The sequence below is a fragment of the Gorilla gorilla genome, chromosome 14 (genome assembly GCF_029281585.2).
Source record: "Gorilla gorilla gorilla isolate KB3781 chromosome 14, NHGRI_mGorGor1-v2.1_pri, whole genome shotgun sequence".
In the NCBI taxonomy this organism is placed as follows: domain Eukaryota; kingdom Metazoa; phylum Chordata; class Mammalia; order Primates; family Hominidae; genus Gorilla; species Gorilla gorilla.
The window spans coordinates 92,389,712-92,503,240 of NC_073238.2; the positions used below are offsets into that span (position 1 = coordinate 92,389,712).

Here is a 113,529-nt window from a genome sequence, read left to right on the forward strand (position 1 = left end):
GTGCTCAAAGATCTTTTGTTTGGGGAATGCATGAATATACATAGTATGAAAAAAAAAAGCAGTTCTTCTTTTATTGTGACAAACAATGATGGTAACAGTTCAAATTTGACTATTTTAGAATAAATAAGTAAACACTTGTCTCCTTAGCAGCTGGCCACTCTACCTCTTAGAGAGAGGGCTTTCTTCTCTTTCTTCTCGGTCTCCTGTCTCCCACCATTCTGTTTCTCTATTACCAATGAGAACATGAGTGGCATCGTCCCAAAGCCTTTCTGTTCCCCCTATCTCCACTCTTCGGTTTTTAGAATAACGATCCCCAGCCTTTAAGTTTTCTATAGGATTCGTTAGCCAGTGGCTATTAAGTGCTGTCACGGAGCCTAACAGAGAGCTGGGAAGGGAGCAAACCAGCGGGCCGGTGGTGCACTACTCGAGGGCCAGCACCTGCAGCTGCTTCTTTGGGAACCCCCTGGTCCCCGCAACTGCCTCAGAGACCCGCGCAGTTCGCTGTCCCAGCAAGCGGCAGGAGGAGGTGCTTGTGGCGGGAAAGTTCAGGCCAGGTCCAATCAGGCACCTGGGATTAGGTAGCGAGGGTGGGTGCGGCTCCCCGGCCCCAACCCGGGCTGCCGGCCCCGCCCCCTGGGTGGGCTTCCCCACGGTTCTCCGCCCCCCCCCGACCCGCCCCCTCGGCGCTCTTGCCCCGCCCCGCTCCGGGGTCGCGGCTAAAACCCGGAGCCGCCGCGACGCCCAGGGGACTGGAGGGACGCACTGAGCATGTGCAGATCAGCTCGGTGGTGGCTGCCGCGGCCGGAGGCGAGGGCCCGGTGCTGATGCGAACCGCCGGCTCGGCCTCAGCCCGCGCGTGGTCGGCCCCCCAGGCCGGGGCGACAGGGAAGGAGCCGTAGCCTCCCCGTGGCCCGAGGAGCCGGCGCGGCGGCGCGCACTCCCCGGCGGCCGCGGCGCCCTCGGGGCCCACGATGATGGCGGAGCAGGTGAAATGCGCCTCGGCAGGGGTCAGCTCTGGAGCGGGCTCCGGTCCGGTGGTGAACGCGGAGCTGGAGGTGAAGAAGCTGCAGGAGCTGGTGCGCAAGCTGGAGAAGCAGAACGAGCAGCTGCGGAGTCGAGCGGCCAGCGCGGCCGCCGCCCCGCACCTGCTGCTGCTGCCGCCGCCGCCGCCCGCCGCGCCGCCCCCCGCTGGGGCCTGCAGCCCTTTGGGTCCTCGGAGCCCTCCGGCCGCCACGGCCACCGCCGCGGCCTCAGGGGGCCTGGGGCTCGGGCTGGCGCTGGGCGCGGGGGGAGGTGGCGGCAGCGGTAGTGGCAGCGGCGGTGGCTCCAGCCCCGCGTTCCCGGGCACCTTCTGCCTGCCTAGCCCCGCGCCCTCCCTGCTTTGCAGCCTGGCGCAGCCACCCGAGGCGCCCTTCGTCTACTTCAAGCCGGCAGCAGGCTTCTTCGGCGCGGGCGGTGGCGGGCCGGAGCCGGGGGGCGCGGGGACGCCGCCAGGGGCAGCTGCAGCGCCGCCCTCGCCGCCCCCCACGCTGCTGGACGAGGTGGAATTGCTGGATCTGGAGAGCGTAGCCGCCTGGCGGGACGAGGACGACTACACCTGGTACTGCCTGGCTCCGCTCCTTCCCCGAGACCCTGGCCTCGGGGGCTGCGGGCACCGGGGAGCGGGGGCGGGGGGCGGACGGGGGTCCCCTCGCGGCAGCCGCGGTGACTCCCCGCGGCTCCCGGAGGGGCCGACCCAGCAGGTGTTGACCCAGGCAGTGACACTTCCCACGATGAGGCTTCTCACGAAGGCAGAAACCTGTTTTCTAATCGCTCCGACTGCGGATGAACCGGCCCCCCTTCCCCCCATCTGCCATGGGTTCTGCTATTTGCTGATTGTTGGGTCCCAAGCTCCTCGTTAGCATTAAGTGCAAAATCCATGTCATCTTGTCTTTTTGCTCAGTGCTGCTCTTTTCCCCAGTGTTTTCGGAGGGATGACGGGGGATGGTAGGGGTTGGCCTCTGTCTGCGACTGTTACTGTTCTTTCGTTTTAAACGAACGCTGGACAGGATTTGCGTGCTCTTCCTCCTCGGGTGGCATCGGAAGCCGCGCAGTGATGGATCTCTCTTTATAGAGAGGTTCGTTCTTGCTGTTTGAATTTTGCAGTCGTGTGCCCTTTTGCGTTGCATTTTCATTGAAATCTTATTTTCAGAGACTGACTTGCTTTTTAAAATGGGGTGACCTCACTGGCTTTCCCATAAATAGTGCCAATAAAGAGGACTTTTCTTGGAGTGGAATGAACAGGTGGGAGGGACTTTTTTATTTATTTATTTATTTTTTACCTAGGAACCAACGAACTGTCTTTAATTTTTTAAATTAAACTGTAGAAGAAAAGTGAGATTAGAGAAGCCTTATTTTCTTATTTCTTGGAAACTTTTTAGCTTGGTTATCAGAAAACTTGAGGCTTGGCAGCATTTATTCAGTTGACATCTGGTTAGCACTGTCTACTTTCCATGAACGAGTAACTTTAGGGGGAGGCTTGCTGTAGTCCTTCTTTACTTTAGGTCCTTTTTATGTAGGACCCTTTCTGTTTTTCCAAGCTGTGTTTTCGTTACTTTCTTTGTGTCTCTGTTGCATGATTGCATGGAAGGGACTGGGAAATGGAGATCCTTACTGGTTTCCTATTGGGAACTGCAGTGTTCCTTTTCCCTTACACTCTATCATGTGAGAGCTCTAACTGTAAAGTACATTAGTTAATTGGTTTGATTCAAGAATCAAAATATATGGAGTTACAGTAAGCCTTTCAGAGGTGTATTCATCATCCACCTTAATACTTTTTGGCAGCTGTGCAGGTAGCTCAAGTTGTAAAAAAAATCAAACAACTCATCACTTTCGGGAACTTTAAGCCATTTTTTCAAAGCTGCACCCTTATTTCTATAAAGCCCAGGGTGTATTGTAATCTCAGTTTCAGCCTGAATGTGGTACTAGAAAATGCTCTCATGATGGTCCTTAGATTTCACTAATAACTCTCAGCCCTTATGCCACTTTCAAATTATTTTAGGTTGATTTAGTCCCTACTTAGCCTTTTCTGATGGTATGTATGTAAACAGTGGAAGGAAACTTGTTTACATTTTTGATGGGGAGATATATGGGATCAGTTTTATGCTTAAAATATTTGCATTTTAAAATTTATTGATATTGTTTGTAAATATGAGATTAGTAATCTATTAATAACTTTCCTTCTTTTGAATGGATTTCTGTCATATTTAGTTAGCATCCTATTACTAGTATTTTGGTACCTAGGTTTTCTTTTTATAGTTTAATTTTGTCCAAATAGCATTGAAATAACCAACTTTAACAGAAATCAGCCACTTAGTGGTATTAGTATATTAGCTCTTCAGATGGTTTGAAGCAAATCAAAGTTGAAGCAGGTTCTATTTCATTCAACAAGTATACAGGTGAATAAATCAAAGCCTTGATGCTTTACAAATGTTTCTAGAGACAAATGGCAGAGAATCTTCCTGAAAACAAGCCTGGGATTAGAATTCCAGGTGGAAAAACAAGGAGGGTCCATTAATCTTAGTGGGATGGTCTTAAACATTTTAAAGTTACCTGATTTACATAATTTTATTATTATTTCATTTTATGCATCAAGATTTTGTTTGCATTGCAAATCTTTTTGATGAAGAAAATATCAACAGGGTTTAATTTTTAAAGTTTAACCCACTTGTTAATGCTTGCAAAGCACTCTGTTCCTTTATCACTGCAGACTATAGTGTCCCTGTCGTGTGGTCTCAGAAATAAGAGTGCTGTTCATTTGGATTCCCTGATATGTTTGCAGGATGGCAACTTATTTTTATTTCCTGTGTTTATTAAGAAACAACTGGAGTGGGTATATAGTACCTTATTTTAAAAATATTTAAAACTACAAGTTTTACATGCTCATTGTAAAAAAACTAAAACATAGATGCAGGTATAAAGTCACAAAAATTATCTTCCTTGTCCCCAATTTATTACCGTGACTCAGAATTCACCCTGTTAATACTCTGTAGCTCCTTCAAGATAAAAAAATATAATTACAACAATCAATATACAAACATATACACATCAGTTTTTTTTTAACACTTGCCTTTCATTGAACATACATTGGACATTTGTGTATTCATGTGACATCACATCTCCCAGTAACAAAGGCATCATTATTAGAGTAACAATATTAAGGAACAAGTTACTGTTAACTGTATCACCTACAGTTTTTCATGCATTTTTTTATTGTGATTTCATCCTAATGGGTTGAACAAAATGTGTTTGCTTGTTTATTTAGAATAGCACTTCCTGCTAAAATGTCATAAGTTCAGGAAAGTTTACAAATGTAGATTAATCACTGGATATTTTAGCTATTCTTTTATGTAAGTATATCTTTTCTAATAAAACCTTAGAATACATTATTTTCCTTTTATTAACAACCTGGACAAAATTTGGGTTAAGAGTTATGTGTATAAGGAAAATCATGACTAACAGAACCAATATTTTCTTTATGATAGTTCATTAGTTAATGATTAACCAGGTCTTTGAGATCTTTTTTTCTGAATAATTATTTAACCTATAAGTAGTATCTTAAAAAAAAACAGCTTTAAAGAGAATGGAGTGTTATGCTCTCCCTTTTGACAAAAAAGCTTTGATGAAACCATTTTCTTATTTCTTTGAATATTTATCTTAATTGAATTTTAAGTCTTGAATGTTGCCTTAATACTACCTGATTATCTTAGCACAGTATTGCTGGAATTAAGTGTCTCGGAAAGTTAAAGTTGATGGCAATTCCAGAACCTGAATTCTTTATTTATTTACTTATTTATTTATTTTTTATTGTTATACTTTAAGTTTTAGGGTACATGTACACATTGTGCAGGTTAGTTACATATGTATACATGTGTCATGCTGGTGCACTGCACCCACTAACTCGTCATCTAGTATTAGGTATATCTCCCAATGCTATCCCTCCCCCCTCCCCCCACCCCACAACAGTCCCCAGAGTGTGATATTCCCCTTCCTGTGTCCATGTGATCTCATTGTTCAATTCCCACCTATGAGTGAGAATATGCGGTGTTTGGTTTTTTGTTCTTGCGATAGTTTACTGAGAATGATGATTTCCAATTTCATCCATGTCCCTACAAAGGACATGAACTCATCATTTTTTATGGCTGCATAGTATTCCATGGTGTATATGTGCCACATTTTCTTAATCCAGTCTATTATTGTTGGACATTTGGGTTGGTTCCAAGTCTTTGCTATCGTGAACCTGAATTCTTAAGTCATCTTATAGCCCTATAGTAAAACTCATCCTGCTATACTGATTCCTCAGCTACCTTACTAATTTGATAGGCTTAGCTCTCCGGAAGGCTATTGGCTAGAAAGGAAAAGGGAAAAATCTGAGTATCAGGAGCAAATAAGAAGCTCAAAGGGACTAAAATATCCATGCATACATGGGACACAGTGTGATTGGATGCTTTTTCTATCTTTATGGAAGAAATGTTTTTAAGATTTATATTTGTCCTAATGTCACCAGGCTGTGCAGCACCAGAGTACAAACAGAGTAAGTCAGATTGGTCTGAAGTGGCAATGGGAGCCATTAGCTAACTGCATACTAGACCTTCCTATGACCTGTTTCAGCCCTCTTATTTCAGTGTTGAGGGACGGGAGCTCTGAGGCAAAATGGCTTATGTAAGCTCTTCTATTTACTGATAGAGTTCAGACTAAAAATCAGATTATTTGTCCAGATTCAGAAGTGTTTACATCACTGATATTTTTTTTCCCCAGAGCTAGCTGTGTAACTCATTAGTAAGTTTATAAAGTCAATTTAGTGGATTGACCAGCATTTTAAAAAAGTGAAGTGCAGTAGAATAGAAAATCAGAGTTTATCACATCTTATAATACAATGCTTGCTTTGATTAAATATGTTTCAGTTTTGTAGATGTGGAAATATTAAACGTATTTTTGCATTATGATCAAAGTTAGCAAAACTCTATACTGTTTGAAAGCAAAACGGAGAAAGCAGGTGGAAAAGCACTGAAGATGGTATAGTACTCTGAAGGGAAGTTAGGTCTTGCACACCTCAACCAGGAAGATGGTTCTATATGAGAAAATGCCACGATAAAAATAAGTCAGCCAATATAAAATGCAGCCATATAAGGAGGCTTTATTTTAGTAGAATGACAATTAACAGAACATTGAGACTATATAAACAGGATGTGGCAAGGATTTTTAACTTTCCCAACTGGGAAAGACAATGGAAAAGTTGTTAATTATACAAGGAAAAATGGTGACTTGTACAAATTAAGAAAAATTTAATGAATGAGATATTCATCTTCCAGATATAATACCAAGACCCCAGACAGCTGGCTAACATCATTGCCAATTTTTCATCAAAGCTGTTGAACACCTTGTGCTATACATATGGCACAGCTAAATTAGACCACCTAAACTGCTTTTTGCATAATTGATTTTCAGTGAAAAGACCAGAGGGTGCTTCCCTTTTTGACAGTGCTAATTGAAAATGTACAATGTTTTCTAGGAGCAAATGGAGTTGACTGAAGTGTATGACGTGTGTTTGAAATAAGTAACTTTTAAATGTTGAAGTGAGGTGCTGAAGTAGTTTAGCTGTAACTGGGTGAGGTAGGGTTGGGGGTGGAGGGAAAGTTTGTTATAGGACAGCTTAGTAAGTAAAGCTTGAACTTCATGTATCCTTTTAAGAGCCTGTTGGAACTAAATATTGTAGTGGCTATCTAGTTTGATCCTAGCAGGTGCCAGTGACTCAAACACTGTTAACAGAGAACTAAAGATTCGTTGATCCTGCTTATTAGTGTTGATGTTTCAGCTTTCCTTAAAATAAAACTTGCAGTGATTGAAGGCTCTTAAAATTATTTGTCTGAAAATTACCACATATTACTTTTCAGTGGCAGGTCTAAAAAATATATATATATATATATATATATATACACACACACACACATATATTTTTATATGTATATATATACATATAAAATATATATACATATATGTATATATATTTTATATGTATATATACACACACATAAAATATATACTTGTGTGTATATATATGTGACTGTACCATTTGTTTTTTGTATTATCTGCAAAAATATTTAGATTTTTAGAACCAAATATTTTGAGAATAACTGATACTTTGTTTTCCAGACAGTTGTCATACTTCATTGGAAACATTCAGGGTTATCATCGGCTTTGTATTATTTTTGGTCTCCCAGCATAGAATGTGATGTGTATGGAAAAGAAGGGGTTCTATGAGAAGGATAGTAGTTTCTGGTGTGTGTGGTTTGGAAGCAATTGAAGAAAAGTTAAAGAAAATTAGAGTGACATTCCAAATAGTAGTTTGAAATGTATATTTCAAATATAATTTGAAGAATTCTGAAAATTTAGATTAAGACTTTTCAGATGCTCTTGCCAGAATCCAATATACCATTAATGAAACTACTGAAGTTGAAAAAAATGTTTATAAGTCACTAGAATGTATGATGTACTAATGATGGCCAGATAGGACATTGTAAATGTTACTTGCATTCTAATGACAATGAATAAAGTGATTTTTAAAATGACTTTTTGGAGGGTTAGAACTATATAGGAGAAATACAGGTTTTTTTTTTTTTTAAACCTTGCCTATCTAATTTTGGAGCTGTGTTGTACTCAAGGAGTTTTTAGCTACATGATCTCTATAACTAGTTTTTTGTGTTATCTGCAAAAAGATGACTTTAGAACCAAATATTTTGAGAATAACTGAGACTTTTTTTTTCTAGACAATTGTCATACTTCATTGGAAACATTCAGGGTTATTGTGGGCTTTTTCTTTCTTTAAATCCAGCTCTAGGCCAAGTCATAGAAACACTAGGCTCAAAGCTATCCTGCTCACTGTCAGGAGACTGACTCTGAAAATGATCACTTCTGTCTTAATGCCATACATTTGTATAGCACCTCAACAGTTTTATCAAAATAATATAATAACATGTTAGTAGTTTTCAAAACTCCTCTTGTTAGGCTTATTACAGGAAGCAGTCCTCTACTCCCTCCTCCTGCTGAGTCCTTCACATAGGCATCACTTTATACTCTACTAGCTGTTTCTTTTTCCTAAACAGTCTTTATACTTTTGTGGTCTTAGACATCTATGGACTTATTATGAAAGATGGAAACTTAGCTGTCTTCCTCTCACCCTTGACTACCATATCTCTTTTCCCTTCTCATAATGGTTTTTATGGTTTTTCTTTTATATTTAATGTCTGCATTATGATTATAATTTACTAGCTGAGTCCTGTTAATTGCATGTTAAACATGTATTTTCTCTGACCCATTTGTTCCTCCAAGAGTTGGTAATGGCGCTTCTTCTCTCCTCTTCACTTTCTTTAATTACCTATCAGAAATTATTTCCCCAAACACGCTAAAGGAGCCATAAAATCCCTCATTAAGGTCATACACATTTGGCAATCTGTTAAATCTGCTTTTTTAAAATTTATATTGTAGTGCTATCCCCTCTGAAACTCTTAATCTCATTACTCTAGTTTTTACTGTTTGCCCTGTAAGCTGGATGCATACTGCTGTTGCCATGGGAACTCTTTCAGTTTCTTGGCAATGTGGATTCCCTTCTTCTTAAATCCTTTTCCTTTGTATTTTTTTATTCTCTTAGGTGGGGCACAGCCTTCAATAGCTTTCTGAGAAAGGAGACCTGCAGGAGAGGCACACTTTGAGATCCTGCATATTTGAAAATGTCATTGTTCTGCCCTTACATAAGATTCATAGTTGGACTGGCTATAAAAGTCTAAGTTAACCTTTCCCTCATGTTTGAAGGCACTGTTCCATTTTGTTCTAGCTTCTATTATGTTCTAGCCATTGAGTGCATTGGATATCTAATCCTTTTTGACTTTTTCTTTTGCTTCCTTTATTCCTAGTATTCTAAAATGTCATGTTGTACCTTGGTATGGGTTATTTTATTTGGTATACTGGACATTCGTGCACACTTTCACTCTAGAATTGCATGGCCTGACTTCCACTCTGGAAATTTTCTTGCTCTTTTTTTTTTCTTCAAAATAACTTTCCAGTTTCTTTCTTTTCTTTCATTTTTTTAAGAACTTGTAACAGACAGATGTAGGTCATTCCATCTGGCTTAATCACTTGATTTTCTTATGTCTTATCCCATTGCTAATCTGTCTTTATTTTGTTTTCAGGAGACTTCTTCAACTTGATATTCCAAACTCATTTATTGACTCTTTTGTTTTGCTATGATAGTCTCATTTCCCAAGCACGAATAAACTGTTTTTTTCAATATCCATGTGTATGTGTGTGCTTGTGTGTGTGTGTGAATGTAACATTTTCTTTTAGATGATATAAATTATGTTCATCTTGACATTTTCATCTGTTCCCTGCATTGTTTTTCTCTTTGGTTCTCTTTACTCTCTCTACTTTTAGTCTCAGTGTTTCATGTAAAAGGAATATTTCACATATTTGGTGTCACTGGTTGTCTGTTCATACCCAAAGGAGGTGCCGAAGCTGATCTAAAGCTCTTAATGGATGGAGCTCCTTGGTGCAGTTTACTAGTGATTGGATGGGTAGCCAGGCCACATTCAAGCATCTCTAGGTCTTCTCTTGGATTCATCTTTTTCTCTATGCATAAACCTTCTATACTCCTAGGAGACGTAAGCAGGGCAGTCATTTCTAGGAATATAAAGAGAGAAATGGGACCAGAATTCTAACGAGTCAGCATGTGGACTTCCATTTAATGTTTGGTTAAGTAAGGTACCTCATTTATCCTTCAGCTAAGTTTGGTGTGCCTGAAGTCAGGGCTTCTCTGGATCAGCTTATTCACATAGCAAAGTCTCTGGTCTCAGGTTGAGATGAAGAGGGGTGGTAGGACTGGCTGTATTGGAGGGGATTTGGGATTCCAGTTGTCCCTTAGGTAGACTTTCAACTGGATTCACTGCTTTTAGTGCCATGATCATCCCTACCTTCTATGAAATGCGGAGTGGGAATGAGATATAGTACCAGACAATAGGAATTGGACTATGGAGTATGAAAGAGAAATCTCCATAAGTGAACATGGCATAGTGGGTCACTTAGAAACTGAATGTGCCTGTAGAAATGAGCACTGCTTTTGAATATGCTGTGAGGCAGTGTGGACAAATGAAATATTTGTATCACATAGGCCCTAAGTAATTGAAGACACCTTACTGTGGTGTTCCCCTACAAACAAAAAAAGGACTCTATCAAAAAAAGTGAATGGGAGTATCTGGAATCCAGAGTCAAGCTGGTTGGAGGAAGCTTCCTAGCAGCAGAAGAGATCAGCAATTCTCCCATTGGATACTGGAGGTAACAGGCAGAGCCGTGCTTTGGATAGCAGTTTCAGATGATAGCTGAGAGGGATTTGAAAACAACAGGCACAAGCTCAGACAGAAACATGAATTCTCCAGCAGGGGTTGACAGACACCTCATACGGGAGAGCTCTGGCTCGCATCTGGCAGGTGCCCCTCTGGAACAAAGCTTCCAGAGGAAGGAACAGGCAGCAATCTTTGCTGTTCTGCAGCTACTGCTGGAGATACCCAGACATACAGAGTCTGGAGTGGACCACAGGAAAACCCCAGCAGACCTGCAGCAGAGGAGTCTGACTGTTAGAAGGAAAACTAACAAACAGAAAGGAATAGCATCAGCATCAATAAAAAGGACGTCCACACAGAAACCCCATCCAAAGGTCACCAACATCAAAGACCAAAGGTAGATAAATCCACGAAGATGAGGAAAAAACAGTGCAAAAAGGCTGAAAATTCCAAAAACCAGAACACCTCTTCTCCTCCAAAGGATCACACCTCCTTGCCAGCAAGGGAGCAAAACTGGACGGAGAATGAGTTTGATGAATTGACAGAAATAGACTTCGGAAGGTGGGTAATAACAAACTCCTCCGAGCTAAAGGAGCATGTTCTAATACAATGCAAGGAAGCTAAGAACTTTGAAAAAAGGTTGGAGGAATTGCTAGCTAGAACAACCAGTTCAGGGAAGAACATAAATGACCTGATGGAGCTGAAAAACACAGCACGAGAACTTCATGAAGCATACACAAGTATCAATAGCCAAATCAATCAAGCAGAAGAAGGTATATCAGAGATTGAAGATCACCTTAATGAAATAAAGCACGAAGACAAGATTAGAGAAAAACGAATGAAAAGGAATTAACAAAGCCTCCAAGAAATATGGGACTATGTGAAAAGACCAAACCTGCATTTGGTGTACCTGAAAGTGACTGGGAGAATGGAACCAAGTTGGAAAACACTCTTCAGGATATTATCCAGGAGACCTTTCCCAACCTAGCAAGACAGGCCAACATTCAAATGCAGGAAATACACAGAACACAACAAAGATACTCCTCGAGAAGAACAACTCCAAGACACATAATTGTCAGATTCACCAAGGTGGAAATGAAGGGAATAAAGTTAAGAGCAGCCAAAGAGGGATTACCCACAAAGGGAAGCCCATTAGACTAACAGCGGATCTCTCTGCAGAAACCCTACAAGCCAGAAGAGAGTGGGGGCCAATATTCAACATTCTTAAAGAAAAGAATTTTCAACCCAGAATTTCATATCCAGCCAAACGAAGCTTCAAAAGCGAAGGAGAAATAAAATCCTTTACAGACAAGCTAATGCTGAGAGATTTTGTCACCTCCAGTCCTGCCTTACAAGAGCTCCTGAAGGAAGCACTAAATATATTGTTGTTGTTGTTGTTGTTTTTGAGACAGAGTCTCACTCTGTCACCCAGGCCGGAGTGCAATGGCACGATCTCGGCTCACTGCAACCTCTGCCTCCCAGGTTCAAATGATTCCTCTGCCTCTGCCTCCTGAGTAGTTGGGATTACAGGCACCCACTACCAGGCCTGGGTAATTTTTTGTATTTTTAGTAGAGGCGGGGTTTTGCCACGTTGGTCAGGCTGGTCTTGAACTCCTGACCTCAGATGATCTGCCAGGCTCAGCCTCCCAAAGTGCTGGGATTACAGGTGTGAGCCACTGCATCTGGCCTTGGAAGAACTAACAATGGAAAGGAAAAACCAGTACCAGCCACTGCAAAAACATACCAAATTGTAAAGACCATTGATACTATGAAGAAACCACATCAACTAATGGGCAAAATAACCAGCTGGCATCATAATGACAGGATCAAATTCACACATAACAATATTAACCTTAAACGTAAATGGGATAAATACCCCAATTAAAAGACACAGACTGGCAAATTGTATAAAGAGTCAAGACCCATTGGTGTGCTGTATTCAGGAGACCCATCTCACATGCAAAGGCACACATAGGCTCAAAATAAAGGGATGGAGGAATATTTACCAAGCAAATGGAAAGCAAAAAAAAAAAACAAAAAAACAAAAAAACATGGGTTGCAATCCTAGTCTCTGATAAAACAGACTTTAAACCAACAAAGATCAAAAGAGACAAAGAAGGGCATCACGTAATGGTAAAGGGATCAGTGCAACAAGAAGAGCTAACTATCCTAAATATATATCCACCCAATACAGGAGGACCCAGATTCATAAAACAAGTTCGTAGAGACCTACAAGGAGACTTAGATTCCCACACAATAATAGTGGGAGGCTCTAACACCCCACTGTCAATATTAGATCAATGAGACAGAAAATTAGCAAGGATATTCAGGACTTGAACTCAGCTCTGGACCAAGTGGGCCTAATAGACATCTACAGAACTCTCCACCCCAAATCAACAGAATATACATTCTTTTCAGCACCATGTCACACTTATTCTAAAATTGACCACATAATTGGAAGTAAAACACTCCTCAGCAAAGGCAAAAGAATGGAAATCATAACAGTCTCTCAGACCACAGTGCAATCAAATTAGAACGCAGGATTAAGAAACTGACTGAAAACCGCACAATTACATGGAAACTGAGCAACCTGCTCCTGAATGACTACTGGGTAAATAAAGAAATTAAGGCAGAAATAAATAAGTTCTTTAAAACCAATGAGAACAAAGACACAATGTCCCAGAATCTATGGGACACAGCTAAAGCAGTGTTCAGAGGGAAATTTATAGCACTAAATGCCCACCAGAGAAAGCAGGAAAGATCTCAAATCAACACCCTAATATCACAATTAACAGAACTAGAGAAGCAAGAGCAAACAAATTCAAAAGCTAGCAGACAACAAGAAATAACTAAGCAGAACTGAAGGAGATAGAGACATGAAAAACCCTTTTAAAAAATTAATGAATCCAGGAGCTGGTTTTTTGAAAAGACCAACAAAATAGATAGACCGCTAGCCAGACTATTAAAGAAGAAAAGAAGAATCAAATACACACAATAAAAAATGATAAAGGGGATATCACCACTGATCCCACAGAAATACAAACTACCATCTGAGAATACTATAAATACCTCTATGAAAATAAACTAGGAAATCTAGAAGAAATGGATCAATTTCTGGACACAAACACCCTCCCCAGACTAAACCATGAAGAAGTCGAATCCCTGAATAGACCAGTAATAAATTCTGGAATTGAGGCAGTAATTAATAGCCTACCAACCAAAAAAAGCCCAGGATCAGATGGATTCAGAGCCAAATTCTACCAGAGGTACAAAGAGGAGCTGGTAGCATTCCTTCTGAAACTATTCCAAACAATAGAAAGAGAGGGGCTCCTCCCTAACTCATTTTATGAGACCAGCATCATCCTGATACCAAAACCTGGCAGAGACACAACTAAAAAAGAAAATTTCAGCCCAGTATCCCTGATGAACATCGATGTGAAAATCCTCAGTAAAATACTGGCAAATCGAATCCAACAGCACATCAAAAAGCTTATCCACCACGATCAAGTCGGCTTCATCCCTGGGATGCAAGGCTGGTTCAACATATGCAAATCATAAACATAATCATCACATAAACAGAACCAATCACAAAACCACATAATTAATAGATGCAGAAAAAGGCTTCAATAGAATTTATCACCCTTTCATGCTTAAAAACTCTCAATAAACTAGGTATTGATGGAACGTATCTCAAAATAATAAGAGCTATTTATGACAAACCCACAGCCAGTATCATACTGAATTGGCAAAAGCTGGAAGCATTCCTTTTGAAAACTGGCACAAGACAAAGATGCCCTCTCTCACCACTCCTATTCAACATAGTATTGGAAGTTCTGGCCAGGGCAATCAGACAAGAGAAAGAAAGAAATGGTATTCAAATAGGAAGAGAGGAAGTCAAATTGTCTCTGTTTGCAGATGACATGATTGTATATTGAGAAAACCCCATCATCTCAGCCCAAAATCACCTTAAGCTGATAAGCAACTTCAGCAAAGTCTCAGGATACAAAATCAATGTGCAAAATATCACAAGTATTTCTATACACTAATAATAGATGAACAGCCAAATCATGAGTGAACTCCCATTCACAATTGCTACAAAGAGAATAAAATATCTAGAAATACAACTCACAAGAGATGTGAAGGACGTTTTCAAGAACTACAAACCAGCGCTCAAGGAAATCAGAGCGGACACAAACAAATGGAAAAACATTCCATGCTCATGGATAGGAAGAATCAATATCATCAAAATGGCCATACTGCCCAAAGTAATTTATAGATTCAGTGCCATCCCCATCAAGCTACCATTGACTTTCTTCACAGAATTAGAAAAAACTATTTCAGATTTCATATGGAACCAAAAAAGAGCCCATATAGCCAAGACAATCCTAAGCAAAAAGAACAAAGCTGGAGGTATCATGCTACCTGATTTCAAACTCTACTACAAAGCTACTGTAACCAAAACAGCATGGTACTGGTACCAAAACAGATATATAGACCAATGGAACAGAACAGAGGCCTCAGAAATAATGCCACACATTTACAACCATCTGATCTTTGACAAACCTGACAAAAACAAGTAATAGGGAAAGGATTCCCTATTTAATAAATGGTGCTGGGAAAACTGGCTAGCCATATGCAGAAAACTGAAACCAGACCCCTTCCTTACACCTTATGCAAAAATTAACTCAAGATAGATTAAAGATTTAAACGTAAGACCTAAAACCGTAAAAACCCTAGAAGAAAACCTGGGCAATACCATTCAGGACATAGGCATGGGAAAAGACTTCATGACTAAAACACCAAGAGCAATGGCAACAAAAGCCATAATTGACAAATGGGATCTAATTAAACTAAAGAGCTTATGCAGCCTACTGAATGGGAGAAAATTTTTGCAATCTATCCACCTGACAAAGGGCTAATATCCAGAATCTACAAGGAACTTAAACAAATTTACAAGAAAAAAACAACCCCATCAAAAAGTGGGCGAAGGATATGAACAGACACTTCTCAAAAGAAGACATTTATGCGGCCAACAAACATGAAAAAAAGCTCATCATCACTGGTCATTAGAGAAATGTAAATCAAAACCACAATGAGATAGCATCTCACACCAGTTAGAATGGCAATCATTAAAAAGTCAGGAAACAACAGATGCTGGAGAGGATGTGGAGAAATAGGAACACTTTTACACTGTTGGTGGGAGTGTAAATTAGTTCAACCATTGTAGAAGACAGTGTGGCGATTCCTCAAGGATCTAGAACCAGAAATACCATTTGACCCAGCCATCCCATTACTGGGTATATACCCAAAGGATTATAAATCATTCTACCATAAAGACACATGCACACATATGTTTATTGTGGCATTGTTCACAATAGTAAAGACTTGGAACCAACCCAAATGCCCATCAATAGTAGACTGGATAAAGAAAATGTGGCACATACACACCATGGAATACTGTGCAGCCATAAAAAAAGGATGAGTTCATGTCCTTTGCAGGGACATGGATGAAGCTGGAAACCATCATTCTCAGCAAACTAACACAGGAACAGAAAACCAAACACTGCATGTTCTCACTCATAGGTGGGAGTTGAACAATGAGAACACATGGACACAGGGAGTGGAACATCACACACCAGGGCCTGTCGAGGGGTGGGGGGCTAGGGGAGGGATAGCATTAGGAGAAATGCCTAACGTAGATGACAGTTGATGGGTGCAGCAAACCACTATGGCACGTGTATACCTATGTAACAAATCCTGCACCTTCTGCACATATATCCCAGAACTTAAAGTATAGTAATAAAAAAATTAAGGAAAATTGGTGAAAAAAGTATTGAGATAAGGAAACTCCACAGTTGACTAACTAGTGGCTCATTTCTGTCAGGGCTGTGGTATTCGTGGCTTTTTACATACGTGGTAGATGGCAGCTATGAATTTCTCATCTTAAGAACACTGAGTACTGGTCATGGTGGGTCACACCTGTAATCCCAGCACCTTGAGAGGCTGAGGCAGGAAGATCACTTGAGCCCAGGCTTTTGAGACCAGCCTTGACAACATAGGAAGACCACATCTCTACAAAAAAACTTAAAAAACAAAATAGCTGGGTGTGGTGGTGCATGCCTATGATCCTAGCAACTCAGGGGGCTGAGGTGGGAGGATTACTTGAGCTCAGAAGGTCAAAGCTGCAGTGAGGTGTGTTTGTCCCACTGCACTCCAGCCTGGGTGACAGAGCAAGACCATGTCTCAGAACAAACAAAACCACAAAGCAGTGATTCCTTATGTTGTGACTTTTTATTGGAATACAATTAATATGTAAACTGCACATTCTTGTAATGTACAATTTGATAGACTTTAACATGTATATATACCCGGGAAATCATGACCACAGTTAATGTGTAGTGAACAGATTTCAACACTTGAAGTTTCCTGTGGCCCCTTGTTTTCCTTATTCTTTCCCTCCTGATCCTTGCTACCTCCAACCCAGGCAACCCCTGATCTGTTTTCTGTCAGTTTAGATTAGTCACCCAGACTGGAGTTCAGTGGCACTATCTCGGCTCACTGCAACCTCCACCTCTCGGGTTCAAATGATTCTCTTGCCTCAGCTTCCTGAGTAGCTGGGATTACAGGTGCATGCCACCACATGCAGCTAATTTTCGTATTTTTAGTAGAGACAGGGTTTCACCATGTTGGCCAGGATGGTCTGGATCTCCTGACCTTGTGATTTGCCTGCCTTGGTCTCTAAAAGTGATGGGATTACAGGCAGTTTGCATTTTTTATAGTTTTATATCAATAAAGTCACAGACTATGTACTCTTCCATTTGTTTGTTTTGGTCTGGCTTCTTTCAAGCTAGATAGTTATTTTGAAATTCGTGTTATTACATGAATCAGTAGTTCATTTTTATTGTGGGAGCTGTTAGATTTCATCATTGTAACCATGGCTTGTTTATCCACTCATCTTTTGATGGGCACTTGGGTTGTTTTTAGTTTTGGGTTATGACAAAACTGCAGACATTTATGTTTAAGTCTTCATATGAACATGCTTTCATTTCTCTTGGGTAAATACTTCTGACTTGAGTGTCTGGAACAGAGAGTAAGTGTAGGTTAACTTTTTAAGAAGCTGCCAAACTCTTTTCCAAAGTGGTTTCACCGTTTTTCATTTCCATAACCAGTGTATGAAGTTTTCAGTGGCACCAAATCTTTCTTAACACTTGCTATGGGTAGTATTTTTCATTTTAGCCATTCCAATAGGTATGTGGTAGAATCTCATTGTGGTTTTAGCTATTTTTCTAATGATTAATGATGAACATCTTTTCATATAGCTGTTTGCCATAATAGGTCTTCTTTGGTGAAATGTGTAATCGAACCTTTTGTCTATTTTTAAAATTGAGTTGTTTGCTATTTGTAGTTTCTTGTTTTCTGCATAAAAGTTCTTTGGTAGATATATGATTGCAAATATGTCTTTCCCAATCTGTGGTTTATCACTCATCCTTTTAGCAGTGTCTTTCAAAAAGAAAAGTTTTTAATTTCAATAAAGTCCAATTGATTTTTTTTCTTTTATGGATCATATTTTCAGTCTTATAAATTGTATCTAAGAAGCATTTGCCAACTCAAGGACACACATACTTTTACCTTTGGTTTCTTATAAAAGTGTTACAGTTTCAAGTTTTACATTTTTGTCTGTGCTCTATTTTGAGTTAGTTTTGGATATTGTTTGTACTGTGGATCAAAGTTTTTTTTTTTTTTCTCACATATAGATAACCATTTTGTTCCAACACCATTTATTTAAAAGACTATCCTTTAAATTGTGTTTTACTAAAAATCCTCCATATATGTGTGGTTTTATTTCTGGGCTATTTTTTTCCACTGATCCGTTTATTTTTATGCTACACTAAACTGTTTTCATTACTGTCATGAGCTTCAATCAGTGGTATAGCTCTCCATTTTTTTTTTTTTAACATTTGTTTGGCTATTCTAAGATCTTTGCATTTCCATATGAATTTTAGATCATCTACATTTCTACAAAAAAGCTTGCTGGAATTTCTATTGGGATTTTGCAAATTATGTGGACCAATTTAAGGAGAATTGACATCTTAATATTTAGTTTTCTTACGAAAATGGCATATCTCTCCAGTTATGTCCTCTTTAATTCTCAGAATGTTTTGTAGTCTTCAGTGTTCAGGTCCTACACATCTTTTGTCAGATTTATCCTTAAGCATCTGATTGTTTTTTAAAAAATGCTATAGTAAATGAAAAGTGAAATTTTAAAAATATGAATTCGTTTGTTGTTAATGTATATAAGTATACAATTGACTTTCCTACATCAATCTGGTATCTTACAATCTTGCTTCTAAACTCACTTATGCTATTATCATTTTTGTAGATTCTTCAGATTTTTTTACATAGATGATCATGTCATCTGTGAATAAAGACAGATTTACTTGTTTCTTTCCAATGTAAATGTTTTTAATGTAATGCCTGATTGCATTGGCTAGGATCTTCAGCAGAGTGTTAAATAGAAGCGATGAGAGCCAATGTCTGTGTCTGTTTGATATCACAGGCAAAGCATTCAGCCTTTTACCATTAACTATGCTGTTTTTGTAGATGCCTTCAATCAGGTTGAGGATGTTTCTTTCTGTTTCTGATTTGATGAGAATTTTTATCAGGAGTGGATGTCAAATGCCTTTTTTTTCTATTGATATTATATACTTTTTCTATTTTAGTTAATCTGATAAGTTATATTGATGTTTGAATTTGTACCAACTTTTTATTTCTGATATAAACCCCACTTATTAATGGTGAAATATGCTAATGGTGAAGTTAGACTCAATTTACTGAAATATTTAGACTTTTTACATCTGTGTTCATGTGTGATATTGGCCGTTAGTTTCTTAATTTGTAATGTCTGATTTTGGTATCAAGGTAACACTGCCCTAGTAGGATGTATTAGGATGTATTCCCTCCTCTTCTGTTTTTCGGAAGAGTTTGTGAAGAACTGATGTTTTCTTTAAATACTTGGTAGAGTTTAGCAGTAAAGTCTTCTGGGCCCAGATTTTTCTTTGTGGGTAGTTTTTTATTTTTTATTTTTTGATTACTTTTCTGGCTATTTACTTTTAACTTATTTGTATGCCCATGTTTAAGGTGCATTTCCTGTAGGAAGCATATAATTGAGTCTTTTGTGACACTTCCACCTCCCTTTAAGGAAAAACTTGTCCGCAAGCTTATCAGATGATTTTCCCTCAGTTTCTGTTGGCTAGGATTGTGTCTGGGGCGTGGGCCTAAACCAGTCATAGGCAAAGGGGAACAATGAAAATACCATGATTGGCTTAGCTGAGTGCCTCTCAAGATGTGGTCTCCAGACCAGTAATATTAGCATCACCTGGAAGCTGCTTAGTAATCCAGATTCTTTGACCCTATGCATCAAACTTAAGGGGTGTGGTTTAGCAATTTGTCTTAACAAGATGTTTAAGTAATTTTGAGGCATGAGACATACTAGCCTGGACTAACCTATACTTGTGAGTAGGGAGAAGTACCGTGTACTGGACAGTTTAGGCTATGTTGCAAGGAAGTGGAAGGGATTATTACCTACATAGGTAGGTGATAATCTTGCCATAGTAGGACTGAGCTGGGGCCCAAGAATATGATTTTTAACTATATATACTCTTGATGGAGTCACAACTAGAGTCACAACTCTAGATGCAACACACTCTAAGGAAAAAAAATAATATATTGGACTTACAATTAAATCCATTGAGATCTATATTTTAGAGTCCTCATCTGTAACTGGAGTGAACAAACTGTCTCAAGGGCAAATCAGAGCTGTTGCATGTTTTGTATGGTGGGTAAGATACGGTTTTATGTTTTTAAATGATGAAAAAAATAGAATGTGAAAACTATGGGAAATTCAGCTTTCAATGTCTATAAATCAATTTTAAAGGAACACAGCCACGTTTATTCGCTTACATATTGTCTAGGATGCCTTTGGACTGGAATGGCAGGGCTGAGTAGTTGTGACAGAGATCATGTGGCTTACAAAGCCTGAAATATTTACTTGCCGGTCCTTTACAGAAAACATTTGGCAATCCCTGATCTATAAGAATAATTTACCGAAGAATAGTACATTCCCCAACCATCTTGTATAACTGATAAATTACTCTAATAGGTGAACGTTTTGTGTAGAACAGTGAAAGTATGAATAATGAAGTATGTTATTTCAAGAATATGTGCTTATTAGAATTGTGGTAGCTTTGTTGGAAGGAAGATTACTTTAGATTTGTAATTAATGTAAGCTTATAGTAGTAAGGTGTCATGTATTAGAGCCAGCAGTTTTGGGGAGGTAATTCACCCTCCCCCCTTTTTTAGTTAACTGCTGTTTATTCCTCAAGATGAACCTTTCTGTATAGCCCTATGACTGAAAATATTCTAAAATCTACCTTAACATGGCATATTAATGACAGAAGCTTTTTTATAACTTGCAGTGCCTCCAGGTAGTCATTTTGAATACTACCCATTACTGTGTAATTGTGTAGGTGCTGAAAGTGAACTCTTCGTAAAACATATCTTTTAAAGCTCTTTGTTTGGCTTTAATGAAAAAGAAGCATATACCAAGGTTAGTATAGATTTGAGACAGGAGAAATATGTGATTATGTAAGGGTTCAAAGAATCAAGTGACTGGCTTTTACGGGTGTTTAGACTTATTTTTAAAAAATACACATAAGATTTGCCTTGTTTGTCACATCATATTTACCTTCATTAGCCCAAGTTTACAAAAGATTCTGTTGCCAAAGAGAAAGATGAAAATGTTCATTTCTTGACATGTCAATAGAGATAGTAAGATCATGAATAGTGCCTTTTTAGGGCTAGTTTAGTTTAAAAAAAAAAAAAAAAAAAGCCCTTGATCTCTGATGCTGAAACACACAGTTAGGGGGAAAATTGTTAGACCTTTTTTTTGAAGTTCTCACCAGGCTACAGGAAGTGTCATATTCTATTTGGGGATATTTGCCTGTTAAAAACTATTTCTGATACTTTGAAGTCATCAAATATGAGTTCTGTTTCTATGGAAATTGTTAAATACATGTTGCTTTTCCCAGAGAGAGGTACTCTCTGTATACCTATATCATACCTATAATGTAGATTTCTTTTTTTAAGGTTATACATTGGCTCTTCAAAGACGTTCACCTCATCAGAGAAATCCCTGACTCCTTTGCAGTGGTGTAGACATGTCCTAGATAATCCAACTCCTGAGATGGAAGCAGCGAGACGTTCCCTGTGCTTTAGACTGGAGCAAGGTAATTGTGAGTGTGTGCATTTACATTCTCCAACTCTTGTCACTCTCAGTGCTGCTTTTGTTGCTGGTTTTGGAATAAACATTTCAATTGAAAATTCTTACCTTGAGGTGCAGCTGTTGCATGCAATTTGCTTCACATGTATTACACATCAAGCTTTCTCAATGTAGGATGTGTTTAGTTTTGTGCTTGATTTTAGCCATATTTTTAGTTTGCTTTAGTTCATATTGCAGTGTAGGAACACACAAATTTATTTCTTTTTTTTTTCTGTTTGCAAATATACCAGTCAAAAAAATTGTCAGTTATCAGTGCTCTGGGGTCAGTAACAAGGTTGTGTGTCTGGCTTCTAAGGCAGAAAACAGGGTTTCATGGGGATCTGAGTACTGACCTTACTGAGTGTCTTTAACATTTAGTTGGATGTATAACTGGAAGTGCTAACCTTTAAAAACTAAGAAATCTTCATATTGTCTGTAACATTAATTAACTTATGGAGCCTAACAGAAGTTTAAATTTAAAAAAAGGGCAGTTGGAAAAACAGCAAAAATGAATGAGTGGTACTCAGTTCCTTGCTATTTGATGCAGGGAACTACTTGAAGCTGTAATTATGTAGGCTTTTGGCTTGTCTCTTAACCTCTGGGCATCTGTTTCATCCTCTGGGAACACTGTTTCTATTCCATGGACCACCTGCATCCAAATCATACATGAGCTTCAAAGTACAGATTCCGGAGCCTCCAGATTAAAGAATCATACTGTTTGGGGGTAGGGTCAGGGGAGTCTGCATTGAGAAGTTCACCAGTGTGATTCTCATGTACACTGATATTTGAGAACGCTGCCCATGAAGCTCTTTGAGGATAATGAATAACATGTTTGGACATAAGACAAAGCATTATAGATAATGCTTCAAGAGCTCTTAATTCTATGACATTCATTACCTTTACATTCTTGACATCCTTCATCTTATTCAGTGTAACTGAACTCATCTTTAGAGGTGAGAAATACGAAATTTAGAGAAGTTCCCAGGGTTACAAGGCAGAATGATACTCAGGGACAGAGTCAGAGCCAGGGTCTGTCTGAAACCAGAGACCCCATACTTAAGTAGTATTCTGTACTGCCGTATTGGCATGGTCATAAGTAAATATCAACAGAAATCTGTTTTAAATACTTGGAAGGTGGGATGAAAGAATGTATTTTATTAACATTTTAACTGAAATGAAACAGGTGACTTAATAATGGAAAGTTGAAGAGCAGTGTAGGGACAAAGGCATGTTAGGGTTAAAACTTTGGTGATAGATGCTCATCTAACCGAGCAGCCATCTCAGAGTTGGAGGCTGTAGTACTCATTCTGTTCCCATTTACCTGAGTGACTCTAAGAAAACTGATACAGTTTGGCTCTGTGTTCCCAGCCAAATCTCATCTCCATTTGTAATCCTCACATGTAGAGGGAGGCACCTGGTGGGAGGTGACTGGATCATGGGGGAGGTTTCCCCCATGCTGTTCTCATGATAGGGAGTTCTCATGAGAGCTGATGGTGTTAAGTGTGGCACTTCCTCACTCTTTCACTTTCTCTCTCTCCTGCCACCATGTAAGGATGTGCCTTGCTTCCCCTTTACCTTCCACTATGATTGCAAGTTTTCTGAGGCCTCCCCAGCCATGGGGAACTGTGAATCAATTAAGCCTCCTTTCTTTATAAATTATCCAGTCTCAGGTAGTATCTTTGTAGCAGTGTGAGAACAGACTAATACACAAACCATTAAATCCCTTTGGATTAACTCTTTGAAGGGTTATATAGACCATTCCTAAGCCTCCTTACTTAATCCTTGACTCAGTGACTTATATCTACATTTTAGCATACAAACTTGGCTCAATAATTTGAAGTAAAATTCAAATTGAATTCAGAATTAGTCCTTTATCTCAGGAGTCAACAAACTTTTTTTTGAAAGGAGATAGATAGTCAATATTTTAGATTTTGTGGGCTACATAATCTCTGTCATGACTGTTCAACTTAGCCATGCCCAGAAAACAATGATCAACGCAGAAATTAATGAATGAGGATGCTTCCAATATAACTTTATTTACAAGCACTGACATTTGAATTTTGTGTGGTTTTTCACATGTCACAAAATGTATATATTTTTCCCAATTATTAAAAAAATATGAAAACATTTCTTAGCTGGTGAATTATTACAAAAGCAGGAGTGGGCTGGATTTGGGGTACTCTCGGCCACAGTTTACCCACCCCGGCATTAAGTCATTTGCACACTAGATAGATTTACATACATATAAGCATTATGTCATTTGCACACTAGATAGATTTACATATAAGGTTAGGTTTTTTTTTTCTTTTCTAAAAAGTAATCCTAATTGATGGTTGCTATTGAGATATTAGACTAAGTGCTTCGTTATCCGATTTTCCTTTCATTGATGTGGAGCTCAGGCAGAATCGTGAGGTCATGAGGATATGAACTGGCATACTGCAGTTTTGTTCATGATGTAATTTATTTAAACTTCCTGTAAAAGTTTAGAGAACGAGTTTTTCAAAACCAAAATTAGTCTTTTACTTAATTTGTATATAAACTCAAAACTTCTTTTGCTGTGACACTAAATGTTTTTATTCCAGAGATCCATAATCCATAATCCTGTTGAGATAAGAAGTAACCAATTAGGTTGTTTACTGGAGAAAATTCTTTTTTAAAAAATTCAACTTATATTTTATAAAATATGTCTATAGTTTAAAAAAATAGTCTTACAACTGTTATAAGACAAATATCAAATTGCTGCCCCAATCTCTCATGCCCTTTTTATTTCCCAGATGTACTTAAGAAAAGCTATTTGTTTTGGTTTTACTGTTTACCTCTCTTTTTAAATTCCATGTTTATATGGCCATTGCTTTGAATTTTTTCATTTTAAACATTATCCATTGGCTTTTGACTTTGGATGGTGAAGATTTAATTCTTTTACACCTCACTTCTATATTTTTTCTCTGCATGTCCTTTCTATGTAACATTTTACTACCTTCAGGGGACATCAGTATATATTATGATAGAAAGTTATATTCAAGCCATGCAATATTTTATCATTTCTTTTTCCATCTAACTTTTTTGTTTTTGAGACAGATTCTTGCTCTGTGCCCAGGCTGGAGTGCAGTGGTGTAATCTCAGCACACTGCAACATCTGCCTCCTGGGTTCAAGGGATTCTCTGGCCTCAGCCTCCTGAGTAGCTGGGATTACAGGTACATGCAACCACGCCTGGCTAATTTTTGTATTTTTTAATAGAGATGTGGTTTCACCATGTTGGCCAGGCTGGTGTTGAATGCCTGATCTCAGGTAATCCACCTACCTTGGCCTCCCAAAGTGCTGAGATTACAGGCGTGAGCCACTGTGCCCAGTCCATCTAACATTTTTTTCAGAATTAATTGGAAAAAGATGCCTAGTTTTGTTGTTGTTGTTGCTGTTATAATTTATAAGACAGGGTCCTTGTCATTAATTTATCCCCAAACTCTCTTGATGAACCATCCACAGTATGAGACACATAAATCCAAGAGTTTTGTTTTGTTACTGTTCCTTCAGGCAGCGCCCTATTCTCTTACTCTACTTGGAACTAGTCATCTTTAGCCTCTGAAGAGCCATCATGGTGGGACTTTCTTTTGCTTATCCTGGGAATTTCTCTGGCCCCTCTTCAGTGCTATATTACCTGTTTCTGAGCTACAAGTACTTTCCTTTCTATTCCATTAAAAGAAAGGAATATTTCTGCATTTGCTTTTTTGGGAGAGTAGAGGGAAAAAGGATATGTGGCAGGTAAATTTTGAGAACCTCCTGTGTTTCAAAACATCTTTATTCCTACTTTCACTCTTATGCAGGATTGTTATTTGGGTTAGGTATAGAATTCTAGGTTAAAAACCATTTCCCACAGAGTTTAGAAGGCATTATTCCATTATATTTTAGCTCAGGGTTGCTGTTGAAGTTCAGCACTGTTCTTATTTCTGATTCTTATTTGTGACCTTTCTACCTAAAATAACATGAATATTTTAGAATATTGTCTTTTATTCTTGGTATTCTGAAATTTCATTTATTTTGTGTGTGCTATAAACTTTAGTTCTGCAAAATTTCTTGCATTATTTCTTTGTATTCGTAGCCCTCCGCCCTTGTTTTCTCTATTCTTTCTAGATACTTCTGTGGGTCAGAATCGCCTGGATTGATGTTCAAATTTTATATTTTTCTCTCTGGCTTTCTATTCTTGATTTTGTTGCTGTTGTTCTACTTTCTTGGAGATTAAAAAAAAAAACACATCTTCTAAACTCTACTGCTGCATATTGAGTGACTTCTATGTACCAGGTACCATTGTAGGTGATGGAGATGCATCAGTGAACAGCACAGATATTAAGTCTCTGCCCTCATTGAGCTCACCTTCTGGTATTCAGATTTTCACTTAGTCCTCCAGATCTGTAAGGTATTTTTATTTGTGTTTGTAAAATCTAGTGGCTTTCTATTTCAGTTTATTCAGGTAATGAAGCCTGTCTTTGATAAAAGTAGGAGAGGAGCAGTTGCCTGAGCAGGCGGGGTGGGGAGCTGGAGGGTTTAGGTGCTTTCCTATAGATTTTCAGTCACCTGGTTTTTTTCACTTCACCACAGAACTCCCTACCCTCTGTGGTACTTCGCACCTACGATTCCAGAACCTTGCTAGGTCCTTATTAGTTTCTTTTTGCTGTAAGGCCATAGAACAGAGGATGTCAAAACCCAAGTCTCTTTCCACTTTTCATTTCTAAGATGTGACCATCCTGAGTGTGATCATTGTCTCCTGTCCCGTTCAGTCTTCCTATAGCTTTATAAGAGTTTGAGTTTAACTCTTACTGTAGTGTGGTTTTATAAGAGAATAGGAAGGAATTCATAGTTAATCCCCCATATTGAAGAATACTTACTGGCTTCCAATTAAGGGGGTCCTTTGTCAATGATGGTTAATTGACAGATATCAAAAATTATGGTTTTGACCCACACTTTATTCATAACATAAAGATTTAATTGGAATAATGCGAGCTTTCCATATTTTTGGTTTCAATAATTCTCTAATAAAGCATTTTTCTTTTTTTATTATACTTTAAGTTTTAGGGTACATGTGCACAATGGGCAGGTTTGTTACATATGTATACATGTGCCATGTTGGTGTGCTGCACCCAGTAACTCGTCATTTTATTTTTCTTTTTGCTTAGACTTAATTTCTCCCTTGGGCAGTCCGCATTTTTGAGTAACAGATATTACTGAGTGTTTTCTTTGAGACTAGAGTTGTTTCTTTTCATTTGAATATAAATTGCCCAAGAGAATGGACTTTGTTTTGTTGAGCACCAGTTCTCTAATTCCTAGAAGGGTACCTGACACAAAATAGATGCTGTTGCTAAAGCAAATGAATGTTTTTTTGAGCCCAATGTAACTATTACTACTGTTTCAGTTTTGGTTTTGAATAATTTAAGATGGGTCGGGGTCCTTGCAACATTTTCGTTATTAGCCACCTCTTATATTCAGGGCATAGACTAGCATCAGTTGAAGTATCAGCTTGCAGTATTGCTTTCCCATTCACAAGCATGTTTACTCTAAAACAGTCAGTTTCTACTTATCTTACACACTTTGTTGCAAAGTGATTAATTGAAGTCCTTAGGAGTTATACATCTCCCTCTGTATACACAGAAATTAAAGACACTTCACTAAGAAATTCACAGCCATGAGTAGGAGTGATGAGAGGTAAACAAAGGGTAAAGCTACCCTCTCCTTTTCACCCTCTTCCTCTCTGCATTATGCTTTTGTCTCTCATACTCTTAACTCTTTCATTGACAGGTAGGTAAAAGTTCCTTAATGTGAGCCTGGAGCTTCAGATGAGATGCTGCTTATGTAATATTTGAGCAAATATTTTCGAAACTTGGTTCCTCTTTTTTGACCTTGATGTTTTGAAAAGAAAATTCTTCAAAAAGTAAAGATTAATTCCTTTGTAGGAAATGTGGAGAGGGGCATAGTTGTGAGGAGCCAGAATGTTTCTGGTGGGCAGAACTGGTCTTAAACCCTCTTCTACCTTATTTCCTCTTTACCCTAGGCCGTTAGCCCAGGCTGTTTTCTTGGCTGCAAGTTAGCCACGGTGGTAAGTTAGCCGTCCCTCCTTGTTTATGGAGTAAGCATCCCCAGGAAGCCATCTGAGTAAGGGTTTGTCAAGGTTGGTTTCTGTAGGTCCATCTGGCTGCATTTCTCCCAAGATTGTCTCTAACTGCACAATTGCTAATGAGCTTATTTGTACTGTAACTTCTTGCAGGGCCCAGGCTTATTTCTCTTCTTGCTGCCTACATTTGTGATTTCATAGATTCCTCAAAAAGCTTTCATGATGTATCTGACAACTTTTGACCCTGGACCTAGATAACAAAACTTGCTAAGTTATGAGAGAATGTATGGGACACAGTTAAGCTTTGTGTTGAGATTGTGAGAACAAGCTTATTAGAATTCTGCCCTTCTGCAGAAAGTTTTTTTTTCTGAAGAAAATGAAGGAAAGGGATTTTTATAAGATTTAATTTTGTAGGGAGACAGCACCTGCATTATCACTGTTTTTAAAATATTGCTAAAAAATACGTTGTCTTCACAACCGCAATTTTGCAAATGGTTAAATATTTTTTAAAAGATATAATAAGATAGTTATTTTTAGTGCATATAGTATATTCCTACAGATGACTAATATGTATCTAATACCCCTAATTCTTATAGGGAATATTGACTTGGATCTAAGAAACTTTTTTTTTTTTTTTTTTTTTTTTAAAGACAGGGTCTTACTCTATTGCCTAGGCTGGAGTGCAGTGACGCAACCACGGCTCACTGCAGCCTTGACCTCCCTGGGCTCAGGTGACCCTCCCACCTTAGCTTCCCAAGTAGCTGGGACTGCAGATGTGTGCCACCATACCTGGCAAATTTTTTGCAGGGGCAGGATTTTGCCATGTTGCCCAGGCTGATATTGAACTCCTGGGCTCAAGCAGTCTGCCCACCTTGGCCTCCCTGTGCTGGGATTATAGGCATGAGCCACTGTGCTTGGCCCTAAAAAACTTTTTATTATAAATTGCAAAACTTATTATCCTCTTTTCCAAGCTGATCTTTTAATATTCAGATTTTACAATTTATAAAGTCTTATGTATCATGTAGTCAGCACAGTCAAGTTACTTAAGTTTTCTCAGCCTCTTTTACATTTGTATTTATTTTGTAGTGTTGTTATAAGGAAATAGATATTTGTAAATTAGATGAGATAATGGCTCAAATATTAGGTGTCTCCCCCTTATATTTGAATAGTGTAAATGGCTTTTTTGGATAATTTACAGAAAGTAATGTTAAAAGTGAAATAACATTGCTGGAAATTAAAATCTCCTGGCATCTCTAAATCTGCAGTCTGTTGGTATAAAGTTAACTAATAAAGCCTAGAATAGAATAATCTCTCTCTTTTTTCCCCTAGAACACTGGCCACTTATTTGAGTGTGCAGTCTTCAACAAAGCTCAGTATCTTGGTTGGTTTTCCTCTTTTGAAGATGGTCCTAACGATGTTTGCTTTCTATTTCGAGGCACCCTGTTTTGTGAAAATCTTTTTGTTTAGTTGTTAATGTATGTGACTTTTTCCAAATAGATTAAGCATCTGAAGATGGAGGTCTATACCTAAAATTGTTTTTTGAATTGCCAGTGCTTAATAAATTTTTCAGCATGTTTTAAGTACTGAATTTTTTTTTTGTGATTGACTAATTTGAGTATGTTTAAATTTTTTAAGTTGGGCAAAAAAAAAAAAACAATTTTCATTGAACATTTGGTGTTGTAAATGGCATCCTACTAGCCAAGCCAAAAAAAAAAAAAAAAAAACCCTCAAAAAACCAAAACAGAGCGGTGTTCATTAAAGTGTTAGTTCTGAGCGTGGGGGTTTCGGTCTGTTTTGTTCATTGCTGTGACCCTTTCTGTGCCTGGAATAACTCCCATCGCACTGTAGGTGTTGTATGCTAGTTGTTGAAGGAGTGAATATGGTGGAAGTTTTCACCTTAATAGTTATGCCTCATCCCTGCTCCACTGTGATTGAGATGGTTGTCCTTATTTCTAGGGCCTTGCCTAGTAAGTGGGGACATTTAGCAGATTTCACAGGGCTATTTTAGAAAGATTTCTGGAAATATTGGATGTGAAATTACTTCAGAAATGTGAAGTACTACATATACAGAAACATTCCTAATGTACAGATTTTCATTTAGAAATTGAACATAAAATACAGGGAATCCTCTTTGCCTGGCTACTTATACTTCATAGAAAACTAAGTGTGTTTTTGGCAGAGGGTGGGTATCTGTTTTCTCTACCTACAAATACAGATATTTGTTAGGGATCTTACACTGAAAAATTTTGTAAGTGTAGTTTATTCAACAATCATAGAAAATCCACAACAATCTCTTTAGTTGGTTGCTTAATTTTATTTTTTATTAGATCTAAGTGTATTCCATTTCTAACTTGCCCATCTTTCTAACCCCCTCTACTCCTTTACAATAAAAATAACAAAACTGCATAGAACTTTCATGGGTAGGATTAACTCACTTGATATCCTAAATTGAAATAAGGCTAATCTAGGGTCTTTGGTAAATTCATGCATGAGGCTGGGATGTTAAATAACCAAATAATGATCAAAGGCTTATCTAAGTAATTTGAAACGCCCAAAATGTGGCTCAGTTAATTTGGGGCCAGTTAATAAAAGCTTATCTTGGCTTAAGGTACTTGAATGTCTATAACTATTCAATCAGGACAGGTCACATTTGAGCAGAGTAGGTGTACTTTTCACAAATAGTGGAGGCCTACACAATTATATCCTTGGCTCATGTTTCGCTATGACCATCTGTCATTTCCTCTGGGATTAGATACTAAGGAAATGTGAATAGAAATTACCCCATTCATTGAGTTTTTCTTTTATCTTCATATGGTGCCAGTTCCCAATCTTATTTTAGTTGTTATAAAGGAGTGTTAATGTCCAAATTTAGCCGATGAAGAAGAAAGTTGTAGACTAATCCACAGTTCTGCAAGTGACCCTTTCTTTTGTTAAAATCCACACAGATTGAACTGAGACATTAAGCTTATCAAATGTCTGTCTTCTGGAACCTGACCAGTCTGTCCTTGCTTGGCCCAAGATGTTATCTCCACTAGCTCATATTTCTAGTCTCGAGATGCTCTGTCAAACTTGGAACACAAAATTAAAACTTAGTCTGTGAGGTTCATTTTAGGTAAGCTTTGTAAAGAATTTCTTTTCTCACTGGAAAAACAATCTGGAATCATATTGGAATTTTTGTGCAGAGACAGGGTCTCCTGATACATGCTATCATTCCTGTGTGCTGAAAATGGAAAATGCATTGTCATAGCTGTGGGATTTCATCACATCTTTATGTTGCTTTGCTCTTATGTTCAGAATAGCCCCAGTGCATTTACTTCAGTATTGGCAATGATTTAGTACAGTAACAGATAATAAGGGATTGTGCTTCTATGAAATTTGCAGTTTCAGTCCATTATACCCTACAACCTGATATGTGTTTGCCAGATTTCCTTAAATAATCCTTTTTTCTTTTGCTAATTTGTACTTGTGTTTCCATGTGTTTTTTTTTCCTTTGGTTTCACTTTGCATTTCTACCATGATTCGAAAAGTGTTTTTCAAAGTAAACAATAATGGTTGTTCTGGTGAATTTATTATTGACATGCTATTTTGTTACCTATCTCCACAAAGGAAAAAATAAAACAATAGAGATTCTCCCAAAGTAGTTGTCTACTGCTTTCATACTACTGTGACGGTTGATTAAATTTGACTCTATGGTAGTGAAATTCTTTTTTTTTTTTTTTTGGTAGGTGTTGGTACCTGTTTCTTGGGACCTCTACAGAATAGTCAGGTTTAAAGCAAGACTTTCTAGACTCTCTTTTCTGAACCACTGGGGCTTGATCAGATGATTACAATACATGAAATATGTTGAGTACTTATTAGGTACAGTCAGTGCTAAATACAGGGTGCAGTGGCAAGCAAGATGAGCTCAGTGCCTGGCCTTGGGAACATGCATTCTGGTGCAAAAAACAGATGACACAGATAGCAGTTCTTTGTTCTTCCTGTCCCATAAAAGAAGCATAATGATGTGAATGGCAGCTGACCCAGGGGTATGATCAGAAAATGATTTCCCAAAGACGTGAGGCATCAGCTGGGACCGGAGAGTCAGTGGGAGTTAAGCCAATAACTCTGTGTGTATGTGTGTGTGTGTGTGTGTGTGTGTGTGTGTGTGTCCGTGTGTCCATCTGTTCGTCCATCCAACGCGAGGAGGAGGTGAGGAAGAGTGTCCCAGGCCTTTTCTGTCACTGGGATAAGCCATAACTCAAAGAAGAGTCTTTCAGTTTCAGAGACATTGGAGAGGAAGGATAGCAATAGCATGTGGAAAGGCCCTGCAGTGGGACATAATGTGAGGAAATGGCAGGCTGTTGTGGTAGGGGTGTAATGGAGGGAAATGACTCTAAATGAAACTAGAAACTAGACATGTGTGCAGCATCTTCAGGGCAGTTAAAGATTCTGGATTTTATCTTAAAATGGTTGAAAAACCTTTGAATAATTTTTAGTAAAGGAGTGATGTAACTGAACAGCTAAGCTACAGGATATTACCTGAATTGTCTTAGAAGGCAGAGCCTTTTTTGGAAATCTGGTGAACTGTGGAGAGTGAAATAGTGGTTTTAGAAATTCTTTGAAACATGGGTAAGGTTAGGCTTTAGCATTTTTTTAAGGGAGAGTCTTAGATAAACTTGGGAATGTTTTCTTCTTTTTCATTAATATCCCAAATTTCTTGTGTGACTAATGTGAGAAATGGTAGATGAAAATGTGGCCAAGTTCTCGTGACACTTAATTTACTTTGGAAACATAAGGGTTTGATTTGTTGATGTTCTCAATTATTTATAATATTTGGGAGCTTTAAACTTCTATATAGTAATAAGATTCATATATTTGAGTTTTGGAGCGCTTGTCAATTTGTGAGTTTAATTTTTTTTCTACTGTCATAGTTGTAAGGTTGCATTTCAAGAAACAGTGTATTTAAATTTACTAGTCTTTTGAAATACAGATTTGCTGTCATCGGGTGTGTCCTGTACTTGTGTATATGTATTTGCATATGCATGCTCAGTCTGGTCTTCCATTTTTATAGTATTTTCAGATAAATGAAGTTGGATCAGTAAAAGCATACCTGCTGGGAAAACAAGCAATTAAATCATAAGTTTTTTGGTCATTTTTAATTTCTTAGACTTACTGAGGGAAGAATGGACAGGGCTAAGAACCAAGCTGCTTCTCTGAAAGTTGGCCAAAGGAATCTACCAAAATGGGATGGAAAATATGAGAGAAGTGAGGGGACAAAAGAAGACAGACCCAGAACCTCTCATGTTTTAACGGGAGTTCTAGAAGCAGGAACGTACTGAACAAAGGAAATAATCAGTAAATAATAGAAGAAAATTTCTTTGACAGATCCTCAGGATGAACTAAGATAGATGAAAAAAAGCCATGCACCTAGATCTCCTGGTTATTGAATTTCAGATTTTCCAGAATTAAAGATAAACTATTCCTTCATTTGAACATTATTGGGAGTTTATCTATAGTATAACAAACTTCAGACATTTTATAAGTAATATTGGATGCTAGATAAAAAATTAATATTGTCTTTAAAGTTTTAAGGAAGAAAGTTATTTTCAAACTATAATCCTGTACCGAAGCAAATAAGTGTAGGAGCAAAAGAAACTTTTGCTTATGCAAAGTCTGGATTTTATCTTAAAATGGTTGAAAGTTTTACCCTTTGTGCACCCTATTTTAACAGTGGGAAACGTACAAGGAAAAAAGATCACATGAGATCTAGAAAACAGTAGCCTCGGAGATGACCTAGGAGAAGCTGAGAAAGATGAAGATGAAATAAGACAGTGATTGACTCTCAGGCTTGTGATGTTCTTCACCTGGTGGTTGTGTTCTAGAGCAGAAAAATTACTTTCTTTACCTTGGTCCTGTCGTATCTGTGATCACCTTATAGCTATCCCAATCACAGCTATAAAACAGAATGAAAATCCAGTAAACCTTGACAGTGTAAAAATAGAACTGTCAAATCTGGAGATGGATACGGAGAAGGTGCATATATACTAAATAACCTTTCATGGTGGGAAATCAGATACCAACAAGGCGATGATTGGATTTTCTGTTGTCTATTTAAAGTTATATACTAATTATGTAATTGTATTGAAATTATGAAAAACAAAGTGGAAAGTGGGCCTGGGTGGGGAAGGAAAAGAGACTCCTGTTTTAGGCCTTTAATATATATTTTAGTGTTGTTTTGTGTGCAGGTATTTTAATAAAATCATGAATGGGTTAGTTTTAGGGCCAAAGATAGTTTTCCCTTGGTCAGAACTCTGAATTTGTATATTTACTTTCTATCGTCTCTTAAGATTAGTGGGTCAGAGGCCTTTTCTGTTACTGGGATAAACCATAACTCAAAGAAGAGTCTTTTAGTATCAGAGACACTGGGGAGGAAGGATTATACAAATTCTCTTCTCATCACTCTTCCATTCAATAACTGACAGTGCTTTCTAAAAGCTTGGATTTGCCACCACACTTTACCCAGTCATAGGCGTGAAGACTCTTAGTAAAAATCTAGTCTGTCCTTTCAGAGGGAGGGCCCTCTGTTTTCAGCATGAGATTATTTAGCCTATTTCTTCATGTAATTAGATTCTGTAACATATTGCTTACCTTACCTCATGATTTCGGTGTAGAACCTGTAAGTTATTCTAGCTGGTTGTCAGCTTGCATTGTGGCTGTAGTCTAAATTGGAAGCAGCCGTCTGTAATCTGCTTGACAACATCTCATCTTTGCCAAATTATTAGATCAGTCTTCTTCTTTGTTCTTTTAAGATTAAATTATTAAGTTTGATTTAAACTATAGCAGACACACAGACCTAAAGGGAAAATGGCTTCTATAAAAGGGAATTTTTAAACATGCCTTTGAAGTGTAATTACTACTACATTTTTTTTTTTAAATCTCCACTATTAATTGCAGATGGGAAGTTAGAAGATGACTTGTGAAGTTGTAGTGGTCAGTCTGGTCCTGGATAATACTGGATTTGATCTGGTGTGCTTAAAGCTGTTGTCTTATCTTCAGTTTTGACCAATGATTAAGTGGAAACAAGTTGATAGTCAAGATAACTTCCCCTTTCTGACCTTTATTTTTCAGCTCTACTTTGAGACTGTTGTCCTGGTTAAAGAAGTCCCGCAGAAGGATCCAATAATAGCCATGAGGGAAGAGCATTAGATGTGTGATGGTGCAGTGGGTTAAGATCTGAGAAGTAGATAAGGTCTAATCCTTTAATTATGATTAGATGCCTTATCCATTAAGATTATGTTTCCTATTAAAACCTAAGAAACACTTGACCTTTTAAACTTAGTGTCAAGAATAATTATAAAACTCTGATTTCCGTGGAATAAATGTTATTCAGTAGTACTCCTTATGCAACATGGTGGAATTTGTAACTCTCGTTCAACAAATATTTATGAAACATTTACCTGCCAATTGTCAGGAGTATACAACTGCTTTGTTACTTTTGAACTAAATATATTTTAAAGCTTAATCCTAATATCAAAAGTGATTTTCTTCATTAACTGTGCATATTAATTACATATGAACTAATGAACTCTTACATTGGGTATTTCTTAAAGATGGTATATAAATCATGTTTTAAAAATATTACATTTTGAGTAAAATTGGAAATTTAAAGATTGAGTATCTGTAGTATCCTGGGATCATAGGTACTCATACATATATATGATGGTTAATGATTTTTAAGTTATTACATTCATTGTCATAGTTTGAATGAATGGGAACTGCGGGAAGAGATACAAACTAACTTTCTGATAAGTTTTTCATAGCTAAATTTGAAGACTGTGAGACTTGGGTATAATGACTGACTTACTTTGATTGAATCGTCCCTAAGACTACCAATTAGGTGCATTTAGTAGTTCTTCAACCCTTCTTATGTAAATACACTGACAAATACATTACAGTTGAATTCTCTGTATTTCATGCATGTCTGGGAAGGAGTACTGTGAACATCTGCTTCAAAGTAGTAGGACTTCCTAGACCCCATATGCTTGTTTATCAGGTCGTCAAGCACTGTGGAGAAACTAATGCTACTCAAGTTTACCCAATAAAAAATATTGGATCAGATAAGCTGCAAGCCATATGTTACTGCTCCAGAAGGGTTGCTCAGGTTGGAGCCAAGTCAGCAGCACTTACCTACTGTGAACTTACAGCCTTTCCAGAAAGCTTGTATCTCAGTCTGTGCAGACAGAGTTTATGAGAGTGAACCAGTAAATTGCTGTCTTCACCTTGGTTTTTGAATTCTTTTGTTAAAGTTTAGTGTAAACATTTGAGCGCATCTGTGTGCCAAGAATTTCTATAGGCTCTAAATACGTAAAGATATAATATCACCTAAGAAGTTTATACCTGAGAGGATGGTTTATGGAAATGGAGATTTTCCTGCCCTGGTGGTTTATGGGTTTGGGTCAGAATGCTGTGTTCTGGGTAAAACTTCCTGCCAATTTAAGGGAGAATAAAAAATACTTAAAGGAGCTGATGTTTCCTTTACCTTCACTGATCTTAGGCCATTCGGTAACTGGTATTTATAAAGGACTAGAAGTTGGATTCCTCTGTTTGGCTTGGAACTGAGGCTTGCATGCCTGTTGTATAAAGAAAGAAAAAAGCAGGATTTGCTTCACTTACTTTTTCCTTATTTTCCAGAACTCTGGTAATGAACATCATTAAGAGTCAAGATAAATAAGTAAGAACTGTTGACCTATCCTGACCAAGCTTTTGAAGGTCAGACAGTTCAGTTTTGCTTCTGAGTTGGTAACAACTGAGCAAAGACTGAGTCTCCATAGTTGTCTAGGTAGATACAGCGTAAGAAGCCGGCCCATTGTTTTGAGAAGACTAGGTTACACTTCTTTAGAATCAGGAAAAGTGAAAAGTAGAAAACTCCTACAGAATCTTTTCTCCTACCTAGCTTCTAGAACATTTTCTTTCAGAATGTAGAATGTTGGCTGGGCGGTGGCTCACACTTGTAATCCCAGCACTTTTGGAGGCTGAGGCGGATGGATCACCTGAGGTCAGGAGTTTGAGACCAGCCTGACCAATATGGTGAAACCTCCTCTCTACTAAAAATACATAAAACAGCCAGGCGTAGTGGCACATGTCTGTAGTCCCAGCTACTCAGGAGGCTGAGACACGAGAATTGCTTGAACCTGGGAGGCGGAGGTTTCAGTGAGCTGAGATCGTGCCACTGCACTCCAGCCTGGGTGTCAGAGTGAGACTCAGTCTCAAAATAAAATAAAAATAAATAAATAAATAAATAAATAAATAAAAAAGAATGTAGAATGTTTTTGCTACAACTTGCTATAACATTTCATTAAAAAAAGTATTACCATTTGTGAATGCTTGCTGCAGGCTTTCATCCTGTACCCATGAAAAGCCTGTTTATTTCTTCCTACAAACATAATTTTTTTTCATATGAGAACACTGCAACATTTAAGATGTTATGGTTTGCTCCAAATTTCAAAGCTAGTATGTGGCAGGATGAAGACTGGAACTTGGGCATCTGAATTCTTACTGAAGTGTCCTTTCAGTCTTTTCTTGGTCTTTATTACAGTATGTTATGGAAAACTGTAGTGAAGAAGTATCCTGTCAGCCATCACTGCTGTGTCTCAACACCTGATGCTATGGTTCTAGCCCTGCACGTTTTTCTGAGTGACTATTATAAAACTGGTAATGTATGTTAGCCCGGGGTTGACACACTATGGCCATATCTGTTTTTCTGCCTGTTCTGTATGGCCTAAGAGCATTTAAAATGTAAAATGTTAAATGCCTTTTATGTTTTTTAATGGTTGAAAAAAACAAGAATATTTCATAACCCTTGAATATTAAATTCAATTCTCAGTGTATATAAATTAAGTGTATCTATGCTTCTATAAAACATTTTCATTTCAGTTTTTTCAATAGCTGCTTTCATACCATAATGTCAGCATTGAGCTGGTGTGACAGAAACCCGATGGCCAGCAAAATATCAGCTGGCCCTTTACAGAAAATATTTGACCACTGTTAGTCTGTGGCTGTGCTCTCATTTTGGATACAGCCTTCCAGACCCCATCTAACTCTTCTTCTCAGGACCTTCCCTGTGGTTTCTGAAATCTCCAGTGGAAGATTATCTTCAGTCACTGGGGTGGTTTTTTTTTTTCCTCTTAATTATGGTAAATTCCTCTTAATTATGGTAAATTTGTTTATTTTGACAACAATATGACTCTCACACAGCCACTCTCAACCTGAACCTGTAAGACATAAATACCCTTTACAGAATGATAAGGCAGGCACACGCTAACATTTTCAATCTCAGCTCTTGTGTTGAGATTAGAATTGTTCCAGAGATATGCTTTTCAGACTGACCCAGGCAGTCACTTTCATGGTTAACCATTTTCCTTGTTTCCAGTAGTGGCCATCCTAGCCTTTTACTACATGAGGTTCTTTATTCCACCTCTGGAATAAATATTCTCAGCATATTTATTGCCTGTAACTTACAGATTAAAAAGCCTTAAACTCACCTTCCTCTCCCTCATTCTCTGTATTCTGTCTTTACCTCCCTGTTTCAGAGGAACTGAGAACCCTCCCTTTCCAAGGCTGTTCCCCCTAGCTAATCTCTGTCCCATTCCTCTCATCTCCAGGAACTTTTTTCCATGCTTTTCTTTTTCCTTAGACTCTTCTCTTGTCTGTTATTTCTAATCTCCAAGTCTCCTTGATCCTAAAAGCCATCCTCCCTTGAGCCTTATACTCCTCAAGCTACAGCCCCCCTCTTTTTTTAAACAACAACAACAACAACAACAAAACAACAACAAAAACATTTATAGCCAAATCTCTCTTCAAAGACTTTTTCCTCACCTTATATCTGCCTGACCTGCTAACACTGATTTTTCCTTATGTCTTCTGCTGAATCTGCTCTCATCAGTGGCCTCGTTGTTCTAGCCAGTAGCCTCTTTTTAGTCCTTATCCTACAGGCCCTCCCTGAGTAGTTGCCACTATTAACTATTAGCTCCCATGTTGAAACTCTTCTGCATTAGTCTTTTTTTTTTGGTTGGGACTGGACGCATCTTTGAGCCTCTGGAATTCTCCTCCCCAAATGATCTTTCTCAGTTTCCTTTACTCATTCTCCATCTGTCTACTCTAAATTGTTCCTTCCAGTCCCTTCTCTTTTCCTTGTGTATTTTCTCCTTGGGTGATTTCAATCATGCTTCATCTAACACCTATTTGTTGATGTACCCTGAATCTGTTTGTCTCTCTAGCCCTCTTCCCTGAACTCCAACTCCATACTGGACACAAGCACATAGGCATTTCCAGTAACCATCTTGAGTTCAACTAATTTTTTTTTTAACCTAAACATGAGTATCTCATGCTCTCTATGTGCGATGGCATCAGTGTCTTAAGAACTAAAGCATTAGCTTCGGTCTCTTTTTTTCCCACTCCCTATATTCATTGGGTTGCCAGATAGCTGCACTTCAGCTCAAATGTGGCTCATTGAACCTATTCTCACCAAATGTTCTGCTTGTGCTTTTGTTCAGGACCTCATCATGTCTCACCAGGTCTATTTACAAGCCTCTTAACTGGTCTCCCAGACATCAGTCTCCATGCCCATTTAGTTCATCATTTCTATGGCTACTTATGTCATCTTCATAAAATGTAATCTGATTATGTCTTTCACCTTCTCACAGTCAAAACACTAACTGTTCATTAAAGTGTAAACTGTTCATTAATGTGTATAGATATGAGACAGTGCAAAACCCAACCTACCAACCTCTCCAGCCCTAACTCTTCTCTTATACCCTATGCTTTAGTCCAAACGTTTGCCATTCCCTGATTGTACACTGCTCTTTCATGTGTTCTTGGTTTCATATGCATTACTTCTATTTAGAATGGTATCATATCCTGTGAGATAAGCTCCTCAACCTTCAAGGGCCACATTAAACATAATGTCTCCTGAAGTGTTTAGATTCCCCCAGAAAGTTAATCATTGCTTTTACTTTGCTCTGAGTGTACTCCTTATGGTGCTTTTACTGCACTTACAATATGACATCATATTCCACCTTACTTGCCTGTCTTCTGCAGTAGCTGGTCTTTAGAAACTGGAGTGGGAAGGAGAGGAGAACAGTCACCATATCTTATTCATGTCAGCACCTGGGGCATCTGATATGCTATAGCCACAATAGTTAGTGCCTATTCAAATGAATAGAGAAATGAATTTTTAAAAGTGGGTGGGAGTATAGGGGCCAGGCAGACTTCTCGGAATGACTGTGGAGCAGGGAAATGCCACATGCTGTGTGTATCTGTGGAAGATATTTAGGTAACTGCTTGGAGACTGACCTTTGAAGTTTTTTAGTATCTGTTGCCAAATGTTGATTAAAGGAATGACTCTAGATGTTGTAAACGTTGGGCATCTGAATCATTCTGGAGCACTACACACACACACACACACACACACACACACACACACACACATACACATACATATATACACATATATACATATACATATATATACACATATATACATATATATATTTTTTTTTCCTCAGGTACACGGCATTACTTATGAAGATTTAAATAAAAAGTTGGCCAGTTCCACAAGGCAGAACCTGGGTTAGGGAATGAGGGAGAATATAAATTTGGCTAGCTGGGAAGACAGCCATGAGCATGGATACAAAACCATGACTTATTTAGAAAATAGGCTGTGAATTTTGGTGAAACAGACCTAAAGTTTGCTGCTAATGAGTTTTTATTGGGTTTGCTAGGTATTAAGCCTAGCTATTAAGCCCAGCATGCATTAAGTATTTTTCCTAATGCTGTCCCTCCTCCTACCATGGATGGAGCTAGAAGCCATTATCCTCAGCAAACTAACGCAGAACAGAAAACCAAACACTGCATGTTCTCACTTATAAGTGGGAGCTGAACAGTGAGAAGACATGGACACAGGGAGGGCTTGTTTTCTAGAATAACTTCTGCCTGATGAGAAGTGTGGCTCTCCTGTTAGAACTCACTAGAAAGAGTGAGGGTCCTGACCTCCAGGGCTTCCTCACCTAACTGAAACCAACCCAGATGCCGTGCTATTGACAGTAGAATGTATCGAAATGCTACCAAACGGCCCAAACAGAATTGCAGCCGTTTTGTAACTCTTTCTTGGATTGCAGGAAATGGCAGCATTTCCAGAATTCGGTGGCAGCTTTGTTGCCTTCTTGCATGGTTTTTCACCGGTTAGTGTGCTTGGCATAATCCTTCCTTTTAACTGTGCGATGCAGTGCTATAGGAACTAACTCATCTTAGTGTCACCTGTTTAACCACTTTTCCATGTTTGTTACCCCAGTCACAGATCCTAGGCCTTAGTAATATAAAATCATTTAGTTGGAAACCGGAAGATTGATATAAAATTCAGCAACTTAGTAGTTACTAGAAAGTATTAATGAAGTGCTTCTCCAGATATATTTTTCACCGAGATTTTAGCTGATTTGAAACATCTAATTAGACTATTATTTGTCTTCAGAGTTAACAGAATTATACTTAAGTTTAAAAAATTGGGCAAAGTAATTTATATGTCAGGATAGGAGTGGTAGAATGGTTTGAGATAAGGAAATATTAGTCAACTTGCCAAAATTTTGACCACATTTAGCATTTATTGAGTGCGTACTGTGTTCCAAGTCTTGTATTAGGTACTGAAATGACTGTAGTGAGAAGAATGAAAAGGATTGTTGCCAGACTATGTTATAATGTTGCTTCATTTTTGAACTCTTTAGTTTAATGCACTACCGACCTTTTGAGTCTTCTAAGATATTAAATCAGTTTTTTCTTTTATGTGAATTAAGTAATTGCTTTCTTAAATTTGATTTTGATTATGTGTAGAGACATGTCTATTTAACAACAATTTGAATACTTTACTCTGAGTCTAAGCAAAGATGATCAAGCGATGGTAGGAATGTCATTGTTTCTGGGAACTTTTTGTTGGTCACAGAATAATTTTCAGTGTGACAAATTAAAGAAACTTAGGTTGTTCCTTAAACCCATTCTGTCGTCTGCCTTTTTATGATTTTCTTGATTTTATCACGGGAGCATTTATCAAATCTAGTTTTTTTGGTCGTACTTTGCTTAATGGTATACAAAAATAACTACACAGATGTGTTATAACTTATCTTTTCAGTCAGGCAACTTTGAAAATGTACAAAAAATAAGAGACCGTTAGTCATCCTCAACTTATTTTTTTTGAAAAAAAATGAGGTATCAGTCTACAATGTAGTACTTTATCACATTTATTCAGTAGAAGATGATTATCAGACAAGGGAGGTGAAGTAGAAAGTTTAACCAATAAGGGTGCATCCTTAGGGTAGCTTCAGAGACACTGTAGAGGTGGGCGTGAGACACTGTAGAGGTGGGCGTGAGACACTGTAGAGGTGGGCATGAGATAAATGGCAGTCTGTAAGGGTGGTAGTGAAATGAGCTGAAGTACCTTTAAGGTCTTGCATTTGATGAAAAGCCCCTGCGGTACTTTAATTGATGAGAGCAACACAGTTAAAATACATGACATTCAGAACAGGTTTGCTCAGGGCAGTGTTGGTGGCTGGAAGTTTGTTGAAGAGCGGGTTGCAGTAATCTGGTGAGAGGTGGTGAGTGGTTAAGGAAGTTGCGGTAGAACTACAGAGATTATGCAGAAAGAAGTGTCCTGGGAGGTGGTTTAGCTTAAGGCATTTGGGAAAGGAAACTGTGCCAAGTGTCGTACATTGATTCAGTGTGTAGTCCTGTTTGGGGCCAGTTCGATGCTATTCTAGGGATTGGAATAAAATGAAAAAATGCATAGTCTATGCCATTTCCAAGTTTGCGAATCCCCCCCCTTTTTTTTATAAATAGAACTCTGGAGTAGGAGTATAGGGAAATTTAACTGTTGTTCAAAAATGGATCACCCATTTTTTCTCTTTTGGCAAAATTGCCTCACTCCTTTCTTTAGAGCTATTTTGGTCATCACTGAGCCTCTTGAATCATTTCACATCATTTTATATACCAAAAATCCACTGAGATAATTGGTTGAAAAAGATAAAATTGCTCTTTTTTACAAGTTCTTTTTGTTTGTTTTATTCTTTATAAAAGTGCTTCCTGTTACAATTCTTTAGCTATGTACTGAAGAACAACTAGGATGTGATAGCTTCCACTCCTGTCCTCCTCCTCCTCCACTGTAACCTTGGGCACTAGTGGAGCATTATTGTTTTGTTAGCTTGCCTTTACAATAATTTTCCTCCCCTTTCTGAAAAGCTTCAATGCTAAACAACAATGTAGAGCATTCTTTCTTGCAATAGACGCTAATTGTGTTCCTAGTTGGGATCTTGCTGTCATAGCCACAATAACTGTGTCAATTGTGCGGGGAGGCTGGGTCACAGTGGTTATTGTGCAGAGTGATGAATGCTGCTTACTTGTGATGTGCTGCCGCCCGCATCTGTGGGTGAGAACACGCAGTTACTGTAATTTGCCTGGCAAGTGATCAGACTGGTATAAAATAACATCATCTGTTAGGCAAGATAGCAGTCACAAAGAACTATTGGCCTTTTAAAATATAGAATTTTTAATGAGAAACTTTGAATAATAGAGATTGTGAACATGTGAGAACAGCTACCTAGTGTGTGTTGCATTATTAACCCCTAGTTTGTAGTGTATTCTGGAGTCAAGTTGACCTACATAGAAGAGAAGGAACTGGAAGTGCATGTCTGTGTTCTGGCTCCGATTGGGAAAAGCTGCTTAACCACTGTAAGTTACGGGTTGGATAAGTGACATATATGACTGGTGTCAATTGGCAACCAGGCTTCACAGTTTCATGAAATGTGTGGATTCTGAAAGTGTTGTCATTGCGAATGTAGTTTCCTTGCCTAGTTCTTCCACATACTTAAGGAAAAGATATTTTTAATGTAATTGTTAGAATGTGTTGGTACGTAATGATTCTGAAGTGAAAGGAAATATATATATATTTTTTTTAAGTAAACTTGGTGTTTTGCAAGGATCTGAAGAATCCCAGTTTGGAGCTGATTATTTTCTTGACTGTCCACATCCCACAGTTTTTTTTTTTTCTCTCCATCCCACTGCCCATTTTAAAGCACTTTTCAGCTGTCTGATTGCTCATTAGCATTGCTCATTAAAAGTGGTCTGGGGGCATGCATTTCAAAGCAGTCCTTTTAATACTTGGTTTTTTAAGTTTTGTCAAATTCCCAGTGAATACAAACCAAATTATTTCTTGAAGTTTAGCCTTGTTTATATTTTTTATATTATTCCTTCTGCTTAGTACATGTCTAAATGATTACTTTTCAGAAAAGTGAATTTTGCTTAGCACATTGATTTGTATCTCATGAGAGGAGAGTAAACCATGTTTGGTGTGACTTAAGCTTTTATGATTTGGGATTTGTGTGTGTGTGTGTGTGTGTGACCCCAAGAACATGGAGATACAAGGGGTGGTAATTTTGGAGGGGAGAAGTACATTAATTAGACAAGTGAGGTAATGTAAGAATGAGATCATCTGCCCATGGCTGGTGTAATTCCTTTTTGTTCATTATATTAATTCAAAAAATAATATTAAAGTGATAACATGTATATTCCTACCTTGAAAAGCTAGTTATATAAATAATATGTATGTTTAATGCAGATAATTTGGAAGATTTTTTTTAAAGAAAAAATCCAAGTGATCACCCATAGTCTCTGTACCGGATAGTCATTGTTAAGTTCTGGTATAGATACCCCTCTGTTACTTTGTACACTGTTTTTCCTTTAAACCTTGTTTTGGTCTCAAGGCCATTTGGAAACACAGTAGTCATTCTAAGTCCTCCCATAATCCAATACTGAATTTACATAAAATATTTTTTATCAACATTTTCTGATATTAACTGAGTAGAAAAAATATAGAATTACATATAGTTAATATTAAGAACATTTCCCTTAATTCCTAAAGATTAGGAAGATTATACACTTGAGTTTTTCTTTTGACACTAATCCTTTTTTATATTGCAAAACACTAAATCCTTATGTGGACATAGAAAATTGAAAACATTTCTAATGTAGAAACTCAAAATAAATTTTCATTATTATACAGGCATGTTGGCTTTAATCAAAGTAAGATTGATTTACTTTTTAAAAATGGATGTATAAATAGGACCCTAATTCACAAATTGTTTATTTTTTATATATTTTTTATTTAGATAAGTGGAAGTAAGTTTAGATAGTCCTATGAAAAGTTGCTTTGTCTTTTTTTTTTTTATTCTCTTCCCTTTCTCCTTCTGACAAGTCAACATCTGCTTCCATATAGCTAACTGCTGCTATTTTCTGCTTCTGTGACAGCTAGCCGATGGCGGAGTCTCTTCTCTTCAACTGCCTCACTGGCTTTTCCTTATAGTCCTGTTGCAAGACTCAGCCCTTATAGCAATGGCATTAATACTCCCAGCTTCTCTAAAACCTCAAATAAAGCAATACTAACACCTGAAAAAACAGGTAATATTTTAACTTCTTGACTAGCTGCTTGCTTTGTAATTCAGTTACTAAACACAGCTTAAATATTCATCTTTCATTTGAAAAGCTTGAGAATAATCTTAAGAGTGGAGAGTTTGTGCTGCACACTTACTTTGGGTACAAAAGGCCTAGCACTAATTTGTACTCTAACACCATTGATCTACTGCTCTCAATTGTATGTAGCAGACAGTCTTCCCTCTTTAGCAAAAGTATATGCATGCAGTTCTGTATTTCCAAATGCTTATGTGCTTTTAAAATTAAATGTCAAACACAATTTAGGTAGTTTTTATTATTCAAGATTGTAAGTCTTTATTTTTTTAAATTTTTTTCTGGTAGCTTTTAAATTTAGCTAAGGCTGTGTAGAAGAAAATAGTCATAGTGGCTTTTTATGAGATGAGGATCTCACCATTTTCTTATTTTTCTCAGCATTGGTGTGATTCCATTCCTATAGCCTTCTTCTATTTGTTCTTTGGTTCTTTTATCTGAAGCCATTGATTTTTTTATTCTCATGGGTGGCTATAAGTCTCCCGTGACTACTCTCTGGTCTATATTATGTGGGTGTTGTATATATTTCTGCATATGTATGTGTGCATTTTAGATGTGATATTCTTACCCGTTTGTAGCACTGCTGTTTGTACTCATTAAGAAATGGACCAGATTAAAATTTAGTTTAAAAATATATAATCAGTTACTGTCAGACAAGTGTGTCTTATTATTAAAGTATACATGAATATATATTCTTATACCATGCCTTTAGATATATACATATCTAATAGGATGTAGATTTTAGCAGTAGTGAATTTTTTATTGTGATAAAAAATATAATGTGAAATCTACCCTCTTAACAATTTAAGTATATAGTACATGGTGACTTTTTAAATTGTGAAAATTCAATTTGAAAACAGTGAACAAGTGGTTTTGTATATATGAATTGTGTACACATGATGTGCACGTTGACCATTAAATGGTGACATGTTGGTGATTTTTGTAACACGAAAACATGAGACAAATTGCTGACTGTTTATATATGAATTGTAAAGCATGTATAGATATCAGTCCTGCAGATGAAAGAACACACATTTCCTTTGTGTTTCAGGTTACACTTCCAGGGGCTCCCCGCTCAGTCCCCAGTCATCTATCGACAGTGAGCTGAGTACTTCAGAATTGGAGGATGATTCTATCTCCATGGGATATAAATTACAGGACCTCACTGATGTTCAGATCATGGCTCGTCTGCAAGAAGAAAGTATGTGTTCTTTCTAAACTAGCAAAATGAGGCTTCCACTTGGAATATACAGGCAGAGGGGGAGGTTCAGGCATTTCTCTCCAGGTAATGGGCAAATAATTAGATTCTTTCTCTCATACTGTCCTACTTTTTAGGTGGAGCCAGTTATATACTTCTCACACTATCATGAGGTGGTAGGACTTAGTCTGATGAAAACACATTGATACATGGACATTGCTGGTATTGTCACTGTGGAAACAGATGGACAGTTTCCTAAAAAACTAAAGGTGCAACTTCCATGTGGCCCAGCAAACTGCACTCTTGGATATTTATCCCAGAATAGTGGAAATTTGTGTTTACACAAAAACTTGCACGTGAATGTTCTAAGCACCTTTATAGCCCAAAACTGTAATTAGCTTAGATGGCCTTCAGTAGGTAAATGATTAAACCAATCATGTTACATCTATACCATGGAGTATAACTCAGCAATAAAGAGGAACAAACTACTGATATACACAACATCTTGCTTGAAGCTCCAGAGAATCATGGTGAATAAAAAAATTGATCATAAGAGAGTGCATACTGTATAATTCCACACATATAACATTTTGAGATGACAAAATGTTAGGAACAGAGGACAGACTAGTGGTTGGTGGAGTTAGGGATAGGGCTTAGGGTCTCAAGAGGGTCTCGAAGCTGGATGTAGTTATAAAAGGGCAACACAGGATTTTTGCAGTGTTGGTACTATTCATTGGTGGATCTTTGAACCTGTAGGTAATGAAATTGCATATAGCTTAATACTCTCTCTATGTCTCTCTGACAGAGACACACACACACACACACACACACACCCACACACCTGCGAAAATCTGAATAAAATGAGTGGATTATATCACTGCCAATACCCTGGCTGTCATATTATTATAATTTTGCACAATGTTACCACTGGGGGAAACTGGGCAAAGTGTACAGTTTTGTTTTTTTTAAGCACTGAATGTGAGTCTACAGTTATCTTAAAATTTCAGTTAAAATGCATTGACATACTTCTCCAGGTAAATAATTGTGAAAGAGTAGATAAGTAGAAATAGGATAGTTTTTCACTGGTTCTGCGATAAAGTTACAAAAAATTATCTGGGAGTGAACTAGTTGAAGGGCATTAATGGTATCAAAAGGCACAGAACTGGAGTGTTTGTTTTGGAGTTATCTTTTCCACCAACATAAGTAGAAATAATCAAGTATCATTTAAGCATAATAATTTCCTGTTTTCAGAATTAGTCAAGGCATCTATGAGAAACATGGTAATGCTTATGCAGGATTTAATAAGATACATTTTTAAGGGGAAAAGTGGTTATTTTATATAATTATTTAGTAAAAGCAAATTTAAATACTCTTTCTAAAAATATATATGGCTAAAAGATTGTATGTCAGTTTCAGAAGTTAAGTAGTCAGGGATAGACCACTTTTTAAAAAAATTGTAGTACTGGCAATGGGTTAAATAATGAGAACTTTGTAGTTTGACTATTTTTAGATGATTACCTTATAGGATGACCTAAAACTATTAGAAGTATTGAGGTGTCAGTGTGCTTTGAAAGAGATAATATTAGTAACATAAAAGAACAATAGAGAGATGACCTTGTGGGAAAATATTTGTACCTCGGCTTTTAAACTTTCCTTTTGACTTTAAAAGTTGGGGGTGGGGAGCAGAATGACTTTCTACTTGGGCAGAGATTTGAAGATTTTAGTTGTTTTAACTCATAGCAAACTATTGATAATGAGATGAATATTTCTTCCTAAGTTCCCTTTCTAAAATATCTCTTGATTTGAAAAGGGGAAATTGATAGATATTAACGAATTAGTTGTGGCAGGTATATATAATCCTCACTGGAATTGGGGCAATCTTTTTGCAAAACAGAATTGTCCAATATTAGATATCTGTTTCACAGGTAAATGTGATTATTGTCTTGGTAAACTTGTCAATTTAGTAAACTTGAGAACAAGATAATAAGTCTCTGTGAGTAATTTATTTGGCACAATTTTTCATCTAATACTTGGTTAATTATAACTAAATGTTAGCTAGATCAAAATACATTAGAGTACTATTTGTTATTTTATAGGTCTCAGGCAAGATTATGCTTCTACTTCAGCATCTGTATCAAGACATAGTTCCAGTGTGTCACTGAGTTCAGGAAAAAAAGGGACATGTAGTGATCAAGAATATGACCGATACAGTCTGGAGGATGAAGAGGAATTTGATCATTTGCCACCACCTCAGCCTCGTCTTCCAAGATGTTCCCCTTTCCAAAGAGGAATTCCCCATTCACAGACTTTCTCCAGCATTCGGGAGTGTAGGAGGAGCCCCAGTTCCCAGTATTTTCCTTCAAATAATTACCAGCAGCAACAGTATTATTCACCTCAAGCCCAAACTCCAGATCAGCAACCAAATAGGACCAATGGAGGTAGGTTGTATGCTGTTTTGGTATTTGATATGCTTTGATTTTTTTATATGTGGTCAAGAAATGGTTTTTGTGTTTTTGTTTTTGTTTTTGAGACAGAGTCTGTCTCTGTTCCCTAGGTTGGAGTGCAGTGGCACGATCTCAGCTCACTGCAACCTCCACCTCCCAGGTTCAAACGATTCTCCTGCCTCAGCCTTCCAAGTAGCCGGGGTACAGGCATGTGTCATTATGCCTGGCTAATTTATTTTTTATTTTTTATTTTTTATTTTTTATTTTTAGTAGAGATGGGGTTTCACCCTGTTGACCAGGCTGGTCTTGAACCACTAACCTCAGGTAATCTGCCCGCCTTAGCCTCCCAAAGTGCTGGGATGACAGCCACCATACCCGGCCAAGAAATGGTTTTAAGAGAAATATAGATAATTGGTCAATGTTTCTCGGATTAAAAATCATCTTCCAGACCTTCTCAGTTTGGTCTAAATTTGCGTCTCTAATTGCCTGGCTTCTGATTACGTGTACCAGATTTATAAACGCACAGCTTCAAGAAAACCTCCATGACATAGCTGGCTCGGAATGAGTTATAAATGTGCAGCATCTCTGCATTGTTGCTGGTGCCTGTGGCACAGGCAGGGTTGTACAAGCTGAGAAGTTTGTGGTCAAGCCCATGGAGGCAAAGTCTGTGAGTTGTCATTCCTTACCTTGTCCACAGCCTTCAGTCTCTTACTGTCTGTTCCTAGCACAGAGTGAGGTTGTAAGCATGAATGATGATGCTTGCAGAGGATGCTGCTCTTACACAGCCAGATCTAGGCAAGTTTGGGATGTGTCTTTCCCTCTGATCTCCTGACATCTAGAATTAAGATCTGTGTAGCAGCAGGAACATGGAGGCTGCTTTCCATTAGCATTTGACAGGTTAATGGGAAATTGATCTGTCTTGTCAACATGGTGGGTTGCTGTCTGTGTCATTCTTTCATTCTATCTCTTCATCATTTATCTTTCTTCCACACTTGCAGGAGTTGGACTCTGACTTCTAAGAACTATGGGAGAAGCAATCATGAAATATTCTAAGCCTGTTGTGTTTTTATACTAATGTTCACCTGAACCCTCACACATAAATTCTATATATTATGGAGAAACAAACCAATCAAAAATAATGTATAATTATACAATTGCAGTTCTTAATTATTATATAACACTGTTTCTCAAAGCTGGGTCCAGATGTGATCAAATGGTTTTTAAAAATATTTATAGGCCAAATATAAATTTTGTATTAGTGATCAGCCATAACCCTGTATTTAGTTTTTACCCTTTCTTCCTTTATACTTGTATCATTCATGCTGATGCTAATTAAGAGATCATTTGGAAATATTTAAAATTTTGTATTTGTAATTTCTCTTACTACCTTGAGATTTCAAGTTTAAAGGAGTGGTGGCTAAAAAATGTCATCATGACTAACATATTAAAGCTCATAGCATCAGGAAGACAATGTATTCCATGTGCTTAGTGGAAGTCATAACATCTTATTAAAATTGAGAGGGCACCTAGAGTCATTTCTCTAAAGCTTTTTTTTTTTTTTTTTTTTTTTTTTTTACTTAAGTGTTTTAGAACATCGTAGTCAAGTTGCCAAGCAGATGCTAGCGCTGCATCTTGATTGATATTGTCGATGGGATCATTTTTCTCCACCTAGCTGTTTGTTGCACCTCAGAAAAGTGGTATTCACTTCCATCAAACACCGTTTGAAAAGGATTAGGTTTCTGTGAATCCTGTGCTGGGATATTCTTCACAGGAAAGTGGAGACATATCACAGTTTAGGTCCCTTTATGGTAGTTTTATTTTGCCTAAAATGTCTAGTTTTCACAATACAAGAAAAATGGAATACAAAGGCAATTTTCTGGATATGACTTCTGACTAATTAGCTTAATGGTTGAGAGCAGAGGCTCTGAAGTCCAGTAGATCCTGTGTTTCTCAACTCTCTAAGGTTCGGTTTCCCTAACTAAAATGTGGACAAGATGATATCTATCTCTTAGGAAACTTAGGTATAATTTCACACCAAACCATCTGGTACACATTTTCTCCACCTAAATATATTATAAGGAATAAATGAAATAATGAATGTTACATTGCATGTAGCCTGGAGTGGATGTGCTGAATAAAGGTTGTCTTCTCCCCTTTTGTTTTTAAACTTTTATTAACATATGATTCAGATGTCCTAGCCTGCATTTGTTACTACAGAATATTGAGCAAAAAACTGAAATAAGAATGGTAACTTTGAAACTAATCTATTAAATATTTTTCTAAATTATCAAAATAATATAGATAGAAAATAATTGTAAACTGTTGATTCATTTTAAAATAATTGAGAATAAACTAGAAATGTATATTAATATTTACTGCTTTTGTAGTTCCTACACTGCCTAGATTTAAAGAGATGGTTCATAAAACTTTCTGGGATATTTCTGAGATTCATAGAATTAAAAGAAGCGTAACTGGAATAAATTGCTAAATATCAAAATGACTCAACTTGTAGAATCTTTACCAACTTTTTTATAATTCTACGGTATGGCAGGGGTTACTGGAGGCATGATGTAGTCCTTATTATCATGAGGACCTCCCCTGGAGCCTGTGTTGCCTGGATGCCTAGATCTAGCTGTTTGGTGGACAATGAGTGTCTCCTTTAGTCCTAAAGATTCCTGAGTCTTTGTTCATAGAGTGGTGAGTCTTGCTGCCTCTTTAATGTGAGCAAGCTCATTTGAATTCTTTACTTGGTCTATTCTTCCAGTTTCCTGCTGCATCTCAGCCCTTGAAGATTAAACTGCTGATTTCTTGTGAAGATAGAAATAGAACATTACTTTTGGTTCCCTGAACTTTAAAGAATATGTGGTTATTAAAACATTCCACATTGTTTGACAGGAAATGTACCTCATTTCCAGATGGTCTGACACAAGTTGGAGATCACAGCTTTGTTCCAAGGGGAATAGTGTCCTAAATATTTACACTTGGAAAACCTTATTTTTAAGAGCATATTTCAAGATTAAAGCTTTGTGAAACTGACTTGTTGCTTAAATATGAGTAAAGATTGGTTTTAAAGACTAACACAGATTAGAGGCATAGCCAAATGTAACGTATGGACCTTGATTGGATCGTGGTTTAGAGGAAAAAGCTTATGAAAGATATTCTTGGGATGTCTGAAAAATTTTGTATGCAGATTATCATATGATATTGTTAATTTGTTTACATGTGATTACAGTGTTGTGATTCTATAGAATTTTCTCAGGAGATCAATATGCATTTAAAGTGTCAAGATGTCTGAAGTTTTATCTTGTTTAGCAAAGCAAACAAAAGTACATGTGGAGATGAATTAAATATGGCAAAATGGAAACAACCAGTATAGCCAGGTGGAAAAACAGGTGTTTATGATATTATTTTTTAACATTTCTATATGTATGAAAACTATTATAGTAAATAGTTGGAGAGAGATTTTAAAAAGAAATATAGAAGCTCAATTAATTTTCTCAGTAGCATGTAATTATGTTCCTGTGCCTCCCTGCTGCTTAAAAATATATGTATTGGAAATATGTATAGTGAAAATAGTCTAGTGCTGATAGAGGCTGACTTTTTTACACCAGTTTTTGTAATAGTCAAAAGATCTAGATATGGCCACTAAGATTATGTAGAGATGAATCCTTCTAATTCCTCGCTTCTTACTACACACTGTCTGCCAAATCATACACATAATATTTGCTGATATATAAAGTACCTGCTCTGTGAGGCTGGGAACTTTAATAGGAATTTGGGAATACGAGACGTATGATTGTTAAAAATAGGCATCAAGAAGATAATGAGGAAAATTTCCAAGGAATCTAACAGTCAGTGGCAATATTTGAGCATCCTTACTCTAGAACTACACACAGAAAGTAATGTGTGAGAGGTAGATACTTCCAGCTGGGAAGTCCATAGAAAAGCTTCTCTATGGTGGGGATAATTGTGCCAATTCTTAAAGTATTAGTAAGAGCCACATGAGTAAAATATTCTTTTGTGCTTTCTACCATAGCACTCTCTACAATTTTTTATGCTTTCTTATTATACATATTATCTAAGTATACTTATTGTGCTTGTTTAATCTTCTGCCTTTTCCACCCCAAGGGAGCAAAAATTGCTGGACATGGCAACATTTAATAGGTATTAGTAATGTCAAAGGAGTAGTGTATGAAAGGGGAATAAGAAGAGCTGAGTTTGATTTTGACTTGAATGCCTTTTGGATTAGTATTCAAGTATATCGTTATTTTCTGGTTTTGCTTGAAAGAAAATGACCACAAGATTGAATGCTCTGATATGTGCAGTTTAGTGTTTTGCGGTATATATCAATAAAGATAAAAATATCTTGTAAGTTGGAGGGGTGAAAAAAATTTCAGATATTACAATGATTTATGATCTTCCATGGTTTACCCCTATCAAAATGTTAATCTTTAATATTTATTTTATTTGGGAAAAAATTTAATTTTAAGTTTAATTAAATTTATTTTAGATTTTCTCTTTAGGATCAACAATGGGTGGGGAAGGATTGAGAAGCACTGGTCTAGACTATAAACCTAGACCATAAATCTTGACTATAAACTCAATGAGACTCGGGACTGTATCTGCCTAATACACTGTGGTATCCCCAACAGCTCACAGAGTGTCTGGTATTTAGTGTAAACACAATAGATGTTTGTTCCCTTGTTCATTTGTTCCTTCTCCAAAGTGAGGTTAGGTGTCCACATGGAGGGACCAGCCTGCTCACAGGTATGAGAGAGTTCTCCCCTGTGGTCGGGGAGCAGGCTGAGAGGCCAGGCTGGAGAAGTATAAAGAGCCTGGGCCTTGAAGCCCTCATCTGGGCTGTGCTCAGGAGCTTGGCCTTTCAGAAGAAGGAGCAGGGGAGGAATTGAGGAGTTGGAGGGATTTCAGCAAGTGGGTGATGCGTGCTGTGCTCTAGGAAAAGTGGAATCGGCTGTATGGGAGATGGATGGGAGAAACAAGACACAAGGGTACATGGAGACCAATTAAGAGAATTTTGTGAAAATGTAAGTGATCAATAATGAGGTAAGAACTAGGTGGTAGTGGAAGATTCACTAAATGTTTATGAGGCAGAATTAACAGGACTTGGAAAGTATGGTGCAAAGAGAAGGTGAATCTTGGGAGACTCCCAGACTTTTGGATTAGGTAATGTGCTGGAAAGGGCTACAATTTATGGATCCAAGTAATGCAGAAGGAGTAGTGTGTGAAGGGGAGAAAGAAATGAATTCAGTACTTGAATTAGTTTTGTCCTTGAATTAGTTATGGCTTAGTACTCGTATATATGCTTTTTTTTTTCAGTTGAAATGACCTGACATAGGTACTTTAGTTTTGAGGGGATGTGTATTGATCAAGGAAAAAGTGTCTCATAGAGTTGTGGTCTTGTGGCTGGCTTATTTCACATGTGTTATTTCACACATCTCAACATTGAGATCTGTATGTGACTCTCTGCTGCCTCTTGGTGGCAGAAGATGAACTTAGCAAGGCAAAAAAATTGAAGCATTCTCTTGGTCTTTTATCTGCAAACATTTGGTGGCGTACTCATGAAAGTTAAAACTTTCCAGAGATTAATGTGGTCATGTTAATGTGATGAGTGGATATTTCAAGACATCTGAAGTTTGAATTTTATTAATTTGTTCCATTTTGATATGGTAGCAAAAGATTCAGTAAATGTTGGTTTTGATTCTTCTAGGGTTCTTTTTTTTTTTTTTTTAAGAATGTAACTTAATTTCTAGGGTTGTTTTGGTAAATTTAATGGCTATAAGATTATTTTCTAACTTTTTAAATATAGTTTTAGCCACTTATTGAATAGGAACAGATAGCTAACTGCTTAGCTAGTCCCTATGTCTTTTTATAGAAGTCTTGTTCTCCTTTAACACATTGTATTAGTTAGGGTTCTCTGGAGGGACAGAACTAATAGGATAAATGTATATATGAAGGGGCATTTATTAAGGAGTATTGACTCACACGATCACAAGGTGAGGTCCCATGATAGGCTGTCTGCAAGCTGAGGAGCAAGGAAGACAGTCGGAGTCCCAAATCCTCAAAAGTAGGGAAGCCGCCAGTGCAGCCTTCAGTCTGTGGCCAAAGGCCTGAGAGCTCCTGGCAAACCAGTGATGTAAGTCCAAGAGTCCACAAGCTGAAGAACTTGGAGTCTGATGCTCGAGGGTAGGAAGCGTCCAGCACAGGAGAAAGGTGAAGTCTGCTCCTTCTGCATTCTTCTGCGCTTTTGTCCTAGCCATGCTGGCAGCTGATTAGATGGTGCCTATCCAGATGGAGGGTGGGTCTACCCCTTCCAGTCCACTGACTCAAATGTTAATCTCCTTTGGCAACACCCTCACAGACACACCCAGGAGCAATGCTTTACATCCTTCAATCCAATCAAGTTGGCGCTCAATATTAACCATCACACATGCTTATTTGGTGGGAACCCTTCTGGTTGGGAAGGGTGTTTTCCTGTATAATAGGTTAGAAAGCTTGATCATCAACATGTAATAATTTTTATTTATTATTGAGCACAATATGACTTTTGTTATTTGCTTTTGAAAGCTAGTACTTTGGTTGCATAACATCTGTCATTTTTAACTTAGTAAAATTCTTTTCCAGATAAGCTCCGAAGAAGTATGCCTAACCTAGCCCGGATGCCAAGTACAACTGCCATTAGTAGCAATGTTAGTTCTCCAGTCACCGTGCGAAATAGTCAGAGTTTTGACTCAAGCTTGCATGGAGCTGGAAATGGAATTTCAAGAATACAATCTTGTAGTGAGTATAATTATTTGATATAATTATATATTGTATAATTGTATAATTTTTTATAATTTTTAATTGTAAGGAAAATATCTGTTTTATTTCTTTATATTTACTTGAAAGAACACTAAACTTTTTTCCTCGCCGTGTAACTTATTTTTTTATTTCACCATTAGAGTTGAATAGTATTTTTACTATTCAAATAGTATATTTACTATTCAACTTACCAGTGCCTGTGGTATCAATTACTTACCAGTGCCTGTGGTATCAATTAATAATAGTAAATTGTTATTTGTATAATAATAGTAAATTATTTGTAGTCCTTTATATCCTAGGATAGTAGAAGCACTACATGGTGATTGATTTATCCACTCATCATACAAAAATTGTTTTCCTTGCAGATCCTCCTCCTTCTAGCTGTCTACCTGAATAAGCACACTTAATTCTGTTTAGCCGTTCCTTTTGTCTTGTTTTTCACCTGTGCATACTTTTGTCTTTTTCCCCCTAAATGAAGTTATATTTTAGAGTGTCTAAAGTAGTTTTTGTCCACTCTATTTTAGCTTACCCCACATTCTGTTACTTACTTTCTATGTTTTACCCAGCAGTGAGCAACACAGTGAGCATTAGGCCTGGTGCTGTGTATCTTCACTTTATGTGGGGATGTGCTGCTTCGGCATCCTCCCGTTCCTACTCATGCTGTCTATATGGGTTGTTGCAGTTAAGTCTTACACTGACTTCCAGGAGGAAGGCACAAGGTCATATTACCAGTATTCATAAAAATGCCCAAACTTGGGAGGCTGAGCATGTTCTGAGTGTACTGGCCAGGAGTCATCAACCGGATGTTTTAAGTCTGCATCCAAAATGGTTTGTAGCTTTTCTCCCTCAAACTTAGTTTTAGGTGTCAGGTTGTATCTCCCTAACATGCAGCGATCTTTCATTTCTTTATGTTTTAGTTCCTAACAACCAAGTGACATCATTTACTCTGTACAAGGAACTGTGCTAACTAGTTTATATTCATTATCTTATTTAGTTCTACCAACAACTCTATGAATTAGTTTCTACTGCCATTCTTATTTCGTGGAAGAGGAAACAGTTCTGATAGGTTAAGGAACAGTTTGTCTAAGGCCATGCAGATGGAAGAGCAGAGAGGCAGACCTAGGTCTGGTTACTCCCAGAGCTTTTAACTGCTATCATATTCTAGCTCCACGTGCTGTTCTTCTCTGCCTAGCATTCTTCCTTTTCCTTCTTCGTTCAGTTTACTCCTGTTTACTTTTATAATACAGTCCAAATACCATGCCTTTGGAAGTCTTCATTGCTTACTTAATCACCCTAACACACTTTCTCAAATACCCCCCAAACAATGCTAGAGTGGATTAGATTTTCGGTGCTTACCTCTGTTATTCAATGTACCATGTTTTACTATTAATATGTTTGTCTTCCTTACTAGATTGTAAGCTCCCTCTGGGCTTGGGCCATCATTTATTTGATTTTCTGTTCCCAGTGCCTGACGTATTGCCAGAACATAAGGAACTCTCAGTGAATGCTTGAATGAATGCCACAGGATTCTATGTTAAGGCTTGACCTATTAAATATTTGGAACCAATGACTTGTATAAGGACACTTAAACAACCTATGAAATTTGCCAATAGTAGAAACCGAGAGGACTAACAACTCATTTTATGTCAGGAGGTTAGGAGAATGGGCCAAATGTGTCATGAAGAAATTTAGCTGATAGAAATATACAATTCTATGTCTGAATTACAAAAATCAGTAACGTACCAGCCTAGACAATATGATGAAACCCCGTCTCTACAAAAAATACAAAAATTAGCCAGGCATGGTGGCACATGTCAGTAGTCCTAGCTACTGGGAAGGCCAAGGTAGGAGGATCACTTGAGCCTGGGAGGTTGAGTCTGCAGTGAGCCAAGATTGCACCACTGCACTCCAGCCTGGGCAATAGATAGAATGAGACCCTGTCTTGAAAAAAGAAAAAAAAAAATCAATAGTGTAAGTGTGGGAGGGGAGAAATACAGTTTGGAGAATAGCAAATATAGTAACAATTAGGAATTTTTGTTGACTCCAACTCAATGTGTATTAGTAGCAGATTTGAGTGCCAGAAAAATGTATGTAGCCCAAAATAGAATGTACACTGCAAAGAATTTTCAGCCTTGATTGAAGTGCCCCCAAAATGACGGGAAAATGTCAAAAGGATACAGGAACCAAGTTGAAGGAACCTCCTAATGGCCAAATTTGGGGCAGTTTGAGCCACAGAGTAAATAATTATAGTAATGGATTATAACTGATGGAATAAAATAAATATGCATGGGTTCATACTTAATTGGATAAATAGAGGGGAACATCCTCTTTGTAGTAGATTCCAATTCATGCATGTAAAAGCAATGAGGAAAATATAAAAATCATCATTTCTAAGTCAAGCATAATACTGAGAGAAAGCCCCCAAGAAGAATATTAATGTGTAGGAGAAGGAGGACTCTCATTACTTTTGTTTCAAATCTTAAGATTATGTTCTCATTTACTTTCATTTCTGAGCATTCTAAGCCACTGTTCTTTATGCATTCTAAGTTCTTATGACAATTTCTGGTTCTGGGCCATTTTGCTTTCTGGAAAGAACAGAGGTAGGATAGAGAGTTGGAAAGGCTGCAAGTATAGAAGGAGGAACACAGTTGTAGTCAAAGACCTGGTTTTGGGTCTTTTCTTAATCATAAATTCTTTGGAAAGTTAAGTATTCTTTCTCAGTCTTGTTTTCTCAGTTGTAAAATTAGGATTATGCCTATTAATTCTAACTAGTTTCTCTTATGTGTTTTTTTTTAAATCAAGGGTGGTTATATATGTTACATGTAGGAGAGATAGTAGGACTCTATTCCTGAATAAACTGTTCTGTAATTTCATTTCAAATGAAATTGGTTGGCATTTCATTGACTCTGCAGATCAATTTTTGGAAGATCTTAACAATATTAAGTCTTTGCATCCATTAATATGTAATAGTCCTTCATTGACTCAGGTCTTTAATATCAGTGAAGTTTTGTAGCTTTCTATATAGAGGTTTTATGTTTCTATAGTTAAATTAATTTCTAGGTATTGTGATTTTTAATAAGTAGTATTTTTATAAATAGTATTTCCTCAGGTTTCTTTCAGTTTCTACTAGTTTGCTGGTATTTTGAATATAATTGATTTTTGTGTTTTGATATTGAATCCAGCAACTTTGCTAAATTAATATCTCCTAATAGTTACCCAACATAATGAGTGCATATGATCACCAAAACATGTTCAGGGAGGTTCATAAAACCCCAAATTAGAAATAACCTAGCTTTCTGCCATCAGGGGAATAATCACATTTATACAATGGAATACTGCCTAGTAATACAGCAACACAAGTGAATCTCACAGACAAAGTGTCGAGTGAAAGAAGCCAGTTAAAAGGTTAACATACTAATAAGTCTATTAGGAAGCTCAAAATAGGGAACAACAGTCTGTTGTGATAAAAGTGGGAATAACACTTACCTTTGGGGGAGTTTTGACGAGGAAGAGGCTTGAGAGAGCATTGTAAGGTGCTGGTGATGCTTTTTATCTTGATATGATTAGTGGTTACATGAACATATTCACTTTGAAAATTCACTGAGCCGTAGACTTAAGATGTATGTATTTTATGTATATTATGCTTCAGAAGAAATTGAGCCAAATTCACGTGTTGAAGGTTTTTAAAAAATTAACACTTTTTTTGAGCAGTTTTCAGTTTATAGAAAAATTGAACAGGAAGTACAAAGAATTCCCATGTAATCCCTCACCCTCTGTATCTTCCTAGTTTCCCCTATTATTAACATCTTGTGTTAGTGCAGTAGACTTGTTACAGTTGCTGAACTAGTATATTAAAAATTTGCATGGTTAAAAACCAGCAAATTAAGGCATTACAGAATTGATTAGAAAGAATCTTAGAGATGATTCGTCAACCAAGAGAACTTTGCTGTGTCACAAAGCTAAATGGGAACACACCTAAGGGAGGATCTTATATAGACTTTATTTTTATAAAGCTTTTTGACTACCATACACATGTATCAACATTTCTTTTTTTTTCTTATTTCAATAGTTTTTGGGGTATAGCTGGTTTTTGGTTACATGGATAAGTTATTTAGTGGTGATTTCTGAGATTTTGGTGCACCTGTTAACGAAGCAGTGTACACTGTACCCAATATGTAGTTTTTATCCCTCACCACCCTCCCAGACTTCCCCACAAGTCCCCAGAGTCCATTATCTCATTCTTATGCCTTTACATCCTCATAGCTAAGCTCCCACTTACATGAGAGAACATACGATATTTACTTTTCCACTCCTGAGTTATTTCACTTAGAATAATGGCCTCTAGCGCCATCAAAGTTGCTGCAGAATATTAATTTGTTCCTTTTTATGGGTGAGTAGTATTTCTTGGTGTATATATACCACAGTTCTTTATCCACCCGTTGGTTGATGGGCACTTAGGTTGGTTCTATATCTAAGCTGTTGCAAATGCTGCTGCTATAAACATGCGTATGCGTGTGTCTTTTTTTCAAATAATGACATCTTTTCCTTTGGGTAGATACCCAGTAGTGGGATTGCTGGATCAAATGGTAATTCTACTTTTAGTTCTTTAAGGAATCTTCATACTGTTTTCCATAGTGGGTCTACTAATTTACACTCCCACCAGCAGTGTAAAAGTGTTCCCTTTTTGCCACATCCACACCGAATCTATTGTTTTTGACTTTCTAATTCTTGCATTCTGGCCATTCTTGCAGGGTAAGGTGGTATCTCATTGTGGTTTTAATTTACATTTCCCTAGTGATTAGTGATGTTGAGCATTTTTTCATTTGTCTATTGGCTGTGTATCTTTTTTTGAGAAATGTCAATTCATGCTCTTAGCCCACTTTTTGATGGGATTAGTTGTTTTTTTTTCTTGTTGATTTATTTGAGTTCCTTGTAGATTCTAGCTATTAGTCCTTTATCAGATGCGTAGTTTGCAGATATTTTTTTCTACTCTGAGTTATCTGTTTACTCACTGATTATTTATTTTGGTGTGCAGAAGCTTTTTAGTTTAATTAGGTCCCATTTATTTATTTTTGTTTGAGTTGCCTTTGCTTTTGGGATTTTAGTCATGATTTCTTTGTCTAAGCCAATGTCCAGAATAATTTTTCCAATATTATCTTCTAGAATATTTATGGCTTCAGGTCTTATATTTAAGTCTTTGATCCATTTTGAATTGATTTTTATATAAGGTGAGAGGTAGGGACTCAGTTTCATTCTTCTACATGTGGCTTGCCAGTTTTCCCAGCACCATTTACTGAATAGCGTGTCCTTTCCCCAATTTATGTTTTTGTATGCTTTATTGAAGATCAGTTGGCTGTAAGTATTAGGGTTTATTTCTGGGTTCTCTATTCTGTTCAATTGGTCGATATGCCTATTTTTATAGCAGTACCATGCTGTTTTGGTAACTATAGCCTTGTAGTATAATTTGAAGTCAGTTAATGTGGTGCCTCTAGACTTGTTCTTTTTGCTTAGTCTTGCTTTGGCTTTGTGGGCCGTTTTTTGGTTCCATATGAATTTTAGGATTGTTTTTTCTAGTTCTGTGAAGAATGATGATGGTATTTTGATAGAATTGCATTGAATTTGTAGATTGCTTTGGGCAGTATGGTCATTTTCACAGTATTGATTCTTCCATTTCATGAGCATGGGATGTGTTTTGTTTGTGTCATTTGTGATTTCTTTCAACAGTGTTTTGTAGTTTTCCTTGTAAGATTTTTCACCTCCTTGGTTAAGTATATTTCTAAGTATTTTATTTTATTTTTTACAGATGTTGTAAAAGGGATTGAGTTCCTGATTTAATTTTCAGCTTGGTTGTTGTTGGTATACAGCAGTGCTACTGATTTGTGTACATTGATTTTGTATCCTGAGACTTTACCGAATCCATTTATCAGATCTAGGAGCTTTTTGGATGAATCTTCAGGGTTTTCTAGGTATCTAATCATATTGGTAAACAGTGACAGTTTGACATCCTCTTTTCCAATTTGGATGCCCTTTATTTCTTTCTCTTCTATAAGTACTCTGGCTAGGACTTCCTGTGTTATGTTGACTAGAAATGGCGAAAGTGGACATTGTTGTGAAGGACGTTTTGTTCCATTTCTCAGGGGAAATGCTTTCAACTTTTCCTCGTTCAATATGATGTTGACTATGGGTTTGTCATATATCGCTTTTATTACTTTGAAGTAAGTCCCTTCTATGCCTGTTTTGTTGAGGGTTTTTATTGTAAAGGGATGCTGGATTTTATCAAATGCTTTTTTGTATCTGTTGAGATGATCATATAGTTTTGGTTTTTAATTCTGTTTATGTGATGTACCACATTTACTGATTGGCCTATGTTAAACCATTTCTATATCCCTGGGATGAAACCTGCTTGATCATGATGTGTTATCTTTTTGATAGCACATGTATCAGTATTTCTGTGTATAGATTTTGCCTTGTATAATTAAGCACATTTTTTAAGGAAAAAAAAGTTAAGGAAAAACTATTTTTAAGGAAATATTTTCAAGAGATGATAAATAAAACCATAGATACTTTTTTGGGTCCTTTTCCCCTTTATATTTATTTCAAAAAAGTATTTATATATTTCATGATTAAGTAAATTCAACTGTTTTAGAAAACAGGTTATGTCCATGTTTAACCATGTTGCAAGTACTAGGCAGCAAAGGCTTGGGTAGTTAGTATGTAAGCAGAATTCTGTGCATAAGTTTCTATTAAATTTGATTGTTTTCCTTGGAGAAAGGGATTAAAAAATTTAAAAACTTCTGCCTACCAGTTTGTTACTTTTAATGTGAAATGATACACAAAGTTGGATCAGTATATTGATGAAATTTTTAAGGGTTCTTATCCAGAGAGTTCCCAGTGCCCTTCATTTTATAGGTTTTGCTACTATTATAAATGTAATAATGCCCAGCAACTCAGATAGATAAATGACATAATGAATATTATTTAAGGAATATATCTGTAATAAACTGTTTGTACCTACAGATACCACCTTGTCTTCTTTTCTGTAATTACAACTATTAAAGTATCTCCTCATTTCATTTTCATGGAACCACCACCAAAGCAAGCATCAAGAAATCCTAATGTCTAGCAAGCAAGCGGGGAAGACTTTCTCTTGTAAGAACTCAGACATCATCACATTTGTAAAGGAAAGGAGGCTGTGCTTAGAACTGGCTTCTGCATTTAGCCAGGCACTCCAAAATGTGGCTGATGGACAGACCAGGAGATCTTTGTCAAGGATTAGAATTTTCCATTACTCAGTGCTGTCTGGAACCTATATTCCATTTATCTCCTCCTGTGTATATTGTACTCTCAGGCATAATGGACTCTTCTGAAAATAACACATATTTCCTAAGTTGGATAGTGGTAGAAGCTTGCTCATGTGAATATCATTTTCTCTTCTAGTTCCATCACCGGGACAGCTTCAACACAGAGTCCACAGCGTGGGGCATTTCCCAGTGTCTATCCGACAACCTCTTAAAGCCACAGCCTATGTGAGTCCAACTGTTCAAGGCAGCAGTAACATGCCTTTATCAAATGGCTTACAGCTGTATTCCAACACAGGAATCCCCACACCGAACAAAGCTGCAGCTTCTGGGATAATGGGTCGCAGTGCACTCCCAAGACCTTCGTTGGCAATAAATGGGAGTAACCTGCCTCGAAGCAAAATTGCACAACCTGTTAGAAGGTAAGAGTGTGTATTTGCATAACTTCATTTGCAGTTTGGAACTAGAAACTGCTCTAGACACACGCTGACTTTTCCTTTGGCTCACTTGAACCTTAGTAAGACACTACCCTTTATGGCCTGACTTGTGCTCTCCTCCCTTTGAAAAGTGATGGATATCCCTATGTGGGTCAGGTCCCCTTCTCTCTGATGTCATTTTCTTCCCTTACTCCCTCATCACTGTCACTCCTAAGACACTCTTTGCTTTTGCTTTTACCAGATAAGCTCTGTCTCCAGAGCTTTTGTAGCTTTCTGCTCCCAAGTTATTTGCATGGCTTGCTCTGTGCCTCCCTTAGGTCTTTGCTCAGATGGCAGCTCTATCCAAAAATTGTAGGGCGGGGGGAAGTTGACTCTTTGGTTCATTGCTGTGTATCCCCGATGCCAAGAACTATGCCCAATACAGGTAGGATCTCAAATATTTGTTGAATCAGTCATTTTTAATCAAAATATGGAAAAATGTGTCAGGCGTATGTGCACACGCACACCCTCCTCCCACACATTTATGGTTTGAAAAGCATCTTAATGACATTCACCTGGGGCTTTATCAGCTTATGTTGGTAAGTTCAGTATGGTCCAGGTAGAAATTTTTTTTTTCCCTTCAAAGTTTCAGAGTACTTCAAAGGACGTTTAGTCTAGCTCTTGGTCATGATGTTCCCTTCTTGAACTGGATATCATGGAGTATCTTATATTAAAAATCCATAAAAGTGGTTTGAGGAGAGATTGGTAGATGAGGAAATAAAGACAATAAATACAGACAGCTCTTTCAATAAATTAGGATATGAAGGAGGAGAAGGAGGAAACCATAGTAAAAAGTTTGAAAGAGGTGGAACAAGCAATTTTTTTCTGTCTTTATGCATTTATGGATATATAAATAGTTTTGTTTTGTTTGTTTAGAAGTAATAAATGCTCAGATCAACAACAAATTTCGAAAAACAGAAACTATTGAAAAACAGAAAAGTAAAGACTGACCCATAATCCTACTGCCAGATAGAAATAATTTTAGTACATGTTTATTTATTCAGTAAGTTTTGGCTTATTCTGCTTTGTAAATGCAGAGCTGTGTCATCATGCTGATGGCTGACTAGAATCACATTATTTGATGTATATGGTTATTATAGACCATACATTTATCCTTGACTATGTGTCTCCAAACTAAACTCTTGGAAAGGTCACTGCTAGACAATGTGAGATGGTCTATTTCCCCAAACTTAAGCAAATGCTAGGTATTATTCTTTTTAATTTTTTTAAAGTTAAATTTTTTATTTTATCTATTTTTTTTAGAGACAGGGTCTTGCTCTTTTGCCCAGGCTGGAGTGCAGTGGTATGGTTGTAGCTTGTTGTAACCTCAAACTCCTGGGCTCAAGTGATCCTCCTGCCTTGCTAGGACTACAGTGCATATCACCACTCCCAGATAATTTGAAAAAAAAATTGTGGAGACAGGGTCTTGCTATGTTGCCCAAGCTGGTCTTGAATTCCTGGCCTCAAGTTTTCCTCCTGCCTCAGCCTCCCAAAGTGTTGGGATTATAGATGTGAGCCACTGCACTCAGCCAAAGATTCTTTTTAAATGTTTTGCGAATATGATAGGCAAATCTTCAATTACTAATAAGGTTTTGAAAATGTCTTCATATTCATTTGCTGTTTGTATTCAACAGAGTAACCATTTATGTTTTTAGGTCATTTTTCTAGCCAGGAGCCTATATTTTTCTTACTTTAAAATATGTTTTATACGTTAAGGGTATTGGCCCCTTTATTTATGTTGCAAATTTACTTGTGCAAATACAACATGCATGACACTTTGCCATGAACTGGGGCTCTTTGAGATAAGCATGCAGTGAAGACCCGTAAGTGTGAACCACAAGGTACACTTGAGATGGTGCCAGTGGCTTCTCATTACTGCAGTGGAAGAACATAGATGGGAGAGTAGGTCAGAGTGAGTGATGTGACTCACAGGATTATTAACAATCTCTCTCTCTGTTTTTCTTGTCTCTTTTTAGTTTTCTTCAGCCTCCAAAGCCTCTGTCTTCACTCAGCACTCTGAGGGATGGAAATTGGAGAGATGGTTGCTACTAATGCAGTTTTATGTACCCCTGAAAAATGGGAAAGAAGTAAAAATGAGGGTTGTGTTACCTAGCTGGCTGGGTAGCAGTGGATGTTGGGATATTCTTTCCCTTTTGTGTTTTAATATATTTACTGCATTGTTTCTCAATGGACCAGTCACCAGAGACTAATTATTGCACTTAAATATTTGCCTGAGATACTGCAACATTCTCAAACCCATGGTTGCAGTATTGTGACACTTAGATCTAGGAAGTTTTTGTAGAACTGCTCTGTACCTGAATACTTTTTGAGAGAATTAAGATGTATCAATAATGCTTTGCCATATGAGTTTTTTAAAGTAACTTGTTCAATTTACTCACGTGTTCTAAACATCTTTCCATTACATGTTCTGTATTTTAATACATTGCATATTGACAACTAGGTTCTATAATGTATGCTTTGAAATTTACTTTTTTATAGTTTACAGGAATTTTATTTTTTGTGCCTATTTCTTTTTACACCTATGTGAACCACTATGGAACAACTTAAATTTTGTGCCATAAAAATATTTTTGTGGTAAGGTACTATTTTTTTAGCTCTAGGGATATATCAGCAAAAACACATCATGCAATTTGAGAGACATAATTTTGTGTTGAATGAGCACAACATAATTTGAAGCATTGCAAGGAGATAGCCAGACAGCAGAATTAAATGGTCCTGTCTTTTTCATTTTTAATTTATTGTCATACATGGGTTTCATATTTATAACAGCATCATGAGCTCATTGCACTTAATACCTGCAATGTTTGCTACTGTACCACAATTGATTTTCAATACTTTATTACGAAGGATGAAACTGTAATGTTTTATTAACAATGCTTCTGGAAATGAATGCATTTTAAAGCAAATAAATCTTTTTGATAGACCTTTTACAAAATCCATTTGCACTAATGAATGCTTTCTTATGGCATATAACTTAATATTTGTTACTGTGTACACTGCTGTTTTGGAATGTTCAGAAATAAAGACTCTATTTCAGCAATATCAGGTCATGCATGAATGTGCAGCATAAACAGTGTAACTACACATGTGTTTCACTACAATTGTGAAAATGGTTATTGTTACTCTGTTCTTGTGCAGGGCATTTATATCTCAAGCAGGTAGACTTAGAATATTCACATTTGTAAAATCATTCTTCTTTTCCCAAGTACTCCTGATAAGAAATGTATGATTTTTCTTACATTAGTTTTAGTTAGGTAGTTTTACAGTGAGGTTTAGGTCCATTTAAAGAGGCCACTAAAACTCACACAGCATGTTGCTGAGAAACACATTTACAGATGAACATTGTCAGTGGAGATTTTAATATTTTATAGGAGTTGAATTTGAAATACTTTCTCAGTATCAGTAAAATAGCAAGTACTATCCTTATTCTACATTATATTTGATATATGTTGGAAAACTTTACTTGAAGGTACTATGGGAAGTTTAGGCAAAGATTTTTAGGTTAGGTTTTGAAATGGAGTTCTACCTATAGTCATTAGAGGTTTTTAGTTTTTTTAAAGTGTACCTTTGTATGTAATTCTGTCTAGAACTACAAGGAATGTTTGTTTAAATAACTTGCACTTTAAGTGGAATGTGAGCTAGAGGAGGTGAGATATGAAAAGGGAAGTAATATTAAGCACCCCTTCAGTCCAAAGAACTGTGCAAGATATTTTATATACACTTGTCTAGGACTTTCACCTACTGTTATCACCATTTTAAAGATGAAGACGCTAAGTCCCACAGAGGTAATTATTTGTCAGTTTTTGCATCACTATAAAGGAATACCTGAGACTGGGTAATTTATGAAGAAAAGAGGTTTAATTGGCTCATAGTTCTGCAGGGTGTACAGGAAGCATGGTGCCAGCATCTGCTTGGCTTCTGGTGAGGCCTCAGAAAGCTCACAGTCATGGCGGAAGGCAAAGGGGGAGCTGGTGCATCACATGGTGAGAGTGAGAGCAAGGGGTGGGGCGGGGTTTCTACACTTTTTTAAAAAACAACAAGATCTTGTGTGAACTCAGAACAAGAGCTCACTTATCACCCAGGTGATGGCACTAAGCCGTTCATGAGGGATCTGCCCCCATGATCCAATCACCTTCCACCAGGCCCCACCTCCAACACTGGGGATCACATTTCAACATGAGATTTGGAGCAGACAGATATACAAACCATATTGTTCTACCCCGGCCCCCAAGTCTCATGCCCTCCTTGGATTGCAAAATGTAATCTTCTCTTTCCAACAGTCCCCCAAAGTTTTAATTCATTCCAACATCAAGTCCAAAGTCCTAAGTCTGATGTGAAACTCATCTCCTTCCACCTATGAGCCTGTATTATGAAAACAAGTTATTTACTTCCAAGATAATGGTGGTACAGGCATTGGGCAAACATTTCCATTCCAAAAGGGAGAAATTGGCCAAAAGAAAGGGGCAACAGGCCACATACAGGTCTGAAACCCAGCATGGTAGTCATTAAATCTTAAAGCTCCAAAATAATTTCCTTTGACCCCATGTCCTCCATTCAAGACACACTGGTGCAAGGGGTGGGCTCCCAAGGCCTTGGGCAGCTCTGCCTCTGTGGTTTTACTGGGTGCAGCTCATGTGGCTGCCCTCATGGGCTGGAGTTGAGTGCTTGCAGCTTTTGCAGGCTCAGGATGTAAACTGCCAGTGGCTTTACCATTCTGGGGTATGAAGGGCGGGCAACCCCCTTCCCACAGCTCCACTAGGCCATCCCCAGTGGCAACTCTGCAGGGGGGCCTCCAACTCCACATTTGCTCTTAGCACTGCCCTGGTAGAGGCTGCTGTGAGGGCTCTGCCTCTGTGGCAGGTTTCTGCCTGGCCACCCAGGCTTTCTGATGCATCCACTGAAATCTAGGTGAAAGCTGTCAAGCCTCCTTCACTCTTGCATTCTGTGTACTTTCAGACTTAACACCATGTGGAAGCCACCAAGGCTTATGACTTGCCGTCTAAAGAGGCAGCCCAAGGTGTGTGGCCCTTTGAGCCGAGGCTGGGGCCAGAGTGGCTGGGATGCAGGGAACGATACCCTGAGACTGCACAGCGCAGTGGGGCGCTGGGCCTGGCCCCTTAAACCATTCTGCCCCCATAGGCCTCCTGAGCCTGTGATGCATTGGGCTGCCTCAGAGATTTCTGAAATACATTTGAGGCCTTTTCCCTATTCTCTTCGCTGTTTTTCAGTCATGCTGATCTCTCAAGTGGTTACTCCACAGGCCACTTGGATTCCTTCTCTACCACAGGGCCAGGCTGTGACTTTTCCAATTTTTTTGTTTTGTTTTGTTTTGTTTTATACAGAGTCTTGCTCTGTTGTCCAGGCTAGAGTGCAGTGGCATGATCTCAGCTCACTGCAACCTCCACCTCCTGGGTTCAAGTGATTCTCCTGCCTTAGCCTCCAGAGTAGAGTAGCTGGGACTACAGACATTCACCACCACACTGGCTAATTTTGTATTTTTAGTAGAGACAGGGTTTTGCCATGTTGGCCGGGCTATTCTCAAACTCCTGACTTCAGGTTGATCTGCCTACCTCAGCCTCCCAAAGTGCTGGGATTACAAGGTGTGAGACACTGCACCCAGCTGACTTTTCCAAATTTTACTCTCTGCTTCCCTTTTAAATATATATTCTGACTTTTAAGTCATCTCTTTTCTTCTGTATCTGATTATAGGCTGTTAGAAGCAGCCACAGCACTTCTTGAATGTTTTGCTGCTTAGAAACTTCTGCCAGATACCCTAAGTCATCTTAAATTCAACCTTCCACAGATTCCTAGGACATCAGCACAATGCAGCAAGCTCTTTGCTAAGGAGCGACAAGGGGGACCTTTACTCCAATTCCCAATAAGTTCCTCATTTGCATTTGAGGCCTCTTCAGCCTGGCCTTCACTGTCCATATCTCTTATCAGCATTTTAGTCATAACAATTCCAATCAATTTCTAAGAAGTCCCAAACTTTTTCTCATCTTCCTGTCGTTAGCCCTCCAAACTCTTCTAACCTCTGTTACCCTCTTCTAAAGCCACTTCCACATCTTCAGTTATCTTTATAGCAATGCCTTACTCCTCAGTACTAATTTTCTGTGTTTATTTTTTTTGTATTGCTATAAAGAAATACCTGAGGCTGGGTAATTTATAAAGAAAAGAGGTTTAACTGGCCCACAGTTCTGCAGAGTATACAGGAAGCATGGTGCCAACATTTGCTCAGCTTCCCAAGAGGAGTCAGGAAGTTTACAATAACGGCAGAAGGCAAATGGGGAAGTCAGTGTATCACACGGTGGGAGGGAACAAGAGAGAGAGGGCGGAGGTGCCAGGCTCTTTAGAGCTCTCATGCGAACATATTACCCTGGGGAGGACACCAAGCCATTCAAGAGGGAATCTGTCCCATGAGCCACAAACCTCCCACTAACCCACTTTCGACACTGGGGATTATATTTCAACATGAGATTTGGAGGGGACAAAATATCCAAACCATATTAGTGACATTAGTCTTGGGTAAACATTTAGCAATGTTTAAATAGTGCAGCTTACCTTTGAATCCAGGTTTATCTGGCTCAAAAGTCTTATTTTTCCCCACAACTATGCTCTCTTCCAATGAACACAGGTAGCTGGTATTTTTTTTTAATCACTTTTTATTCTGCAGAGAAAATTCAAGGATTTGATTCATTCTCCATTCAAATGTTTGATTTATATTCAAAAAAGTCTGCTTAGCCCTTGCAATAAAATAACAAAGATCCCTTCATCTTGGCTTTTACATGTTTGTTGGGGAGAGAACGTAAACCATAAACAGGTAAGAAAATCACTGCAGGTTAGGTCATAAGTTCTGTGGGGGAAAAGAGGAGATCAAGACAAGAGGAGTTAAGAGAAAATAGGGGTGGGGAGAGATCATACTATTAAAAGGGTCACCTCAGTAGATATTAATATAGGAGTTAAATTATTTAGGCAGTTAGTGAGGGTACAGGAGTCTTTGGTAAGGTTTTCCTTTAATGAAAAGGCAGCCCCCAAATCATTTCTTTTCTAACCAAAAAAAGCAGCCTGAAAAATCAAGCTGCAAGCATAGATAAGCAACTGGAAGCTTGCGTACGTGAATGCCGGCAGCCGTGCCAGAAGCATCCAACATGGAGGTTTTCTCTTCCGTTTTCCTTGTCACCACATGTGCAGGTGTCATGGCGCTGGCCAGGCAGAAACCCCATCTGTATAATAAAAGATTAGAGTGGGATGGCCAGCGTCTTCGAGGGCTATGTAAATGTCACACCTGGTCCAACCAATTCCCTGGGCCTTATGTAAATCAGATACCGCCTCCTCGGGCCCCTCTATAAAACCAACCGCGTCCCGCTGCTAACAGGGAGATCCATTCGGAATCCCCCTCCCTCTACATGGGGGAGCTTTTCTTTTGTTTCTTTCACCTATTAAACTTTCCGCTCTTAAACCCACACCTTGTGGTCTTCATTTTTCTTAGTGCGAGACAACGAACCTCGGGTGTTTCCCCAAACAAACGATGCCACTTCAATATCATTAAGGAGCTAGTATGAGCAAAGGCTTGACGATGGAGAGTTAGTCCTGAAGATGTTTCACAACCTTTTTCATCTGGAGTTCTACAGAACATGAAATAGTTGTAGTGACTATTTTCACAGTTCTTCCCAGGAGGGTTTATAACTATTATTATTCTAAATGCACAGGAAAGAATTTAATACATTATAGATAGCGGATGTCCCAGGGCAGTGGTTTCAAAGTGTAATTCTAACACCAGCAGCATCTTTTGAGAATTTGTTAGAAGCTGATATTCTCAAGCATCATCCCAGATCTATTGAATGAGCCCTCTGGATGATTTGCAGAATACCCTTTGAGAAAAGCTGCTAAAAAAAGAGGGAATAGCCTGTGTGAAGGAAGGCTGTAAAGTGGAGCATGCCTGTGTGTTTGAGGAAGAGCAAGGAGGCCAGTGTGTCTGCAAACAGGGAACAAGAGGAAAGCCATAGAAACGAGTTCAGAAAGGTGATGGGGCAAGGCCAGGTAGGATATGGTGGGCTACAAATGGACTTTGACTTTACTCTGAAACAGGAAGCTGTTGCATGGGTTTGGGCAGCAGAGTATGGGATTTGACTTATTTTAAAAAGCATTAACCTGGCACTTGGTGAGGATGGATTGTAGGAGGCCAAGTGTAGATGCTACCCGGATGAATTCAAGTATTTCAGTCTTTCAAATGAGATGATGAAGAATTGAACCAGTGTGGTAACCAGTGTGGTGGCATTTGAGATGGTAAAGTGGTCAGATTTTTAGATATATTCTAGAAATAAAACCGTAAGATTTATTTGGTTTGGATGAACTATTGGATTAGATGAGCTGTGTTAGCAATTGAGGAAAAACTCCAAGGGTTTTGGGCTGATCAACTAGGAGGACAGAGCTCCTACAACAGATATGGGAAAGGCTATGGCTGGGAGAAGGTTCAAAAAGCCATGGTTCTTGCGGAGATCACCAAAGTGAGTTCAGGTAGATAGGAGAGGACTCAGGACTGAGATCTAGGGCACTTAGGCCCTTTATCTCATGTGAGTTGCTCAAAGGAGATACCACGGATAACAACCTGGAACTCATACAGGAAAGAAGATGCTTTTTTCTCCAATGTGGAAGGGAATTGTGGTGTTGGGTTAATACAGACAATCTAGCATGGTTTACACTTGTACTAGTTAGCTAGTGCTGTGTAACAAGTTAGCACAAGACTTAGTGGTTTAAAACAATATTATCTCAGTTTCTGTGGGTCTGGCATCTGGCTATGGCTTAGCTGGGTTCTCTGGCTTAGGGTTTCTTACAAGGATGCAGTCATCTCGAGCATGCTTGTGGAAGAACCTGCTTCAAGTTCACTTTTGTGGTTGTTGGAAAAACCCATTTCCTTGTGTGCTGTCAACAGAAGCTGCTCTCTTAGTCTCTTGTTGTGTGGACCTCTCCTTGCGCAGGTCAGAAAGTAGCATCTTGCTTCATCAGAATGATCCAACAAGACGGAAATTAAGGCCTTTTAAACGTAATCTTGAAAGTGAGATCTCATCACTTTTGCCCTACTCTGTTCATTAGAAGCCAGCCAGTAGGTCCAGCCCTTATTCATGGGGAGAGAATGACACAAAAATGTGAATGCTGGAGGTAAGGATGATTGAGACCATCTTAATTATAGAAGCTGCCTGTAAAACATTGCCATTAACTTTACCAGATAATCCCAACCAACTTCCAAAATAACTGTATAATATTACATTTTTGCCAGCAGTGTATGAGAATTCCAGTATATCCTTGCTATACATCCTTGATATTGTTAGTCTTTAACTTTTTAATCTGTGGGTGTATTATATAGCAATGTCTCCTTGTGGTTTTAATTTGCATTTCCCTGGTTGCCAGTAAGACCAATACCTTTTCCTTTTCATTCATTTATTAGATGGATTCCTGTTCAGATCTTTTGCTTATTTTTCTTTTGGGTTTTTCCTGCTAATTGCAGTAGTTCTTCATATATTCTGCTATAGTCCTTTTTTCAGTTATATGTGTTATAAAAATATCTTCCCACTATGTAGCATGACTTTTAATTCCCTTAATAGAGTGTTTTGATAAATAGAATTATTTTAATATAGTACAATTTGCCATTTTTTAAGGTTACTCTTTTGTGTCTTGTTTAAGGAGTATTTCCTTACCCTAGGATCGTGAATACATTCTCCTTTATTCTAGAAGTTTTGTTATTTTACTTTTCTCCTATAAATTTATAATCTACCTGGATTTGATCTTTGTATATTGTACAGGGTAGGGTTACAATTATATTTTATATTTTCCATGTGCATATCTAATTGTCCTAGTAACACTGAAAACTTCATCCTTACCCCCACTGCTTTTTGTCATAGCTTTATATTTGTCTGTTTTGGAATTGTCTATTTTTGCACCAGAGCCATGTTGTTTTAATCACTGTAGCCTTATATAAGATTTTCTAAATAGCAGAGCAATCCTGCTCCCTTGTTTTCTCTTGAGAGTGTCTTGACTATTCTTGTCTCTTTGCATTTCCATATACATTTTTAAGCAAGCGGGTCAAGTTCAAGAAAAATATCCTATTGGAATTTTGATTGGGATTGCATTCAGTTTGAGGGAAATTGAATCTTTACAATTTCAAATCTTCTAATTAGTGAATATGGTCTACCTCTTACTGATTCAAGTATTCTTAAATCTCTTATTAAAATTGCATAGGTTTTCTATGGAGAAATCTTGCCAGAATAATTTCTAAGTATTTGATTTTTCATGCTATTGTAAATGATATTTTAAAAAATTTTATCTCTAGTGGTTTCTTTTTAATGTTTTATTCAACAACCTTAAATTTGTGTTGGTTTATATTAACTTATCTTTAGAATACATAGAAACTGTATCTGTACATACAGTCAAACATATGGATGTTAGATTATTTCTTCCTTTCCTATTTGTATATTTTTTTCTTTCTTGCCTATGGTCTTTGATGCAATATTAAATATATAATAATAGGTATCTTTCTCTCTTTGCTATTTTCAGAAAAAAAGCTTTCTATTTTACCCTTAGTTTTAAATTTGCTAGTAGTATTATTTTATTGTGAAAGAATGTGAATTTTAACAGATTTTTTCTGCATCTATAAAATATGATCCTATTAATAATCTATTATTATTAATAGATTAAAATGATTATCTCATTTAATCTGGTAATATGCTGACTTTAACATAGATTTTTTGAATGTTGAATCAACTTTGAATTATTGAGATAAACCCAGTTTAGTCATGATTGTGTTTTTCTTTTAAAGACAGATGTATTTGACTTTCTAATGCTTAGGATTTTCGTCCAATTTTATGAATAAAATTGGTCTATAATTTTTTAAAAAACTGTCTCTATTAAGCTTTCGAATGATGATAGCGTTAATCTCACAGAGTGAGTTGGGGATATTTTGTCTTTTTCTATCTGGAAGAATTTGTGTAATATTGGAATTATTTTTCCCTTAAATATGTGATAAATCTCTAGTGAAGCCTTCAGGAATTAGAGTTCAGATCAAGTCATGTTTTACAATCTAATGTTGTTTATACTTACTCTATTTCCAAGAGTTGTGATAAAACCTCCCTCTATAATGGTGAATGTAACTGTTCCCCCTTACAGTTCTATCAAATTTGCTTTATGTTTTTTGACATACACCATATAACTTTGGTGTATACATATTTAACAAGTTTTATCTTCCTAGCAAAGTAGACCTGTTATCAATGGAACTATTCTTTATCTTTTTTTAATGTCTTGAAATCTACTTTTCTGATATCAAGGCTATGTTAAATTTTAAACACATCAGATTTCTTTTAGTGCTTATATAAAGTATATTTTTAAACCTTTTACTTTCAAACTTTTAGAATTCTTATGTTAAGCATCATATAGTTTGTTGATTTTTTAAAAAATCCAGTATGAACATTGTTGACTCAACTTCAGCATTTAAACCATTAGTATTTAAAATAATCACTGATATATTTAGATTTCAATCTATCACCTTTTTATGAGCTTTCTGTTTGTTGTGTCTGTTCCTTTGGTTTCCATTTTAGTCTTACTTTAGTTTGCTTTATCATTCTGTTTTAATTTCCTACTAGTTTGAAAATTATAGCCTAATTGTCTTTTGCTATTCTTTTAGTGGTCACCCAAGAAATTACAATTTGCATCTGCATTAATCTTTATCTTTACCATTCTTCTAGGGAGTATAAGGACCCTTAGTGTTATACCTAATCTATGTATGTGCAATTGAAGTGTCAGCCTGGGACTGGGGAGAAGAAATCATATACAGACTTTTAGGCTGTCTGAAATTCAGAGAAAACAGTCATATAAACAATGCAGCACTGTGTCGACAAAAGATAGAAAAAGATACACAGAGTGGTTTTAGGACAGAGGGAATGATCAACTTTGATGGGATCAAAAGGTTTTCCAGGTAGCTTAAGTGTTATTATTTTATTTTAAACTCTGAGTTTATCCATTCAACAAATATTTATTGAGGGTCAACTATTTGTTAGGTTTTGTGCTAGATGCAGAGGATGTAATAGCCAATTAGTCAGGCATGATTCGTATCCTCATGGAAATTACATTCCTGATTCTAGTGAGAAAGGTTCAAATCAAATAAGCAAAATACTATTTCTTTTCTACAAAGGAAAAAGTAGGAGCTGAGATATAGAATGGTAGGGAATGAGAGGAAGAGAAAAAGGATTATTTCAGTAGGGGTTCTCTGAAGGTATCCCATTTAAATAATCATCCTTGGGACCTCCTCTTCTGGGAAAAGGATATTTAAGCTGAAAATGTACAGGAGTTAATCAAGTGAAGAGAAGGAGAAAGATTTTTCCAGGCACAGATAGGGAAGATTTTGGGGTGTTTGAAGGATCAACAGAAGACTGGGATGGCAGGACCTCAGTGTGCTGGTGTCAGGACTGGCTACATCATTTGTGGGACCTAGCACAAAAGGAAAAGGCAGGGCCCCTTGTTGAAAACATATTAAGAATTTCAGGATGGTGACAGTGGAGTATTAAACCAAGCCTGGGACTCTCCTAATCATGGGTCCCTGCATACTGTGTAGGTGGCACACCAGTGAAGCCAGCCCTGGCTAAGAGGAAAGAGGTAAGAGCTGAGTTGGAGGAAGAAGCAGAGGGAAAATCCTGTGGAACCTCAAGGCTACATGAAGCACTTTGAGCTTTATTTCAAATTCAATGGGAAATGATTTCTTAATAATACCAGCACTCATAATGCTTTTCCTATGTGCCAGATACTCTGTGTAGCTCTTTAGAACGTTTTACTTATGTGATCCTCACACAGCCTTATGGAAGTAAATACTATTATTATCTCCATTTTAAAGATGGGGAGACCCAGGTGCAGAAAGGTTAACTTATGCCAGGACGCAGAGCTCTTAAGAGGCAGAAGTTGGATTTGAACGCAGTTCAAAAGGAGTGAGTTGAGCAAATTAAAAACTTACTCTACCTTTATATGAGAATAAATTAAAGAGAGCCAAGAGTGGAAGCAGGCTCAAGGCCGGTGGACATTCCTTGCAGAGACAGCAGAATGTACAAAGGAATGGTGTGTGCAAGGAACTGAAGTTACATTGCTAAGTCAATCAGGGATTGGTTTAATTTAGCTGCATTGTAGTGTATAAGGAAGTGCTGTAAGAAACAAAGCCGAAGGCTGGGCAGGAGCCAATTTGGGGAGGGCCTCGTAGCTCATGCAAAGTAGGAGTGGGGAGCTAGATCTCTCTGAGGGAAGATGTGAAGGCAAGAATGATACCTAATTCTATGTTAGCCAGGCTCAGTGCAGGTAGCACTAATTAGCTTTTTTAAGGGAGAATTTTTTAAATTAATTTTTTTCATTTATATTATTATGTTTTAGAGAGAGGATCTTGCTCTGTCACCCCAGGCTGGAGTGCAGTGGTACAACTGTGGCTCACTGCAACCTCAACCTCCTGGGCTCAAGTGAACCTCCCACCTCAGCCTTTTGAGTGGCTGGGACTAAAGGCACACTCCACCATACCCATTTAATTTTAACCTTTTTTTTTGTAGAGACAATGTCTGGCTATGTTATCCAGGTTGGTCTTGAACTCCTGACCTCAAGTAATCCTACCACCTCCACCTCCCAAAGTGCTGAGATTACAGGCATGAGTGACCTTGCCTGCCCTAATTTTATTTTTGTAAGTGATAAATAAATGTACATATTCAGGGGGTACATGGTGGTGTTTCAGTACCTATCAGATCAGGGTAATTAGCATATCCATCATCTCAAGCATTTATCATTTCTTTGTGTTGCAAAACATTCACTATCCTCCTTCTGTTTGAAACTATATAAAAATATATTATTGTTAACTATAGTTATCCTACAGTGTTACAGAACACCAGAAGTGATTCCTTCTATCTAGCTGTAATTTTGCATCCTTTTACATAAGTAGAATTTGGTAGAGGAATTCAGTGTCTGCAAGATCACTGGGAGGACTGGTGGGCCCAATTAGGGTGGGCTTCTGAGAACAGCCCATAGCATAGCAGCACAGATCTGGCCTGCCAGGGGATCTGCTAACATGGCCAGAGACAGGGACGTGGGGAATCTGAAGCTGCCACTGGAACCGTTGGCTCCACTAACACACTGCACTAACTGTGGTCCAGGGATCAGGAAGCAGCATCGTGGCTGCATCATCATGCCTGCCACATTTGCACCAACGGAAAGTGGATAGGTCACATGTCCCACCTGTCCCACCCAGGAAAGTCAGGGACCATACGTGGGGACCTCTGCAAAGGCTGCCACACAGTAAAGGCAATGTCTTCATGGCTGTGCTTGCAACAGAAACACCATAAACTGCGGAACTGTCACCTTTCCTGCAATAGTGATGGGTGTGCCCTAAGTCACATCTGGAATCCTTGCAGAAAGGAAGTTTGATAGATGTGATTTTTAGCTTTCTCCCTGTGCTATGCAGAGAGACATGCTCAGAGAAGCACCATATCCACCATGGAGATGATTGTATTCACCTAATAAACAGTGGATAGACTGGAAGGAAAATATAGGAGGGTCACGAAGACGGGAATATAGATGAAAGACTTGGTTTTAACAGAGCTAAGCCAATTTGGTGGTTTGTGCTTGGCAGATTCTGTTTAGTGCACATTACATCCAAGAGTTAGAGTGAGTGAGGGCTGTGGTCCACTCTCCCACAGTCTCGCAGACTAAGATGTTACAGGCAACGGCTTTACCAGATGCTTACCGTGGCAGAACATAAGTCACTGCTTTCTGCTTTTGATACCGTTTTCCTAATGCCCCCCTGCCCCGCTTAACTGCTAAGTAGCACACATTTTACATTTTAGTCATAGAAACACTCAATTTCCTGCACTGATGATTCTATTCCTAAGTATAGGTATGTTAGTTTGGTTTGCCCCAAGGCAGATCCTGAGACAAGGGTAGTAGCTTCATTGGAAGGTGCAGGAAATATCACAGGTGGGTGGCAAATTGAGGAAGAACTGGGAAAACTGGCAATAAAGAAGACTTATTAAGTAAGTTAGCACTGTGGGCAACTGGAAAATTCTACAAGAAAATTCTGATGTATAAATGCACACCTCAGGGCTAGCCTGCGCAGGAGCTGAGGTATGTGTACACCTCCTCCCATCAGTCAAGGTTGAGGATGTTCCTGAGGGGTGTGAATTTCCAGCCCTCCTGTGTTGAAGCTGCCATCTCCGCTTTTGAGAAAACTGTCAGCCCCCTGATAATCCCCTCCACAGTTGTCTAGAACTTGGTCACAAACTATGGTCCATGAGCCAGATTCCACCCACAGCCTACTCTTTTGTTACAAGCTAAGGGTGATTTTTCTATTTTTATAGAGTTGTTGAAAAAAATCATATGTAACAGAGACTGTGGCCTGCAAAGCTTAAAATATTCACTTATGGTTTTCAGAAAGAGTTTGCCAATTCTTGGTGTACATGGTCTTGCAGTAAGAAATAATCCCCAAATCTCAGGTTAAAAACAACTATTTCTCCGTTGTGGTCTATGTCTAATAGAGGGCAGAAGTGGGCTTGCTTTACGTAGTCACTCTACCTTATAACGCTTCCCTATAGTAAATCCTTCTGGTAGCAACACAAGGCGCCAGGGTTTATAACAGCAGGGAGAGAGAGTATGTAAAATAGAGCACCAACTAGGTCCCTCGTGCTTCAGACTGAAAGGGACACGTGTCATCTCCTATAACTGTCTATTACCACCACCAGTCACATGACTGCAAAGGAAGCAGGGAAACATAATCTCCTGTGTCCAGCAAGGAGGAGAGACCTGGAAATACTGGTGGCCAGTACTCATGTCTACTATAGCTCTCTTGTATGAAGTTCCCTTCACTTTCCCAATATAAACAAGATTTTGGTCAAAACATCATTCATTGATTTCACATATTTTCCTGGAGTTAATAACTGCTTCATTTAACAAAAAAGTCTTAGATTTCTTTGAGCTTGCAGGTATGGTTTTTACATTCTGCATGACTCTGTAAAACACTTCTCTTCCACGTAGTCAAGCTTATCAGATAATCAATCTGTCAATCCTATTTTAATATGAGACTTTCTAATAGTTGTAGAATAGCTACAAAATAGTGCCAAGCTTCACTATTTTTCTTTTTAAATAATATTCAAGGGACTTATTAATAAGTTCAATATTTTGTACTTTCAGATATCTCAATTTTGAAGTGTGTAAGCTTTAATTTGAAGAACAGTTTAAAAAGTATTATGCCTAGGTGTGTCATTACATTGCATAATCAATAAAACAAATATTATATGATATTATAAAATCTTGCCCTTTTTAAGGATGGTGCTCAAATGAATTAAAAGTTCCATGAGTAGAGTCAACACTTTTCTTAATATACTATTTGCACTTTTAGATCCAGCAGTTAAACTTGAATTTGATCATGCCTTTGTATTTTGCATGTCATTTTTCTTTTTCCTTCTAATAACAAAGTCATTTTGAAAGATAATTGAACTATTATAATGAAAAAGTAACAGTTGTCAAGAACTTAGCAAATGTTGAAAGAGGCATCCTGCAGTAATATTGAAAGTTCATCACTCAAACTAGTGGAAAGTCTCAGTGTTTTTTGCAGAGGATAAAGTTATGCTGCATTTTGTTTCACGGTTAACTGTAAAATACAAAATTACATTGTGGAACATTAATTGCATTAGTTTTCTATGGCTGCATAACAAGTTACCACAAATTTAGGGGCTTAGAACAACAAATTTATGATCTCACAGTGTCTGTGGGCCAAAAGTCCAGTTTTGGCTGGACAGGGTTTTCTACTTTGAGTCACAAGGCTGAAATCAAAATGTCAGATGAGCTGCCTTCGTTTTTGAAGCTGGGGGTCGTCTTCCAAGTTCATTCCTATTGTTGGCAGAATTCAGTTCCTTGAGCTGTAGGGCTGAGGCCCTTGTTCTGCGGGGGGTCAGCCCAGCGTCCAGCTCAGGTCCTAACAATCACCAACAGTACTTTTTCCCGTGGCCTCTCCTAATGCCCTCTTTTTTTTTTTTTTTTTTTTTTTTTTTTTTTTTTTTTGAGACGGAGTCTCACTCTGTCCCCCAGGCTGGAGTGCAGTGGCACGATCTCAGCTCACTGCAAGCTCCGCCTCCCAGGTTGACGCCATTCTCCTGCCTCAGCCTCCCGAGTAGCTGGGACTACAGGCGCCAGCCACCGCGCCCGGCTAATTTTTTGTGTTTTTAGTAGAGACGGGTTATCACTGTGGTCTTGATCTCCTGACCTCGTGATCCGCCCTCCTCGGCCTCCCAAAGTGCTGGGATTACAGGCGTGAGCGACCGCGCCGGGCCCTAATGCCGTCTTATGCTTCACAACTTTCTGGAGAGACCCAGGCCTTTTAAAAATCTGACTTGTGGCCAGACTCAGTGGCTCACGCCTGTAATCTCAGCACTTTGGGAGGCTGAGGAGGATGGATCACGAGATCAAAAGATTGAGACCATCCTGGCCAACGTGGTGAAACTCCGTCTCTACTAAAAAAATACAAAAATTAGCCAGGCGTGGTGGCGTGCACATGTAGTCCCATCTACTCAGGAGGCTGAGGCAGGAGAATCACTTGAACCCAGGAGGTGGAGGGTGCAGTGAGCCGAGATCGTCCCACTGCACTCCAGCCTGGGCGAGAGTGAGACTCCGTCTCAAAAAAAAAAATAAATAAATAAAATAATAATAATAAAATAAAATAAAATAAAATAAAATAAAATAAAATAAAATAAATCTGACTTGTTTAGATTTGGCCCACCGGGATACTCTCCATTTTGGTTGATCAAAAAGTCAGCAGATTAGTAACCCAATCATGGGAGTCAAATTCTATCATATGCACCCGTTCAGCCTGCACTTAGGAGGGAGTTACACAAAGCGTGCACACTAAGGGGCAGTGATCTTGGGAGCCACCTTAGAATCCTGCCTACCACACTGTTCCATTATGTTGATGGTTGAATTAACTATCACAGGCCAGCAAATCAAACGAGATACTAGTGAGGAAAGGATCACGTGCCACTTCCTAGCTAAGGCATGCATTCACATGATCCCATCAGTCAAGACTTACATTTCTTATACTTCATGATGACCATATCCTGGTACACACAGGTCATGTTAAGGGTCTGTGGGACCCCTTCTAATGTTTTCTACTTCTTCTTTTCTGTTTTATTTTATATCTTTTTTAAAAAAACTCTGATTATGACTCACGAAATAGATTTCACAAAATGGATTTTATGATTCATGACAGGAAAAACAGTCTTAATGGAGACAGGTTTCAATTAGTAATCTGGAAACATTTTTCTTTACAGAAAAAACACTAAAATATATTTATGCAAAAAGGTTTTTTCTGAATAAATCAATATGGACTAACTTATAGATGCAAATGGGTACACACCTTGGTAATCTTCAAAAGTTTATTTAAAATTATTACAAGACAATCAGCAATATCACTACAGTCCTCAGGAGGGCAGCATCTGCTCTAGGTATATTTGAAACTTTAAGTGTGCTCAGAAGTTTTCTACTGACTAGGAATCCCGGTAAGTAAATTACTTAGAGTGTATTAATCTAAGCAAACATTGATTTATGCTTGGCAATTGAGAATCAGTCCTGTCAAAACCGTAAGTGCTATGATTAATTTTTTTTTGTCTGACCCAAGAGGATTAGTTGAATTCTTTTATTCCTTGCTTCTTTCTGCTTGCATTTTTCCTTTGTCCTGTCTGTCCCTCTCTGGCTTATAGTCTTGCATAGGTGGTCCAAGTAAGGCCCAATAACCATGGTGGCTGAGGACATGACAATCATAAATATTTTCTGCTAATTCAGAGTTGTTGTAAAGTCCCTCTCTTAATTTCCACACTATGTTGACTTCCTGACTTCCTGCTGCATATGCCAACTGGTGGCTCCCTCAGTGCCTCTTTTGTGAACAGACAGGACTCTCTTAACCAGTGCACAAGAGGAAGTGCTGCCCTGCAGGTGACTCACCATGTTCTCTTATCTTCAAACTCTCAGGTGCTTGAGAGAGGCTTTTGCTGACCCACAAACACAACAAAATCAAACTGTCTAACCTGATGTTCTTAGACAGTTAAGCCTTTCTAGGCTTAAATCTAAGTGTGACTGTAGAAGGAAATATTGAATCTGTTCTTCCCACCTCTGTTCTGGACCCACCATAGTCTCACCCTAAAATCATGGTCTGGGTTGACATCACTCTGTCGCTAATCAACAGAAAATAGTCAGGAGGGTCCCACATACTCTAGTTAGACATAGAGCAAATTTCCTGCCCTTTGTTTTACTTACGTCCCTATTGTCACAGGTTATAATACTGGCCCTAAGTGTGTATTTGCTTCAAATAATTATATTTTTGGAGACATTGGGTTGACTGTATCATGTTTCTACACATTTTTTTTTTTTGAGATGGAGTTTCACTCTTTTGCCCAGGCTGGAGTGCAGTGGCACAATCTCAGCTTACTGCAACCTCTGCCCCCCAAGGTTCAGGCGAATCTCTTGCCTCAGCCTCCCGAGTAGCTGGGATCATAGGTGCCCGCCACCACGCCTGGCCAATTTTTGTATTTTCAGTAGAAACGGGGTTTCATCATGTTGGCCAGGCTGGTCTCAAACTCCTGACCTCAGGCGATCCACCTGCCTTGGCCTCCCAAAGTGCTAGGATTACAGGCATGAGCCACTGCGCCCGGCCATGTTTCTCCATTTTTTAAGGGCCTGAAGTCTGTTGAGTAGAGCTGCCTATGTGAATTTCATATTTTTTCTTTTTACCCATGTGCTACTTATAGAGTGTTGACACTTGATCTGCCTTCTCTTGCCTTTGGTCCTCTGCATTTGTTGCTTGCTCTGCTCAAAATGCTCTTCCCATAACCCTTTTCTTGTCTCCATTCCCTACTTCCAGAGTCACCTGATACCTCTTCTGGTATATCTTGGCTGTGACTACTATGTCTTATAGCACCTTGACATGGTAGATGCTTATAGATTTGTCTGTCTCCCTCAACAGACTGTGCCCCTTCAAGACCAGGGCTATGTCCTCTTTCTAGAATCTGTCATGGCAACTGACACCTAGTTGACATGCAACAAAACTTTGTGTATGAATTAAATCACAAGTAACTGCTGAGGCTGTTTTTGACCTTGAGTTGATTGACAAGGTACTTGATATAATAGATAAGCTGTCGGTCAACAATATAGGTCTAATATAGGAACAATATAGGTAGAAAGAGGCCAGTATGGTGGTGATGATAGACACATGTAGAATCTGAAGAGGTCTAGAGGGGTGTGGGTTGCAAATACAGCCCAATGCTTTGGTTCCAGGAGGGACAGGTGACAGGCCTTCAGCTTGGCGTGATTTTTTTCTGGTTTCTGGGACTACCAAAAAGGGACAATAGCCCTGTTGGCTACTTAAGTATGGGAGGAAGTGTGAACTCAGTAGAATGGCACTGGAAAACGAGAGAGAACATGCACTCTGTAGCATGGGCTTGACTTGAACCCTGAGTGAAATTTGAAGAGAAGGAGCCTCATATTCTGAAGGAAAGGAGGATTAACACACTGCCTGGTGGACAAAGCCCCAAATATAAGTTTGCTAGAGCTCTTTACTCCTGGTTTGGGCTTTACTCCAAAATGCATGCTCCTTTTTTCCTTCTTCTTCTTCTTCTTTTTTTTTTTTAAATCTCATTATAAAAACCCCAAATCCTCTTAGAAAGTTATTATAACCATTCAGCACCACATCCCTCCCTTCTCACACGTGCTCTCAGGTCCCTTAACCTTAAGAGGCAACCCCAAACACTCATCTCCCCCACTGCTCAGGGACTGGCTTCCAGCAGCCCAGCTGGACCAAGCTCATTATCACTTCTTTCCCAGAAGTGACCCCTGCCAACAGGGTTGCTGTGCTTGAGTGCCTGAGCAACTCCAGAAGCAAGACTGTCATTTCAGTGCTCGAAAAGGAAATAGGCCTATGTGTAGAGAAAAGCAGTTTAGGATTTCACAGACCAGAAACATAGCATGGCAAGTTTCTATATTTTAAAATCCCAGAATCAACCATTTTAAACCACAGTTTGGATATAACTTCAAAACCTCTCTTATTTCTAAATACCAGAAATGAGCACATTTTAGAACTTGGATAGCTTCTCTCCTGTGAATGCAGATATTCTCCCTTTGGTTATGGCATAGCAAACCCTTAGAGAATAAGAAAACTCAGATAGCTAACAGATGAAAGCTGAGTTGCTTTCCTGATATTATAGAGTATACTGCAGTTGATGAAAATACAAAGTTTTTGTAATTCAGAACAAGTGTTTGAGGAAGGTTGTTCATTTTGGGTGCGTAGGTACAAATGAGCACAAGGGGTGAGTTGAGCGTTTCTCCTTTAAACATTTTTTTTAAATTGATAAGTGGACCCTAATCAAGCTGAAGAGCTTCTATAGAGAAAGAGAGCTATCAAAGATGTAAACAGACAACCTAAAGATTGGGAGAAAATATTCACAAACTATGCATCCAACTAAGGTCTAATATCCAGAATCTATAAGGAACTTAAACAAATCAGGAAGCAAAAACCAAGTAATCCCATTAAAAAGTGGGCAAAGAACATGAACAGACACTTCTCAAAAAAAGATGTGTAAGTGGTCAACAAACATGAAAAAGTGCTCATCATCGCTAGTCCTCAGAGAAAGGCAAATCGAAACCATGAGATACATCTCATGCCAGTAAGAATAGCTGTTATTTAAAAGTCACAAAATAATAGATGCTGGCCGATGAGGCTGCAGAGAAAAGGGAATGCTTATAACACTGCTGGTGGGAATGTAAATTAGTTTAGCTGCTGTGGACAGTGATCTAGGGATTTCTCAAATAAGAGTTGAACTACCATTTGACCCAGCAATCCCATTACTGGGTATATATCCAAAGGAAAATAAATTGCTCTACCAAAAGGACACATACACCCATATGTTCATCACAGTGCTATTCACAATAGTGAAAACACGGAATCAACCCAAGTGCCCATCAATGATGGACTGAAGAAAGAAAGCATATACACCGTAGAATACTATGCAGCCATAAAAAACAATAAAATCATGTGTTTCGTGAAACATGGTTGCAGCTAGATGCCATTATTCTAAGTGAACTAATGCTGAAACAGAAAATAAAATATCGCATGGTCTTGCTTAAAAGTGGGAGTTTAACACTGGATACTCATGGACATAAAGATGGCAGCAAAGGACACTGAGGAGTAATAGAGGGGAAGGAGAGGGAGGAGGGCAAGGGCTGAAAAATCTACCTCTTGTGTACTGTGCTCATTACCAGGGTGATGGGTTCATTCATACCCCAAACCTTACCTTCATTCAATATACCCATGTTATAAACCTGCACATATACTCCCTAATCCTAAAACAAAAGTTGAAAAATAAAACAATAAAAATAATTTTAAAATTTTGTTTTTCATTAATATTCCCCCAAAGAAGAGAGTATCAAAATAAGTACCTAAAACGCAAAACATATGTATGATGTATGAAAAGATACAAGAGGTATTTTTCATAATAGCAAAAAATAGGAAATAAACCAGATGAGAATCAAAACGATCCTCAAAATTATCAAAATAAATCAAATGAGAATCAAAAGGAATATAGGTAAAGAAACCACGGTACCTAGTGGAAGACCATGTGGTAATTAAACTGAATGAGCTAAGTTTTGTGGAACAGCATAGAAAAATCTTGAAAACATAATTCTAAATGAAGAAAACAAGTGAAAAAGGATATGTTCAAAATGATAGCACTTATGCAAATGTTAATATTGAAACAAAATAAAAAAACATATAAACTGTATGCAATTATAACACAACTGAAAAGTCCAAGAAAACTAAACCTCAAATTTTGAATAATGATTTTTCAGAGAGTGGGGGGGAAGATGAGGGATTGGGCTTGTAGTTGCAACTATAATATCATCTTTGTTTAAAAAAATTCTGGCGTCAATAGGGAAAGATGTTATTAAAGTTTATTGAATTTTTGCAATAGTACACAGAAGTCTGTTTTATTATATTTTGTGTTTTTGGTGGTTTTGAGACATAAAAATAAAATGAAGGAGACGTAAATGTAAGCATCTAAAAATTATGTGTCACATAAGAGTGGTTGTCAAAAGACTCAGCTCATCCGTTCTTAGCCTTTTCAAACAGACACCCTATTTTATTAAATTGTGCCTACCAAAGCCATTCCTCTGTGAAATCATTAGAGGAAAGGAGAAGCTGCGGGATGGAGAAGAAATGCAAACAAATACAAGTCTTTGGCTACCAGGAGGTTTTTATTTTCTCCCAAATGGGAGCTCTTTGAAGGAAGGGATTGTCTTTGATCTTCTTGTACCAATCTAGTGAATCCAGCCAAGTCCTAGGAACACAAAGATAGCTAAAAATATCAATAACAAAACGTTGAGCTGTTCTTATGAACAGCTGAAAGCAGATTCACATGGATTCCCTCCTGTTGCCTCACTGGGGTCCTGAGAATCCCATTCAGATCATGTTACCAGCGCCACTCTGCCTTATTGCAATGGTCTCATCCTTTTCAGTGTGGAAGCAGAAGTGCTTTGTTCTAAGAAAGATGACCTGGGAAATTCTGCTGAGATAGATAAGTCTGGATTGCATCAGGCTCATTACTGGATTGATAAACGTCGAGAACAATGACAATGTGTTATCTGCTGGATTTTATTGAAAGGAGCTTGCATTCAATACTCCTGACTGTGACAAGAGCCTGAGCACATTTTCTCTCAGTGCCTACCATAACATTTCTGAGGGTTTGCACAGTGTCTGTCTATAAACTATGTTTTGAGGGTTCTTTGTGGGAAAGATGTAGTGAGAGTTATGCCAGGGTGATTCAGGAACACTAGAAGTTTTCCTTTCGTTCTTCTGTATATCTGTGCTCATGGGTCCAAGTTAGTCATCCTCTCTAGGTGAGAGAAGAGAAGTACACATGCTAAGCTGTGTTCCAAAAGGGTTGATCATTCATACCACAGGTTAGCTACTAAAGTAGAGAGCCAGAGAGCACCTGAATGTGCTGATTGTTTTTTCACTCTGCAGAGATCTTTCTGCCATTCACCTCCTATTTAGTAAATTAGGATAAGAAAGTAAATAACTATCATCTTATGATTCACAGCAAATAGTTTGATTGTTTCCAAAACATAAAGAAAAAGCCCTGGATATAACCAATTTTACAGCTTTCTCAGGTTGCTGAGTGGTGGTCAAGTGGATGTTTCATGCTAGGCCTAGCTATCTCAACAAAAAAACAATTCTAAAGAATGCAGAGAAGAGAGGTTGATTAATGGACACATACACAGTTAGAAAAAGTAAGAAATAGTGTTGGACAGATCAGTAGCGTGGCTATAGTTAACAATAATCTTTTGTACATTTCAAAAGAGCTAGAAGAGAATAATTCAAATGTTCTTAGCATAAAGAAAATATAAATATTTAAGGGGATGAATATCCTAATTACCTCAATTTGATCTAATTACCTCAATTCCACATTATATGAATGTATCAAATTATCACATGTTCCCCCAAATGTGTATATGTATTATATATGAATTAAAAAATTTAGATAACAGAAAATGAATCTTATAATTAGGAAAAATACAAAATAACATTGTAAGTAGAAAAAAAAGAATGCAGAGAAATTAAAGACATCAATCAACCTCTTTGTTGATTATAGGTAGCAAATTATGACATGAGGAATTATCAGCAAATTACAGCCCATGGACCAAATCCAGCCCATTACCTGACTTTGTAAATAAAGTTTTAAGGCAACATAGCCACGCTCATCCATTCACATGTTGTCTACAGCTGAGAAGAGTAGTTGCAACAGAGACCATATAGACCACGAAGCCTAAAATATTTTCCATGTAGCTTTTTATAGAAAAAGTTTGCCAACCCCTGAAGTATACAAGTTTTGAAACAAATGCTTTGACTATAAAAATAAATTGATATTTAATCACTATTCTGTCTGGAAGCTAAGTGGAGCCTAATAGAAATGGATAGAACCCAAAGTCTCATCTCAATGATCATGTCAACTTTTTAGTCAGTACTTGATATCTCATTACCTAAAGTCCTGCATCTTATCAGCCTATTCTGTCAAATAGGTCATGATGAGCAGGCAAGAGTTTGCATAGAAAAGCTAAAGGGAAATACATGATAATGAATAAACAGATACTTTCTATAAAAACCAGTGTCAATCTACCTGCTGGAGATGTTGCTCTTGGGCATATATTATTCAACTTCAGGGATTTCAGAATTTCAGCTGTCAGCTGAGTCTTACTTGGCTCCTTAGTCAATCCTGACCAACTCGGCTTCATTCCCTTTAACAGGTGGTTCCTGAAGTGATGCTAGAATTTGGTTGGCCTGAGGTCCTGATTGTTCTCTACTCCGCCTATGGGGATAAAGCCTCATCTAAAGCATGATCTACACGCCTAGGACTGTGACCACTTTTTATTCCCTACCTGCTCTTATACCTGCTAATGCCCTGTCCCAATTGTATACTTTTCCTCCCTTCCTTAGTCAAAGCTCTCCAGGACCATGATTCTACCATGTAAGGATTTGAGACAACTCAGACCTCTTAGTAGTTAAAGCAGCCTGGATCATAGCTGGATTTACATTTGCCCTCAGACAAACTCATCAGCAGTTAAACCATCCTGGATCTGTTGTCAGACACTGTGCTTTAAGCTGCTGGCCATTCCAGCAAAACCCTACCTTGCAGCTGAGTTAGCCTCTCTGGCTCATTCTCTAAAATTCCATGCTTGCTTCTCTTTCTCTGACAGCTTATTGTTGAAGGCCGGGGAAGCCTTTCAAATAAAAACATAAGGATTTTGTCCACAGTCTTCCTAAGCTACAAAATATGAGCTTCAAATATTTGAAATAAACAGTGTAACTGAACAAGTCTGTTAAGAGATAAACCAGTCAAACTAAGATATTTATCTAATGATTAAGCATCTTGCCTGTGAGCTGAGTTCCTCATGTGCATTTCAGAAAGCTTTCTCAACTCCCTTCAGGGAACAGGAATTGGTAAGAAGTCTGAATCCTACTATCATGGAGTAATAGGGGGACTAATAATTCCCTCCAGCAGTGACTCCTGTACTCACTGGAGCCTGTGGCCTTGCAATACCATTCCAGACCTCGCAGGTGCTCACCAGAGTCCTGTGACACTATCTTTGACTCAGGTAAGCACCTGTCACAGGGAATGCCCACTTACACTGCCCAATTCATTTATCAAAAACCAGCATTGATGCCCCATTATTACCCAGCATTATATGAGGGTAGGGCCAATCCAGCAGCCACTACTTAGTCAGATGTCTGCATATAGTTACCTTACTTTTTGTTTAGATAACCCCAAGAGAAAGGTAACCATTCCCTAAAGTCCTCCGAGACCTAGTCATTTATAATGTCTGTAAAGATTCATCCTTCAAGGAAGATGCTTTCAAGAAGGCTAATTTTGTGGCTGGTCTTACTCTTCCCACTCTTGACCCTCTAACCCACACTGATCCTTCAACACGTAAGTCAGATTATATTTCTTCCTTGATTAATTAATTTTTTAATTTTCCTTTTTTTTTTTTTTTTTTTAAAGAGACAGGATCTTGCTTTGTCACCCAGGCTGGAGTACATTGACACTATTATAGCTCACTGCAGCCTTGAACTCCTTGGCTCAAGTAATCCTCATGCCTCAACCTCCCTAGCAGCTGGACTATAGGCACTTACCACAATATCTGGCTAATTTTCTTTCTTTCTGTTTTGGGGGGCTAGAGGGTGTACAGATGGGGTCTTACTATGTTACCCAGGCCGGTCTCCAACTCCTGGCCTCAGGCAGTCTCCTGCCTTGACCTCCCAACGGGCTGGATCACAGCCTTGAGCCACTGTGCCGGGCCTCTTTCCTGATTAAAATGTCTTGTAACCATAGCAATTATTAGGGCTCATGAGGCACCATACAATCTGGCCTCTGCCTGCCTCTCCACACTCTTCAATCTCCCCATGTTTTTGCCACATTGGTGTGCATTTTGCATTTTGCATTTGCTCGTCCCTCTGCCTGGAATTCTTTTCCCCAAGGTCTTTGTGTGGCTAAGCTCAATCTTATCATCCACGTCTTAGCACAAATGTTACCTCCTCAGAGAAATCTTTCTGACCATTCTAGCTAAACTAGGCACCCCAAGGCCCACTCACTCTCTACTCCACTACTCCGTTTATTGTTTTCATTAGTACTTATGACTCTATAGATTTATGTGTATTTATATTATTTATTTTATTTTATCTGTTCATCCATTCATTCGTTTATTTATGTCTACATCCCAATGAGAATACTTCCAATGGAAGCAGAATTTCATTTGTCTTGTTCACTACTTTATTTTCAGAGAATAGTAGTATGCTCTCAATAAATATTTTTGGACAAAAGATTGAATGAATTAATGAAGCGGTGCCTAGTTTTCTCTACTTCTGCTTTCATCGCTCATTCATCTTTCAGAAAGTGTCTCATCTCTATTAGATCTTCAGGCACACACTGTCTATCAGGACTCATATTTCATATGTACTTTCCAGAAAACCCCTAAATTAATATTGAAAAGGGCCTGCCATGTCTTGATGAACAAATAGGAAACTCAATTGAACATCTCTACTATTATAGAATGCTAAAAAATTTGTTCCTCACAACATTCTCTGCAAAACGCTTATGTATTTCTACAAGTTTATGAAATTAAATAATGGAGATGAGCAGGCTATGAAAAGCTTAAAATGTACAAATTGAGGTTACATGTGCATTTCAGTGACATCACTTGTGGATTTTCAGAAATTCATGCTCTTAACAGAAACTATTTTGATAGAAAATGGCAGCCAGTATTTTGAAATGTTTCTAAGCCATGTTTGTAACTGATTTCAGTACAATTTGTCATGCAGGTTTATCAGCAAGGATTCAATCATAGAAGCAGAACCACACTGAGTAATAAAGGATATTTATTATAGGGACTTACTTTCTGCAATTCCAGGAACTGGATAGGTTATTATGTAAGTTTGTTACTCCTAGTGCTGGTCTAAGTCAGTTGGGTGAGAAGTTGTAAAGCGAAGAAGGGCATGAAGCACCGGAGATCAAGAACAAACTGCAACCCATGAGGATAAATTAGAACCTGTGTTTATCTCTCACTGGGACTCATGGTGAGCTCTGACTGCTTCTAAGTTTCCTGCTTGGATGATGTGAGTGACTGCAAAAGATCTGGTACCTGCACCTCTGAGAAGCTAAAGAAGATCTAGGAGGAGCTGGATACTGAGGCCTGGATACTGCCCCATGCCAACAAGGTGACTCAACTGATCTGGGACAATCTGCATGATGTGAACTACAGTACCTGACTCTCAACTGATCTTCCCAGTGTGGGCATGACTGCTGCTTTTCTTCTACCATATAAATCTCACACAAGTTCCTCTTGTGGTTAATTCTAACTTAAACCATGCAGGGAAGGATATTTTGGGAAGTATAGTTCCAGTTTAGCTGACTTTACACAATACTAAGTCATCAAAGTAGATGGCATATACTACTACAGTTTACAGTTTATACAGCCATAAATATATAAATTTCTTTGAAACTAATCGATTCTAGGAGTCAGTAGACCTGAGTACTAGTCTAAACTATCTCCAACCAAAACTCTACCTTTAGAAAGTCTCTTAAATACCCTAACTTTAAGACATTACATTGATTAACTAAAGGCATTTAGATGATATCTTTAAGTGGCTTTTCAATGCCATCAGGTCCTGGCTGCAATATTTATCCTCTCATTTTAAAAAATATTTAAACAAAAAGTGTAAAGAAAACTCAAACTCAACCTATTAGCATGATCTTTGATAAATACATAACTCTATATGTTGGTTCTAAATCTCAGTTTGGAAATACTTATTTTAGAGATATACACTGAACTCTAGATAAAATGATGCAATGTGTGGAGGTTTGCTTCAAAATAAAAAGTTTTTCCCCTCAAGATAGTGGATTCAAGGCTTTTAGCATGACTCAGTCACTTGGAAACAACAAGATAGTGCATAAAGATCAATTCTGTGACCTTTAATTCAAGAAGGAAAATGAGAATCTACTGAAATTGTGAAGCACACCCCAGATCTCAGGGAGGAGAATGCAGGAAAACAGCCTCTGTGACAGTGCCTTTCTGATAAAAGTGAGTGAAGCCTCAGTACATGAGAGAGGCAGAGAGCCTCCCTCTGTGACTCACCTTTCCACTGGAGATTTAAGGAACTCAGGCGGAGGGAGAGCACTTTGTTTCTCCCAATCGTCGGATCTAGCTTGGGGAGAGGCTTGGAGCTGCTGTAGGGGAAAGACACAGGAAAAAGCTGCAGGCATTTTCCCAGCCCTGGGACCAAGAGTAGGACGCCACTTTTAATCCGGGTGCATACAAAGTCAGCCATTCTTTGGCAACCCAGCAGGGTAGCCATGTGGGCATTTTAGTCTCAGTTCAGGGATGGGAGCACTTCCTCTGGAGTGTAGTAGGAGCCTCCACAGCCAGAACTGTGGAAAACTCCTTAGCAGTAGGTGCTAGAATTGTGCTTTCCCCTGTTGCAAGCTTGGGGTGGGAGGAGAGCTGCCACAGCTGCAGTTTCTCCTGGGTGATGAGACTTATAGCTGGGGCCAGTTTGATGACCTGGAACTGGTCTATGTGTGTCATTGGTGGGTGCCCCAGCCTGCTATCCCGAGATCATGGTGCAGTAGGGCTCTCTCTGTACCACCCCCAAGCAGAAATTCAGGTATTTGGAACAACAACTTGCCTGAATCAACAGCCTGAGCCACCTCCCACTTCATGGATATAGATCATGGTGCAGTAGGGCCCTCTCCACTCCATGCCCAGGCAGATCTCCAGGTACTTAGAGCGCTCACTTACCTGGATCAGCAGCCTGAGACACCCTGTCCTTCCTGTGCAGAGATCCTGGTGCAGGTGTGACCTCTCTGCTGTATGCTCTAGCAGATCTCCAGACATCTCAAGCACTCACTCTCCTGTGGCGCTCTGAGCCATCACACCTTCCCTGTGCAGAGACTGTGGTGCAAGGAAGACCTCTCTGCTACATGACCAGGCAGATCTCCAGGCATTCTGAGTTCCAGCTTCCTTGAAACAACAGCCTGAGCTGCCATACCCTTTCTGTGCAGAGATCTTGCAGCAGGGGGGCCCTCTTTACTCCAAACCCAGGCAGATCTCCAGGTATCTGGAACACTCACTCACTTGGATTAAGAATTTAGGCTGCCCTCCATCCCAGTCCAGATGGGGCACTGGGGCCAACTAAGTTTCCCATTTCCACACCTAGACAAACTGCTAGTGCTTGGTGGCTGCCCACTGTATTCTCCTTTGGCACTGGTGCTTGTGCCTGCCATTGGAGGACCTGCAGGCAGTCCTGCCCAGTGTGACCCTGCCCATCTGATTCCCTGCCAGCCTGGGGCTGAGCAGGGAGCTCAGAGCACCGTGCACTCCATGAATCAGCCCATTGCCTGAGGCAATAGAGAGCTTCTGCCAGTAAACAAGGATCAATTAATATACAGAGCCACACTGGCTGCTGCTGGCTCTTACCCATAAGCACCATCAATTGGCTTGTAGGTTGAACTGGACAGCCCAATATAAAAGCCTGCTGACAAAAGTGCGTAGGGCTGTAGAAGCAAAGCCAAAAGACCCCACCCAGGATTCTCTACCATTGCTTTCCCTAGGCAGGGGGGATAGGGAAAGGAAAATAAAAAACCCCAGTAATATAGGGAAACAAATAAAAACAAAAACAATCCACTTGCATGAAAATAGTTACAAAAATTATAAGTGCCAGCACCTTCAGATGAGAAGGAACCAGTGCAAGAATTCTGGCACCATGAAAAATCTGAATGTAGTGACACCACCAAACGATCATACTAGCTCTTCAGCAATGGTCCCTAACCAGACTGGAAACTCAGAAATGACAGATAAAGAATTCGAAACACGGATTGAAAAGAAGCTCAATGAGATTCAAGAGAAGGTTGAAAATTAACGCAAAGAAACTTCTAAAGCAATCCAGGAAAAGAAGGAAGAGAGAAGCATTTTAAAAATAAATAAATCAGAGCTTCTTGAATTGAAAAACTCACTTAACGAATTTCAAGGCTGGGTGTGGTGGCTCATGCCAATAGTCACAGCACTTTGGGAGGCTGAGGTGGGTGGATCACTTGGGGTCAGGAGTTCGAGACCAGCCTGGCTAACATGGTGAAACCCCATCTCTACTAAAAATACAAAATTTAGCTGGGCATGGTGGCACATGCCTGTAGTCCCAGCTACTTGGGAGGCTGAGGCAGGAGAATCACTTGAACCTGTGGAGGTTGCAGTAAGCTGAGATTGTGCCACTACACTCTAGCCTGAGTGACAAGTGAAACTCTGACTGAAAAAAAAAAAAAGAATTTCAAAATACAATTGAAAGCTTTATCAATAGATTGGAGTAAGCAGAAGAAAGAATTTTAGAGCTTGATGATTGGTCTTTCAAATTAACCCAGCCAGACAAAAATTAAGAAAAGAGAATTTTAAAAAATGAACAAAGTCTTTGAGAAACATAGGGTTATGTTAAGTGACCAAAACTATGAATTATGGGCAGTCCTGAAAGAGAAAAAAAGAGAAAAAGTAAACAACCTGCAAAATAAATTTGAGGGAATAATTCCAGAAAATTTTCCTAATTCTGCTAGACAAGGTTAGACCTAGCACGATGTCTGATCTGGAGACATAGACATCTAGATACAAGAAATCCAGGGAACAACTGCAAGATACTATACAAAATGAATATCACCATGGCATATATCACCAGACTGTCCAAGATCAATGCTAAAGAAAAAATCTTAAAGGTAGTATCAAGAAAGCAGTCAGATTACATACAAAGAGAACCCCATCAGGCTATCAGCAGACTTCTTGGCAGAAAGGTAATAATCCAGGAGAGAGTGGGGGTTTATTTTTAGTATTCTTAAAGAAAGGAAATTCCAACCAAGAATTTTATATCCTGCTAAACTAAGCTGAATGAGCTAAGAGTAAATAAAATCTTTTCCAGACAAACAAATGCTAAGGGAATTCCTTACCACTAGACTGGCCTTTCAAGAGATCCTTAGGAGAACTCTAAACATGGAAATGAAAGAACAATACCGCTGCTACAAAAAAGACAAACAAACAAACAAACAGAAAAACCACTTAAGTACATAGCTTGTAGACTCTATAAAGCAACCACACAGTAGTAACTACAAAGCAACCAGCTAATAACTTCATGAGAGGATCAAAACCTCATATTATATCAATATTAATATTAAAAGCAAATGGTCTAAATGCCATTTAGACTTAAAACGCACATAGTGGCAAGTTTGATTTAAAAAAATTAAGAAAAAAAACCAAGACCTATTTGTCTGTTGTCTTCAAGAAACCCTATCTCACACATAATGACATCTAAAGGCTTAAAGAAAAGGGTTGGAGAAAGATCATGCAAACAGAAAACAAAAAAGAGCAGAGGTCACTATTCTTATATCTGATCAAACAGACTTTAAACCAACAGCAGTGAAAACATACAAAAAAGAGGATAATATAATGATAAAGCATTTAATTCAACAAGAAGACCTAACTATCCTAAATATATATATATCTCCAACATTTGAGCACACAGATTCATAAACAGGTACTCTAGGCCTATGAAAAGACTTACATAGCCAAACAGTAATAGTGGGGGACTTCAACACCCCCGCCCCCTGCCGGCATTAGACAGATCATTGAGGCAGAAAATAAACAAAAACATTATAGACTTAAGTTTAACACCTGACCAACTGGATCCAATAGACATCTACAGAATATTCCACTTATCAACTATAGAATATACATTCTTCTCATCTGTACATGGAACATACTCCAAGATTAATCACACACTTGGTCATAAAGTAAGTCTCAAATTCAAAATAATTGAAATCAAACCAACTATATTCTCAGACTGCAGTGGACTAAAAATAGAAATCAATACCAAGATCCCTCAAAACCACATGATTACATGGAAAATTGAACAACTTGCTGCTGCATGACTTTTGGGTAAACAACAAATTAAGGGAGAAATAAAAAATTGTTTGAAATAAATGAAAACAGAGGAATAATATACCCAAATCTCTGGAAAGTGGCAAAAACATTGTTAAGAGTGGTGTTTATGGTGCTAACACTTACCTTGAAATGGTAGAAAGATCTCATATCAATAATCAACATCACACCTAGATGAACTAGAAAAACATGAACAAACTGACTTCAAAGCTAGCAGAAGAAAAGGAATAATTAAAATGAGAGAAGGACTGAATGACATTGAGACCAAAATATCTATATAAGGAATCAACCAAGCAAAAGTTGGTTGTTTTTTTCTGAAAGGATAAAGAAAATCAATAGAGTACTCACCAGATTAACAAAGATAGAAGATACAAATAAGCAAAATCAGAAATGATAAAGATGATATTACAAATAATCACACAGAAATACAAAAGATCCTTAGAGAGCCTTATGAAGAACTTTGATGCACACAAACTAGAAAATCTCGAGGAAATGGATAAATTCCTGGAAGCACACAATCTTCTAAGAATGAGTCAGGAAGAAATGGAAACCCTGAACAGACCAGTACTGAGTTCTGAAATTGAATTAGTAATAAAAAACCTACCAACCAAAACCCAAACAATAAAACCCCAGACTAGATGGATTCAGTCAGGTTCTACCAGACATACAAAGAACTAGTGTCAATTCTACTGAAACTTTTCCAAAATATCAAGGAGGAGGGACTCCTCCCTGACTCATTCTATGAATCCAGTATTGCCTTGGTACTAAAACCTGGCAAAGACAAAATAAAAAAAGGAAACTACAGGTCAATATCCCTGGTGAACTTAGAGGCAAAAATCCTCAACAAAATACTAGCAAATCCAGCAGCACATCACCAAGTTAATTCACCATGATGAATTAGGCTTCATTCCTGGGATTCAAGGTTGGTTCAATATAGGCAAATCAATAAAGGTGATTCACCACATAAACAAAGTTAACAACAAAAACCATATGATCATCTCAATAGATGCAGAAAAAAGCTTTTGATAAAATCCAACATGTCTCCATGATTAAGAAAAACCTTCAAGAAACTAGGCATAGAAGGAACATGCTTCAAAGTAGTAAGAGTTATCTATGACAGACCCACAGCCAACATCATACTGAATGGGCAATATCTGAAATAATTCACCTTGAGAACTGGAACAAGACAAGGATGTTCACTCTCACCACTACTATTCAATACAGTATTGGAAGTCCTAGCCAAAGTAATCAGGGCAAGAGGAAGAAATAAAAAGCATCCAGATAGGAAAAGAAGAAGTTAAAGTGTCTCTTCTTCACTAGCAATTTGATTCCATACCTAGAAAACCCTAAAGACTCCACCAAAAGACTCCTGGAACTGACAAATAACTTCAGTAAAGTTTCAGAATACAAAATTAGCAGCATTTCTATACACCAATAATGCTCAAGCTGAGAGGCAAATCAGGAACATTATCCTATTTACAATGGCTGCAAAAAGAAAAAACAACCTAGAAATACATCTAATCAAGGAGGTGACAGATCTCTACAAGAATTATAAAACACTGCTGAAAGAAATCATAGATGACACAAGCAAATGGAGAAAAATTCCATGCTCATGGATTGGAAGAATTAATATTGTTAAAATGGCCATACTGCCCAAAGCAATCTACAGATTCAGTGCTATTCTTATCAAGCTACAAACTTCATTTTTTCACCAATGAAAAACTAAAAAAAAAAAAACTAAAAAAAAAATCTCTTCTAAAGTTTATATATATTATATATATGTATTTTATATATATATACACATATACACATATGTATATATATACACACATATACACATATGTATATATATACACACATATACACATATGTGTATATATATATATATAGAGAGAGAGAGAGAGAGAAGAGAGAGAGCCTGAATAGCCAAAGCAATTCTAAGCAAAAAGAACAAAGCCAGAGGCATCACATTACACAACTTCAAACTATACTGTAGGGCTGCAGTAACCAAAACAGCTTGGTACTGGTATAAAAACAGGCACACAGACCAATAGAACAGACTAGAGAACCCACAAATAAAGTCACACATCTACGCATCTGATCTTTGACAGAGGTGACAAAAATAAGCAATGGGAAAGCACTCCCTATTTAATAAATGGTGCTGGGATAGCTGGGTATGCAGAAGAATGAAACTGGACCCCTACATTTCACCATATACAAAAATTAACTCAAAATGAATTAAAGACTTAAATGTAAGACCTCAAATTATATAAATCCTAGAATAAAACCTCAGAAACAGTATTTGGGACATAAGTCTTAGGAAAGAATTTATGACTAGGTCCTCAAATGCAATTGCAACAACATTAAAAAAGACTGGCACATGAGACCTAATTGAACTAAAGAGCTTCTGCATAGCTAAAGAAACTGTTATATCAAGAGAGTAAATAGACAACCTACAGAATGGGAGAAAACACTTGAACCCTATGTATTTGAGAAAGGTCTGATATCCAGAATCTGTAAAGAACTTAAACAACTCATCAAACAAAAGACAACCCCATGAAAAAATGGGCCAAATACGTGAACAGACACTTCTCAAAAGAAGACATATAAGCAGCCAACAAACATAAGAAAAATGCTCAACATTACTAATCATTAGAGAAATGCAAATCAAAACCACAATGAGATACAATCTCACACCAGTCAGAATGGCTATTATTAAAATGTCAAAAGTAACACATACAGGCTAGGCTGTGAAGAAAAAGGAATGCATATATATTGTTGGTGAGAATGTAAATTAGTTCAGCCACTGTGAAAAGCAGTTTGGAGATTTTTCAAAGAACTTAGAACTACCATTCGATAGTAGCAATCTCATTACTGGGTATATATCCAAAAGAAAATTAATTTACCAAAAAGACACATGCACGAATTATGTTCATTGCAGCACTATTCACAATAGCAAAGACATGCAATGATCCTGGGTGCCCATCAATGATGGACTGGATAAAGAAAACCTGTTACGTATAAACCATGGAATACTACACAGCCATTGAAATGAATAAAATCATGTCTCTTGCAGCAACATGGATGCAGATGAAGGCCATCATACTAGGTGAATTAATGCAAGAACAGAAACCAAATACTGCATGTTGTCACATATAAGTGGGAGCTAAACATCAGGTAATCACGGACATAAATATGGCAACAATAGATACTGGGGACTACTAGAGGTTGGAAGGAGGGAGGAGAATAGGGGCTGAAAAATTAACTACTGGGTACTATGCCCCATACCTGGGTGATGGGATCAGTCATACCCCAAATCTGAGCATCACCCAATATACCCAGTAAACAAACCTGCATCTTTCCCCTCTGAATCTAAAACGAAAGTTTAAGTTATAAAAAAATTCATATATACTTCGGCAAGACTAATTATTAACATTTTGCTGTGCTTGCTTTCCCTTGTTCTCTATATCTATCTATGCATCTCTTATCTTTCATTCTCTCTTTAGCTGGATCTCACTCTCTGCCTCTCTTTCTCTCTTTACATAGAGCGATCTGATTGTTTGCTGAGCAATTTGAAAGTAATGTACAGGTATCATGACACTTGCTGTATGCATATTTCTACCATCAGAGATTTGACTACATAAGCACAATACTATCATCACCCCTACAATAATTTCTATTTACTTAATAATATTGAAAGTTCTTTTGTGCCCTCTTTGAGGCGTAACGTAGGTACTGGTGTTTTGATTTCCATTACTCTAGATTAGTTTTTGTCTATTCATATAAATGAAATTATGTGTATATATATTATTTTGTCTTTGTCTTCTTTCATTTAATATAATGTTTTTGAAATTTATCCATATTGCTCTATATATGTATAATTTTATTAGAAACTACTGGACAGTTTTACACAGCAGTTGTTCCATCAGCAATGAACTTCATTCAGTTCACATCTTTACCAATATTTAGAGGGGACATTCATGTTTGTAGCCCAGAGAGACCATGGAAAAGTTTATCTACCTTGAAGCCTCTATACTGTGAGAAATCTCTGGCTACACGAAGAAGCCATGTAGCTTCTCTATTCTCTAGTCTGTAGATGTTCTGTTCAATGATCCCAGTGAACTGAGCCTGTGGTCATCTAAGCCCAGGTGCCAAACATGTCAGTGAAGATGCCACTCAACAATTCCAGTCACAGTCATTGGGTTACCTCAGCTGTTGCAGCCTTCCCAGCTGAAGACCAGATATTGTGGAGGGGAGACATGTCATCCCCATGTGCTCTGTCTGAATTCTTGAGCCATAGAGTCCATGAGTTTAATAAAACTAAAACACTAAAACATTCAATATGCAAAATACAATTCAATCCCCCTGTTTCTAGAGAAGTTCACTGTTGCCCCCAGCAGATACTTTCTGGTCCACCTTCACCAGAGAATAAACCTCCTGTTTTGTGTCTGTGTTGGAGGGGATAGTCACCCAGCTGTAAGGGCAGATGAGTGGCTTTGGAAGTCTGCTTCTTATAAAGATTTGAATGAGTTCTGTTGTATCAGCCCCAGTCCACATCTGAGCTGAGGTGGGAACTGATGTCAGGCAGGTAGGACACTGTTTTATGGACTCCATTAAATCAGTCGTGACTCCTCTTTGATTGGAATTTCCATCTTCCAAAATGCTACTGACATATACTGTTTCCTTTAGTCTCATCTACAATTCTTTTTGTTCTTATTAATTGGTATCATTTTTATCCTTCATTCTAAATTTTAGAGCTTGAGGAGTGCTAGAGATAAATGCATTTGTTTAATCCAGCCCCTTTAGCTTGAAATCCCTGCTTGAGTATGTCAACCCAGTTTATTTATCCCCTTGTTTTCATAGAACTCATTTCAGGTGTCTTACATGGATCTATGATGTTTCCTTTCTTCCTCATATATGCACTTGTCTGTGTTTAAAAACAGAACCCAAACTGTGCCTACTTTCTGGAAGATTACAATGCCAAATCTTCTTTAAACAACAGATCAGCAACGGTGATTTCAGCTGTTTTCATTCGCGGATCCAGAGAAAGAGGATTTTCTTCTTCTTACGGAGGTCAAAAGTTCCTTTGGATCATTTTGTAAGTAGTGAGCAAAGCATATTTGGAAGAGTGAAAGGCGCCCAGAGGTGATGATCACAGCCCTTCTGTTCACTTTACAGAAATTCGGTGAACAGAGAAGGCCAGGAAAAGTGGGAGTCAGGGCATTGGTAGGGGCTTTGGGAAGTTTAGCAGGGTCCAGGGGAATAGGGCTTCAACCTCCTACCTTTACTTAGGTCTGCAGGCTCTGAACATAATCCAAATTATCTTGAGTAGGAACTGTGACTCTGTGCCAATGTGCAAAGCTGCACTCAAAATGTATACTTTAAAACCTCTGCTCTGATTTAGACAGCTGTCTTCACTATAGAGAGAGTGATTTTGACTTAGGATTAAGGTCAAATACTTAAAGAGAGTCCCCAAGTTCTGTGGACCCTCATTTTTGCCCATTTACTCCTTTTGCAAGATCAGAAATAAGGCCTTGTGTAATAACACTTGCTCTTTTTCTTCCCTCTCTTTTTGTTTCTGCCTCCTTCTATGCTTCTCCTCTGTATTATGCAATATTCATTGAATTTCTGGTATTAGAACTTTTTTTAAAGGTGATAAGACACAGTTCTCATCTTCAAGACTCTTATAGTCAATGCAATAACTTTTAACATCGAGATTGTTCTTCAGTTAAGAAGGAGGGATATTTCAAAAAGAACATAATTTTCACTTTTCGTTTTCCTTTTTATTTAAAGTCGCATTCTCTATTCTCTAGTCTGCTTTGTCTTTGAGCAGAAACATTATCATCATCCAAATTCATCATTTTTTATAACTCACATACCACCCACACTGCTAAACTCCCTTTTTTTTTTCTCACAGAGGGATGTGTCATCTTTAGTTTGGGTTTGTTAGCCTTTAATTAGGAAGTCTGCATAAACCCACACAACCTTTCCCTTGAAATACAACTGACTGCAAATGAACTCATCTGTTTTGTGTTTCTATATACGTGATTCATGGGGTTAGAGTTGGTTTCTTCTATTATCTTAATTGAATCCATCTTCTACATGTGAATGTTGTTAAAGGAAATGTGAATTGTGCAAGCGCAGGCAAAGACCTCGGGTTTGAGACCTCTTTTTATTATTAATTGGCTGGACAGCCCATGATACTCAGGCATGTTTTTGCCTCAGTTTCCCAGTCCCGGGAATTCCTCTAGAACATGGGCTCTGTTTATTTTATAGATGTTGTAAATAAGAAAAGAGCCACATAAAAAAGGGCATGTAATGTTACCATTATTGCTTAAAACACTTTAAGATTGTGGAATATCACAAAATATGACTTCCCATTGCCATGATACTGACAAAAACAAGCAATGTTTTGTATTTCTTTAGTGAACTTCATTGTCTGTTTTGGATTTATTAGTCAGTTACATGATTTCATTTTTACTCTGGAAAGGAGAAGGTTATATTTTTCTGATGAGATAACAAGACTTAAATGAATTCAACTTGTGAAGGTAACTTCCTTTGGCTTATAACTCCCTTTCGGGGCCTTTTCACACTATGCCTTGCTCCTATATCCGTATATTATTTTCTATCTGCTTAAGGGGAAAGTAACTTTTAAAAGTCTGACAGTAAGGTTAAGTTTTTCTGCTTGTTCAAACCAACAATAAAAAATATCAAGTTCTATAAATTTACAGGAGATGAAAATAAGGGGCAACATTTATTCTTCTACATTAAGATTTTTTTTTCTTTTAAATCTACTTAGTGATGTTTCTTGTCTTTTTTCACAAAACCTTATTATAACAGGTTTACATATACATGTTTAAGAGCTGAATCTAAGTATACTTCTTTAGAGATGCATTACGTGCTGTTTTCTTTAAGCGAATGGAACTGTTAAAGAGAGAGCTCTGTAAACAAGTGTTCGGAACATGCTATTAAAGGATGTTTCTTAAAAATAAAATAAAATAAATCTATTTAGTTCATAGCTATCAGCTATTATCCCACCTTAACAGGAAAATCTGTCTTCATAAAATAGAAAGCTATGATTTCTTAATTCTATAAAATTGAAGGTCACTATAATGCCTTAAGAATATTATTTGATATACCAAAAATCTGATTTGCACATAGGCTTTCAAGAAATTACCGGAAATCATACATATCATTCTCCACAAAGCAGATAGTCATCTTTTCTTAAGACTCTGTGTAGCTGTCTTATGTTTAGAGTAGAATCCAAACCACTTATCATAACATATAAGGGCCAATGTCGTTTGGTCTGGGCCACTTCTGTGATGTTCTCTTTCACCAGTTTCCTCTTGCTATCTATATTCTCCTACACTAACTCATTGATTCATCTATTCCCTTGACAAATACTTTTTGGGGACTTAATAGGTATCAGGCACTGTTCTGTACACTGTAAATACCACTAGAAGCAAAGGCAGCAAAGTCCTTGACCTTGTGGAGCTTACATCCTACTGGAGCACAGGTAATAAACTAAACAATATGTAATACATTAGAGATAGATGCAGTGAACCCTCATACAGCATGCAGTGCAGGGGAAAGATGAAGGGAAATATCTTTGAAAGGTGTGGATGAAATGAGAAGATTGGCCAGGCATGGTGGCTCATACCTGTAATCCCAGCACTTTGGGAAACAGAGGCACATGGATCACTTGAGGTCAGGAGTTTGAGACCAGTCTGACCAACATGGTGAAACTCTGTCTCTACTTAAAATATACAAAAATTAGCCAGGTGGTGGCTCACACCTGTAATCCTGGCTACTTGGGAGGCTGAGGCAGGAGAATTGCTTGAACCTGGGAGGTGGAGGTTGTAGTGAGCTGAGATTGTGCCACTGCACTCCAGCCTAGGCAACAGAGTGAGAGTCTATCTCTCACACACAAAAACAGAAAGAATAAATTTATGAAATTTGGTGGAAGAGAAGTCAAGGCAGAGAGAATAGCAAGTGCAAAGGCCCTGAGAAAGAAATGAGTTTGTGAGTTTGATAGAAAACGGGAAGAGGTTGTTACTGGAAGGATTTGAGGGAGGGAAGAATGGGAGGAGGTTCACGAGATTATAGAGATGGGCTGGGCAAGATCATGTAGGAGCTTGTAGGCCATGGCAAGGGGTTGGATTTTATTCATAGTGTAATTGGAATAGACTCTAAAACTGTAAGAGAGGAAGCTGGAAGTGAGCATGGGCATTGCTGCAGTCGAATATGTGAGAGATGATGGTATCTGAGATTAAGACAATGGCAGTAGAGGCTGGAGACATATTTGGATTCTAGAAATAATTTTTAAGGTTGAGCTGAAGTAACATAATTGAATTCAATATGGTGTGTCAGAAAAAAAGAACTTAAAGATGACTCCTGAAATTTTAGGTGATGCACGTGAATAAATTCTGGTCCCATTGACAAAAATCGTAAAGATTGAAGGAGGATTAGAAATTGGGGGGAGATCAAAGGTTTTGTTTTGGATATGTGGACTTTGAGCTGCCGATTAGACATCTATTGGAAGATGTCTAGGAAGTTCAAAATGTAAATCTGGAGCTCATGGGAGAGCTAGCAACTGGTGCATATGGATGATATTTGATGCTGAGGCAGCAGATAAAATCAATTAGGGAGTTGATGTGGATAAAGAAACAGGCAGAGAGCTGAGCCCTGGAGTGCTACAATGTTTAGAGGTCAGGAAGAGAAATTGCCCATATATGAGACTGCAGAGGAACATTTGCTAAGGCAGAAGGAAAACCATGCCACATAGCGTTCTGGAAACCAAGTGAATAAAGACTTTCAAAATGGAAGAAATAACCAACAGCTTATCAAATGTTATCAAGCATGTTAAATGGGATAAGAACTCCCTTAATAACTGGATTTGGCAAGATGGAACCACTGGCCACCTGGGCAAGTGTGACTGAAGTATAGTGGTGGGGATGAATTGAGCAAACATATTTTTTAGCAACTTAGCAGCTGGCTAACAAATATGCTGATGCCAAACCCCATGACACAAGTTTACCTATGTAACAAACCTGCACTTGTACTGCTGAACTTAAAAGTTAAAAAATGCATTGATTCAAAAAATCACAAAAACAAAAACCCAATAATATTCTTCTTAAGCTTAACAACGTACTAATGTTAATATTAAAATAGCTGAGTTGCCAGACTTTAAGGTCTCGGTTAGGTTGCATGAAGCTTGAATTCATAAAATAAATGAATCCTGGAGATGGTTCTTGAATAAGATGATCAGGCCCACAGGTAGCAAGGGGATAAAGAGATTACCCAGTTTCCAAGTCTATATGGTCTGAGTCCAAATCCTTGCTCTTCCAGCTGTGCTACCTTCACTAAATCAATCTCTTGAATTTTGGTTTCTTTGTATATGAAGTAGAAATATTAATGACTGTGTCAAGAAATTGCTTCTAGAATTTACTGAAATTGCATATGCAAAGGGACTGATAAATAGTATTGTCACTTGTCTTCCTTCTCTAAAGTGTTATCAGAAAGTTGTGTGGACACATATGTCATTGAACACTGAAGCTCATGCCAAAGCTCCATCCAAAGGGATGGACTTCTATCTCCTTGGATTTCTTTTATCATGGAGAAATAAAAAGTAGCTCAATTTTAAAATGTTGGCTTCTGCTTCATCCAAGTTGAGTGAGGTTAACAGCCATTGTGCTCAGAATTCTTTTCCTGGAAGAAATTATTTGATTGTTTTCTTTTTAAAGAGATGCAATCTCTCTGTCTCTCTCTCTCTTTCTCTCTCTCTCTGTTTCTGTGTTTCTCTCTCTCTCCCTCTCTTTTACTCTGCTCATCTTTCTCTTTTTAAATTTTATTTCAATAGTTTTTGAGGAACAGGTGGTTTTGGTTACATGGATAAGTTGCTTAGTTGTGATTTCCGAGATTTTTGTGTGCCCATCAACTGAAGCATGTACACAGTACCCAATGTGTAGTCTTTTATCCCTCATCCCCCTCCCACCCTACTCTTGGGTCCCCAAAGTCCAATATCTCATTCTTATGCCTTTGCATCCTCATTGCTTAGCTCCCACTTACAAGTGAGACATATGATATTTGGTTTTCTATTCCTGACTTACTTCACTATAATAATAGTATCCAACTCCATCTAGGTTGCTGCAAATGCCATTATTTCATTCCTTTTCCAGGCTGAGTAGTATCCCATGGTGTATATATACCACATTTTATTTATCCACTCGTTGGTTGGTGGGCATTTAGACTGGTTCCATTTTTTGCAGTTACGAATTGTGCTGCTACAAACATATGTGTGCAAGTGTCTTTTTCATATAAAGATTTATTTTCCTTTGGGTAGATACCCAGTAGTGGGATGGGTGGATCAAATTGTAGTTCTGCTTTTAGTTCTTTAAGGAATCTCCATATTGTTTTCCATAGTGGTTATACTAGTTTACATTCCCACTAGCAGTATAAAAGTGTTCCCTTTTTACCATATCCATGCCAGCATTTATTTATTTATTTTTTAAAATGATGGCCATTCTTGCAGGAGTAAGGTGGTATCTCATTGTGGTTTTAGTTTGCATTTTCCCAATGATTAGTGATGTTGACCGTTTTTTTCATATGTCTGTTGGCCATTTGTATATCTTCTTTTGAGAATTGTCTATTCATGTTCTTTGCCTACTTTTTGATGGGATTCTTTGATTTTTTTTCTTGCTGATTTGAGTTCCTTGTAGATTCTGGATATTAGTCCTATGTCAGATGCATAGTTTGCGAATATTTCCTCTCATGCTGTGGGTTGTCTGTTTACTCTGCTGACTATTTATTTTGCTGTGCAGAACCTTTTTAGTTTAAGTCCCATCTATTTATCTTCATTTTTGTTACATTTTCCTTTGGGTTCTTGGTCATGAACTCCTTGCTTAAGCCAATGTCTAGAAAAGTTTTTTCAATGTTATTTTCTAGAGTTTTTGTGGTTTCAGATCTTAGATTTAAATCTTTGCTCTATCTTGAGTTACTTTTGTATAAGGTGAAAGATCAGGATCTAGTTGCATTCTCCTATGTGTGGCTTGCCAATTATTCTAGCACCATTTGTTGAATAGGGTGTCCTTTCTTCACTTTATGTTTTTGTTTGCTTTGTCAAAGATCAGTTGGCCGTAAGTGTTTGGCTTTATTTCTGGGTTCTTTATTCTATTCCATCGGTTTACGTGCCTATTTTTATACCAGTACTATGCTGTTTTGGTAAGTATAACCTGGTAGTATAATTTGAAGTCGAATAATGTGGTGCCTCCAGATTTGTTCTTTTTGCTTAGTCTTGCTTTGGCTATGTGGGCTCTTTTTTTGTTCCACATAAATTTTAGGACTGTTTTTCCTAGTTCTGTGAAGAACGATTTTCATCTTTCTCTTAATCCTTCTGTATATCTCTCTTTTCTTCTTTCTTCTTCCTGTTTCCTTTTATTTTCTGATTTTACAAATAATACTTCTTTATTTTAGAGGGAAAGGAGAAGGAGGACACTTTTAATTCTCAAAGAGAATTTCCTACTAGATAACTTCTTGACTCACTTCTGGGTGCTGTAGCTTCCATTTGGTTGAGGGAAGGGAGAACTCATTCTTATTCTCATTTACCAGTGTGTAAACAAAGTGAAAGACCTCTGTGGAGACTGCTATGGATCTTAACTTTGAGATCTCTTTCGAGCTTCTCCGTTTTCCCCATTGCTCTTTTCTTTCTGCATAGTATATTTTTAGCTGGCGAATTCAAGTCCTCAACAACTTTTGGAGTGGCTGAGCTCCTACCCCTTTTGCCTGATTGACCAGGATGTGATTGAGCCCTCACTGTTCTCCACAACCAGCTCTGAGACTCTTTCCAGCAGCCTGTCCTGTTGTGGAGTACTGTTCCTCCAGGGCCATTGCTCAGGAGGACTTCTGTTCCCAGTGACAAACAATGACCTTTTAGGAAGCTACTTCCCTGAGCTCTTGTGGAAGCAATTTCTCTCCTGAAAGAGTTGTTGGTTGGGCTGCTTCTTTTGCTTCTTGTTTCATGGAGGTACATGAATCTGCAGACACAAGATGTGCTCCAAGGCATCCCTTGAACAAGGTTGCAACCCATTTTTGCCTAAATTGTGTTTGTTACATTCAGCTGACTCTGTGTGAAGAGGAAGGAGGCAGGCTTTGCTTAGGATTGTCTGAGTTGTGCAAAAGGAAAACAGACCTACACACTGAATGGAGCTGGGCTCTCTTTCTGCTCCTGGAATTAGGCAGGTTTTCTGTGCATGAGCTCCTGGGGAGCCTTCAACTGCTTACATGAACTTGACAGGCACCTGTGATTTATATTTTGAATCTTGCCCAAGTTTGTGAAGCAAAGTTTTGGTTTAGTCTGTGGGGAAGATTTTGAGCTTACGATGAGAAGACTACTTGAAAACCAGGTGATGTAAATTCATATGCAATTGCTCTAAGTTGTTTTTACATGAAGAAAATATGAAGTTCTAGAAACACATGTTCAGAGCCTGTATTGACGTTCTTGGCTAAGGAGCAGAGAGGGATGGAAAAAACTTGTGAACTCTGAAAAAGCCTGTCTACCCACTTTTCATTTTTTGTCTGTGCTTTGAAAAGAAGTTATTCATCATATAAACTATGCAAGTCCATCATGTTACTAAATCCTGGAGCTCAGATCACATTGAGGTGCAGGGGCAAAGCCAGTGGCAAATGCTAAGTCTTGATATCAATCAAGTCCTATTCAAAGGACTCATCTTTACAACGTATATTGTGTATTTGGAAGAAAATCACATATTGTGTGTTTGGAAGAAAAACTCTTTTTTTATTCCCATGGCAAATTATAACGAAAGGAAATATTTGGAATTTCTAAAAATTTGCAGGCTTTTACAAATATTAATGTGCTGGTGTTAGCTTCTTGACATTTTCTTGTAAGAGTCAACTAAATGTATTTGTTGTTGTAGGTGAATCAATGATCACATGAAATTTTTAAAGTCTAGTTTTGGTCTTCATTTCATTTGCTCTTCAGCTTTAAATGACCAAAGCAAATTCACCAAACTCTCTACAGAATGCTAATCAACAAAAGTTTGTTTTCAGAACCTCACGATAAATCAGTTTTATGTCCTCCATGTGAAAGTTCTAAGGTTTAGAGGAGAATGGTAAAAGCAAGATATCAAGGGCCACTCTAACTGCGTTTATGTTACATAAAATGAACAACAATAACAACAACAGAGAAACAAAACCCAAATGCCAAGCCCAACTGTCCGACAAATGCCAGATGGTTCTTATCACATAAAAAGTCACGTAGATATCAGGAAGTCACATAAGCAGAGAGGCCTGTTGGTTTTGTTTTTTTGTCCTGTCTCTACTACTTATCTTTTCTCTAAATTTTCCTTAGAGTGGAAAATAAATAAAATTCTTTTTTCCACATTTGTATCTACTCTAGGAATTGAGGGGAATCCTGCTGTCTTTTCTGATGAGCTTGTGAAGCATAATGGCTGGTAAAAAGAACTCAGCTGCAGAGCATCAGATTCCACTAAACATCAGCAAGATGTGCTTTTGGGGCTCTTGAAACACTGTTGAGGGAAGAGTGTTGGGAAAGCACTCTGCTCTGAAGTTCCTGGGGCTATCTGGGAGATACAAGCTTCTGTAGCCTGAAGTGTAACCATATGTGAGCAGTGACACTTTAATTGTTGCTTTGCTTTTCTGGGTTGAGATCAGAAGTCTTTCAGCACAGAGCTTATTCACCCTTGGGAAAAACCTGCCCTCTAGATATCAGAAAGGAAGAATCTGACCAAATTCTAGTTGTTGCTGACAGTTCAGCCACATAGATTTGGTCACTGTACTTTTCCCATTGAGCAAACAAATGCTGCTTGAGAATTTGAGGCTATTTGGGATGATGGCTGTAGTTGAAATGGTTAGAAATGACCAAAAGACTACGTATTCTCTAAAAGTTCCCTCATGATTGTGGTAATTAATGTAATAAATAGCTATTGCCTTTCTAAAGGATGATTATATACGGAGTTAGTGAGGGGGTAGTACACCATGGCATGATGTAACATATAATAATATGTTCAGCCTTTGCAGAGGGTAATAAGCTTTCCCATTGCACAGTAGTAATTTTTCATTTTTTCTTGTGCATATGTTCTTGTCTCCTTAGTAGTTATCAAATACCTGAAAAGGAGAGGCTGTATTATAGTTCTTTTCTATTGCTTTTTTGAGAAGGGGAAATTGAGTTCAGTTGACTCCATGTTGATGAAGCAGCTTCTACTGAACGAGTGGACTGAGGATGAACCCACTTCAGTCCTAGTTTTGTATCCCGATTAAGAGTCTGGCTCTTTGGAATATCAGGGCTTTGGAGTGGGCTCTGGAGGTGTATTGATGACACCTTTAGGTACTTTGATCACAGCCCCTGCTTTATGCTCATGCTCAGAGAACAAATCCTGGCTGCCTCTTTAGGGAGTTAACATTGCCCCACTTTCTTGCTTTCTGCTTTATATATTGGTTCATGGCAGAACTTAGGAATTTTAAGGCTTTTTTTTTCCCTCCTAAGAGTGGTAAACATAACTGTATGCAATCTCTTTTCCAATCTTTACTTAAAAATAGTACAACACAGCGATTGACATTTACCACATATGACAACTGACTATATGCTGAATACAGAGCAAGTGACATATATATCTTCTCTCTTTCTCAAGCCTTCTGTCCCCACTCAACATAATCAGCCTCAGTGGCCTTCTTTCTGTTGTTTGATGGTAACAAACGTGTTTCCATCTCATAACCATTGTATTTGCTAATGCCTTTACCTAAACCACACTTCCCTCTCCTTCATATAACTGATGCTACTCATCACATAGGTCTTAGCTCAATGTTACCTTCTCAACAAGACTCATGCAACCAATTTATCGATCACAGCCTTCATAGCATTTACTACTGTTTGAAATTATCTTGTTTGTTTATTGGTTACTTGTTTATTTTCTGTCTCCCCCCATAAGAATGTACATTGAGAGGAGTAGGGACCTTTCCTGTCTTGTCTTCTGTCCTATGTTCAGCATGTGGAATAGTTTGTTATACATAGTGTAGTAGCTACTCTACTGGTAGGATAAATGAATGAATTATCTCATCTAATATTTACAAAAAATTTATTTTTTCTCACTTAAAAATGTGGAAATGGGAAAACTCAGGAAAGTTAAGTAATTTCCTTGTCATTGCAGAGCCAGTAAATGAAGGAATTTTGTGTCATTGGCTTTATCAGGTCTTCATAAGGCTCAGAATCTGTATCTTCATTTTCATCCTCATCTTAGTCATGCCTTCATGAGAATCACCTTGGAGTGTGACTGACAGATAGGCTTAACCGTAGGACATTTAGCCATTCATTTATTTATACCCTGACATGCTCTACAGAAATTTCATGGATACCATTCTTGGTCGAATAAGTGGAAGAGTAGAAACATCCCAAGAGTAGATCAGATTTAAAATGTTGTATGAAGCCAGGCACGAGATCAGATTATACAAAATGCCTATCGGAATCTTTGTTGCATTTTCTAGGGGTGAGCTGCAATTTTGGCATTCCATTGTCTGGAAGAGGAAGAATAATTACAACATTCACAGTATTCACAAGACAAGAACTAACCAGAGATTCAAAAGCAGAATAATGTTGGGACCCCAGAGAAGTATTCTTGGCTTTTCTCAGAAGGAAGACACTGTGTGATGCAAGGAATAATATCCTCTACAGCATCTATATGGTAAATATCATCAAAATTTTCATGTTTTCCCTTATATTGTTATAGCACATATAAGCCAGAGTGGGTAAAACATAAACTTATAGGGACCCTGAAAATAATTTTATGAGAACCACCAAGAACAATTCTACAAGGACCCCAAAATGATGCTGTTTTGTTGTCTAGCTTGGTGCTGGGATGCCTTAGCCCAAAGGCTATATTTCAAATCATTTTTTGAAGGATCACATTTATTCCAGGTCATAAATATTTTCTTTAACCAGGCTGATCAGTACTGATCAGGATTTGATGTGAAAAAGTACACACACACACACACACACACACACACACACACACAGAGAGAGAGAGAGAGAGAGAAACTTGAGCAACTACCTAGAGTGCAAAGACTCAAATAGTGGTTATATATGTCACCATAAGCTTTGACAGTGAAGCTCAGAATAAGCTAGTATACTTGGCATAGATCATATTTTAGATAGGACACATTTTTTTAAAATCATACTCTCTTCTACCACCTCATGGCAGACTTGAGGCATTGAGCTGTCCCCTTGGCTTTCCATTTATGAATGGTGGCTTATTCATGCCATAGTTTTCAGAAAGTGAGACATTTAATTGTAACACTTCATTCAATCTCATGTAAGTAATGACTTAATTTTGTCTAAATTTATTGAATCACCTGGATGGCTGAAAGTATTAAATGGCCCTAATAATATTTCCACACACAAGCAAGTCATTTTCAACAGTAGATTGATTGTACAAGATGGAAAACCTTTGGCTTGTGAAGCATATGTACAGTTGCTGGAAAATAAGTCAATGAAACACTAATCACTTCATTTAGGAACTAATAACATCAGCCCCAAGGCTACAAGAGCCATTCCAATGGGGCTTCTTCTGTGAGGGGCACATGATCTCTCTGAACTGGTAGTAGAGTAGATTTCATCAGATAGGCTGTCAAATGCTTCATAGAACATGCCTTGGAGAATTAAGCTTCTACTGTTCATACAATTTTATCAGACACTAGCAAAGTAGATTTTCCAGTAAAACAGGAAATTGCCCTAAGGCTACTCTTTTGAACATTTATTCAAGATGTACTTTAAATGCTGTTTCAGCTGTCACTTCTTGCTATCGGCAGAAATGTTTTTGCTTTTGTTGTAGATGAACAGTTCTCTTTAATCACCAAAATCAACTA

General features: G+C 38.1%; 1 protein-coding gene and 1 long non-coding RNA gene across 6 annotated transcripts; one reads left to right on the forward strand and one right to left on the reverse strand.

Annotated features, from left to right (window-relative positions):
• The first annotated feature begins 731 nt into the window (after positions 1 to 731).
• SLAIN1 (SLAIN motif family member 1) lies at positions 732 to 66,616 on the forward strand. 5 transcript variants are annotated; one of them, XM_031001387.3, is made up of 8 exons: positions 732 to 1,600; positions 21,513 to 21,652; positions 45,108 to 45,257; positions 46,372 to 46,521; positions 48,615 to 48,956; positions 55,605 to 55,760; positions 63,219 to 63,501; positions 65,532 to 66,616. In XM_031001387.3, exons 1-8 carry the CDS (start codon positions 972 to 974, stop codon positions 65,605 to 65,607), a joined length of 1,926 nt encoding a protein of 641 aa, XP_030857247.1. In that variant the 5' UTR covers positions 732 to 971; the 3' UTR covers positions 65,608 to 66,616. The 5 variants fall into 5 exon arrangements, with proteins under 5 accessions (XP_030857247.1, XP_030857248.1, XP_030857249.1 ...); XM_031001389.3 differs by lacking the exon at positions 732 to 1,600 and adding an exon at positions 1,695 to 2,117; XM_031001388.3 differs by lacking the exon at positions 45,108 to 45,257.
• On the reverse strand, positions 23,688 to 36,695 carry LOC129526079 (uncharacterized). Its single transcript, XR_008670688.2, has 2 exons — positions 36,438 to 36,695; positions 23,688 to 24,157 (listed from the first exon to the last, which is right to left on the reverse strand). It is a non-coding gene; the product is annotated as an uncharacterized lncRNA (long non-coding RNA).
• Positions 66,617 to 113,529: the final 46,913 nt, after the last annotated feature.

What these genes read in the sequence shown, in the direction of transcription:
- SLAIN1 (XM_031001387.3), top strand. Translation starts at nt 972, where the DNA reads ATGATGGCGGAGCAGGTGAAATGCGCCTCGGCAGGGGTCAGCTCTGGA. An exon ending in ACCAAATAGGACCAATGGAG is followed by an intron (nt 48,957 to 55,604) that starts GTAGGTTGTATG and finishes ATTCTTTTCCAG; the next exon opens with ATAAGCTCCGAAGAAGTATG. An exon ending in ATTGCACAACCTGTTAGAAG is followed by an intron (nt 63,502 to 65,531) that starts GTAAGAGTGTGT and finishes GTCTCTTTTTAG; the next exon opens with TTTTCTTCAGCCTCCAAAGC.